Source organism: Tachypleus tridentatus, chromosome 13 (genome assembly GCF_004210375.1).
Source record: "Tachypleus tridentatus isolate NWPU-2018 chromosome 13, ASM421037v1, whole genome shotgun sequence".
Lineage (NCBI taxonomy): Eukaryota > Metazoa > Arthropoda > Merostomata > Xiphosura > Limulidae > Tachypleus > Tachypleus tridentatus.
The window spans coordinates 65680416-65824335 of NC_134837.1; the positions used below are offsets into that span (position 1 = coordinate 65680416).

The 143920-nt window shown below is 35.0% G+C and overlaps 1 protein-coding gene across 1 annotated transcript; it reads right to left on the minus strand.

The window, feature by feature from the left end:
- Window positions 1–33806: 33806 nt before the first annotated feature.
- Window positions 33807–121468, minus strand: LOC143237739 (uncharacterized). The gene is made up of 10 exons (XM_076477288.1): window positions 119896–121468; window positions 61828–62016; window positions 60669–60765; window positions 60227–60348; window positions 59161–59328; window positions 53383–53550; window positions 46626–50195; window positions 45094–45314; window positions 38870–39005; window positions 33807–34350 (listed from the first exon to the last, which is right to left on the minus strand). The coding sequence occupies exons 1-10, from the start codon at window positions 120787–120789 to the stop codon at window positions 34312–34314; spliced, it is 5604 nt and encodes a 1867-aa protein (XP_076333403.1). The 5' UTR covers window positions 120790–121468; the 3' UTR covers window positions 33807–34311.
- Between the last annotated feature and the right edge of the window lie 22452 nt (window positions 121469–143920).

Sequence of the window (143920 nt, forward strand, 5' to 3'; positions counted from 1 at the left end):
CCAGAAAATTTTCCGGTGCTGTATCCTAATGTAGAAGACATACATCATAAAATGAGACGTTATAACGAATGACAGTTTTCAAGTCGCTTTGACAGGAAGGAGGTTGGATTATTTTTAATAACTGAATTTACTGTCAAAACCATGGACTTTTATTTACCCATTCATTTATCTTTCTGCTACGAACTTAATACGCCTTTCGCCCCCCCTATGGGAGAGCGGTGTATCTACGTTAAAATTCAAAGTTCGATTCCTTGAGATAGACACAGCGTATAGCCTAATGTGGCTTTGTGCAAAACTAAACAAACCATCAACTCCTTGTGAGTTGGTGAACACATTGCTTATTACGTTGAAGATGTTTGTTGTCATAAATCAGAATTCTCGATTAAGTATATAATATAATATGGCAATAGTAAATAAAAGGAAATAAATATTGTGTATTTCTTATGGACAAAAATAGTGATTATATAAATACTGAGTAAATCGAGTGTGACACAATGAATAAGGTGATGGATTATAATTCTGTGCGTCCTATGTTTGGGTACTTTTACCAACAAAAAATAAAACATTCTTCGCATTTTGAGGTGGTGAGTATTTTAAGAAACTGGCAGTCAAATCCTAATATCCGGTTACACAACATTATCCAAATAGTTGGCGGAAGGCGCTAATGATCTACTTCTTTCCCTTTTGTTTATGAGCTTGATTTTTGTTCTTTTTGGTTTTTTTTAATATCGCGGAAAGCTATTCAAGGACTATCTGCGCTAGCCGTCCCTAATTTAGCAGTGTGAGACTAGAGGGAAGGCAACTAGTCATCACCACCCACCACCAGCTCTTGGGGTACTCTTTTACCAACGAATAGTGGGATTGATCGTCATATTATAACGCCCCAACAGCTGAAATGGTGAACATATTAGGTGCGACGGGGATTCGAACCTGTGACCCTCGAATTACGAGTCGAACGCCTTAACCCACCTGGCCATGACGGGCCTTATGAGCTTGAAATTAGGGACGGCTTATTCTTATAACCCTTTTGTAGTTTTGTACAAATGTCCGAAAACAAAAAACAAAAGTACATCAAGAATACCTTTAATAAGGTTTGGCAGTCATGGATTCTTAAGCAGCATGTTTTAGGTATGTTATGTATTTGTTATAATATTTTGCAATTTCTGGTAAAATGTATGTAGTAAATCAGTAAGATTAGAAATAGTATTTCTTTTCTCTAGAAAGATAGATTATAAGATGAAGTAAGTTAATGAGAGATAACCTTTAACCTTTGGTTAAAATGTGGTATACAGAGGATGCTTTGTGGTCCGTTGCCACAGGCGAATTTTTATGATTATGTATTTGGTTTGCAACAAATTTCCTATCATTTGATAGAATGGTGCCAGCACGTATGGCTTTATTTCGTGAGAAACATTTTCTTAAACTTCCAGACACAACTCAATATCAATTACTATTTACACAATAGAAATGGCAGAAGAATCATTGTCTTCCTAGTTACATATTAAGTAGTCTTACATATTAAGTCCTTCTAATGGGCTTTTGTGTGTTCGCCTGCTAAACGTTGTCCCAGCCTGCATTTAAACACAACGTAGGATCTATGGTAGGTTTGTCCAAATGTGTGGTCTAAGGTTGACTTGGTATTCTTTGTAGACGTTTATTACCAATAGTTCGGAAACAATGTGTAATCATGGTCATCAGGTTATTCATCATCGGCAATGGAGAAAGTAGTTCCAAGGATAGCAAAATATCTGAATCAGCAATGGAGGAAGTAGTTCCAAGGATAGCAAAATATCTGGATCAGCAATGGAGGAAGTAGTTCCAAGGATAACAAAATATCTGGATCACCAATGGAGGAAGTAGTTTTAAGGATAACAAGAGATCTGGATCATCAATGAAGAAAGTAGTTCCAAGGATAGCAAAATATATGGATCAGCAATGGAGATATCTGGATCAGCAATGGAGGAAGTAGTTTTAAGGATAATAAGAGATCTGGATCATCAATGGAGGAAGTAGTTCCAAGGATAAAAAGAAACTTAGATTAAGAATAAGGGAAGTAGCTTCAAGGACACAAAGAGGTATGGATCAGCAATGGAAGTGGAAAGAATAATAAGAGACCTAGAAATTATTCTTATAACCAGTATACCTCATTACACATGAGAATAATATTTTTGGGTCTCTACACAAATTACGATCCAGTACGATATTAAGGATTACGGTGTTGTTAGTTAAATGGTATTGACTTGGTTAACAACGTACAATAGGTTCTAAAGTTATTTGGAAATATATTATATTGCTTCATTTACCCTAATGTCATTGATGACAAGACAATGTAAGTACGGGTTATCGGTGGGAAAGTAAGGGTTAATTTATCTTACAAGGTTCCGTGAGAAGAGAAAACATATTTATTGTTTCTATGACGAGCCCTCAGCCGGAAATAGTCGCCTAAAAGCTAACAACTTATTTATTGCAATATATTCGTTTGACTGTCTCTCACGTTCGACCAAATCTGAGGGCGTTATGTCCCAGTATAATTCAGACTGCCATTCAAAAGGAACATAAACTAAACAGGGGTGTGGCGGTTAAAAGATCTCATCTATTAAGTATACGAATGCACGACTGGTCACAATTTATCGAGAAAAGTTTGACAGACAGCCAATTGATTTAATTGATGAGGACATAGTCACGTGGTTTGACCAGGTAGGATGCAGAAAGAATACCTGATCGACAGCGTTGTTATTATGAGAAATAATGAAACCCACACCTGTTAGATCAGGCGTGAAATTTATCACCTGACGGTTGTACTGAACCACACATGGGTCAGCCACATGACATGTCATATCTGTCTGGAGGCTAAATTAAACCGGTCTCTTATCACAGTCTTTATTCTTACGAATTCTATTATTACATTACAATATGTCAATTCAACACCTAAAATGAGAAATTTTAGCCTTAAATGTTTTGTTAGGGGTTTAGGTCGTTCTGTTGGCGATTCTTGCTAAAATGCATCTTAGATATTTGTGTTTTCACAACTTACAAAATGCTATTAATCTACTTACAGATTTTTGTTTTCACAACATACAACAATGCTATTATTCTACTTACAGATTTGTGTTTTCTCAAATTACAACAATGCTATTATTCTACTTACAGATTTGTGTTTCCTCAAATTACAACAATGCTATTATTCTACTTACAGATTTGTGTTTTCTCAAATTACAACAATGCTATTATTCTACTTACAGATTTGTGTTTCCTCAAATTTCAACAATGCTATTATTCTACTTACAGATTTGTGTTTCCTCAAATTACAACAATGATATTATTCTACTTACAGATTTGTGTTTTCTCAAATTACAACAATGACATTATTCTACTTATAGATTTGTGTTTTCACAACTTCCAACAATACTATTATTCTATTTATAGATTTGTGTTTTCCCAACTTACAACAATGCTATTATTCTAAATTATAATAAAGCCTTAAGAAATTTAATAAGTCTTCGTTATATGTTTATCTTCTATTCATCATTTACCCAAAAGAAAATTGTGGAATATTTCAATGACTTTAAATGAAGCTTTCCATATGACTTCGAATCTGAAGACAGCTCTTTAGTTACAAACAAAACCTTAAAAATGTTTCTTAACATTTATCGTGAGGATAAAAGAGGCCAAATGATTCCTCCTTTTCCTCAAAGTATTGCAAATAATCAAATCAAAACAAGAAATCATATGTATATATACATTTTCAAGTATGCTATTGTTCCGTTATTGTGGATACACAGTATTTTTGTGTATTTTACATACTACTTGAAGTATTACAATGTTTTTTTAAACAGTCAAAAAAAACTTCACACAGATCTATCTTCTATACAGTCAAATCATTGTCATGTAATCTCTTAATTACGTATTATAATTGTATATATGTAAAAACGACTGGTATGGATAGATAAAGCTCTATGTAGAGAAGCGAACAACGTTTCCACCTTCTTCCGTCATCGTCAGGTTCACAAAGAAAAAAGAGGTAAATGACCGATAGCTGACCACATGTTTGAAGGCTACCCATACCAGTCGTTTTTACATATATATTTTTCTCTACAAGTGGGTGTTTTAGTTCATCACGGATTATTATAATTCTATAACTTAACAATCGAATATCTGTATTTACATGGGCCTGGCATGGCCAAGCGCGTAAGGCGTGCGACTCGTAATCCGAGGGTCGCGGGTTCGCGCCCGCGTCACACTAAACATGCTCACCCTCTTATCCGTGGGGGCGTTATAATGTGACGGTCAATTCTACTATTCGTTGATAAAAAAGTAACCCAGGAACTGGCTGTGGATGGTGATGACTAGCTGCCTTCCCTCTAGTCTTACACTGCTAAATATAGGGACGGCTAGCGCAGATAGCCCTCGTGTAGCTTTGCACGAAATTTAAACCAAAACCACTGAATGCTGTTAATACATCACAAAAGCTAAGCTGTATACTAAATCTAATGCGTTTTTGAGAATTAAGCAGAAAAAATAATCCAGTCAACTTGCAATTGTAACACGTAATGAACTTTTGTAATATATATAAAGTAACTGGTTTCTGTGTTCCTGTAAGAACTTAAAATGGTTACAAATTCTTCTAGTGTAAACACAACATCTACAGATTATTCAATTCGTAGCATGCGCATTGACCTGAAACAAAACAAATAGTTCTGTATACTATTCCAGCAAATGTCTTGGTTAAAAAAAAAAAAAACTAATTTAATGTTACGAAAAATGACAAAATTGTGTTTCCTTGTTGTGTGTACAATCACCATTACAATATTAAAGAATGTGCTTTTTTAACCAGATCTTATAAATTATACATCAGAACTCTTTGGCTTCAAAAACTAGTTTTTTTCAAAGGTTCCTTTCGGGGCTTTTATGCCTTAAAGAACAGACATTATTTACTTTAAATATGATTATTTTCGTCTTTTTTGTCAAACAGGATATGTTTTATTTATACTATAATTTAATACACTGGAAGTAAGAATTCTTTTGCATCATAGCATAGTTTTCTTTTATAAAAAGGTCTGAATGAATTAGTCTTAAGAGCCCTTAAAAATCACGATCAAATAAGAGGGTTGTGTAGTTAGTCTGATTGGTTGAATGATACTGAAAAGCGTTAACTAAAATAGTGTTATGGGCAATCTTATATCTTGGTTCGGTTGAATTATCTTAAACAGACAGTATAAAATAGCCTTATGGTTACTCGTCTGAGAACACTTTTTTTGTCTCTGGTTGATTAATATATGTTGTTTGACATTATATTAAAACGTTGTTATGAATAATATTAGATGTGTAGTTGGTTGATTGTGTATGTTTTCTTATAGCAAATATACATCGGGCTATCTGCTGAGCCCACTGAGGGGAATCAAACTCCCTGATTTTAGCGTTGTAAACCCGTAGACTTATCACTGTACTAGGGGAGGGGCTCAGTTTATTGTTCTGTCTAGCATGATATAAAACAGTTTTCCATTTTCGATTGATTGAATAATATTGTATAGCATCTAAATTGAAGTAAAACAGCATTATCACCGTTATTCTATTTCTAACTTGATGGTTTGTTTTGTTACGAATATTCACAAAAATGTATACAAGGGATATCTGCACTAGCTGTCCCTAATTTCGAACCGTTAGACTGGAAAGAATGACAACTAGTCAAGAATACACGTCGCCTACTCTTAGAACACTCTAATTGAAAAGTAAGTGTAATCTGACCTTCACTCTTATAACGCATTTACAGTTTTAAACTGCAGAGAATGATCTTATGGCAACGGGGCACGAGTCATAGACCTTCGGAAACAATAGTTGAACATACTAACGTCTTTGTAACGCTCAATTCCTGATTAGTTGAATGACGTTTCATAAATAGACAGCGTGCAAAGTATTTGAGTCTAATAATCTCTCGTGAACGTATTACTATTTGAGTTCCATTACAATTTACCGGAGTTAAGATGACGTTCTAGCTATTAACAATTTATTTTACATCGGTCACAGTGATGAAGTAAGGTGCTTATTCTAAATATAAGGTGTAATAACATGCATAATTCTAAGCTTTTATTAGGTTAAAAATTATTTACTTAACGCGATATTTGTATGCCATCTTAACTAGTTAGAAACACATATTCGAAATAATGGAAAGTCTAGAGGGAAAAAAGCCAAACTTTTACCATAAAATAAATGTTTCTTTGTGTTAAAAACCGTCATCTAACCCTAAGGACATTTTTCAGATTATTCATAAGCTAGCTGCCTACTCATACCTGTAACCAAAACTTTACACCACAAGTAAAAAACAACAACAAATTCCTCTGTCAGGAATTGATCCAAGACCCTGTCCACCCCTACATCCCTCACTCAAGCCTCTTGTTAAAATGTAACCGTGGGTGCCTCCTGATTAGATGAATGCCCCACCGTGTCCCCCTGGTGGGGGCTGCATGCCGCTCGCTGCCACCACCTAGGTGTCAGCCATGTCTCCACAGTCGACAGCAGTGTGATTTATGTAGTTCTTTCGTAGATGGCAGCACGATAGGAGGTCTATCGGTGAGGTTATCAGCCTACAAGACTGTAGAAGTGGTTGGGTTACACAGTGCTGGCAGTACGTTTCGATTCATTTAGTGTTCATAATAAATAAATATATAGATATGTTAAGTGAAACACTCACAAGATTGAAAACGACGTAAAGAAAAAGTCAACTAAATATAGATAGCATTTAATTGAATACGAAAAATCTATGTATACAAAATATTGAGTTTCAACAGTCGTTAAAAGTTTACCAAACAATCCAGCAGGTAGTGCTAAATATCACCTTGGCTTTAGTTATTAGCTGAATGCAAAAGCGTCAATGGCTCAGCTTTTTTTCTTCTTAATCTGGAAGAGAAAATATAATATATACATACACCTTGTTTCTGATATGACGTTACACTTTTGTAATGAATTTTTCATATTTTCACAACATTAGCTCTTGATCTCAGCCTCTTATGAAACTATTTGAAACGGATTCTGATTTTGTCATTGTAGCAGATTTCCGTTTTATAAACGGTTTTGTCGGTTCTTTTCTGACGTCAAATATAATGTACAACGTATATGATCCCAACACAAGTTGTCTTCTAACGAACCACTAAGAAATTTGATTGCACTTTATGAAGACAATTTACACAAGCTAACACAAAACGCTAAACACAGTTGATGAGAGCAATTTACACATCTTAGCACACAGACTTAATATCACTTCACGAGGACGATTTGCACTTGTTAACACAAAGAGTTCATCGCATTTTATGAGGACAGTTTGCACATCTAGCACAGTGGGTTAATCTCACTTTACGAAGACGAATTACACATGCTAGTGCAATTACACCATGGGTGATACGCAAAGCGTCTATATATTTGACCATTTGACAATATAAAGTCTCAATATTAGATTTACGGCTGTAGAAAAAAATTCACAGCATTTCTCGAAGAATATTCGTATAAGAAATATGGTGAGTAATTTAGAACCGAAGCATGTATCATTTAAGTTCTCTGTGGAAACAGAACATCTTACACGGTAGAAATGTTAGGAGAAGAATTGGCTCAGAATCAACACTCGTAGCCAATCCGGAAGAGTGCCCTCAACCACAAAGGGAAGGTATGGTACGAAAGATAATCTTCTGACCCCAAATAACCATTGCAGTGAATATGATCATAAGTTACAAGCTTCGAGCCACACTTGAAAGTCAACAGGTGTTTACGTTTTGCCTTTTATGAGAAAGATAACTGAAGACACTGGAATCGCAGCAATTACACTGCACCACGCATCCTTCAAGATCCACAACCCAATTCTAATGGACTTTCGTGTCCCTATTCTAGTTATACGTGGTTTGGAAACCAATGCCGTGTACAGTGGAGGCCTGCAGAAAAATAGTCAAAAGTAACTTTGTCTTCTGTTAATCACACTTGCTACTATGAAATTTCCAACATAATTTCAGTCATAAAAGTGAACATTATTAAAAATGGAGGGCACGAGGCTCGCCTTAAGATACAGCTAGACTCATGTAATATGAACTCAACTTTTCAGTTTTAAAATAGTCAATAAACGAAACTTGTAGAAGTGAAACGTGCCCACAGAACCTAATTATTACGTTCTTAGCAATTATTATAGCGATAAGAAAGGAAGTAAAGGCGGGAAAACGTTAGAAATGGACAGATTCGATCGTTAGTGTATTCACCAGTTGCCTATGAATGAAGCCTAACATTCCCCCCTTATCACCCCCGCCTGAGGCTTCGTGCTCTAACAAGAAAAATCTGGCAAGCTTAAAAAATGTAAATTGTCCTGAGTGCTAGGTGAGAAGTTATCTGATATAGGAGATTACGTTCTTTAGTGTAGAACATGTTCGCACACCCTCCGTTACTCTTGTTACCACCCTCTCTGATGACGTGTATCTTTCAGATCAACCGTTGCTCCCTGCCCTAATTGGTTGTTTTAAGTTTCCCTCAAGAATTATCATCAGTTTGCTGGCCACCTGTTACAGGAATAGATTCAACAGTAAACTATAGAAATAAAAGCACAAGTTTGGGCACTGTTTCAACCTCGGGCTTAATTACGAGTGCTCTTTGTAGAGTACCATGTGATAATTGATTTGTTTTCACCGCTGAAGTCTAGAAGGGTGAAAGTTATAAAAAGAGAAACGCTTTGTAAACAAAACGTAAAATAAAAAGGAACAAAGTAACACATTACAACAGTTTTATAATCACTGAGCGACTGCACGGAATATAAAAAACAGGTCTATTTTATAGGTTTGTGTTTTTAATTTCGCGCAGAGTTACACGAGGGCTATCTGCGCTAGCCGTCCCTAATTTTACAGTGTAAGACTAGAGGGAAGGCAGCTAGTGATCACCACCCACAGTCAACTCTTGGGCTACTTTTTTAGCAACGAATAATGGGATTGACAATCACTTTATAACGCCCCAAGGCTGAAAGGACGAGTATGTTTGGTGTGACGAGGATTCGAACCTGCGACCCTCGGATTACGAGTCGAGTGCCTTAACCACCTGGCTATCCTGGGCCAAAACAAACAACAAAAAACACGCTCCAACAATGTTATAATCACTGAGTGACCGTACGAAACATGAACAACAGTTATAAAAACACCTTTCAACAGTGTTATAATCACTGAGTGACTGTATAGAATATACAAACGACAACTAAAAACACGCGTTTCAACAATGTTTTAATCAATGATGACTGTATGAAACATATGAGTGTGTGTTTTCATATAGCAAAGTCACATCGGGTTATCTGCTGAGTCTACCGAGGAGAACACATGAACAACAATTATAAAAACATGTTTCAATAATGTTATATTCACTAAGTGACGGTATGCAATATATGAACAACAGTTATAAAAACACGTTTCAATAATGTCATTATCACGTAGTGACTATATGGAATACATGAACAACAATTATAAAAAAAAAACATTTTAACAAGGTTATAATCACTCAGTGACTGTATGGGATATATGAACCATATAATATATAAAAAACACACTTTAACAACGTTATAGTCACTGAGTGACTGTATGGGATGTATGAACAACAGTTATAAGAAAAACACATTTTAACAATATTGTATTCACTGAGTGACGGTATGGAGTAGATCAACAACATTTATAAAAAACACATTTCAACAATGTTATAATCACTGAGTGACGGTATGGAGTAGATCAACATCATTTATAAAAAACACATTTCAACAATGTTATAATCACTGAGTGACCGTATAGAATATATGAGCCATAATTATAAAAATTAATCAAATATTCAAAACATTCTCTTGGTCCACTCTAAGATATAAACATTTTTGTTCCTTAAGTAGACAGTTAAATCTCTCTTTTAATCATTTAACATTTCATTTAATCATTTAACATTTCATTTAATTGTTTAACATTTCATTTAATCATTTAACATTTCATTTAATTATTTAACATTTCATTTAATTATTTAACATTTCATTTAATCATTTAACATTTCATTTAATCATTTAACATTTCATTTAATTATTTAACATTTCATTTAATTATTTAACATTTCATTTAATCATTTAACATTTCATTTAATCATTTAACATTTCATTTAATCATTTAACATTTCATTTAATTATTTAACATTTCCATGTGTAGAAGTCATACATCTCTACATGTTTCGGACTTCTCTTGAAAAGTGTTTATAAATAAGATATTATATTTTCGTATAAACAACCCAAGTTAATAACAGTCTATCTTCTTTACAAGCGATTCAATATGACACAACCCTAATCTCTTGCAAACTGTTCATAATACACGATCTCCACCTCTTTTACAAACTGTTCATAATACTTGATATCCACTTCTTTTACAAACTATTCATAATTCGTTATCTTCACCTTTTTTTACACACATTTCATAACGCACAATCTCCATCTTCTTAGAAACGTTTCATAACGTACAATCTCCACCTTCTTAGAAACGTTTCATAATGTACAATCTCCATCTGTTTTGCAAACCCTTCATTACATGTAATCCACCTCTTTCATAAAATGTTGAGTTAGAGTTTGTTTCTCTTTTTTTCCAAACGGATTCCAGTACACAGTTAGTCATCATATGAAATTATTAAATTTAAGATTCACCTGTTTAAGAAACACAATATTTTCACGGAACTTCATAATACAAGCGGTTCCTATCTTTCTATCACCTCTTAACACATGCACTTCATCTTATAAAATCAGTTCTTACTCATGTGAAACGAAGCTTACACACACACCACAAATCGATAAAAAGTAATTATTCAGAACTTAAGTACATGAACTGAAACACGTGCTTTGCAAACCAATCAATATATTAAGATAAAATCAATACCCAACGCTTCCAGTGATCTGTTACACTTAATATTATTTAATATTGGTAACGTTCTGGTGGCCATGTTGTCAGTGGAAGAGCACATGATAACATATTTTCAAGTGACATGTTGCTGATATAAGCTGCTAGTTACTTGAATGATATATATTTAACGACAGAGGATGTTTTTATCTATATGTTTTTTTTAAATATCAGTAAGATTTTGTTAACTGTTGGTTCTTGTATTACAAAACACGCTTGAAAGTTTATTATTAAGCCTAACTGATGTGTATATTAAAATGATAATCTGGAGTTCAGGAATGTTTATCTTTAGAAAAACGTTGTATGTATGGATTTGTTTTCTATAAAAACAGTTCCATCTTGTTAATTTGCAAACGTGAGATAGTTAACTAACCATAACTTGAGTTGTAAAGAAGACAACTTTCATAAAAGTTACTATATTTTCATCTTTTTAACATAAGTGATCGAGTTACAGGGTCAAAGCTATAATCTAGTTTAGCTAGAGGTACGACCAGAAATCTGACTAAAGCAAATTTCAGAATTAAGTTAGTTTTCAGTCTAATGGACAACAAAGTTGAAATTCGAGCATACGTCAAGAGAACAGTTTATTTTGTACAGTACAAGTTAATCAGTCAGTTTTATTGACTGTATACCGTTAATGAAATACAAATATAACCAATTTCGAATTTTTTAGGGTTAAGTTTAAGTAAGTTGTCAGTAATGCATATATCTATTGAGTACAAAGTGTAGATGTTTGATGGTTTGTTTGTTTTCGAATTTCGCGCAAAGCTATCCGTTCCTAGTTTAGCAGTGTAAGACTAGAGGGAAGACAGCTAGTCATCACCAACCACCGCCAACTCTTGGACTACTATTTTACTAGCAAATAGTGAGATTGACCGTCACATGAAAGGGCGAGCATGTTTGGTGTGATGGGGATTCGAACCCGCGACCCTCAGATAAAAAATCGAACGCCTTAACCTACCTGGTCATGCTGGGCAGATGTTTGATGGAGCGGAACAATGGGTATTATTGTAGAAAATATCAAATTGTACAACAGTGGGTGTTCTGGCAAAAAAAATTAAAACTCTACAACAACTGATATTCTGGCAAAAAATATCAAACTGCACAATAGCAATAAATACCACAGGACCTAACCTAAAAATATAAACGTAGTGAGTACATCAGCAAGAACACCACTGGAGACCATTACAAAACATCAACATGTTAGAAACAATATTTCAAATGTCCAGCAGATTATATGACGATGAAACATCATCACAGCACATTATATGTTTAATTATTTATATTCTTCAGGATCTTTCCGCTAGCCGAATTATATAGGCTCTTTTCCCTCTCTCCAGTTTGGGAGTCCTGTTGCAGAACATTCATCAGTGTGTAATCCAGATAGCTTTGAACCATCTCTACCTCAGAACTAACAATTATAGGGAGACAGCCACCAGGCAACCAACAATTTTGCTTTATTTATTATTATCAATTTTTGTGTATCATTTTTTATTAGTAGTTTTAATTTAACACCAGGCAACAAATGTTTGTAAGATGATATTAATATTATTACTTATATTATTTTACACTTGAAAAGTTTGGAACATACATAGGCGTCGGCTCTATTCTCTCACATAACATTCTCAGGTGTCTTCTGGTAATAATTCCCAATTCAATTTGATTTAAGAAACATCTGGAATTTATATATATTTATATATACCTACGTGCTTGGTCCACTTCTATATTTTTACCTTTTTTCCTTCTAGTCTTTCACTTCACTTGTGTGAACTTTATTCCGTGTATTCCTGCTCCATTAGTCCATATGATATTTTAATTATGAAATCATTCACAGCTCTTACAAGAAAGGTTGTACCTTACCAACTAAATGGTACACCTTCTGACAGAAGGATATGCCAATGTGATCTGGAATATAGGTCTTCATTAGAAGAGGCTCAAAGTTTCTTAAAGGTTTTACCCATCTTCTTCAGACAGAACTTGTCTAATTTTGTGTTGAGGGTTAGAGGCTCTACCAAGAGTACGATCCTGTCATGACCTTTACATTTATTGTTTAACACGACAAGTTTGTCATCATATGTTTCATGTTCTGCTGTGAATGAACTTAACTGCCCAGTGTTTGCCATTAGCTGCTTAAACAGTAGGTTTCATCTCTGCGCCTGGTTTATTCTCGTGTATTCAGTTCTTCCTGATTGATCATCCATTGCTATGACAGTTGTCTGTCTCTGCTCCTACTTCTATTCCATGAGTTGGGCTGTCTTGATCAATGTTGATATTTCGTTTCATATTCTGCAGCCGATCTATGCTGTAATTGACTTATGTCACCTGCCTGTACGCGACCAGTGCTCTTGATGGACATATTTCCTCTAAATCTTTCTTGGCCTCACTGATCCATGATTTCACTGTTTTCAGTGTCTGTATTTTTGCTTCATCTCTATTGTCTAATATAATGAAAAAGATATATCAGTGAGATTGCTTTAAATATAATTTACTTTCCTAGAATCCTTGGTCTTATAGTAATGCTGTTCAAACTAAACCATAAGCACAGAGTGTTGACCTGATTGCATTATGAACCCTCTGTAACTTTCTCACAGCTGGCTTTGCAAACAAGATAATTACATATACAATTTTTTGTCATGACTGTTGTTCTAATCAGATTAATTATGTTCGTTTGCTATATACTTTCTGGACAGCAGCATGTTTGAGAAGCATAACACTCTTCACTAATTTCTTTCTCAGATAATCAGTATGCGCAGACATTGTAATTTGATTGTCTGTCGCAAAAGCCAAAAGAGTGACATAATGCTTATTTTGGATCCAGGTTGAACGTGCCATTGCTAAGAGTATGTTAACTGAATTACAACATGCATTGTCTAGTCTGATGGATATTTTATTATCTATATTCCAGTGAAAGCCAAACCATCCACCTAGTTTTATTTAAGGATCAAAGGAAGGGTTCTTTTTCAGTGCCTATAAGGACACTCTGTGGTGATAGCACATGAAATCTTATTCCTAATTGTCTTCCACAGATCCTGTCAGATAATAGATAAGGCTACATTGGTCTTCCAGTGGTACACGTGCTGCAGCCAATGCCTATGATGCCTGTGGCTGGGTGGACCAAAGCACATTATGTGGATGTGGCATAATGATCGATTTAGGAAAAACTACCTAAATCTTGCCATGGATAATAGAGGCAAATAACCTAACTTTGCCAAACTGCACAGAGATGCAGGAGAACCAGAAATGAGCTTTAGCTGCTGCTACTTTCACTCCAGACACGTAATAGAAACAGAGCCAGGATTGGTTACAGACTTAGAAAGGTACACTAAACAACTTGCTTATTAAGATACAAGGATAAAAGATGAATTTCCTTTTTGATATATGAGGAGGGAATCACAATAACATCTGTGTATCCAGGCCCTTTTATATAATTTATTGTGATCAATTTTAAGAATAATGGTGCTGTGTGATGTTGTTATAGAGCCATTTATGGATGCACTCCAAGTGATGGTCTAAATTTATTGTCACTTAACTATTCTGTTCTTTGCTGGAACGGTCATTACTGTAACAAATGAATCAGAAGTGTCTGAAATTAACTTGGTGATACAATAACTTGGTGTAGCTATCGTTTGATTGGCAACATGTTAACATACTTGGTGTTTGTAACATTGATGGGGCCAAAACAACTCTTACTTTTTAAACTGTTGAGAGTGTCAAATGTAATATTCACATGATATCAGCTGATAACTGCTCCATTACTGCAGAGTTATTACAGCTGAAATTGGTACCTGTAATACTTAGAACATAACTAACTTGCAAATCTGAAAGTCTTGGCTGAGATCTAAATTCTCAGCTAAAAGGGTCTTGTAGACTACTTTAAGAAGTATCCAGAATCACCCTTCAATGAAGTAATTATCAATGTTTCGCAAAAAATGTTGATCATCAATCGAAGTGATGGAATATTTGAGGTTTGTGATGACCACTATCATTTGAATGATTCTGGCACCTTGCTTTCTTAGCTAAGTAACTTCTGCATAGATTAGATGAGTTTTTGGATTCATTATCTTCTTGTTAGTAGAATCCTTTACCAATAATACGTAAACCACCAAGCATACCATCACGAATCAATATTTCCTGTTGTCTCAGTAGAAACAACACCCCCAAACCATCACACTGCCTCCTCATACTCCATGATAGATGCTATGCATTAAGGTAAGTATCTTTAGTCTTTTTTCCATCGAACGTACAACCTACGCTTTGAACTAGATATTTCAATTTTGAACTCATCCATCCGTCCATAACACCCTTTTAAATCATCAACAGTCTAGTTTTTGTATATTTTAAGAAATTTCAATCTCTTTACAATATCTGGAGACCAAAGTAAAGGTTTTTTAACAGCTACACAACCAAATATTCCATTCTCATTGAGTTTTCTTCATATTGTATATTTGTACGCCTTTCTGTCATTTTGGTACATGGTTGTTTATCTCATGCTTGAGATCAGTGACAGTCTTCCTTCTGTCCTGAAGGCAACATAAACAAAGATACTTAACATCAGTATCATTGAGTTTAGGTGTTCTGTTTCTTACTTTCTTATTTTCAAACTTATCTGTCTCAGTCTCACGATCTTGGGTGTACCTAACAGCGTTTGGGGAACATTTCAAGTCCAGTAATAAAGCTTTTATACGAACTATCTTCTCTACTGACAATTATATACGCTTTTTGAACCATGGCATGGCAAAAAAAAACAACTTAATATATAGTGTTAAACAATGCTTTTTATCAAAATTGATTTGTGGAATACTATTAAATTTATTTCTTCTAACATATACTGGTACCATATGCTAGCTCCTTACTAGTTTTTTACAATACAGTTAATACATTACATGAGGTACCATGACAGTTATTACATACCCTAAATTTGATCGGTATGTTCATTCAAACAGAACCTTTATGGCATGTCCTAGTTACAAGTATATAGGAATTCTAATGAATTATAAGTATTCTCACCCTGACTTAGTCAACTGTCAATAGTGATCAATGAAGCATTACAATAGAGTTGATATTTACATTCTGTAATAGGAGGGAAGAATTAATCACATAAAATGGAAAAAAAATGACTAAATATTCTCTTGTCCTAACACGTTGTTAAAACATGTTACCAAGAGACAAACCAAGGGGATAAATAAAACATTTACTCAAAAGATAACATTTGGAACCCCATAAGGGTCACACACCTCGTATCAACAAAATATGAACACTTAAGTTATGAAGCAAAATTTGCTTTACAGACTTCCAGAAGAGGAACTATTTGGATGCAACGTTCAGTTTTTTTAACAGTTTCGAAAAACTTAGTAAAAGCTAGGTTTAATAGTCAAGTTAAATAGAACTCGCCCTCTAGATTTCAATATTACACTCTGTCGTTCATATTTTATTATTTGCACCTCGGTTTTATTATGTCCTTTCTCGGTGTCGGTTTTTCTATACATTCCAATTTAACATTAAAAATAAAACAGAATCCCATATAGAAGATGAAATTCTACTTCTGACTCGTTTTTTAGATGTTGAAGTGAACATGAATTAGACTATATGTATAGGAACAATTACTAACATCTGTCATTAACATTGGTGAAAGATCAAAATTGTTGCCAACATAGTAAAAGTGAAACATTGATAAAATATAATACTTATTTCATTAGGAAATATTGCTTTTAGTGCTGTAACGCTCAGCTGTTTAAAATCACCTTTTAGAAAAAGACTGCAATCAGAGTTTTCTTCAATATCGAGTAACGTGGATGAAAGGCCTGGCATCGCCTAGCGCGTAAGGCGTGCGACTCGTAATCCGAGGGTCGCGGGTTCGCGCCCCCGTCGCGCCAAACATGCTCGCCCTCCCAGCCGTGGGGGCGTTATAATGTGACGGTCAATCCCACTATTCGTTGGTAAAAGAGTAGCCCAAGAGTTGGCGGTGGGTGGTGATGACTAACTGCCTTCCCTCTAGTCTTACACTGCAAAATTAGGGACGGCTAGCACAGATAGCCCTCGAGTAGCTTTGTGCGAAATTTTAAAACAAACAAACAAACAAAGACGTAGATGACAAAATTGTACTTAAACTATTACCTGACTTCACAAGTTCTTTACAAGCGATGATCTCTAATTTGCCAAACGCTAAATTTTGTGAGATAAATGATAATTATCTTTTGTGTTTTATAAAGTAACATGTGTCTTGTCGCAAAGTTAATAAAATCGGGTCCTAGCAACTGCATAGGAAAATATGTGTGATTAATGACTAATTAACTTATTGTGTCAGCAGATGGCAGCAGCAGTAAGACATTTCGTAATATAAGAATACAGTCGTTAAATATTAAAATTCGCGTAATTACTGCAGTTATTTCTTTCCTGAAAAATTGAAATGTTTTTCCACCATTTTCAGTAATGACTAGTATAAACACTTCAAACTCCTTTTTAAGAACATTAATATTTAAAATTAATTTTTAAAAGAACAAACAAAATATAATTCAAGTATTATAATTGGAGAGTACGTCAACATGTATAATAAAAATAAAAACATCTACAATATTATGCTTTTCTTTAATAAATTACTGCAACTAGTTAAGTGTTCCTCATGAATCTAATCGGACGTGAACTACTGATATGCCTGCTCAGAGTGTGGATCCAATGATGTATGATTCGCATCCATTTGCCATAAATGTTCACTGCACACTTTGAGGCCGTTGATTTGCTAAAATAATAATGGTAATATCCCACTAATTGGTCAGTTAGTTTGCAATTAAACACAAAGCTATATTCACTGGACTATCCGTACTCTGTCCACCACAGGTATAGAAAGCCGATTTCTAGAGTTATAAGTCCGCAGACATACCACTGAACCGGGCTATTCAGTCAGAGAAAAGTAGTCGAAGAATAGGCGGTGTGTGCTGCTTCTCCTAGAGTTTGTAAGTTCGTAATTTGAGACTGCTATGCGCAGAAATGCTCTTTGTAATTTTTGCGGAACTTCCAAAACAAACAACCAAAAACGTGTCCGGAGGTAAATATCACAGAGTTTCTTCTCTCCTGTTAAGGAACATTTTGATAAATTTGTTCCACAACTGTAGATAGAATCACGTTTCTTTCAACAGAAGGAAAATTATATGGGCTACACTTAAATAAATAAATAAATTTATTTCATTGTGTTTTCCATCTGTTTTTTTTTTTTTATCGACTCAAAGATTCGTTTACTGGCATAAAAAAAAGTCACTTAAAACTGTTAATCCTTGTTGTTTGATCGTTTTTGTTCATGTGGACGTCATGATATGTCTCATTCTAAAGTGATATCAGCATTGAGTGGCTTTTAACTGTGACCGCGGGAAACACAGTTGTTACTCAGTTTGCTCTGTTACAAGATATTGGTTAGTTTGGCGTCTTATGGCGCAAAGCAACTAGACTATCTGCATCATTTATATATATCGTCATTGTAAAATTATAAGTATTCAGAAAGTAAGGTTACACTGCACCTTTGACTAAATTCAAATGTTTCTAACATATTCCAATGAACTAGCTGTCTCTGAATATCTAACATCTACATCTTAACTGCAAGGATGGTAGCACAAATAAAGTAAAACTATATACGTGCCTACAATGACAATATTTGGATAAGAGTATATCTGTATCATAAATATAATATTTTGCAAATAACTGCGTGTATTGACTAAGAAGTGAGATTTAAAACTTACATATATAAATTGGATCGTGGTTTTTAGAAGTCCGTTTTGGAATTTCGCACAAAGCTACTCGAGAGCTATCTGTGCTAGCCGTCCCTAATTTAGCAGTGTAAGACTAGAGGGAAAGCAGCTAGTCATCGCCACCCACCGCCAACTCTTGGGCTACTCTTTTACCAATGAATAGTGGGATTGACCGTCACTTTATAACGCCCCCACGGCTGGGAGGGCGAGCATGTTTGGCGCGACGCGGGCGCGAACCCGCGACCCTCGGATTACGAGACGCACGCCTTACGCGCTTGGCCATGCCAGGCCGTTTTTAGAAATCATCCAAGCTAGGCTTGGCCGGAATGTTGTTTTCAAACTGGCTTGTTCTACCCAAAATGATTAATTAGAAGTATTGCGATAATGTGTTTTGAATTTCGCGCAAAACTACACAAAGGTCATTTTCGTTAGCCATCCCTAAGACTAGAAGGAAGGCAGCTAGTCATCATCACCCACCGCCAACTCTTGGGCTACTCTTTTACAAAAGAATAGTGGGATTAACCGTAACATTAAAACACCCTCACGGCTGAAAGGGCGACCATGTTCGGTGTGCATCACCGTCATACCAAACATGCTCCCTATTTCAGCCGTGGAGGCGTTATAATGTGACGGTCAATCACACTATTCGTTAGTAAAAGAGTAGCTCAAGAGTTGGCGGTGGGTGGTGATGACTAGCTGCCTTCCCCTCTAGTCTTACACTGCTAAATTAGGGACGGCTAGCGCAGATAGCCCTCATGTAGCTTTGCGCGAAATTCAAAACAAACCAAACTTAACCAGTATTTCTCATAACGCGATAAAGTGTTTCCAAAAGATCGATATTCAAAACCGGAATGAAAACGTTCACTGTATTAGGCTGTAAGTCAAAAGGTATTACTGTCTACTGAAACTATAAGTTCTATAGATATTTATATTCAACATCTATCTTTCACCTCATTATTTTGTTATCGTCGCTACATCAAAGGTTTTGTCTTTTTTTTTAACGCCCTCACGGCTGAAAGGGCGGGCAAGTTTGGTGTGACGGGGATTCGAACCCGGGATCTTCAGATTACGAGTCGAGCGCCCTCACCACATGGCCATTCCGGGCCCAGAGGTTTTGTTTATGATTTTCAGTTCAAGTACCTTCCTGATGTGTTCCTTTGAAGCTTTTGATGTTTGTACTTCTATGTATGACGCTGATAGAAAGACTTTATTACTTTCTGTAGTCGTTTGTAAAAAAAATAAAAAATTGATTTGCTCAATGTTATTTAATAAATGTTTCGATTTACGTTTTGTGATCACTCACCATTTCAGAAAACAAAACCATCTTTCATTCAGCTGTATGTTGAACAAAGTTTAACAAACAACTGACTGAAAGGTGTTCTATCAGTTGCACAGAATCTAATTTTCCTACATATTATTTTTTTATGAGTTATATTAAACAGTTTAGTTTTAAACACATGTCACAAAATTAATTATAATTTCTTTGTTAAATCATAATGGATATTACAGGTCAGGAATTACAAATGATTCTAAGAAGTTGATGAGATCGAGAAACTGATGGAGATGCAAGGAAATGGATCGAAACTTTGTCTCGTTTCCACTTCACTAGACAGACTGTTAATTTATCATTCACCACAAATACTGTTGTTACTAACTTGCTAAACTTAAGTGCGTGAATCGGTATGTAAGATATTTGTGTTCTGACGCATTCTATAAATACGTTTAAACACAAGGAAACTCTAGAAAACCTGTAGATGTTTCAAAACACATGTTTAATGTCAACGTACAATAATAACACTTCAACCAAGTCACAAATACAAACGTACTAAAAACACTTATGTTTGTCACTATGGGCAAAACCGCCATATTGGAAAGATCTATGAAATCTATTGCAGTCCCCAGAAGGCAGCTTTCTCTCAAGATGCATCACCATCATAAGCTAGAATTACGTTAACTATTAGTAATCTATTCTAATAGGACTGGTCTCTAGATAGAGGCTTCTCGTGTCGTTATGTTCTACGCAGCATGTATCATACTATTTATGTATTACAACTATAATACAAAACACTTTCTAGAAACATTAAGAACAAAGAATAATAAAAATAGGTGATAAGAGCAAACAGAGTACAGTAATATTTATTTCCAAAAAGTGCAAACTGAATCCAGTCAGAAGTAAACACGAGGGTTCGTTCTACTGTTAGATCAGAATGTCCAAACAACACTATTTACATGTTCATATAAACAACCAATCTGAAGACTCCAAAATCACATTTCTTTTGGGTCTGGAGCCGGGTGTAAAACATATATATATATAATATATTTGTTCCGAACTCCTGGTGTAGTTTTTATGTACAAATTCCTTGTTTATACTAAAATGGTCTATGTTTAAAGAAAGGGAGTCGAACCTGAATATATTATAGGTAAAAACAAATTATGGAAACTCAACAAACTGCTTCCATCGAGCCTAAATAATTTTTCTCGAACCCAAATAAAGTTTTCTGTAAAGCAAAGTTTTGAATGTTATTAAATTATCTGTGTAACAAATTGTCTAACTCGGCCTAACTTTGCAAACAAACCAAGTATCAAACTTGTATTACATGTTTCTTTATGCATAACAGTCCAACGTGTATTGGTTTATTGGCATCGAATCAAGTTTACAACATGTAGTGACTCTGTTCATAGGACAATCTGCTTCTGCTTGGTGATTCCTATAGTTATAGTTCCTACATTTCTAAAATAAATACGAGTACTAAAGCTACGCTTAAGACATGTTCAAAAATCTACTGGTAGAAGAAATGTATGATTGACGAATGATCGGAAGAGTATATTTGTGAAATATTTTCCTATGAACGAAACACTTCTAATTGTTTTCACAAGCTTTAGTAAATGAGTCGTAAATATATAGATGTATTTATAAGTTTAAGTAAAATCGCTTTTTACATAAGAGTTCACTTCTGGCTTGTATTTAGTTTTTACTTGTTCAGAAATAACGTAAAAAAAAAGTAAAATCTGCGTTTCTTCTTCTTCTTAAAGTAGGAAACAACAAAATCAGCTGAAATTGTATTTCATCTCTTTTTGTTGTAAAGTCATCCTTAGACATTTACGTTCCATGTCAGTGGAGCACCACAAGAATAAAGGCAGTGTTAACAGGTGGCGCTGCACACAGAGAGATGTCAGAATGTTCACTTGATTGGAACCACCGTACAATCACAGCAACCATCTCTCTTTTCTTTTCTTTTTTTTACATAGATATTTCGTACAATAATGACATGAAGAAATCTTGGAAAACATAAGTCTAGTAACTGACCTAACCCTTAAAACTCTGTTTATGTAGACTCTGTATAAATGACATATCAAATGTCACAGCTCTTCATCAGCTATTGTACAAATGAGGACAACTACTTATCACAAGAACAAACTAGCACAGAGCCAGCCATCATTTACAGCGAGATAAACATATTCAAGTATATATATATATATTTTACAGACGTATAAATCACAGAAGCTGTGCTCTTATACAACAGTAATACAAAGATAAACGTTGATAACAGACGCCCTTACTTCTCTTTCATCCATATTGTCACTCATGTCGATCCAATCACAGTTTGATGAGAGAAATAATCAATATTTCCTTTAGAATTAAAGATAATAAAAATTATACAGTTATTTTTAATAATTACTAAATCACATTCCAGTTTAAAGTAAATTTTCAGGTGTTTTCTTAATAGCTCTCTCTTTATCTTTCAAAAAACATACGAAGAAAATAATACACAGTTTTATTTGGCGAATGATAAGAATTGTAATAACGATTAAATTGGTAAAATATACTAAATAATAACAGTTGTAATAACGATTACACTGGTAGAATACATCAACTAATAAGAATTATAACAGTGATTACACTGGTAGAATACATCAACTAATAAGAATTATAACAGTGATTACACTGGTAGAATATACCGTATGATAAACTTATGAAGTGTCTCTGAACAGGTTGGATTGTGTCATGTAAAAGTGGTCACAGTTCACGATATGTCTCTGAATAGGTTAGATTGTGTCATGTAAAAGTGGTCACAGCTCATGATATGTCTTTGAACAGGTTAGATTGTGTCATGTAAAAGTGATCACAGCTTATGAAGCGTCTCTGAGCATGGATCATGTTGAAGAGTCTAAGAGTTTTTTTTGAAATTCTGTTCATAAGTTGTTAAAATTGTTTAAAAGAAAGCCCATGAAAAATGTCTCAGGCAGTTATAAAAATGTAACTCGTTAGCTAAAAGTATCTAATAATAGTTTTGATTTCAAATAATTCAGCCTTATAAGCTATAAATTGTTATATTCGTAGACTATGCTGACAAAATGATATTCTAACTTAGGTTGAAAAAAAAACACTATTTTAAACTATTTTAGAAAAAAGAAGACCTAACATGTTTTAACATAGTATAAGAATATTTCCAAAGTAAACCGTATGAGATACTGTTAGAATAGTATGACGGTTAACATATAGACATATATATACATATATGTAGTAGGGGAGTGCAAGTGATTAACACGTGATATCCTATTATTTGACAAATTATTTTCGATTTATAAACTTAAATTTCATAACCGATAATACCAGTAAAGAGTTTTTCTTCATTGTTAAGACACCTTATATTCATAAATTAAGTTGTGCTTCATTGTTATTGTTTTTATTTCAGCAATACAGTAGTATAGGTAAAGAAATATTAAAACTTATATGACTGAATTCAACAATGAATCAATTTTAGGCTTAACTTTAAATCTAGTTCCAAAAGAAGAGAATTTCGAATAACTAGCTTTAAGAGTCCTAATGTGTATAAAAACCCATATATGAGACAATATTATAAAGCTGAATGCAGCTAAATTGTGGAAAGAGGTAGTTTACAAAATTTTAATCTATATTTCAATTTATTTTTTGATTCTCTTAATCAAAACCATCTATAGTCGGTAACATACAGCAGAGTAAACTTATCTGAAAATTATTCCAGAAAACTTAAACAAAATTGAGTTTTTTACGATGTTATAAAACAGACTAATTAAACACGGCTTTGTGGAAAAAAGTTAGAGCCATAATCAAATTAATCTACAAGCAATTAATATTTACTAACAAACTAACTGATTAAAGTTCTGAGTAATGTAATTCTATGTTTTGAGGAAAAGCGTAAAAAGAGCCCTCGAACGAAAATGATGCTCGAATCATAATCATTGTGCAGAACTTCACGTAAATAAGTCTTTACTTATAAGTTCGTAACACGATAACACCTGCTGAATTATCAACGTTTAGTAACTATAACTGATACAGAACATTTCTACTAAGCCATACCGGAAAACAAAGAGAGGTAAAATAACCCATTTAGAGTCTTGTTTATTGTGTAACTTACTGTTAACAATCTACTTTTGTCCTTTTTTAATAAGTTGCAAGTAAAAACGATTTAGTCACAACATTATTCAATTAAATGTATGTTATGTCACGATTCACCTGTCTAAAAATATTCTCTTACTTTCAGCAAATTTGATTGCTAACACGAGGCAACTCAGGGAAGAGAATCGTAAGTACTAAGCTAGTGAAATAAAACGATATTATCTTATGAATATCAAATGTTGTAAATATACTTGAAACGAAATATCAAATTCATACAAATAAAACTGTCACTGTTCGTCACTTTGTATTAAACCCATGTTTCTACATATGTTAGACATATCTTCATTCTAATTCCTTGCGGATTAACGAAACTCGTAAACCAGACGTATTGCAAATTTATAGGGTATTAACTTACTCTACCATTCAAAAGTATTTTAACACAATAAACACGATACGACAGCTACATTAAAGCGTTTTTCTCCGAAACTATTATTGGAATTAGCACGATATAAATATACAAAAAACATTAACGTAAGTTATTTTAAAAAAATGAATTTTCACTATAAGCATTTTAACAATAAAACCTTTACAATGCTATTAATATATAGTCGTCCCTTATTTAATATACAAAGTCCCATCCATAGAAAGCTATGTTCTTAGAACGAAACTCAAAACTGACCTGGTATTCGGTAATGTTAACATATGTTTATTGTTCGTACGTTTCTAGAATATATTGTTTTATTATTTAAATACTCTCGCTGTTAACAATATTCTTAAAATGTCCAAAAAAATTCAAAAACAACCTCAGATATACCTAAAACGCATTGGTCAATCTATTGTTATTATACTTACCTCAAATATTTAAAACCTTAAAAATAAAAAATGATACATATAAAATATGGTCCAAAAATATGTAATATAGAAACAACTTTTTGTATGTTTCTTGTTTTATTTATTAAGGGTTAAGAGTGAATTACAGATCATGCCACATACTATTAACATCCTAGCATCTTAGATAATTATTGTAAAATCAATAACAATAAAAGAAATTCTCAAATGTTCATATTTTTAATCTGAAAATCAGTATTTCTAAATATAAAGCGATATTCACAATGCAACAGTAACTCGTTGACTTAAGAGATATTACATAAATACATGACTTATTTTGTCACACATTTAAGGGTAATTATAAACTAACATCCTGTCCTATAAAACCTACGACGATCGATACATCATCACAATTTCTCACCAATCAGACGACACTTCACATTCTACTAATGCCTCCAGAGGAACATAAATATGATAATAAGAATTTTAAAGTTAAAAAATATTGTGGAAGCGTATACGTAAAAAATATATTCAATACTTACTTAAACTTTCATGATCTGTTCTGCAAATTTTAATTTAGACCTTGTTTGTAGGATCTAAACTCTATAAGAAAGAGAGGCTTTAAATCGTGCATACAGTAAGCCAACCAATAAGAAATCTGTACATTTCATGTCAATCTAGTATCTTTGTCACCTTTTACAGCACACTTAACACATTGTTGTTCATCCTAATTCCAATGGTATTTGGTCTTATTTTAACTTCATTACTCTAAAATCTTTGTCACCTTCTACAGCACACTTAATATGTTCTTCATCAGGTCTATTTCCACTGGTCTTTGGTCTTATCTTTACCTGCAGAGTTTAAATAAAATCACTAATTAATCAGCTTTCCATAAAAATAATTAAAATTTAATAATGTTTTTCCATGTTGCATTCGCTGTTATAAAAACTAGCATTCAGCTTGTACGAATTTTTTAATATATCCATATCATTTCTTCAGAAACCTTCATCAACAGGAAATGTATACACATATTACCTTATTGCTTTTCATCTCATGTTTCATCCTTTAAACTAATGCTTCAGTTTACACTGGGCCAGGTTTTTAAGGCACTCGACTCGTAATCTGAGGGTCGCAGGTTCGAATCCCCGTCGCACTAAACATGCTCGCCCTTTCACCAGTGGAGGCGTTATAATGTCATAGTCAATCACACTATTCGTTGGTAAAAGAGTAGCCCAAGAGTTGGCGGTAGATGGTGATGACTAGCTGCCTTCCCTCTAGTCTTGCACTGCAAAATTATAGACGGCTTGCGCAGGTAGCTCTCATGTAGCTTTGCGCGAAATTCAAAACAAACCAAGCCAGTTTACACTGAGCATACTGAGATGTGGTTTCTGCATTGATGTTCTTAGTGTTGAAAAAAACAAAACATGTCAGTTTTTGTGTGTGTGTGTGTGTGTGTATTTTCTTATGACCACATCAGGCTTACTGGTGTTTAATGCTTTAAAGTTTAACTAAAGTTACCAATCTGATAAACAATACTTTAGTAACTAACATCTTACTTTTCTAGATTAATCTTCCTTTTATGGGTTTGTGGAAGGGCCCTTTCTTTTTCTCTCAATAATAACTTATATCTCTCCCCCCCAGTGGCACAGCAATACGTCTGCGGACTTATACTGCTAGAAACCAAGTTTGGATACTCACGGTAGGCAGAGCACAAGTAGATCCTTGTGTTATTGTATACTTAATAATGAATAAACAGACTAACTAAAGTTTATCATATGCCGAATACCCTTGCCAACAGTACACAATATATGCAAGTACATGTATAACTTTTATAGATGGTGATATTACACTCTACTTCCCCCGCTGATACGGCAGTAAGTCTACGGATTTACAATGCTAAAATCATAGGTTCGATTCCCCTCGGTGGACTCAGCAGATAGCCCGATGTAGCTTTGCTATAAGAACACATACACACATTACATTGTATAACAATGTACGTTATAAACATATTTAACTTTATAGTAATATCATCTCTAATTATTTACCAATAAAAATTTAAATTCTGACTTTAGGAAAATATGATTCGTTGTGCTCCTGACAAATAAGGTAAATGACACCGCTGATATAGCAGTCACGTGATACGCTGAATGCACTAGATACAGAGAAAGAACCAGTGAGAGATACTAGAGTCTGGATGAAAGAAAGATCCATGAATCGAAAATCGTAAAAGCTGTAAATCATGATTTGAGACTATATAATAAACATATGCATGCTAAGATCTATTGTACTGTCGTATTAACTGGTGCACAGCTGAACTTTCAATTTTAGGAAAAATGTATTGCGCTCTTTACAAAAAAGACAGGTGATACTATCCCAAACAAACAGTGTTCAATAAACCAGATACGAGTTATGAAGAGCACGTAGTACCATATGTAATGGCTGCAATATATTGTTTATAATGGAAGAATTATATAAGTGAAAAAGAAAATTATTTTAATTTTATGAAACATTTTTACCTCTAATTTGCAAAAACCCATAGATGGTGCCGCCATCTGGTAGTTATACTACCATTTAGGTTTTTAAGAGTCTAATTCCACTCTTAATACTGATATTATAGAAGTCGTATTATGTGTTATTAAAAAAAAATAGTATTTTTCATTATAGTAAGAAAAAGTCACTGAAAACGTTTCAATAATATTATCATTCGTCTGTAGCTTACGATCTTATGTATCACGGTTAAGTTCGTTTTTAAATTTCGCGCAAAGCAACAAGAGAGGTCTCAATACCAATCCCTGGTTGAGGACTATAAGGCTAGAGTGAAAGCAGCTAGTCATCATCACCATTACCCAACCTTTAAGCTGCTCTTTAACCACAGAATAGTGGGATTGATCGTCACATATAACGTCCCCCCCGACTGATAGGGCGAGCATGTTTGGTACGACAAGGATTCAAACCCGCGATCCTCAGATAACCACCTTAACCACCTGGCCATGCCGGGCCACCAGGGTTAAGTTAATAAGATATCTTTGATCGTCATTGTTCACAAGTTCATGTTGACCAAATTTCTAAATACCGTATCATTTAAATATTGGTTTCATGTCACATTAGATGGTAACAGAAGTACCTTGAAAAGTTCGTTTCTCAAATAATTCAATAGATTATTTTTGTAAAATAACCAAAAAAAAAAAACGATTTTATTTAGTTTTGACTGTAATTCAAACCGTTATATCGTGACTATTTAATTGTTTGCTATTTACACAACATTATGATGTGAGTGAAGTGATAAAGTTTGTGTTTTCTGTGTTTTTTAATTCCTAACAGTGTTTGACTGTTTCATTGTATTATTTCTCTATATATTCAGAGCTAAGTAATAAAATATACGGAGAAAGATATTTTACGATATGAAGCAACGATTAGTGTTGATTTACAAGACATAACATATTCTGGATGTATAGATTTAGGACCGAAGATTAACAAGTACCAATAAATTTCGTTATTTGAAGACTGATAAGTTAAAACTATCACTTACGATTAAGCCTACATTGATACTTTACAGAGGTGTATATTTTGGCACATTGACTTCCGATAGCATTTTTCAAGACAAGTATATTTGTTATCTTTTTTATTAAATAACAAACAGTTAAAATTACATGGGCGACGAAAGTAACAAGGTTAAATAACAGGTTGAACAATCACCATGTTTTTTATATTTAAAATACATTTTAAATCCTTTTTAAATAAGAATATAGTACTTGATTGTTCAACGTATTATTTAACTTTGTTATTTTTTATTGTTCGTTCTAAAGTAATTTTAAACTAGCCGGAATATCTGTTTCTTGGATGGATTGTCTGTTTTGACTTTCGCACAAAGCTACACGAGAGTTATCTGCACAATCTGTCCCTAATTCAGCAGTGTATGACTAGACGGAAGGCACTTAGTCATCAACATCCACCGCCAGCTCTTGGGCTACTCTTTTACCAACGAATAGTGGGATTGACCATAATATTATAACGCCCCCACGGATGAAGGGGCGAACATGTTCGGTGTGGCAGGATTCGAACTCACGACCCTCAGATTATTAGTCAAGCGCCTTAACCACCTCGCCATGCTGGGACCCCCTTCCCTCTATTTATTATGTATTATAATTTCATGGTTAATGAACGGTTATCTTAAAACATAAAGAATCGTCCTTCTAATATGTAATTGTAGAAAACCCAAAAACTCCAGAAAAACTGCAAAATACCAATTTGTAATTGCAAACCTGTATACATCGTCGCGTGGACCCAACAAACCTTAATAGTACTTTGGTAAAAGTCCATCAACAGGCGTCGAAGTGGCAGTAAAAACGTAAAATACAAAAGGTCCAACTACAGGAAGTGAGGTAAAAAAACGTAAAAACATCCACAAAAACCGCAAAACTGAAAATTTCTATGTACGTCTGCCTGGACCTTATGAACCTCTATACTAATTTTAGTGAATTTCCATCCACACCCTGCGAAATAGTTGCATGAACATACAACATCTGTATTGTTATATTTATATAGATACTGTTTGTGTCTTAAACAAATTTGGTAATTCAAAATACTGTGTCTGAAAATTTCCGAAATTATTTTGAATTACTTATACATTATTTGAAATCAGTCTTTTATCCAACCTATAAGCTCTGTGATCTAACCTCAACAACAAAACTGATAGGTCGGCACCTTTTGTAATACATTTAATATTCTGAAGTTTCAAAGTTTATTTAACAATACTGACGATTTATGTATAGAAAAGAAGAAACTATGTTGGAAAGAAGAGAACTAATATGTATTGTAAATTAAATTAGAATTCTTTCAGGTTAGGCCTGAGCGAATATAGTCCAGAAAACTGGTCGCCTTCATGTTGTTGTTGTTTTTTCAAAAAATTAATTTGTTAATCTTGAGCTAGACAGTCGACATGTCAACTAAAAATAAGGACACCTTAGATGGAAAGTATTCGATGAGTTAATTTTATTCTAATATAAAAATCGTTAAAACTCGTGGAAGTTTTACAAGGGTTTAAACAGTTAACTGAGTTATAATCTAAATCTAATGATCAATTTATCATTAACGTTGTGAATAATTTGATAATTTCCCTCCAGTGACACAGCGGTATGTCTGCGGACTTACAACGCTAGAATCCAGGTTTCGATACCCTTGGTGGACAGAGCACAGATATCCTATTGTGTAGTTTTTTGCTTAATTGTATAGTAATAAAAAACAAAATTTTATAATGTAGAGCGTTATGAAGACACTACGTTTGTTAAGGTTCTGTGTTGTAAAAGTAAAGAAAAAACCAACATTGTTATGAATCAGTCACAGGTCTTTGAATATTAAACCAATTTTTCTCATCTTAAACTTTTTCTCAAAACACTTGATTCGAAATTAAATTTTGAACTTTCTAATCAACTGAAACATTAACAACTAGCTGAAGTACTTGTCCCCTGGACAGAAGTTATGTTAAATTCATGATTAATGAAAGATTATCTTATGACATAAGAAAGTTGCTTCCCTTATATGTAATTGTGAAAAATGTTCATAAAAACTGCAAAACATAAAATGTTACGTATCTCCGTATGAATCTAACAAACTTCCTTAGAGAAGGAGCAGATACCTTCTCCTAAAACTTAAGTACAGGAAGCCTCTGGAAGGTAAATATAAGAGGAAGGCGGAAAATTTTCATTCATGACGCCCGCTATCCTTCGCCTTCCTGTGGATTTGCCACTGCATTTCTTATCAAACTGAGATTGTAAACAATAAAAATCAAAGTCATTATTAAACATATCACTAACTGAAATCATAACATTATAGGTCTGTTAAATATATAATTGCTGAAATAACAGTAATATATTCTAATGTAGTGTTAAGATATGAATTAATTAAAATAATAACAATATATCCTAACATAACTAATTCTTTAAAACGATGATTCCTTGCTGTTTCAATCTGAATAATTAAAACTTTCTGTCAATTTCAATTTCTTTAGTTTGTTTAGGATATCCATAAAAAGCCACACAAGCGTATCTGCGCTAATCGTGTCTAACTTCAAACAGAGAGATGAAAGAGAAGGTAGATAGTCAGCAGCACCCATCGCCAACTCATGGGATTTTCGGATTCAATACTGGCATTTACTTGGTGCTTTAAAACGCACTCATGGTTACTGATCCTTACCCAACCCTACTTCCGACAAAGATACATGAAACATAGAACCTGAGATCTAGAGTTCCGTGAGCTAGCAATCATGTCATGCATAATTTTCTTCCCACAACAGATACTATAAGTAGGCGAAATTGCTAGTAAATGTTTGTTTCCTTAGCAATTCTTATTAAGTCTTAATGCAAGGGGACTTTGCCAGTAAATATTTCCTTCTTTAACAATTCTTATTAAGTCTTAATACAAGGTGACCTCGCTAATAAATGTTTGTTTCCTTAGAAATTCTTATTAAGTCTTAATACAAGATGAATTTGCCACTAAATGTTTGTTTCTTTACCAATTCTTATTAAGTCTTAATACAAGATGGCTTTGCTACTAAATGTTTGTTTCCTTAGTAATTCTTATTAAATCTTAATACGAGATGACTTTGCCAGCAAATGTTTGTTTCATTAGCAACTCTTATTAAGTCTTAATACAAGGTGACTGTCAGTAAATATTTCATTCTTTAAGAATTTTTGCGAGATTTGATACAAGTTAATTTTTTTTCTTTTCTTATAGCTTGCTTGATTGCATGTTAAACTTTTCCATTATTTTATAGTGTTCGCAACCTGCTTGTGACCATATTGAAAACATATAAAATATTGAACACCTTTAGACTGATAACTAAAGATCAAGAACCGATTATGTAAGCGAGTCTAAGAACTATTGAAAACTCTTGTTGTTTTTGAACTGTGACTTGGATAAAGTGTTGAAGTGAAACATTCCAACCCAGCTGATGCTGACTGTCGTTTTCCAAAATCGCAACTGACGTAAGAACAAAAAAGAGAGATTTATCGCGGGAAAGTTTTTTCCTTTCGTTGGATAAAAAATACCTTTATCACTGAAAGGGAAAATAGACGTTAAATACTTAAATAATACAGCTTTTTAAACCTCTGTGAACAGTTAATTATGTAAAAACTTTCACCTATCAAAGATGTCTGAGAAAAAACAAACTCATTTGTGACAAGTTCAGTTATAGATAAATGTTTTAGGCCTTCAGTTTCGCTACCCTTCAGACAAGTTTCCGTTTCTCTCGTTCAGCAATATTCGTAACATGTTAACGTTTTCACAGAGGACAGACAAGTTAGCCTGCTTTTATTCTAAAATGGAATTCGTCCCGACAAATACTGCTGAACTTTCCGTAACTTTGCGCAACGTACAGAAAATTTGTTCGTTGTTTTTATACAATACAATATTTGATTTGAAATCACCAAACATAAAAAAAAATGTGTGCTTGTTTTTTTATGAATAATCGTTGTCGGGTTTTAAGTGGCTGAAGCTGAGCTTTGATTCGTGACAACATTCGAGTTAATGAGCCTAGTGTTAGAATGTATAATCCGATGGTCGATATATATTAATAGGTTTTATTGATGACGTAAATAGCAAGTCTATGACAATGATTATTCAACTTTTGAAAGTAACCCTAACCACATACTTTTTGGGTAACATTTCGCATTTGCTCTGCATTTCTCTCGAAGCTACACAAGTGGCCCCTAATTTGGTATTGGAAAATTAAAAATGGAAGGCAGCATATCATCACCAACCATAGGAGATACTCTTCTTCTACTGACAGAAGATTACACTAAATAACAATGTACTACTGACAAGATGTAACAACTGCACTAAATAACAATGTACTACTGACAAGATGTAACAACTGCACTAAATAACAATGTACTACTGACAAGGTGTAACAACTACACTAAATAACAAGGTACTACTGACAAGGTGTAACAACTACACTAAATAACAAGGTACTACTGACAAGGTGTAACAACTACACTAAATAACAATGTACTACTGACCATGTGTAACAACTACACTAAATAACAATGTACTACTGACAAGGTGTAACAACTACATTAAATAACAATGTACTACTGACAAGGTGTAACAACTACACTAAATAACAATGTACTACTGACAAGGTGTAACAACTACATTAAATAACAATGTACTACTGACAAGGTGTAACAACTACACTAAATAACAAGGTTCTACTGACAAGGTGTAACAACTACATTAAATAACAATGTACTACTAACAAGGTGTAACAACTACACTAAATAACAAGGTACTACTGACAAGGTGTAACAACTACACTAAATAACAATGTACTACTGACAAGGTGTAACAACTACACTAAATAACAATGTAGTACGATTTTGTTCTCCTACTTTTTCTCCTTTGTTTATATTTTTCTGCTTCTCTTGTCCTGTTATTCTTTCTTTGTTCTAAATATAATTGAAAAAAGGACAGAATGGCCTAAAAAACAAATAATAGGATATCTGACCTATTTCACTGTTCATCTCATAATAGGGATTTCATTGTATTGTACGCGTTTTTAATATCATTCGTTCTCACATAATATAACAATACACGCACAATGAGCACGCTTGAAACCTTCTTTTATGAGATGAAGTATAACTGACTGTAAACGGTTATAAGCTTAAGGGCAATACGTCAACTAGCCACTTAATGGTGCAACTATAAAAAAAATAAATTTATTTCCCTATGATTGTAACTATGTTTATGACTGACTGATATCATTAGCTTAACACAATAATGGAAACCCCCCTTTTAGTTGAAAAAAAATTAAATTATATGAGTCTCTCCTTGCCGGCAATTGTTAACTTTGTCAGGACTTTCGGGCTCCCCAACCCCGAAATTGCGGGGTTTGCTAGGGCATAACTTCACAACTACAACCGTAATAGCTATTCCTTACCTTTAAGTGCTCCACAGGGACAACAGTTAATTCTTGCTCAACAAAAGCATTCACCCTTGTTGTCTGCCTTCTTGGATTCGTTGTTCTCCTTGTTGGCCTTCCTTCTAGTATGGTTGAATGGTCGAGTCAGTTTGGTATGGATGAATGTACAGGATGGATTTGGTAGTTAGGACGTAATATAAAGAGTAAATGTGGCAGGAGAAACTGAACTCGTGCAAAAACTCCACGAAGTGTAAAATAAATAAATAAAAAATACATGCTTTTATAGTGAGAAAATCATTATAATTGAGATTTAAGTTGGCAAAATAAAACTGAGAAGGCACATTAATGGTTTCATATTTATAAAATTATCAGCACTTTAAGAAAAAACAGATTCTTTGAAGTTATAAAACAAATGCATTATTTTTGTCTCAGAATAAAAATCATCACAAAATGTTTCTTCATATTCAAAACCAAATAAAATTTTTTTTCTCAAAAACTTTCACAGGCACTCTCAGTGGTGAAGGTTTAAAATAAACTGGAGAAAAAACTGGCAGGTCCGGTTTGCTGTTAACAATAGTGGGAGTGAAGAACAAGAAAAAATAAGTAACTAGTGAAACCATTCAATAAGTATATACAGTGTGTTAACAACAGTCAGTTTATTAATAAGTATATACAGTGTGTTAACAACAGTCAGTTTATTAATAAGTATCTACAGTGTGTTAACAACAGTCAGTTTATTAATAGGTATAAACAGTGTGTTAACAACAGTCAGTTTATTATTAACTATATACAGTATGTTAACAACAGTCAGTTTATTAATAAGTATCTACAGTGTGTTAACAACAGTCAGTTTATTATTAAATAAATAAGTGTGTTAACAACAGTCAGTTTATTAATAAATAAATACAGTGTGTTAACAACAGTCAGTTTATTAATAAATAAATACAGTGTGTTAACAACAGTCAGTTTATTAATAAATAAATACAGTTTATTAATCAAATTAATAAATAAATACAGTGTGTTAACAACAGTCAGTTTATTAATAAATAAATACAGTGTGTTAACAATAGTCAGTTTATCAATAAATAAATACAGTGTGTTAACAACAGTCAATTTATTATAAAATGAATACTGTGTATTAACGACAATTAATTTGTTATTAAATAAATACAGTGTGTCAGCAACAGTCAGTTTGTTATGAAATAAATACAATGTGTGAATAAGGGTTAATATATTACTAAATAAATATAATGTGCTAACAACAGTCAATTTATTACTAAATATACACAATGTATTAGCAGCAACCTTTTTATTATTATTAAATAAATACAGTGTGTTTACAACATTTAATATATTGTTAAATAAAAACAGTGTGTTAGAAACAGTTAATTTATAATTAATTAACTTGCACTATGTTGCAATTAACGTTATTATTATACTTTATAGTTTTTATCAATAGTAACTGTAAGAATTATTTTCCAACGTATTGTCAACGTAAATACAATTGCTCTTGTACAATATCAAACGTTATCCTATTGAACATAATTTACAATAAAGATTACCCAATTTAACATAATTTATAAAAAGGGTATCCTACATCCAACCGTATCTTAAATAAATATTGTTCCGAGAAGCTTATTCGATTGTAGAAAACCTAAATAATATGAATGTTACGTTAAACCTTCACAATGTTTTGTTAAATACTATTTATATATACACGTATTATTCTTCAGTCGTTACCTTCTATTAATTACTTAAAGTGTTCTGTTTTCAGTGTCCTTTCACCGCTTCCTGTTTTATACCTGTTCCTATCTCTCCCTTTGTCTGGTTGGTCTTTTTCTCATCCTATTAATTGTTGTCTTCTATTCTTATCTGCCCTGCTCAGCCCAACGTTTTTTTTTCGTTACCCTGTTTAGCTTTCATTTTCTCCCTGATTATCTTATTTCTTTTCTCACCCAATCTCGTGATTCCTAAAATATCTCTTTCTATATCTATCTGAGCTATTGGTAACATTATCTTCATTTTCTTGTCAACCTCGAGATTCCACACACGTGCATCATTGCTGGTATCGCGCTTTAGTTCAACACTTACCTGCGTAGACACTTGAAATTTTCTTGTCACGTATCCTATGATCCAGTTTTTGGAAAACTGGCAGACTAATGTCTATGTGCGTGTTTTTTAATTATTCGTCCTAATATCCATCCAAATTCATATCTTGACGCAAGTATAATACCTATCAGCTATTTTGATCTATTTTCAATTTACGATCGTCGTTTCTTTCTCGCAATATTTATCAAACGTTAATTTAGTTTTTGTCATAGTCATTATCATTCTAAGCTTTCCAAAGGAATGGAAGGTAATGACACAGGGGCTTTAAAAGCCATGTGTTCTTATTTCGCAGTTTAACCAGTTTCGTGCCTCTTCTAACTTCACTAAGCCTAGTTATGCCCCTTTTCTGCCTCATAACTAATTCCATCTGCAATATTTTAATTGTATCTTTAGACCTTCTTACATTATATATTAATAATTGCAGTGGCCGATTACGTGTACTCGCACTATTGTTAGAAAACAACAAAAATATTTCAGGAAATATAAAAAAAAAATCAGTTCCCATCTAAAGTAAAACAGATAGATGTAGTAATGACAAGGGATCCCATAAAACTAACTGATCCATCCAAATATAATACTGACTGACATGGGCTTATATGGCATCAAACTTTACCCGCTAAACTAACTAATCCATCCAGAAATATTACCGGCTGACAAGATTTTATATGGTAAAAACTTTGCTCATCAAACTAAGTGATCCATCCAGAAATAATACTCACTGTCACGGTTTTATATGACGACGCACCCAACTTGACCAGTCTATTCAGACATATACAGACCAGCATGCATGTCAGTCCAGGCGTTCTTGGAGGCCTTGGGCAGAATGCCATATTCGTGCCCTTATAGCGAGACTTATATATATATGAAAGGCTTATTGATGATGCCTACACTTCTAGGCGAATGTAACGTGTATCAGCCATGCAACCCCAAGATAGCCAATTTTGATACTATAAAAGTCGAAACCTGTCAATACCACTCTTTGGGGCCTGTCAGTTAACAATTCGTATCAAACCCCATGTGAGTTAGTTAAGACACATTAATAATTCACGAAACCACAAATTTTTATTCCCTCATTGAAAAAATGAGTGAAAGACAAAAATTACAAAAAAAGTCAATATAGCTGTTTGAAATCACTAAAATAAGCCTCTTTGTACCAAATCCCATGTAAATCAGCCGAAAGACGTTGGAATAATTCTTATAAATCTATTTTTTCTGTGGTATTTTGATCCCTCTACAGTTATTAAAAATTGAAAGGTCCAACACTTTTTGGTTTGGTTTGTTTTGAATTTCGCGCAAAGATGCACAAGGGCTATCTGCGCTAGCCCTCTCTAATTTAGCAATGTAAGACTAAAGGGAAGAGAGCTAATCATCACCACCCAGCGCCAACTATTGGGCTACTCTTTTACTAACGAATAGTGGGATTGAGCGTCACATTATAATGCCCCCACGGCTAAAATGGCGAACATGTTTGGTATGATGGGGATTCGAACCCGCGACCCTCCAATTACGAGTCGAGTGCCTTAATCACCTGACCATGCCGAGCCCCAACTTTTTTGTTTGTCAGTGTTACCTGTAGAAAAATATCATAGTATCAAATTCTAAGTAGATTGGTAGAAACAAGGATAGCGGTTGACCCAAACACCTCTAAAATTATAGGTTTATTCAACCTTTTGATCCCTCCTAAAAATGACCAATAATAGGCAATCCCATATGTTGTATGTATGAGACTCGTGTAATAGTTATCTTCTTTGTCTTAGATCCCATGTAAACTAGCCTAAATACGGGGAATTATTTCGTCAAAAAATCCCCCCAAATTATGTATTTTTGTGTACCTCAGAATGAGCAAATTAAACGTTTTTAGATCTCAATGTGTCGGATGCTTGAAAATGACTATTTGCGCCAATTTTATCTTGGTTGTTGTAAATGGCCGCACAGTAGCCCAAACCATTTTTGGTAATATTTAACCTTTGACTCCATATATTCCTTAAAAATCTTTAACAAAAAAAAAACAACGAAAGTTAGATTCTGGCGTGTTGAACCAAGGTTTAACCATCCTGTGTTTCAAGCCAATTTGTTAAGATATGAAGGAATGGCGGACGATAGCAAATTGTTTGTAAGAAGAACATGAAAGAAAGAACGACAAATAAAACAAATAGTTCGTCTCTTTGTGAAGACCCAGATATAAGAATTTATTAAAATATCAGAAAAATTACAGCACATATATTTGAAACAGCTACTCTTTCCACACACATGACTATTGTTTTATTTTTTCATCTTAAAATCCGTCCTTTTATTCGGAGCCCGGCATAGCCAGGTGATTAAGGCACTCTACTCGTACTCTGAGGTTTGCGGGTTCGAATCCCCGTCACACTAAACATGCTCACCCTCTTATCCGTGGGGGCGTTATAATGTGACGGTCAATTCTACTATTCGTTGGTAAAAGAGTAGGCCAAAAGTTAGCGGTGGGTGGTGATGACTAGCTGCCTTCGCTCTACTCTTAGACTACTAAATTAGGGACGGCTAGCGCAGATAGCCCTCGTGTAGCTTTGCGCGAAATTCAAACCAAACCTTTTATTCGAATCGTTTTCGCGACGTATAAATTATTCTTCGTCACATTGATAGGTGATAAACTGGAAACTAAATAAAAGGTGATAAACGGAAACTAATGAAATAATGACATTAAATATACCGAATGTGTAAGCTTGTAAAATTACGTTTAAAGCACTCATTATAAATATCACTTCGTAATAAACTGACTGCCACTCTTCCCTAACACTCTATCCGAATACGGTTATTTCTGTACATCTGTTTCTGGACTTATTTAATTAAGTACCAATCCACCTCTTTTAAAGGTGGAGTAGTCCTCACGAAAGGTAGAAAAGAGAACTGAGCTTTGGGAACCTTAAAACAGAAGTAAGTCAAGCATCGTTAGGCACGAAAGAAAAATATGAAGTGAATATTGTGGTTTACTTACTTGTGCCTTCGAGGCATCTTTACTTTGATCGACGTCCCTTTTACGAGAATCTTCTAACGTTGGAACACCTCTTCCCACGTCAGCTTGCTGATTCCTTCTCATGCTGCTTAGTTGAGCCTCCTTCTCCTTGAGAGACCTGGTTAAAGAGAACATGGCGTCATTCTGTTTAAAAAAGTTGTTCAACAACAACTCAAGTGGAAAACAAACATCTCAGCTTGGTATTAAAATTCCAAAGAGTTCCATTTCAACCTAAGTACAAACTCAAAACTAAACAAGTAGCTTCTTTTTTAGTAGAGTTTTCAAATCAATATTTCTCTGTACCTAATATTTCCTTAAACCTCACACTGTTCATTATGTAGATTAACTTATCCTAACTTTAATACTTCTCTGTACCTATTATTTACTTAAACCTCACACTGTTCATTATGTAGACTAACTTTAATACTTCTCTGTAACTATTATTTCCATAAATCTCACACTGTTCATTATGTAGACTAACTTTAATACTTCTCTGTAACTATTATTTCCATAAATCTCACACTGTTCATTACGTAGGCTAACTTATTCTAACTTTAATACTTCTCTGTACCTATTATTTCCATAAATCTCACACTGTTCATTACGTAGGCTAACTTATTCTAACTTTAATACTTCTCTGTACCTATTATTTCCATAAATCTCACACTGTTCATTACGTAGGCTAACTTATTCTAACTTTAATACTTCTCTGTACCTATTATTTCCTTAAATCTCACACTGTTCATTATGTAGGCTAACGTATCCTTTCTTTAATACTTCTCTGTACATATTATTTACTTTTTTCTCAAGGATGTAGGCAAAGTTATTTTAACTTCTAATTAACAAGCATTTCTAAGTTCGTCAAAGATCAAAAATTGGAAAAAATTAAGGAGAGATATCAGAATTATGAAACTTTTTTCTTCCTGAATCAGTTTTATTTAAATGGACAGCAGTGACACAAATTTATACAAAAATCAAAAGTTGGCTGACTTCCGATCCAATTAATTCATGTACATACATCAGAAATGTCAACAGGCATTATGCATACACACCAGTAGCTAAAACAAGTATCTTTAAGCAGCAACACTGGGTATTATGTGTAAATATTATTATTATTAGGTAATGCAAAACTACTTCAGAATTGTAAGGTGTATATGTGTACATCAGTAGATAAAACAAGAGTGCTTCAAAAATGTTAATAAGCATTGAAACACTTTTTGAAGAGATTCAAAATTTTCCTTGTTTCCAAAGTTTTCGTTCTTTCTGGTTTTTGTAATCTTTACAAAAGGTTCCCAATATCTATCACTAAGCTTAAGTTTTATAAACCATACAAATTGTAACTTACGTTACGTTACAAGATATTGGGCAGGTTGATATGAGCTAGCTTAAACCAATGTTTCTACTTTCCATTATTATACATTGAACAGGTGTTTTGTAAGATTTATAAAAAAAAATTCTAATTTCTATCACTAAACTTAGGGCCTGTATGTATAAGCCCATGTAAGATTCGTGCTTTTCGTCACCAAACATAGGGCAAGTACGTATACGCCTACGAAAGATTTCTGTCTCATAACATTAGAAATTAGACTGGTTCTTATGAGAATAACACAAATGTCTTTCTTTTCCATCATAATAAATCAGGTCTGGGTTTTATATCTAAAATACCCACTAAAGATTCATATTCTTATCACTAAACATGGTTCACATTTTTAAAAGTCTCAATAAATAAGAATGTTTCACTTACTAATAAAACTAATATCAAAAATATGAAAGAAAAAATGTTTCAAAAATGTAATAAAAAAAAGCAAATTATCCGATAATATACTCTTCAAAAAAAGAAACGCAAAAGGCAAAATTTGAGACATATTGTTAACAAGTTTATTCCGGGTAGTTCTGTATGACATGTGTGAAACTTTGCACATTCATTGCTGAACATCCAAAGTCTGCAAAGGCGAAGTCCACGCTCACTAGTTGAAGTTTAACGCCACTCAACGTCAATAACGAGTATGCCCCCCGTGAGTATCAATAACTGCTTGGCATCTCCTGCCCATGGAAACGATGAGGTGACAAATCATATCGTGTGGAATGGCTGTCCACTTAGCCTGCAAAGCTGCTGCAAGCTGAGGTAGAGTCTGCGGTTGAGGTTGTCGCCGTCGCAGACGTCGGTCCAACTCGTCCCAAAGATGTTCGATGGGGTTTAAATCTGGTGACCTGGAGGGCCAGGGAAGAACGTTGATGTTGTGGTGTCTCAAGAAGACAGTGGTTAGTCGGGCTGTGTGAGGACTGGCGTTGTCATGTTGAAAAACGTCGTTGACGTTCACCATGATGGGTTGCACATGGGGCCTAAGAATCTCGTCGACGGTTGCGTACGGTCTGATCGGAAATCCAACGCAGCCCTGGTATGGTTGAGGCAGTATACGTCGCAGTGGTGGTCCTATCCCGAAGGTGACGTAACCTGATGTAGCGATCTTGTGCGGGAGTGGTCACACGAGGTCTGCCAGATCCATGACGGTCACAAGTTGATCCATGTTGTTGGTGACGATTCCATAGCTTTGTGATGGTGCTTGGGAGGACATTCACAGCTCTGGCAACATCTGATCGAGATTTGCCTACTTCCAAGCGACCAATGGCGTTGTTGCGTTGTGCTTCAGTCAGTCTTGGTGTAACTGTATTGCGTGTCGGTGGCTTAGCACTGAGCTATGGAAACCGAGAACCCGTCACTTTTATCGGGATTTTGCACATGTTGCACTTGCAGAACATGCAGATCTCTCAAGCAAATTTATTGGACACGAATGCGTTTTGGCGAAAAATGCGATGTTTTCCTCCGTTTTCAAAGTGCACAACTTTTATTGTCATTTTGGTCTGATAATCAGTGCCTTAACACGTGTAACGTCACATACTTTGAGCTTGTAACGTTATTACATATATTTCTCTTTAAAATAACAAAAATATCCCTTTTGCGTTCCTTTTTTTGAACAGTATATTTACATAATGGTTTAAAAATAATGCTATGTTTAGCTACTCTTAGGTGTGTAAGTATTTTACCTTAAATAATGTTTTTCTAAAGTAAATATTTATTTCTTTACTTTTTTGTTCACATGTAAAGTTCCACAATGGATTATCCACATTGTGTCAACCACAAGGTTAGAGCACCGAATTTTGCCGTTATCAGCCTTCAAACTTAATTCTAACCCACAAATGGTAGGTTTCTTACCGTGTCATCGTATGTGGAAAGTCAAGATAAAAAAACATGTTTTGAGATTAATTACAGTTATCCAAATGTAAGTTTGTTTTAATTAATATAAACCCAATTTTAAAATCAGTAACTGGCGTGTTACTGTTTCGGCATAAAGTTTAATTCCACAGCAACAATGCTATTGTTTGTTTATTTTGAATTTCGTGCAAAGCTACTCGAGGGCTATCTGTGCTAGCCCTTCCTAATTTAGCAGCGTAAGACTAGAGGTAAGGCAGCTAGTCATCATCACCCACGGCCAACTCTTGGGCTTCTCTTTTACCAACGAATAGTGGGATTGACCATCACATATAACGCCCCACGGCTAAGAGGGCAAGCATGTTTGGTGCGAGCGGGATTAGAAACCACGATCCTCGGATTACAAGTCGAGTGCTTTAACCACCTGGCAACAATGCCATTTTCAAATCGAATTTTGACATTTAATACAAAAATATTCAGTACTTTAAATCTATACTGCTAGGATTTCCTAGAAAACTTCACATTTGTAAGAACTTATGTTTATGAACGTATTGTATGCTTGTTATATACCTACTCTTCTTGAACAAAGTCACACTGAACTAACTGCAGTGTTCACCGAAGAGAATCGAACCATAGCATGTAAGTCCATAAACTTACGACTGATCAATTGGGAAAACTAAAATTGGTAAAATAAAATTATTGTATCACTTTTGTTCAAGTATTTTAATGTAGATTGTTTATACAGTTTCAAAAATGCCTGTTAACTAATTTAGTTCTGTATAGTTGCGTTTTGGATTTTGTTTGTCGTTTCTTACAAAGGCACAAGTGCAACGTTTTTGTCAAAGTAGCTACCGTTATTAAAGGTTAAGGCCATACTGTAATTTGGTTGTATTGGGGAAACCCAAATCACGCGTGTAAATTTTCTTACAATCTTTAAAAAAAATACTCACAAACCGATAATGTTTATATAAAGTAATAACAGTGAGTTGTAACATTTGTTATACGTAATTACAAGCATCCAGAAAAGATGTACATAAGTTTAGTATTTACCATACAGTCAAACAATGAAATAAAAGATATAAATAAACATGTACACAAGTTTATTATTTACCATACAGTCAAACAATGAAATATAAGATATAAATAAACATGTACACAAGTTTATTATTTACCATACAGTCAAACAATGAAATAAAAGACATAAATAAAACATGTACACAAGTTTAGTATTTACCATACAGTCAAATAATAAAATAAAAGACAAATAAAACATGTACACAAGTTTAGTATTTACCATACAGTCAAATAATGAAATAAAAGATATAAATAAACATGTACACAAGTTTATTATTTACCATACAGTCAAACAATGAAATAAAACACATAAATAAAACATGTACACAAGATTAGTATTTACCATACAGTCAAACAATGAAATAAAAGACATAAATAAAACATGTACACAAGTTTATTATTTACCATACAGTCAAACAATGAAATAAAAGACATAAATAAAACATGTACACAAGTTTAGTATTTACCATACAGTCAAATAATAAAATAAAAGACAAATAAAACATGTACACAAGTTTATTATTTACCATACAGTCAAACAATGAAATAAAAGATATAAATAAAACATGTACACAAGTTTATTATTTACCATACAGTCAAACAATGAAATAAAAGATATAAATAAACATGTACACAAGTTTATTATTTACCATACAGTCACACAATGAAATAAAAGACATAACTAAAACATGTACACAAGTTTAGTATTTACCATACAGTCAAACAATGAAATAAATGACATAAAGAAAACATGTACACAAGTTTAGTATTTACCATACAGTCAAACAATGAAATAAATGATATAAAAAAAACAAGTACCCAAGTTTAGTATTTACCATACAGTCAAACAATGAAATAAAAGACAAGTATAAATCCACATGTACATAAATAAAACATGTACACAAGTTTAGTATTCACCATACAGTCAAATAATGAAATGAAAGACATAAATAAAACATGTACAGAAGTTTAAATTTTCCAGATGTTTTTACTGATGTATCGATAAACATTTAGAAAGCATGTACTCGAGTTTAATATCTTCTGACAGTTAGTCCAGAGATGTAACTATAAGTATTTAGAAAATGTATGAATAACTTTAATCTCTCTAGACTTGTATTAATGTAATGAAGAATGCAGGTAGCAGCTTAACTTAGTTTGAACTGTTGAAGTCCATTTTGTACTTTATGAAAGCTTTTGGAATTTGTTGTTATAGCTACAAACAGAAAAGAATCTGTTACTAAATACAAAAAAAGTAAACATAAATGCTGTGTATGCGAAGGAAACAAAACAAATGCACTACTTTAGACTATAATTAGTTCTGAGAGCAGGTTAGTAAGATGTCTTCATCGGTAAATCCAAAGGAAGAAGAGAACTTGGTTGACAGACACTCAATAACACTGGAAAATGGACTGGAAAAGAAAAGTTTGAAAAAGGCACCAGACACTAAGGAATAGAGAACAATGGAAGCTCTAAATCCTTGACTCTCAGGACTCAACACGTGGCTGACACAAATTTATAAAATAAGCTTCCGTAGATATGGGAATCTGACATACATATATACAAGTGCTTTATCTTTGTACCTGGTCCAACTTGATTAGTTCTGTCACTGAATCAAAAAACTATCGATGGTGCGCTATACAAAACAAACGATAATCGAAACTTCACGTGTGCAATTTCTTGTATGATATATAAAATGTGGTATATATATGTATATATATATCCGATTTGATGCTTTGCACTGTGCAAATTAGACGTTTTTTTTGCGAGATTTTCTAATAGGACAGGCGTTTGATAATTAAGTAAAAATCGAGCAGTTATTAGTTGCATGGTGTTACTTCTTTGTGCGGTTTTTATATTCCAATTTTTCTTGATATTGAAAACAATAATATTTAAGAAACGTTGAGTTATATATTCAACTTACTCTTGCAATTCCTTGAGTTGTTGGTTGAGAGCAAAGTTTTCTTCTTCTGTGGAAGTCATGATCTGCAATAACCGTTCTAGTTCGGACACTGACCGCTTGGACTCCTCCTTCGCTTTGGCTAGTTCCTTCTGACAGTCGGTTCTTTCTTTCTCAATCTCGGAGATTTTCTGTCGCAGCTCAGCCACTTTTTTGGCGAACGCTTCATTCTGATCCATTGCTACCTATATAAAAGAAACTTAAGACACCATGATAGGAAATAAGGTATTTTGAAAATCATTTTATAACGAGTTATAAGACTAAATGCCTTTAGAAAAAAATACTCTTTTATAACGTACGACTTCCCGAAGAAAAGAAAAACAAAAACATCATTCTATGGATTACTTCTGTTTCTACTGATACTATATTGCAGAGAGAGTAAACATTTAAAATAACAAATGTTTTCCTAATGTGTGATATTTATTTTGTTAGTGCTCCCCCCTGGTGCGATAATTAAAACTTGAACTGTAAATCCTCAAGTTTAGTCTGTCTACTTATATTCAATACTTCCCAACTTAAAATGAATCTGGACAAAAAGGCTATTGTTTTTACTAAATTAGCTGACACTATTTTCAATGTCATCTGTACGTGTGGAGTATAAATCCAAGTGAAATTCTGATATGAGTTATGTCGGAGTAACACATGCTGTGTGACCTTACACAAAGTTGAAGTGTAAAATAACACATGCTGTGTGACCTTACACAAAGTTGAAGTGTAAAATAACACATACTATGTGACCTTACACAAAGTTGAAGTGTAAAATAACACATACTGTGTGACCTTACACAAAGTTGAAGTGTAAAATAACACATGCTGTGTAACCTTACACAAAGTTGAAGTGTAAAATAACACATACTGTGTGACCTTACACAAAGTTGAAGTGTAAAATAACACATACTGTGTAACTTTACACAAAGTTGAAGTGTAAAATAACACATACTGTGTGACCTTACACAAATTTGATTAGTAAACCAACACACACGTGCTTTATAAATTTCAACAAAGTTCAGATGTGAAGTAACAGACATATACAGTATAACCTTAAAGAAACCTCAGGTGTACATCACTTCAAAGTGATGTAAAACTTTACACAAATCTCGTGACTTTTACATTTTATTGTATAGTTACACAGTTTTTTCATAACGTACACACAGCACAAGACAGTGATTTGTTTGTCACCACTTGGGTTTTGTCATCGTTATTTTCAATCGTTATCCTAATAATATCTCCAAAACAGAGAGGTTCAGTCATTCTTAAATCACATTTATTAAATCAAATAACTATAAGAGAGTTAAGCCTATTCTAAGAACAAGTCCAATTGTTATTAACATATAAATGTTAAGAATCATAAAATAATGTTCTTGTAAGGATCTTTGATCACAGTTAAACTAGGCAACACTTTGAGGTTTCTTTGAAATCTAACCCTACACAAATTGTTGTCGCCAAACCAACAAAAGATTGTGAATAACAGATAAAGTAAAGCATAACTAACTGACCTCTTTTTGTTCCAATTCGTGTATCAATTTTTCTAACTGTTGTTGTAAACGGTCTCGCTCTATTGCGATGTTTTGGGCTCTCTCTTCTGCTTGTGCAAGTTCTATTTTATATTTCTGAGACTCATTACGCATCTTTTCAGTTTCCATTTTCTGATGTTCTAGATTTAACTGTAGTTGTTCGATTTTTTTTTCATATTCTTCACTCTCCCAATGGCTATCATCGACATGACTCAGTTGGTCTCGGTATCTCAGAATTTCTTGGTTAAGTTCCTGAATCTCGATCTTCTGATTCTCAATTTCCCGATGAAGATTTTCAGCCTCTCCTTGATCTCTTACTTCCATCTGAAACCTACCAACAAACATCTCTTTTTCTAGTTCTTGTTTCTCCTCTTTTGTCTTTTCTAGCTCATTTCTAGCGCCTTCCATCTGCCTCTCGTAATCAGCAATGGCTTCCATTGCCCATTCTAGCTTCTGCCGTAATTCTTGGTTGTCTACTTCTGTATTCTGTAGTTGGTACTCCATTTTCTCTGCTTGTTTCTGCAGCCATTGTATTTCTTGTCTTGATTTGTCAAGTTCTTCTGTGCACATTTCTTCTGCTCTCTCCACTGTTGACTTGGTGTTTTGAATCTGCTGTTGGTATTCCAATACATCCTGCTTCAGCTTTTCTCTTTCTTCTACAACATGGTAAAATTCCTCTTGAGACTTTTCTAACTCATCCTTCAATTGCTGAATTTCGCCTTTCAATCTATCGGTCTCCTCTTTTGAAACATCTTGATTCTGATTATAGCAGGAAATATATTTCTCAGCTTCGTCTAAGTCCTGCTCTAGCCTTTCCATCTGTATCCGTAGTTGGTTATTTTCTGCAAGGGTTTGTTGAAGTTCAGTTCGTGATTTATTCAATTCTTGTTTCAATTTCTCTATTTCTCCGGAGGTAGTGTCACTGTCGTACCTGTTCTGTTCTTGGCTCGTATGAAACGCCTCCAGTTTGGAATGAGCTAGGCCTAAAGACGTCTCCAGCTCATCAACTCGTTCTTGAAGTAAGTTCCTTTCCCTCTTTAATTTCTCCATTTCTGCTTCTTTCCGTTCCAGTTTGTCTTTAATTTTCTCTGCTTCAATTGTTAATCTCTCAAAATCAATTTTCTGTCTTCCTTCATAGGACGAAACTCTATGAATTTTAGACTGACCTGCTTCTAGTTCATACTGTAGATTTTCAATTTCTCTTTGTTGTCGTTGTTTTGTTTCTTGAAGTTGTTTGATGTCGTGCAAGGCTCTTTCATATTTATCTTTAATTTTTTCGACCTCGATGTGCATCACCTCAATCTCTTCGGTATGTTTGTACGTTTTGGTTTGTGATACAAACTTACCATTACTTTGCTTTTGTTCATATTCCTCCTTTTTTTTTAACTCCAAGCACAAACTTTCCTTTTCCTCATTAGCTTTTTCTAAATCTGCTAATATTTTCTCATATTTGTCTTTTATTTTCTCCAAATCAATACATAACCTCTCCACCTCTGACTGGGACTTATCCTGCATGGACTGATATTTAGTGAGCTGGGACTGATACCTCTCTAATTCTAATTGGATATTTTCTTTGTCTGTCTGGATTCGATCCTTCTCGTTTTGTGTTCTTCTCAACTCCACTTGACATCTGTCCAATTTTTCATACACTTTTTCCAACTCGACGTGCATTCTAGCGACCTCTTCCTGAGTTTTTTCGTGACTAGTTTGTGTTTTACCAACTTGTGTTTGTACACGATCCAGTTCTATAGACATGCGATCCACTTCAGTTTGCAGCTTATCTCGCTCTGATTGGATTCGCCTTAGTTCCACTTGAGATTTCTCGTATCTGTCTCGAATGACCTCCAAATCCATCTGGCATCTCTCAAGCTCATTTCTCATCTTTTCCTCCGATTCCTTTGTCTTTGAAAGCTGCGAGCTAGTTCGTGTATACATCTCTTCTAGCCCTTCGAACTCATCTTGAGCTTTTTTCAAATCTTCTTTTGTTTTGTTCATAACAACCACGGCCTTTTCTAGTTCTATGTTTAGTCTATCTACTTCGGCTTGTGTTTGATGATACTTAGATTGGATTTTGAACGTTTCTGATTGGCTCCTTTCCAACTTCCCTTGTAATTTCTCAGATTCAACTCTTGCCATTTCTTTATCTTCTTGTAGCTTCTGTAACTGCTGCTGTAGTTTGTCGTATTTCTCTTTTAGCACTTTGTTCTCTGTATGGGAGGTGTCATAGTCTGCTTGATATCGCTCCAGTTGGTTCTGAGACTTCTCAAATCTCTCTTTGATGACCTCATACTCCGCCTGAACATTTTCCCTATCTTTGTTAGACTTATTTAGCTGTGTTTGAAGCAGGTCTACTCTTTCCTGAAGCTTTTCGATCTCGTGGTAAGAGAGGTCCTTATCTCGTTGCAGTCGTTGTAACTGCGACTGTCCTCTTTCTTGCTTCTCCTTCAGCTTCTCAGTTTCCATCAGTGCCGCCTCTTTCTCCCGCTGGCATTTCTGAGTTTGACTCTGTAAGTGATAAACCTGCGACTGTAAGTTCTCCATTTCACACTGTGCTTGTTCCCTCTCAGTTTGGTGTCTGCGTATTTCACAGCTAGCCTTGTCTAGTTTTTCCTGTATCCTATCGCAGTCCAACTGAGCCTTGTCTAGAGCTGCCTGGGTTTTCTCGTGTTGTACTTGGGTCTTACCAAGAGAACTTTGAACTCTTTCGAGTTCGTTGCGAAGCTTCTCTGTCTCGGCTAGAGCCACATCACGTTCTGATTGGCTGCGAGCAACCAGTGATTGAACTCTGTCATACTCTTCTTGCAAGTTTTCTTTCTCTGCTTGAGCATTTTCTAACTTCGCCTTCAAGCGATACACTTCTCCTTGTGACCTCTCGACCTTCTCTTGAAGCTGTTCAACCTCTCCACGTGTTCGATCCTGTTCCGCCTGGTTCATTCGTAGCTCCGCCTGCGCCCGGCGTAAATCAGACTGGACCTTCTCTAGTTTTTCCTGTATCCGCTCCACTTCATCTGATTGATACAGGTTTGTCTTGCCGTAAGAATCTCTGGACTTACTCAACTCGGTTTTCAGCCATTCGTTCTGTTCCCTTAAGCGTTCGGCCTCCAGCGTGAGCCAAGAGCTTTCGCCTTTTCCCTTTTCCCATTCAATCTGGGACTTGTTCACTTCTGTCTGCACCTTCTCCAGCTCTGCCCTGGCTTGGCCGAGCTCCGATTGGGAGTTTTCCAACCTCACCTCAACACGGTCTTTCTCCGCAGCTGCTTTTTCGAGCTTTATCTGAAGCTTGTCCATCTCGCTCTCAAGAGCTCGCATTTTCATCTTGTATTCTGCTATTTCGTGCTCATGCAGCTCACGTTCTTCGTTCCGTTCTTGTTCAGCGCGATCACGTTGTTCTCGCAACTGTGCGTTTTGCTTCTCCTTATCACTAATGGCTTCCTCCAAACTGGACAAAGCTCCTTCCGAAGACGAGTGATGAGCCTGCATAGCTGTGAGCCGAGCTCTCGCCATGTCCACTTGATTGTCCTTCTCTCGTAGCAAGTCTTCAAGATTTTCAATCTAATTTGAAAATAAACAGACACATCGAACTCCGAACATTACGTCAAAGATTTCTTATAAACTTTGGAATTAGAATATTTTCATCCAGTGTTTGTTTTGTATTAGTATTTGGAAATGACTTATATTTAACATATAATTTTTTCCCTTCAAAAATATTCTTTTAAGTGTTGACGATATAACGGTACTCTTGTAACAATTATTAAATGAACTTTCCAAGTTGAATGCACTGCTATGTACCAAACACTAATGGGTAATTTTAGGAAATTTTGTTTGTAAGTGCAGATCTACACAGTGAGCTATTTGTGCTGTCCTCACCATGGTTATCGAAATCCCTTTTTTATCGTAATAAACCCACACTTACGTCTGAAGGGGAAAGGGTTAAGAGGTATTACATGTACTATTTATCATTTTGACGAACACGCACTTCGACCTTTATAAACTTTGGATCTAGTACGGTTTGGTGCTCAGGGTCATTGACTCGCAATCTGCAGATCGCAGGATCGAAACCAATCGTCGAACATGCTCGTTCTTTCAGTTGTTGGTGCGTTATAACGTTCGTTGAATCCCACTATTCGTTGGTAAAGAGAGCCCAAGAATCGATGGTGGGAGTTTTTGACTATCTAAATTCTCTCTAGTCAATCTCTAACGCAGATAGTTTGTTTGTTTCCTTGGACTTAAGCAAAAAGCTAGACAATGGGCTATCTGTGCTCTGCCCACCATGGGCATCGAAACCTGGTTTTTAGCGATGAGAGTCCGCAGACATACCGCTGTGCCACTGTGGGGCAACACAGATTGTTCTCTCGTAGTTTTGTGCAATAGACTCAAGAAGTAACCAATAAGTCCTGCACGTGGAACATTCAAAATTCTATTTTTTTAATTTTATTTTAAAATATTCTGATTATTGGCATTCTATAATCGGTTAAGATAATTTTCAAATTAGGTTTCATTAGGTTTTTCGGGATTTTATTTATTACTTATTTAAAGGATATGAGTACACACAGGTTATCATAGTCATATCTCGTAACTCAGCTCTATTCGTAAAACTCTATTATGTGCTATCTTAAACTTACATAATTCGCGTCATTGCCTTTTTCAGTTGCAATTATCAAGTTCCTCAGGGAGACAGCGGTAAGTTTAATTACCTACAGCGCTAAACTCCGAGGTTCAATTCCTTGTCGTGAACACAGCATGAAGTTTGTTTGCTTGTATTTTTAATTTCGCGCAAAGCTACACGAGGGCTCTCTGGAATAATTTACCTAATTTAACAGTGTAAGACAGCTTGTCATCACCACTCATCCCCAACTCTTGGCCTGCTCTTTTACCAACGAATAGTGAGATTGACCGTCACGTTATAACGTCTTCAAGGCTGAAAGGGCTAGCATGTTTGATGTAACGGGGATTCGAACTCGAGACCCTCAAATTGCGAGTCGGGTGCCTTACCCACCTGGCCATGCCAGGCCACACACAGCATGTAGGCCAATGTGGCTTTTCTCGAAACAAACAATAGTTCAAAGATTACGGTCAGTTATTGTCTTAGGCTAGCCTGCGGAATCTTTCAGATAACTGTTTAACTATAAGGTTAAACTTGGTTTTCGTAAGCAAATACATAAACGCTATTTCAGCTTGCGTGACACCTGTAGATGCATTGATATTAGCATATTATATAACTTAACTCCCACCACACCCAGTTGATTATATCATCGTATATTTCTTTGAACATATTAACCTTATGTTTCGCCACTGCTACAAGTCTTAAGTTTATTGATAAATAAATGATTGACACACGTTACATCGTTTTACATTGCATTTGAAGCAAGTTTCTCAGCGGTACTGCAGTGGGTGTGTTTACAGAGTTGGACCAAATAACGTAGAAAATAAAAACCCTTATATTTTATTAACGGTAATTTCATTATGTTAAAATTTATTTTGTCTATATATGAATATTATGTTATTGTTTGTTTCAAAAAAAGTAGTAAAAAGCAAGCCTTAAAAGGTTTGTTGGATCTCCAAAGAAGGAGAGTTGTGTGTGAATGTCTGGTGAGAAGAGAACCTCAAGTAATGAAAGTATCCCGGGGGACAGTGCCATGAATAATACTAGCAGGAATATTAAAAAATGAAACTACATGAGACTAAACATGACGGTAGTTTAAAAACTAAGTTCATGGGCAAGTATTAAGACTAGCAGTGAGAAAAATACCAAACACTACAGAGTCCAAGACTGTGCAAAAAACATTACATTAAGCCTACAACAACCACTATTGTCAAACATCTCGGAGATAGGTTAACGGAAACCTCTAATAACAGTAAAACATGATAACAATGAATCATACCAACAGTAAAACATGCTGACGGTAAGCATGTCAACAGTAAAACATGTCAAATCCAAGTCCAACGGCGTCAAGAACAAAAACCTGAGGAAAAATCAGCAGAAATATGATTTTATTATTTACATTTCCTGTCAAATGGATATATTAATGTGTGGCGAAAGCCAATGGAAGTTCACAACCTTGAATGTCTTTTTCCATTAATTGAACATGATAGAATATTTGATGAAATGGGCAACTTTAAACCCGAACTACTCATGGGCTATAATCTCACGAACACGTTAACTGGTAGCAAATGATTACGTAAACACTACTGACGAAGGCTCACCTTATGGTTTGGTTTGTTTTGAATTTCGCGCCAAGCTACACGAAGGCTCTCTGCACTAGTCGTTCCTAATTTAGTAGTGTAAGAGTAGAGGGAAGGCAGCTTGTCACCACCCTCCATCGCCAACTCCTGATCTACTCTTTTACCAACGAATAGTGGGATTTTCCGTCACATTATAACGTCCTCACGGCTGAAAGAGCGAGTCAAGCGCCTTAACCGGGCCCGAATTATATTGAAACGTTTTATTTGAATAACTGATTATTGCAAGAAGAAACGTAATCGCTTTGTTATTTGTTACTATAAATTTGAAAGCAAAACATAAAATTTGTTAATTCCTATTTGCACAAACAAATAAACAAACCCTAGCACATGTTTATGTGATAATTAACCCCACTTGGACAACTTTTGCTCAAATACCTCGAAATTGTGAAGAACTTCTTAATTCTCTGTCCAGTAAGTTTAATCTTCTGTTCCATTATTGTTGGATTGAAGATACCACTAATATACCTTTTCACGCTTCGCTGATTATAATACTGACCTTTCTCTGTAGAACATTAATCTTCCTATCTTTAATCTCCATATGATCTCTATGTTCTTGAACCTCTTGAGCTAGTCTGTTTTTCTCCTGTGTTGCTGTGGTAACCTGTTGAGTCTTCTTATCTATGCTAGTGTTCTTTTCTTCCAGCTTTTGTCTCATCTCTTCAACCTGAACACATATTGAATCATTAATGAAATACTACCGAAGTTTTGCTTACGAAGATTCAATAATAAACAAATCAAAGTCTATAGAACGATACTGCAGTAAGCCTAATCTCTAATTATGTTTGTAAATGATGTTGCGTTTAAACTTTAAAACAAAATTTAAACTATCAAATCTTCGGTTTTTTACGGTTAACTTATACATTTCAGAGATATTGAGATTTTTGTTTTATATAAAAATTGTTATTGATATATATATAAATATGGACATGAACTTCTTCAGACGACAACTGTTTCTTTCAAATGTCGGCCACATATTTTATTTCCCTTTGAATTGGAGGCGCTTGGACAGGGTAAAGGAAGGACATACCTCTGAAAGGCTCTAGATTTCTACGTGTTATATTTTGCTTCATATTTTGTTAGTGTTTTTACTTTTCACTTCGAATTTTAGTTTTACGCCAGTAGACAGAAGACCTTATTTGAATTGGCCCAAGACAGGAAATACCCCTTCGCTAAACAACGAGGCGACATGCCGGTCGGGGAGTCGGAGACCAGGGAAAGCGATGTAGCGTCTGAGACTGAGGGAGCAAGCCCGTCTGTTTCAGGGACGAAAAGTAAGTCTAGTGACTGTGGCCAAACAGATAATGATAATTTAAAATTAAAATCTTTAATGTTCATAGCCGAAAAAGAACTAAAAGCTAAGCTAACGCCGGTTAAAGAAAATACTGTAAGGACTCGAAAAAAACGAAAACTAGTAAAAGATATTATGATTTCAGCATGTGAAGACAATGTACCTAAGACTACGGTTATAGACTTTAATATGCCAAAACTAGCAGTACTAGCAACCCAAACCCCACCCTGGATATTCAAAACAAACATGTTCAGACAAAGACGAAGTTCTTTCTGACGACGAAGGCTTCACACTTGTGCAGACTCGAAGTCAGAAAAAACAAATTAAACAAAAAGCAACCACCACAGACACACATACACAACTCGCCCCAAAATCACCTAAGCACGCAGTTATAATCCAAGGAGTTCCTGGTAGTTACAACCAACCACAATTGGCCAAAGAAATATACAGGTGGAAACCTAATACAAAGATTACTAATATTAAGCGTCTGCCCAGAGGCGGTGTTCTGGTTCAAGGACAGGAACCCGCTGACTTAAACAGTCTACTAAAAGCTTGGCCTGCAGACGCATTCAAAACAGGAAGCATTACAATACACCTACCAGGAACTAAACCAACACCGAAATCTTTTGTGATACGAGGTGTACATAATTCAATAGACATAGAAGACGTTAAGGAAGAGTTAAGTATACAAAACATAAAACACATTTCAGTTGAGCGTATAATTTCAAATATTACTAAAAGACCCACAAACCTAATCAAAGTAGTCACAGACAACAGCCAGGATATTACACAATTCATTAATAATGGTATCACTATGTGGTATCATAAGTACACAGTAGAACAAACAAAAACACCAGCAGTGGTTGTCACACAGTGCTACCAATGCCAAAGGTTTGACATGTAGCAGCAGCATGCCAAGCAAATGCGCGTTGTGTGGGCTGTGGGAGAATCACCACATTACACAGTGTACAAAACAGAACCCCAAACCCAAATGCTGCAATTGTGGGAAGAACACACGGCAAATTATAAAGGTTGCCAGAAATATAAATCCATAAAGACACACTTATACGAAATTAAAATCCCAACATGAACAAGCCGCCACCACCACGAACAATTAAGGAACCCACACCTACCACTCCAGCACCACAAAGTACAACTACACAGACAAACACATACGCTGCAGTGGTTAAAAATTCATCATCCCGACATGAAAACCATTACCAAGTGAAGAGGAAATACCAAAACCACCTCAAAATACACAACCAACAACAATTGAAACAACATTGACAACTGCCATAACTTCCACCTTCTCGGAAATAATGGCAGAATATACAAATCCCACAAACACCAACAGTCTCACAGACATAATTGTTAAAATCATATTGAAAAACATACACAAGTTCTTGCCGCAAATTTTAACCTCCATCATAAACTCTACTAGACATGGATAACTTCACAGTTCTACACATCAATATCCAGGGTGCTCTTGCTTCCAAGAAACATGAGATTGAAGATACAACAAGCTCCATAAAACCTGATGTAATCATAATTAGTGAAACTCTTCTATATAACTACCATAGATTTAAATTAAACGGCTACTCTACTATTAGACATGACAGGAAGGATAATAGAGATCCAAACAGAGGTCTTTTATTATTGTATAAGACTGAACTTATAGTTCAGGAACTTACTATCCCTTCCAGTAATGAATCTATAGTTATTAATGTAAAAACGCAAAATCAGACAGACGTTACTGTGGCGGGCATCTACTGCTCGCCTAGTACCGTGTTAGATGTAAATCTATTGAATATATTGTATAATAGCAACTGTAATCTTATTATTATCGGCGACCTAAACAGTAAACATATAGCATTCAACTGTCGTTGCTCAAACGCAAATGGCAAATTACTTTATCAATTTCTGGACGAATCAAACATGACTTTATTAAACGATGCAACACCGACACATATCTCGTACGCACATGGCACCAGTGAAATACTGGACCTATGCCTGTGTTCGTCAAATATGAGTCGCAAATTCGTAATTTTTCATGTTGGTCACGATATAGATAGTGACCACCTTCCAGTTTGGTGTATCTTCAATCTCACCCCCACTTAAATAAAATCATAGCGAGAGACCAACTGAACTACAAAAAAGCTAATTGGCCAGTTTTCCAAACTATATTAAATGAAACCTTACCTCCAGAAGTACTACATATTGCCGCGGACGCATCAGATATAGATGCATACTGTCATATCATCTCTGAGTGTCTAAAACATGCAGCCAACAGTTCGATACCGAAACAAAAACACTTCACAACAACTCATTCATGGCAACCACATAAAGATATAATACACTTAATTAAAACAGACGTATACCCGCAGACAGTACATTCAAAATCGAAACCCCACACTTAAAACTCAGATAAACACAATAAGAAATAAAATACGAAACTTAATCAGACAACAGAAACAAGAAAACTGGGACACCTTCTGTTCCGATCTAAATCATAAAACTGATCCTAAACAATTCTGGACACATTTGAAAAGATTTACAAACACAGGAACAACAAACACAGTATATCCACCACTGGAACTGGATGGAGAAACAGCATACACTAACACAGAAAAGCCGAGATATTTAAAAAACACCTAGAAAACACGTTCAAAACACATCATGAACCAGACATGAACAGATACTTTTATAATACAGTCACAAACTTTATTGACCAAAACAGAAGCATTTTACACCTAAATTTCCAGTCAACAATTTTACACACCAAGAAAAAACAAAAGACTGGAGCACTCATCAACTGGTAAAACATATCACTGTTACAGAAGTAGTAACTGCTATTAAAAACACAAAAAACAAAGCTCCTGGAGAAGATGGTATTCAAGCTATCCTCCTAAAACAAGGCACTCAGAGATTATATGAACACCTAACAGCGTTATTTAATCTCTCACTATCAGCTGGATATATCCCCGTTTCTTGGAAGGAAGCAATAGTATTAATGTTCCAGAAAGAAGGAAAGTCAGCGAATAAACCAAACAACTACCGCCCGATTAGCTTAACCAGTTGTATTGGCAAAGTATTAGAGAGGATAATTAGTAATCGTCTGTCAGTTTACTTAGAAGAAAATTCAAAATTACCAGAAATTCAAAACGGATTTCGAAAACCGCCAAACTACAGACCACCTGATTCGACTTACAGAATCAATTACCGACAGCTTCAACAAAAAAAGAATGCACTGTAGCTTGCTTTCTCGACATTGAGAAAGCATTTGACACAGTGTGGCATAACGGCTTAAGACATAGATTGCTTGAAATGGCATTACCCCAGGAAACTATTCGCTGGCTGTCCAACTTCCTGGATAACAGAATGTGTAAAGTAAATGTAAATGGGGCCCACTCAGGGTCCTTTTCACCCGAAGCAGGAGTCCCGCAGGAGGGGTTGTTAGCCCTATATTATTTATCATGTACGTGAGTAATATGCCTCTGTCGGACCTAAATTTAGGTTATGCATCACAGTTCGCTGACGATGTAGCAGTCTGGAAAAGTGCCCCCACTCCGTCAATAGCAGCAACGAACCTACAACCAGTCCTAAATAACATCGAAGAATACTGCCAGAAATACAGAATCAAAATTAATATTCCAAAAACCCAAGTCATAGTATTCAGCAGACTGAATAAGCTGAAAAAAGATCCACCAAAACTCTATATGAATGGATCACTTTACTGACTGCTACTTCTGCTAAATTTCTAGGTCTAACCTATGACTCAAAATTAACGTGGCTACCACATATTAAAATGTACTGATACGAATCTGGAAAAGAGCAAACTATGCAAGAAGTCTTTCAGGTAAAATCCAAGGAACATCACCAGACAACATACTTAAAATCTACAAAACGTACATTAGACCAACAATAGAATATGCATCACCTGCCTGGATTAACATAGCACCCACACATGTACAGAAACTTCAACGTATACAAAATTCTGTACTAACTTCAGCATACAAAGTACCACGTAGCACCTCAACCACATTCATGCACAAGTATGCAAACATAGATACAATAGCTGAAAGACTCTTGCATAATTCTCTAAAATATTTCAATAAGAATTGGCACAAAATGACTTAATGTGTGATCTCGACAGATATCACGTACATGATGTAAATGGTACTAAATACCCTCCCCTTTTAACATATATTTAAGAAATGTAACACAAGCTGGCCACTATGCACTAGACACTTAGTCCTTGTTTCTTTTATTTTATAATTATTATTTTCTTTTTTTAATCATTATTATTATTTTATTTTCTTTCTTTTTGAATTATTATTCAAGTATTGAATAATAATAATTATTATTACTTTCCTGTGTGAGTGTTTGTGTTTGAAAGACTTCCATCGCTTTGTGGTCGTGGTTTTGTTACGGCGTAGGCGCATTGCTTTACATTTGCCCCTTGCGTGAAGAAACAACACAGGGTTCCGTAACGTAAATAGCAGATAACCCCCAAAAAACAAACAAACAGAGTAGGTTTGTGAAATGTAAAAACATGTTTACAAAGTACACATTTATTGGTAAAAATACAATATTTTCCATATTTGTACACTGTTGCCACCACGTGTTCAATACGTAGATCAGAGAGCCTCGTCTTGTGGTTCATCACTATACTTGAAGACAGATAGCGCCACAAATGAAGATTCGATCCCTGCTGCAGACACAACGTAGATAGTCCTAAAAAAAGTAGGGTTAAGGACATAATGAAGATTGATAAGTATATTTTTTTTCTGTTAAATACGTTTTTGATTGATTGATTAAGGCGCTTGTTTCAAACCTCAGTATAATTTTCAGATTTCCCTGTCTCTAACACTAATGATAAGTCAGGGAAAGGCTTAACAATGTGCGCCTGATACTCTGGGTAAATCCATAACTAAAAATACATCTCTGTTCCACTGTTGAAGTATTGATAAATAAATGTTTTCTTACATCGGCCTGAAGCATACTGTAGTGTTCTTCTTTGGCAAATAATGACTCCTTAAGAACAGCGATGTGACGCTGATATTCCTGATGCTGTTCTTCCAATGTTCTCATCTTGGCATTCAAAGCCATAATCTCTTGGTCTCGTCTGTTAATCTCAAACCGCAGCTCGTCCAACTGTAATAATAATAAAATATACAGTGAATCTTACCCGGGTGTCCATGTTGTAAAAAGAAATATTCCCAGCAAAGAAATGCGAGAAATTATATCTGAATTTTAACAATTTGTAAAAAACAAACGCAAAAACAGTGTTCGAAACAACAACACACAGCGAGTCTTTCCACGGTGTTAGCAATGTTTGAAAAGAACAAACAAAAAACGACAATGTTTAAGTGAACGAAACAGAGATAATTTAAGCCTAACTAATTACTTCAGATCTCAACTGCATAGCATTCTAGGTGAACAGTCCACAATTATTTGAGATTCAAATTTACGGAAGGATTCGCAAAATATCAAAGTTACTACTTAAATGTTTTGTTTAGAAATTGCGGTTCAATATACGTATGAGCAACAATAAAACCTAAACTTACTAACAAACACACGTCCCACTTTTTCTGCCTCCCAGTGACACAGCGTTATGTCTGCGGACTCAAACCGCTAAAAACCGTGTTTCGATAACCGTTGTGGGCAGAGCACAGATAGCCCATTGTGTAGCTTTGTACTAAATTTCAAACACAAACCCCTCTTTTTCTTACATCTATATTTATTCTTATCTCAACTCCCTTGTTCCTTTTCATATACCAGAATTTAAGTCTAACCTAACCTAATTTCAGCTAAGACTCTTTGAACTTTAATCCACACCTTAATTTAATACGAACCTAGTCTGACCTTTCCAACTTACCTGTCCTTGTTTTTAAAAATTTTAGCTAAAAATATTTACACTTTAATCCACACCTTAATTGAATTCGAATCTATTCTGATTTTTCCAATTTACCTTTCATTGTTTTTTTAATAATTTTAGTTAAAATATTTACACTTTAATCCACACCTTAATTTAACCGGAACCTAGTCTGACCTTTCCAACTTCTCTGTCCTTGTTTTCTAGTAATTCTTCCATATGTCGAGCCTTTGCTTCAGCTTCAATGAACTTGTTTTTAATCCTTTCTATTTCAAGACATTCTTCTTCCATAAGATGCCCTAACGACAAAGTTGGGTATCAATTACCAAACTGTTTATAACACAATGAACAACATATTCTATTTGTTTTCTATGAGCCTTTTCTCTGTGATTTATACTAAGAGTCGCCACGTTTTATTGCCACGTTTTCTCCTTATCTCTGCCTGCAATATATTGTTTATATAAGATCTAGAATTATTCGAATCTTTTAAAATATCCATAGTGAAATAACTGATTATCAAATACGTATATATTTTAAAGTTTCTAAATATTCTTCTGGAATCACTATAAAATACCCCTAAACCATAAATTCTTATGGATTTCCAAATATAAACAATCACCTGTTATTTTGCTCTGCTGAAATTCCACTAATTTCTTGATGGTCACTTCTTTTGCTGCCAGTGTCTGTTTCTGAGTTTCATTTCTCATTTCCAAGTCCTGCAACAAAACAAAGTTTCATACTCCTAGATCACATCTTTAATGTAAGTTCCAAGTCTATCAGGAATAAATATTTTATTTTCATAGTTTATAAACGCTGAGCAAATTCAAATTGCAGCCTAACGGATTTGAGAGTTCTCCGATAAAAAATAAGTTATTTAGGACAGAGATAGACGTAGCAGTTTTGTTTTGTTTTTCGGATTGAATTCTTGCTATGGTTACTAATACAACCTAACAGATTCACCTTCTTTTACATTTCATATTTACAGCTTATCTTTGATGATAAAATAGAAAAAAAACTTCTAAATTGTTTACTATGCGTCTCAAACAAACGTAAGGTACAGAATATTGGTAAAGGTATTAGTTAAAACGGTTCCAAGATAGATAATATATTCTGAAGTGAATCAAACAGGGAAAGAAACTGTTGGTTTCAGAACCTGGTAACAAGAATATTTCATACGAGAGGTGAATGTAACATTTACAAACATTTCTTTTAGTTGTTTGTTGTTGTTTTGAGCCGGTTGTTGATCAGATCAAACACATGAATCAACATAGATTATATAGGTTTATATAGATTATATAGTTGTTGTTTCCCCTTTGACTTAAAACTTTACATTTAATAATTTCGAATTATTTTTCGTATATTCGTGATTAACTGTTCCATTTTTATTTTTCTTCTGGGGAGGGGGGAGATTGTAAGGGGATGTACCCTTGTTTTACTTTGAGCTCTATTTAAGTGAGCCATTTGTGTTATCGATACTCAGTGTTATGTGTGTGTGTATGACATTTCAGCTGGAAGAAAATGATAATGTACAAACGTGTGAGTGATCTTAGAAGATAGCTTTGTTAACACGGATCTCAATCTTCCATGAATACACTTCATCAATATCTTAAGTAACTCAACTATCTGTAGTCTGTCGAGGGAATGCTGACATGCCCGTGATATATATCTTATGTACTGACAATAATTGTGATAAAAATAGATAAATAACGTTATGGATAAGATATGACATGTATAACATGTCTTATGAGAGCTACCAGTACTTTCAGGCTTAGCTTTACCTTAATGGTTTCTCTCAGTAGAAAAATCTCTTTGTGCATATGTTCTTTTTCGTTGTAGAGCGCTTCTAGATGTTGCTGGATCTCTGACCCCTGACCCCTCATCTTAGAATTCATAAGCTCCTCCTCCAATTGTCGGAATGGCTGGTTCTGTTTCTGCATGAGACGTGCTCCTTCATTAACTCCGGAACGCTAGTAAAATATTCATCATAACATGGTTGTAGGTAAAATATCTCCGTCAGTTACCAGTTAACAGTAAAATATGACTAGTGGTAATATATATATATATATATATAATATATTGATTAACATTTCCACTGAGATAAATTAAATGCCAATACTTAAACTCACTTTTGTTTAACAGCGATTTATCTACTTATCTATTTATCTACAATAATCCTACAAGTTTTTACTAATTTTTATTTCAGCAAAACCACTAATAAAATATTAACACTCAACTCGTAGAAAAATTTGCACCAGCACCATAAACTGTGATCAACTCATAAAATCTGGTAAAAGGGTTCATTAATTCTTGACTTCTGTTGAAATAGCTATCAACATTTATAAAGATAACTGAAACAATGATCGTCATACATCTGTAATGAAATAATCATAAACACTGTAATAAAACAATACATTAGCCATTAAGTTATTATGAAAAGTGTAAATACACTGCTGGCCAAAATCTTAAGGCCAATGAGCATAAAGAAAAAATATGCATTTTGCGTTGTTAGACTCAACCACTTATTTGAGTAGAGCTTCGAAAGATGAAAATAAGAAAAGGAAAAATAAAAAATAAAAAACTTTTTTACCATTTAATAGGGAAAATGTGAACACAATGAAATTAGCCTAAATACTAGCTGGTCAAAAGTTTAAGACCATACTGAAACGAAGCATTAATCGGTAAACACATAACGAAATTTAGTCATTTGTGTTCAAGCATTAGCGTTGTCAACATCTCCCACTGACATCTCCTGTGTTATATTGGGTAAAAACATAGCAAAGGCTAAAAAGTTGACAGAGTTTGAACGTGGCAGAATTGTCAAGCTGCAAAAGCAAGGTCTCTCTCAACGTGCCATCGCTGGTGAGATTAAGCGTAGTAAAACTGCTGTTGCAAATATCTTAAAAGACCCTGAGGGATACGGAACGAGAATTTCAAGTGGTCGGCCCAAGAAAATTTCGCCGGTGTTGAGCAGGAAGATTCTACGTGTTGTCCGGCAAGACACCAGCCGATCGTCGGACGCAGAATGCAGCTCAAGAACAATAAGACGGTGTCTACGAGAAAAGGCTTTAAAAACTGTAAACGTCTTCAAAGGCCACGCCTCCTTCCACACCACGAAACAGCTCGGTTAAACTTTGCTGAGAAGCACCAAACAAGGGACGTAGAAAAGTGGACGAAGGTTTTGTCCTCTGATGAGAAAAAAATTAACCTGGATGGTCCAGATGACTTCCAACGTTATTGGCACGATAAAGATATATCACCGGAGATATCTGCTATACGGCACAGTGAAGGAGGTTCCATCATGATTTGGGGTGCTTTCTCTTTCCATAGAACAATGGAGCTTCAGGTTATACAGGGGCATCAAACAGCAGCTGGCTACATTGGCATGTTGGAGAGAGCATCCTTATTGACTGAAGGCCCTCGCTTGTGTGGAAATGACTGGATCTTTCAGCAGGACAACGCTGCAATCCACAATGCTCACAGGACAAAGGACTGTTTCATGGCGAATAACATGATTCTTTTGGATCATCCAGCGTGTATACCCGAACTGAACCCCATTTAAATGTTTGGGGATGGATGACAAGGAAAGTCTATAGACATGGACGTCAATTCCAAACAGAGCATGATCTTCGTAAAGCCGTCTTCACCACTTGGATTAACATTCAAGCTAGCTTTCTGCAAACGCTTATATTGACCATGTCAAAGTGAATGTTTGCAGTTATTCGCAATGACGACCGTGCAACTCACTATTGAGATCTCTTGTTGGGCATTTCCTACCCTATTTAGGACTTCTTTTTGGCATGGTTTTAAACTTTTGACCAGCTAGTATTTAGGCTAATCTCATTGTGTTCACATTTTCCCTATTAAATGCTAAACAAGTTTTTTATTTTTATTTTCCCTTTTCTTATTTTCATCTTTGAAAGCTCTACTTAAATAAGTGGTTGAGTCTAACAACGCAAAATGCATAGTTTTTCTTTATGTCCATTGGCCTTAAGATTTTGACCAGCAGTGTATACAAAAATTGTTCCAATCTTTTCTAACCACGAATTAAATTTTGACTCTTTTTCATCAGGTTCGATCAGTTACATCTGTGATGGTGTTCACTAGCGCGTGTTGAATGGCCGTTGATACTTTATCAAATATCTCTGAAGTCCAGCAAGAAACTTCCGTGTAAAAATACTTTATAGCTAAAGTGAGTAATTGGATTTTTTGACACGAGGTCAAGCTGTCTATCACAACTCGAATAACTTGAAAAAACGAGCAGTCATATGTACTAAACTCCAGTACTTCGTCAGCAACGAGGCAATTTAACATGGGTTACAACAGGTTATGTTATCTCTCTTGCGTTCGTTAACAAAAGAATGGACAGATATAAAACCTCTAGCCCCCTCCCCTAGAGAACAAAGAGGAATAAAATACATTTAAAAATGGAGTGGAATCAAACAAAGATGAGGCACGTACAAAGAAAGTATTAACGGAACAGAAAACCTTTTCATGAGAGATCCACAACACCAATGATAAACAAATCACATGAAGAAAGAGGTAGTCTAAGACTGACGTGAAAAAGGAAAAAAACAACATATATTTGATCAAATAAATCACTGAATAATCAAAATAGAACAAATACACATTAGTAATAAATAAGTAAATATTAGTAGTTGAACATACTCTGTGTATAAAATTGACAAATGAGATCTGTTAGAATTAACCAAATGAAAAAATAAAACAATCTTGCAAAAACTCGGAGAACATTTAAATGAAGTGAGCAAAGGAATGTGAAGTATCACGCACAGTAGAGTGAATCAGAGAAAAACAACCAACTAACTAAACATACTGTTGCTACCATCCTGATAGCTTGTAGAGTAGAAGGAACTATTTCTTATCTCCAATGCTAAGACGTGAAGTTTTTTTTTGTTTGTTTTGGAATTTCGCACAAAGCTACTCGAGGGCTATCTGTGTTAGCCGTCCCTAATTTAGCAGTGTAAGACTAGAGGGAAGGAAGCTAGTCATCACCACCCACCGCCAACTCTTGGGCTACTCTTTTACCAACGAATAGTGGGATTGACCGTCTCATTATAACGTCCCCACGGCTGGGAGGGCGAGCATGTTTTGGCGCGACTCGGGCGCGAACCCACGACCCTCAGATTACGAAGTGCACGCCTTAACGCGCTAGGCGATGCCAGACCCAGACGTAAAGTAAGAAAATACTTGTTGGTGATCGCACGAATTAATGTCTTATTCCCAAGACGGTTCTCAACGCTCTCACTGGAGAAGAAATGAAAATAGGGATTGAGATACAACAAAACTAGACGTCTAAAAGACAAACGTGAGCTTCCATATAAAGCATTAGTCTCAAAACGAAAGACCTATCCAGCAGCACAGCAGGAAGAGCTAATACTTTCGTCTCTCTTATTTTTATTGTGAGACGGATATAAATTACTGATATAATGAAGTAATTTATCTTCCAATAAAAGAGTTGAATTACTAGAATTAATTAATATAAAGTAACTGCATGATGCCAAATGAAAGTACTCTTAACTGTAACACATTATAGTAACTTTCTGTATATCATTCTTTCATTTGATCGCTAACTTGTTAACCACTTACATTTGTTTATTTATAATGTGTCACAGAATATTTGATTGACTGATTGTTTGGAAATAAACACAAAGCTACACATCGGACAATCTGTGCTTTGCTCGCCACGGGTATCGAAACCCGACTTCTAGCGATATGGGTCTGCAGGAATACCACCGTGCTCCTGGAAAGATGGGAGAATATTTGAAGGAAAACTTTCTCGCTATAACGAAATTTTCAAACAGTGTCATGTTGAAGCACAACTGAGTTACAACGAATTATTTATGTTTACACATGGGTATAATTTTAGACAAATATTATTTTACAAACTCATGCGTGACTTTATGTTAGTAATTCAAGACTTTCAATCCGAGGATTCATGGTTCACATATTTCTTCGTTTATTACGCTTTTTATTTTTTATTTTATTTTGCGCTGTAAGTCTTAGCCTGAGTTCTACCTCTAGCTTGTAAGTCATTTGTGTTTTCTCATTACATGTGCCCCCAGTGGCTCAGCGATATGTCTGCGGACTTACATCGCTAAAAACCGGGTTTCAATACCCGTGGTGGGCAGAGCACAGATAGCCCATTGTGTAGCTTTGTGCTTAATTCAAAACAACAACAACTCACTACATGTACACATTCGATATCCATAAAAATGAAATGACTGAGTTGCTGACAGTAACAGACAAACTGATAAAGCCCGGCATGGCCAGGTGGTTAAGGCACTCGACTCGTAATCCGAGGGTCGCGGGTTTGAATCCCCGTTGCACCTAAACATGCTCGACCTTTTAGTCGTGGGGCTAATGCGGCGGTCAGTCCCACTATTCGTTGATAAAAGAGTAGCCCAAGAGTTAGCGGTGGATGATGATGAATAGTTACCTTCCTCATATTCTTGCATTGCTAAATTAGGGATGGCTAGCGCAGGTAGCCCTTATCTAGCTTTGCGCGAAATTAAAAAACGAACAAACAAACAAAGTAATAGAAAAACCTTCAGTGCCTAGCTATTTTGTATATAGAAATGTCGACATGAATAAAACTTTCTAGTCGTGTGTTTACAACTGAAATTATTAGAAATTAATTTATATTTTTAATATTCAAGCAAACAAAATCATGTATTAGCTAGCAAATATCGCCCAATAAGTTAAGCAAGTTTGAAAATGTTTCGTATAATTGAAAGCCTCAGTTTTGAAACTCGTCAAGTTGTGTTGAACTTAAGCGAAAATTAATGTTTTGATACGTAAGTGTGAGCCAATACTAGCTAATAGCCTCACCTAATTAGTCTTAAATTAATCTTCTGTTATTAAAACACTGTTGGTTAGATAATTCGATTAATTAGTGAATTACATAACATGGTAAACCCTCGTCTTTAATTACTACAAGTTTACTTGAATTTGCCACTTTAGATGTCAGACGTGAATACTTGGGTATACCACGTTAATTTTAAACGTAATTACTTGGACGTATTACATTAAATGTTATATACGATCACTTGGATGTACCTTGTTATACGTTAGACTGGATTACTTGGATGTGTTACATTAAATATTAAACGTGACCACTTGGGCGTACCACGTCAGACGTTAAACACGGCTGCTTGGGTGTATCAAGTTAAATATTAAACGTGAATTTGATTATATGAGTGTACCACGGTAGACAGTAAGCCTGATTAGTAGGGTGAACCGCAGCTGACAGCAAGCCTGATTTGTGGAGTGTAACACAGTAAACAGTAATCCTAATAACTGGAGTGTACCACGGTAGACAATAAGCCTGATCAGTGAAATGTACTACGATATACAGTAACCCTGATTACTGGAGTGCATACAACAGAAATAAGTCGATTTAACAGAATCCTTCTATTTGCTTGAATATTTGTTTGGATTAAGAAATAACTGAATGTTTGCTATAATTGTGATATTGGTGCTAATTATATATACATTAATTCCTGCTGTATATTGTAAAATATTTCATTGCTTATTTTACTTCAATGTATACAATACTGTTTATCAATAAATAGGAAAATTATTTTAAGTATCAGTGCTAATGATAAATTAGTGCACTAATATGTTTGTTATTGTTTTAAAATTTTCGCGAAACTATTCGCAAATAGGTATATGTTCATAGTCACCCTAAACTTTAAACTTATAAGCTAGATACTCAAGCAAACAGAAAGATCATGTTAAATCGACTTGTTTCGTTTATTGGTGTTTAGCTTGTTTGTGTTTTGAATTTCGCACAAAGCTACTCGAGGGCTATCTGTGCTAGCCGTCCCTAATTTAGCAGTGTAAGACTAGAGGGAAGGCAGCTAGTCATCACCACACACCGCCAACTCTTGGGCTACTCTTTTACCAACGAATAGTGGGATTGACCGTCACATTATAACGCCTCCACGGTTGGAGAGGGCGAGAATGTTTGGCGCGACGGAGATGCGAACCTGTGACCCTCAGATTACGAGTCGCACGCCTTAACACGCTTGGCCATGCCAGGCCCAGGTGTTTAGCTGGATAACTATTGAATTTTCAAAAGTGTTAGTTGTGCTTTTCTGTGTTCTTGCTGACGATTATGTTTAGATATAGACGATTGTTTGTAATTTCTATACTGTTGTTTCGCCAGAGAGAGATTTGACATCATATGTTGAGCATCTGGTTTAACGTCTTAATGTTTTCAAAGTCTTAAAATAGTCCTAGCTGTATAAAAAAAAAGCGAATTAGGCTAGCCTTCCAGTCTGAAGTAGAAGAACATTTATTATTGAGGTAGCGAACTCGTTTATCAGTTCGTTTGGGTTGGTTTGAATTTCGCGCAAAGCTACACGAGGGCTATGTACGCTAGCCGTTCCTAATCTTGCAATGTAAGACTAGAGAGAAGGCAGCTAGTTATCACCACCCACCGCCAACTCTTGGGCTACTCTTTTCCCAACGAATAGTGGGGCTTACCGTAATATTATAACGCCCCCACGGATGAAAAACTGACTATGTTTGATGTAAGGAGGATTCAAACCCTCGAGTCTCAAATTACGAGTCGAACACCTTAACCATCTGTCTATGCCAGGACAGATTATTATATACAAGGATGTATTTTAAATTAACAATGTAAAACATGACATACAAAAACTCATCTACTGTGCTGTTTTATAGTCATAAAAATCTTTCTAATCATTACTTTACCGAAAGGAGTTATAGATAAAAGAGTAAAATAATCTTCTATTAACAAAACAGTTACAGAAGTTTAATTCCTTAATCTTGTAAGATAACCTTCAGAATTTTAAAACAAAGCTACGACAACATGATCATATAATATTTAAGATATTTATCTAGTGAAGTCATTCTACAAATATTTTAATATAAATATTTCAGACACACATGCGTATCTAAGTTTTCGAGTTACACGTCACAATGAAAATCGACACCTAATGTTTGTTTTAAATGGAATTACTAACACAGCAAACTCGCTAAAACTTTCAGTAGATTTACCTCTTTTATGTTTCTTAAACTTATATGCATATCTAAAAAGTATTAATAATTTCAAGTTTAATAAATTATATAGAAATATATCTGCATAATTATACAGTAACAGAAACACTAGTTAAAGCCAACGTGTAATGGCGGCTACAAGAAAAGATTGTTACTGGCACAAGATATTACATATAATACAAAAAACAAAAGTAACAACTTGTACAACGTACCACTAGCTTCTATGTGGCATTTTTCCTTTACACAGAGCACGACACACTTTTTTTCTCATGATACAGTGTAGTTTATTATGGTCTGAGTGTGGAATATTATTTTTATGTCCTGTCTTACTTTCCACAATTCAATCCAAATATACGGTCACCTCTTGTATAGGTCCATGCAGCTTTAAGGATGTTCATATCGGAGCTTTGTGGAGGCCAAGCCATAGTTGTATCTGTTCATATGGGGGTTACTTTGTGGATGCGAGGACATGGTTGTTTGTGTTCATATCGAGACTTTGTGCAGAACAAAACATGGTTGTGTATGTTCACATTGTAACTTTGTTCAGCCCAAGCCATGGTTGTATATGTTCATATCGGGACCTTGTGCAGGTTAAGCCATGGTTGTATATGTTCATATCGGCACCTTGTGCAGGCTAAGCCATGGTTGTATATGTTTATATCTGGACCTTGTGCAGGCTAAACCATGGTTTTGAGTGTTTCATCGACCTCTTTGTCGTCAAGATAATATTTCACCACATTCACTGTATGTTTGGGATCATTTTCTCGCTGGATGAATCCCTGTTTCATGATGGATTCAAATCTATCTCTGCTTCTCAACGACCAGGATGAATATTGGCTGAGGTGTAGCTCCAAACTAGTTTTGATCTCCAAGCGGTCTTCACTCTATGATACCTGTTCTATGTCGTCGAACAAACCGACCTGATTATTTGTGTTCTACTATTACATTTGTTTCACTCGAAGCATTGTGTTTCTTCTTTATCCAAACCTCGAGAACACCTAATTTCTAGCTTACACTGAGTCTTTCTGATAAGTTTCAACTCTAATTTATCCGCTTATGTTTTCAGCTTTTTTCAGTCTACTGTTTGTAGTGTGGTACCTATTTATACGCTTTAGTCTGGATACTTCTTTTCATTAAAACAACTTTGTGGGAATACGTATTTTACTTTTCTTGATGAAACATTCACGAGTTCACAGGAAATTCACAGGTAAAATATGTAACCAACTTTCGTTTATCTTATAAAGAACGTAACCTAAGACATGTAGCATCACTTCTTTCATTAACAGTGCCAGTTTCATTTGCCTTCTTAGCAATTTTGCGTATATTGGTCGATTAAGCCCAAAGCTCTGCCCACCAAGAGTACCAAAACACAAGTTTTAGCGTTGTAAGCCTTCTGACTTACCTCTGAGCTGATGAAGGGCGTCGTACCAAAATTTCCCGCTTGGAGTATCTTTGACGAGTCCTTGATTTCTACACATATTTCCCCATTTATTGTAGTTAAGCCTACATCAGTTTACGATTATATGTGTTGTTAAGTGTGTATGATTACGTAAACTGAGAAGTCGTTCAAACGAGAAACGCAATATAATCTCTAGCCAAGGAATTGAACACAGGAAATAACTACTTTTTTCAATTGCTAACGAGGTCAAGTCTCCATATGTATATTATTATAACTAATATATTTTCGTCTAGTGCAGCCTTCTTTTAATTTTTCTTTGAATCGATTCAGAAATGTCATCTGTCTGTTTGGAGTAATGATATTTTCTTAACCGAAGCTCATATCCTTAAATAAAAAACATATTTATTCGTAAATTTGAAAATAACCATCCATAAGAAAAATAGACTACACATCACTTGGTGAGTACAAACTTATAACGTTTAGCTAAATCTATTTTCCCATTCCGAAACTCACGTTTGATTTATAACAGGACTGCGAACTTAGTAAGAAACAATAGAAAACTTACCAGAAACGATTAGAACTTCTTTCTATAAATAATATTTCCATAGTAGAGAAACAAATTTGAATTTGAGGAAACGAGGGATGAAACTGATGATTGAGTCGCCTAACTTGTCAGTTGAAACAGTGGCTTCTCTTACTAATTATATATAAATCTATACTACTCATTCAAGTAGGAAATTCAATAAGAGTCAAAAACTAGTAAAAATAGTTCCCCATGTTCCGCCTCCTATGAGCAATTCAGTGTTTATGTCCCACTGTGTCCCCCAGGTAGGCGTGTTTTATTCTGTCGTGTTCTCTGTATAGATTTCTAGGTTACTTATATCGGTTTTACCTTCGTGCTGAAATAACCACAGTTTGTTATAACAAACGTTAACAGTGTGTCATTAGTTGATTGTAACGGATAGGGACTTAGTTTGAGTCCCGTTAAATCGCCCAAACTTTTGGACTTGAATGTTGCACATCATTTACAGCGACAAGCAAGATATTGGATTTAATTTGAAAGTAAATACAGTACACTTTAATCTTTATGTCCTTAATTTAGTAAGATGAAGTGGATTTAAGTTTAGAGCGTGGATTCAAATCCTCTTCAGGATCAGTTTTGATGTTATCTCGGTATGTATCAGTTTCATGACTGGTTCTCTTCAAAGAAACACAAAAATTATTCGAAGTTAATATATCGCTGTTTTATACAAAGTTGATGAACCTTTTAAGAATATGATTAATTGCTTTGTTTGTTTGAAGTTAAGTACAAAACTACACAGTGGGCTATCTGTACTCTGCCCATCACGGTTTCTAGCGTTGTAATTCCGCAGACATGCCACTGGGAGACGGGATAGTATTAGAATAACACAACGTACACAAGATAATAGCAGCGTTTAAAAAAAACACGTTATATTCTTTAACGGAAAATGGGCAATTCAGTACTTTAAGTTCAATTAGTTTTATGACACTTATAACACTTGATCGTAACACACAAAATTCTTTAAAAACGTGTTGTTAACGATAGAAATAAACGAATGTTAGACAATACTTTACATAAATGTTATTCCTGATTCTATTGATAAACAGACCATGTTACACTATAAATAGAACAATAAATAATTTATATTTAAAAAATTAGTCACAACCATTTTCAAGTGAGACAGTTCTGTGTGTGTGAATAAAAAGAGGTTATGAAAGGTCACAAAACGACCCCTGGTGCTTCCGAAAATCACATATAAAGAGACCATTTTTCAAAAGTGTTTGAGTTTTTTATCGTGTTTCTTAGTCTATCACAAGTTACAGTTCTTAACACAAATGTGTTTAGTTGTGTATGTATTTTTTTCTTACACGACTTCTCAACAACTTTAAACTTTGGAAGTTAATCGATCACTATAACAACTGAGAATTCTTCATTTCGTGTTTCAGCACGATGTCTCCATACTTACATTGTACTGATAAGATAAGTCAATTATCTGCCAACGAAATTATTTACCTATAGAATAACGATAAATCTAAGTGTACGATAACCAGCCAACATAGGCTCGAGGTGTGCTTAGTTCATTTTCTAACTAAGCATCTAAGAAAGAAAAACTGTTTGGTGAATTTGAGAGTAAGAAAACGACAAAGATAAACTCACTACTTGAAAAAATATATATGAATGTTATCTGGGGACTTGTGCAGTACTCAAATAAATATTGATGTTCTTCTGTCTTGTGTTAGAGGTCAGACCTTCTAGTAGACGTCACCTTTAAAAGAGCATATGATTTTCAGGAATACATTCTTTAATTGTTCCTAAAATATATTTAAATATTTCAGATAAGCCATATCAGTTTATACCAGATTTAATATGTTTATATAATAAACCTTGTGCTATTTAGTATTGATCATACCTGAAGAAGACAGTCTAATGTTCTGTTGAAACTTACAATATGTTCGACCATCAATAAAATATTTCCTTATGCTTGTAAATTGTTGCTTGCCTACCTATTATTAGTTTATATAGTTTTAAAACTTCGATATAATTCTGGTGTGTTTAGAAGATTTGTTTGGAACACTCTTTAGGTTTTACAGCTTGTTCTGTTCACAGATTTTTCAAAAAGCAGTTTTATTTTGCAGCATAATGTAACATCAAAATTAAGAGCAAACCGTTTTATAATTTGATAAATTAACATTCAGACGTTATCAGTAAAGTAAAAACATGTCTCGTATGCTGTTAATTTGATAGTCTTACTGTTATTTAAGTAGCTAGCGTGAATATCAGATTACTTTTACTGTTTACTTTTAAAGGTGTTTTTATACATGGCAAAGCTACTCAGGCTAGCTGCCGCCATGCCTAATTCTAAACTACTGATCAGGTAGAAGGCAGTCACTTATCAGAGCCCTACCATCCACGCTAAAGGATTTGCTGCCACACTTATAACGCACCAACGTAAAATCTAGGAAATATTTGATATTATATGAACTCGAACCGTTAGCTCCAAAATCCAGAGCTCTACCACAATGCCAACACGCGCCCTTATTTTTATAGGAAATTATATTTTGGAAGGATTGGCACATTTTACTGACATCATGACAGTGCAGATTGCAAAGTTCCTTACGTGACGTCATATTAGTGTCTACTGACCGACTGACAACACGCTACTGTATAGTGTTGCGAGAATTTAAACATGTGGCCCTTCCACACGACCTTTAAGCCCCTTTCGGGGAAATTATACTCTGTATATCATACAATAAACAAGTTGACTGTGATAAACGAGATGGAAGGTTGGCAACTAGTCAACACCACCAACCGCCAATTCTTGAGCAATTTTTTAATCAAAGAATAGTGAGATTGGCCGTGCATTATTACGTCCCCACCACCACCAACTGAAAGAGCGAGTATAATCGACGACAGAAATTCGAGCTCGCAACCCACAGATTGCGTGTCCAGCATCCTAACCATGAAGCGGATAATATGAAACCCTCACAAGTCACTTGAAGTTTTGGTCCACTAAAGAAGCCACTTTCCCTCTATATACATAATATAATCTTTCTAGCAGTGTGTGAAATATAGTGTGTTGAAATATCGTTTAAATTCGGTTTCAATACTACATCTAACATTATATGAATTACGTAAACTAAATCTTGTGTTGCTATAGGTTAAAACATTATACCTTGAACAACTTTGCACCTCTCGCGTCCAAGTTTCATAACTGTTTTTAATGTATTCGAAAAGCCAAGTGGTAAATTGATCACTAGATGTCTAAACCTGATTTATTGAATGAGTTGAAACTAAAGTTATCTAAGCATACTCTGGACGCCAAAGTGATGGTCAATAGTGAGCTGTTCACACTTTCGAGAGTGGTCAGTCCCTCGAGAGGTGTCATTAAAAAGATATTTATCTCTGAAATGTAACGTATGTGACGAAAAATGAAAGTCTGCACTTTTCTCGAATATGCCATTTACATTCTCTTAAAATTTGCTACGAACGACACGAGACTCAGTCTCATGTTAATTCGATGTCAAGCGTTATGGATGCATTTATAACTGTCACTGAATCTACCAGTGTACTGTATTGACGTAGAAACCTAACTTACTTACCATTACTGAAAGATTGTGTGCACTTTGTATTTTATACATAATTTATTTATGACGAAAATATTTTGACCTGTTTAGAAACCTAAGCCTTATATCATTTTAAAATGTGGTTAATTAACATTAAATCTTAGGATGTATATATAGCCTTGTTATATTATATTTTAACACTCAAATACTCAGTGTTACCTAAACGAACTACAACAGTGGAGATTGAACAATATTATAACTACAAATATAACTTCAGGAAATATGACTTAGCAGTTACTTCAAAACACTTTGATCGAATTTAGTTGAAAGACTGATCATGTGAAATATAATCAGTGTGTGTGTGTGTGTGTTTTCTTATAGCAAAACCACATCGGGCTACCTGCTGAGTCCACCGAGGGGAATCGAAACCCTGATTTTAGCATTGTACATCCGTAGACTTACCGCTTTACTAGCGGAGGACAAGATAATTAGTCATTTTCTATGATTGAAATTAGAAACATGTTGTTATATCAATTAATAGTCTACGTATTAACCAACAACGTTTTATAAATGTATTGCTAAGATCCAATCAAATGTAATGTGAAGATCTTGAAACACCGATATCAGATGATAAGAATTTGTTATACGTCTTGTTATAAAGACAGAATTGTGTTAAATGATTCGTTGTCTCCAGACTGTGGCCTTTTATATATATATATAAATAAAATGTGTTTTTGTTTTGTTTTTTAAATTACGAGCAAAGCTGCACGAGGACTATTTGCGCTAGCCATCCTTAATTTATCAGTGTAAGACTAGGGTGAAGACAGCTAGTCATCACCACCCATCGCCAACTCTTGGTCTACTCTTTTACCAACGAATACTGGGATTGATCGTATGTTATAACGTCTCCACGATGGAAACATCGAGCATGTTTGGTGTGATAATTATTCGAACCCGCGACCAGCAGTTTGCGAGTGGAATGCCTTAACTGCCTGGCACTACTAGGCCCAAAAACGTGTGTGAGGTGAAGCAAAAATCAACGTCAAGTTTGAGTGACAGTTAATCGAAGTCAAAGGTCCAAACATTTATGTTAGCTGCACTTTGGTAGAAATAAGACCAGTTTTTAAAACGACTTGATCGTAATGCTGGGCAACACTTTTTTTTTTTGGTGAAATGTAAGCTGAAGTTGTAACAACTTGCGAATTATGACCGAAAAAATCTGATAAAAGGTAGAAAATGGAGAATTAATCGATTAGTTAAGTCTCGTGGAACGTTTCTATGGATATGTGAACCCTTGTCCTTGTGCTTAAGAACATGATATTATATAATACTGTAATACTGAAACTTCAGCCACAATAAATAAATGGGTCTCACGAATCAAGCAATTGTATGACTTGACTAAAGGTCAAACGTTCAAGCTTTACGACTTTCGAAGACAAATGTCATTAGAGAAAGTCTTGCCGAAGCTGGAATGGTTCCGGGTGTCACAGAGTTCTCTTTCTTACCTGATTTCTAGCGTTAGAAGTCCACACACACACCGCTGCGCCACTGGGATGTTTATCGAAACGTCTGTTGGTAAATGTGAAAAAAATCGTGTATAATATTACTTGTTCTTCAAGTAAAGTGTGTAAATGTTTCTACAAACGTTTATCATACGCGCAAAAATTAATAAAAACTGCAATTTCAGAATCAAAATCTACTTTTCAACGTAAACTGTATCTTGGGATATGTAAATGCAGTTTAATATTCAAAGGAAGATTTTAAGATCGAAAGAAGTGTAAAGAATCTCAGTCAAAGTCACTGTTGTTTTTCACTTGGAATATCACAAAATCTTTTTGAAATGATAATGAGTGAAATAATAACTGTAAAAATGCCAAAGAAATGACAAGTCTGATGAAAAAAAAACAATCGGTAAAATGTTTTACATAAGCGTAAAAATAATTTAAAATCACATCGAAAACAACTGGTGAAAATCTTACATAAGCGTGTTTGTTTGTTTTTTTGAAGCTCGCCCAAAGCAACTCAAGGGCTATCTGCGTTAGCCGTCCCTAATTTAGCAGTGTAAGACTAGTGGGAAGGCAGCTAGTCATCACCACCCACCGCCAACTCTTGGGCTACTCTTTTACCAACGAATAGTGGAATTGACTGTAACATTATAACGCCCCCACGGCTGAAAGGGCAACATATTTGGTGACAAGTTAAAGAAGTATACTATATAAGAGAGGAAACATAACTAGGTTAAAAATACATATAGATAATGCGTCTGAAAGAGTATTAAAATAAAGCGAAGAAGCCACTTAAACTATATATAGTAAACATGGAGTAACACAAACTGTATACAGTGAACATGGAGTAATACAAACTGTATACAGTAAACTTGGAGTAACACAGACTGTATACAGAAACATGGAGCAACACAAACTGTATAGAGTAAACCTGGAGTAACATAGACTGTATACAGCAAACATGGAGTAACACAAACTGTATACAGTAAACCGAAAGTCACTCAAACTATATATAGCAACCCTGTAGCCACTCAAACTGTATACAGCAATTCTGTGGTCACTCAAATTGTATACAATAACCTTGGAGCCACTCAAACTATATATAGTAAACCTGGAGCCACCAAACAGTATACAGTAATCCTGGAGTAAAACAAAGTGTATACAGCAATCCTGGAGTCACTTAAACTGTATACAACAACGCTGGAGACATTCAAACTGTACACAGTAACTCTGGAATGTGCGTGTGTTTGTTCAAAAGGTACAACTAGAAAATAATATGTTTTTGATCGAGAAAAGACGTACTATGGGTAATGCAGATAACACAGGGCTCACGATCTATCTGTTGAAATCTAACTCAGATAACACAGGGCTCACGATCTATCTGTTGAAATCGAACTCAGATAACACAGGGCTCACGATCTATCTGTTGAAATCGAACTTGAATACAGGGTTCAAGATACACAGAAGATGAACGAGATACGTGTTACAAAAGAACTATTAATTCGAGGAGGGAGTCAAAGTAAAAAGGATCATGTATTTAAATAACACCCTGAAGCTAAAGAACAGTATAAAATATCAAATAAATAAATAATGAAATCGAGATAGAAAACTTTTGTACCTAAAAGTGAAAAATATTTTAAATGTGAACACCACTTATGACTGGAAAAAAATTCAAAACAACAGAGCAAGCAATGAAAGAACCAAATGTTTGAGTCTCATTCATCATTATGATGAAAAAAAGGCTCGGCCTGGCCAGATGGTTAAGGCATACGATTAGTAGTCTGAGGGTCGCAGGTTCAAGTCCTCGTTATATCGAACAGCTCGCCATTTCAACCATGGGGGCGTCATAATGTAACGGTCAATACCACTATTCAATGGTAAAAGAGTAGCCCAAGAGTTGGCAGTGAGTGGTGATGACTAGCTGCCTTCCCTCTAATCTTACACTGCTAAATTAGGGACGGCTAGCCCAGATAGTCTTCGGGCAGCTTTGCGCGAAATTCAAAAACAAACAAACAAGACGAGAAAGACCGTTCGTTAAGGTTAAATAAAGATTATACTAAATAAGAAAGGGAATTTTATCCATGTTTGAGAAAGTTAACATTGAGATATGATTCATCCATGTTATAATTTGATCTAGATCAGAAAAGATTGCATGTCTTTATTCTGGGAAAATAAAACATGGATAGAGGAGATAAAGTATTTATCCACGTTAAGGACAGATAATGACTCTTGTTAAAAGAAAATATATAATATGCCGTAGATGAAGAAGGATCATATGACTTTTTTATGGTGCAAGCTTATATGACTAGTTAGAAACGACGGAAAATTAAGGCAATTTAATATAACGTTTCAAGAAAAGAGCGATAGTTTATGAAGGTTAAAAAAATGAGATGACTGTATGAAAATTTGTCTTTCAATTTCACGCGAAACTACACGAGGACTATCTGCGCTCGCTGTCCTTAATCTAGCAATGTAAGAATATCTAGTCATCACTTTTACCTACAAATAGTGGGATTGATCGTACGTTATAATGTTCCCACGGTTGAAAGGGTAAGGATGTTTGGTGTGACGGGGATTCGAACCCGTGACACTTACATTCCAAATCGAACGCCCTAGTAACATGGCCATACCAATAGCATGAACGAAAGAATATATTGAGTCTAGGTTATGAAATCGTAGCACCCCTAGTTACAAAAAGAAATACCAGTTATTCAAATTAAAGACTTATGAGTTCCTCAAAAGAAGATATAGATTAGTTTAGTTTAAAGGAAGGTACTTAAGAGATGAAATTACGGTTACTAAATAATCGTTACTTTCGCAAGAAGGAAGACAACATGGCTACCTGAAAGAAAAAGGAAAACCAACTTATCTTAAAGGAAGATACTACAGTACATAAAATATATTTGTTTATATGTGAAGTACAGAAAACGCTGAATAGAACAATAGCCATCAATCATGAAAATATAAATGTTTCGTGAGATCAGGACAGTGCTAATGTAACATTTTCCCCATTTTAGCTAAACCAGAAGGGGGTCTCAAACTCTCTCAACACATTGTCTCTCAATAGAACCACTAGATTTATAGATATTGAGTATTTTAACAGTATTGTGTATTTTAACAATATTGAGTATTTTAACAGTGTTGGGTATTTTAACAATATTCAGTATTTTAACAGTATTGTATATTTTAACAATATTGAGTATTTTAACAGTGTTTGGTATTTTTTGTCTCTCAGACCCTTTTTCTGCAACTCCAAAATGGTTCATGTTCTACTATTTGAGAATCCCCGTATTAAACTATTAAGAATGTACGTGATTTTAGTGTTTTGATTCGACTGCTTATCATATATTGGGTCTAAATACACTTGAAAGTGAATTACAACACATGGAAAGTTATACATCAATTAATTTCATTTACTCATGTACTTAAAATGCTACAAATATCAAATCCTAACGAAAATGTTTCATGCCGATTCAAACCTTACACTTGGAGATACTCATCGCACTTACAACCTTGGTATTATCAATCAGGTGTCTTGAGGGTTAAAGGTTTGCAAAATGATGCACTTCAAATTATAAACTTTTTATTCAGTCGTAAAAACACCGCCACGAACTAAGCACATTCATATTACTCAGAGAGAAGATATGATATATTTTATCTTCACGTCACAAATTTCTGAGCCATTGCATTCCACTTTATCACAATAACAATTATTTGGAGAATGTATTTCCGAATTATTAACCTCAGGATATTACGAGTGTTTCCATGTCAGATATGTAGGAGAGTGTGTGTGTGTGTTTTTCGTATAGCAAAGCCACAAAGGGCTATCTGCTCAGCCCACCGAGAGGAATCGAACCCTGATTTTAGCGTTGTAAATCCGGAAACATACCGCTGTACTAGCGAGGGGCGTGTAGGAGAGACTGTAGCGTTTGCTAGAACAACTCATAAACTTCTGCGTGTGTCAAAATCAAAACTTTGTTTCTATTTTTTTCGATTGTCGACTTTGGTCAAGATATAATATGCACAGTCACATTTATACATGTATCTATTCTGTGCTGCTCTCGCTGGTAGACTAGCGACAATTACGAGGGATTATAACGCTAAAATTCTGACTTTGATACCTACAGTGGGCACAGCCCAGATTACCCATTGTGGAGCTTTGCGCTTAAAGAACACATTGTTGTGCTATAAAAATGTTAGTGTTTAATACAAATAGAGATTGTTAGAAAGAAATGACGGTTGTTTGTATTCGTTTTAGCATCAAGCTAGAAAATGGGCTATTTGCAATCTTTACACGAACCGCAAATTTTAGCGTTGTAATACCGTAAATTTACTGTAGACTCACTGGTGGATTAGAAATGACAGAAGATAAAAAGAAGTCATCTGATTTCTAAACAGGATTATTTTGTTTTCATATTGGCTTCTTTTTGAGATTACATGCGTTTATAATGGATAACGTCAAATTTCTCCTTTGGAAATTCAGAAAATCCCTATCAGATCTAGAATGATCGACGATGTGGATCATTTTTTGTAGTAAAATGAGGAGTCTCAACCTTAATGTGTCCATAAATTTGGTTCAAATCCAATCATGCTTTACAGAATTATTAATATGAAACTGCGAAAATGTCCTCTCTTACCATTACAAAAAAGTGTTCAAAGCACTTCAGAATCCGAATCTGAAACAGAACCAAATCTGAGGAAGACCGTCCCTTACTAACATTCCATCTTGTGTAACATTTTCGTGCACGTCGATTTATTAGTTTCCAAGATATCCGCACGAAAACACAGACAAACAGACACGCACACACGTACCCGATTGTAATAACAAGTCCTTACATACTTGAGATGAACATTTGTTTTACACGCTCATAAATTAAAACTGATTTTTTTACGGTCATTTTGGTCATTATTTTTAAACCAGTATAAAAGTCCGTTAAAAAGCCTACGAAATATGAGCCCTCTTATACAATTTAAAATCTTCCCGTCCGTAAACAAACATAAGTAAAATAAATAAATGGCTTTCTAGAGTTGGGAAACCAAAACCTATCATGAGTAATATCTCCTTTATCTAAAGAATGTAAACATGCTACATATCGGCACGTTTCGAGAAAAGTCAGGCATAGCCAGGTGGTTAAGGCGCTCGACTCGCAATCTGAGGATCACGGGTTCGAATCTCCGTCACACCAAACATGCTCATCCTTTCAGCCGTAAAGGCATTATAAAGTGAAGGTCAATCCCATTATTCGTTGATAAAAGCGTACCCCAAGAGTTGACAATAGGTGGTGATGACTACCTACCTTTCAGTCTTACACTGCTAAATTAGGGACGGTTAGCACAGATAGTCCTCGTGTAGCTTTGCGCGAAATTCAAAAAACGAATAGGCCTTTGGATAAAAGATTAACACATACGATGACAGTGTGATTACATATTAGTGACTACGTGCAACTAAAACGAGAACGGATAATTAAAAAAGGAAGTATTATAGGAGCAGAAATGGAAGGGGACTCGTGTTACTCACAGAATTCGGAGAAATCGAGTGTGACTGACAAACTCTTGGCTTTTATACAAATTGACAAATTAGGCTCAGTAAAAAGTGAATAATGCATAGCCAATCAAATCATAGAATTATTTAGCAACAGACACGTTTATCATTGGTTGTGGAGTTGCATATCAATCAATATTGTTCCTCATATAACATGACTTTGTATTTTCATATTTTATATTTTTTAAACACTAGATGTTTTAAGTGTAAGAAATTTATTGTTAACTTCTTCCTTTTTCTCCCCTTCCGTGGCATAGCACAGTGTCTGTAGAATTACAATGCTAGAATCCGGGTTTCGATACCTATGGTAAGAAGACCACAGATAGTTCACTGTTTAGCTTTGTGCTTAACTACAAACAAACTGTTTCTTATGCTTCATCTTAAATTGTATTTTCTTCTAGCTTTTTTCATTCTTTAAAAACATTGGTGGCAGAAAACTATTTAAAATGTTAATTAACTGAACGATAATTTGTCCCTTTTTTCGCATTACCTTCATACGCAGGACTCGTAAACTAAGCGGAAACTTGTTAAACCTACTTCATTAAGCGTACTTCACTCTTTTATAATAACTCTAAACGTACAATGATTTTTAAATTCAGATAATGAACTAATAAAATATATAAAAATAACCAGAGAAGTAAAGCTAAAAATGAGCTATATTTTACGAGAAACGCCAGTTGATTCAAAATTAATAATTTATTGATGGTTCGTGAATGTCGCTAAGATTTAGACTTCCTCCTTTCTCGACATTTTATTCATTGTCATAACCATTTTAGGTTACATCCAAAGGACGTGGAAAGATAAAACGTAGCCTATATTGGTCTACCATTCTTACTACTATACAAAACTGAGACGTCTTCAAGTTACAAGTTGGCCGGGAGTGGACTATCAGTTAGGGTGCCCGAAACGTGAAACCAAATATCTTTCGTTCTTTTCTTGTTTCCGCAAAGATCGCTTCATAGTTTTGGACCGTGGACGCAATATACAATTAGACGAAAATTACCCAAGCGTGACAGATAGTGCTTTTGACTAGCTTCCTTTCCTTTATACTAACAATATAAAATTAAGGACGACTAGCGCAGATAACCCTCGTGTAGCTTTGCGCGAAATTCAAAACAAATCAAACTCAGATAAATATAAGATAAAATGTCTACGTTTAGTTTGATTGTTGGTCGGTTTGGTTTAGTATTTTATCATGAAGTTACATCTACATCGAACCCGTGACTTTCAGATTGCCAGTTAAGCTCCCTAACCACTTGGTCATGTCAGGTCAAAATAACAATGAAAGTTAGAAATTAAAACAAAAATATCTCAAATAAATAGGCCCGACATAGCCAGGTGGTTAAGGCACTCGACTCGTAATACGTGGATCGCGGGTTCGAATCCCCGTTACACCAAACATGCCCGCCCTTTCAGCCGTGGGGGCATTGTAATGTTTCGGTCAATCCAACTATTCGTTGGTAAAATAGTAGCCCAAGAATTGGCGGTGGGTGATGATGACTAGCTGCCTTCCTTCTAGTCTTACACTGCTAAATTAGGGACAGCTAGCACAGATAGCCTTCGTGTAGCTTTGCGTGAAATTAAAAAAACAAACAAACGATCGTTGTTATTTTATTTCGTAACATTTCTTACATTAGCTAAGTATTAATTTCTAACCAACAGTTTTTGTATTTGTTTTCGCTTTCCATCATGTTCTGCTTTCCAAGTTTCTTTCGCAATTTCTTTTTCAATTATACATTTTAATTGTTTCTTTCGAATCAGTTCACCAACGCTTCTCTTCTCTTTACTATCTATCTATATGCAAATTAAAGCTATCTACATCCAAATGTGTGTATTTAAGTTTCAAATGATATCAAACCGGATACTCAAGGTGATCTCGAAAAGTTTAAAAACCTTAAATCATCTCTAAATGTAAAACATGAACCGATCAGATTGTCTTTTTCTTCCTTTGTTATTATTGTTCTACATTTCATGTTTACACAATATCCGTGCTTGCTTATGAAGTAATAAGGGCGAGGCTTATTTTAAATAAATACGTAAATGCACTTATAATGCATTAAAAGATTGTTTCTAAACAAACTTAGGTCTTTGTGTGTGTGTGTGTCTGTGTTAAAACAATTGAAGGCCCGCTCGACTCTTAATGTGAGGGTCGCGGGTTCGAATCCTTGTCACCAAATATGTTGCCCTTTCAGCCGTAGGGGCGTTTTAATGTAACGGTCAATCCCACTATTCGTTGATAAAAGGATAACCCAAGAGCTGATGGTGAGTGATGATGACTAGCTGCCTTCACTCTAGTCTTACACTGCCAAATTAGGGACGGCTAGCACAGATACCCATGGTGTAGCTTTGCGCGAAATTCAAAACAAATAAATAAACTTAACAATTGAGCATTACATGTACTAAGAACTTTCCTACTTTTTGTGCACGTATATAAATACATTTGGTTATCTATTACTTAGACGTATTGTATTATTAGAATAACACATGTTATTAAAACTAACAAAAGGCTTCTTGCGTACCAAAGTTTAGATAATGTTAGTCTTTAAAAAAACAGACTCAGTATGGACAGGTGATTAGGACAATTTGAGGGTCTCAGGTTCGTATCCTCATCCCACCAAACCTTTTTAGTCGTGGGATCGTTATAAGGTTACAGTCAATCCATTATTCGTTGGTAAAAGAGAAACCCAAGTGTTGAAGGTTTGGGTGGTAATTAGCTGCCTTACATCTAGTCTTTTAAGGCCCAGTTAGATACGGCTAGCGCATTTAAACCCTCGTGTAGCTTAGCGCGGAATGCAAAAACAAATTCTTAAAAAAAAAACTGCAATAACACCAGCAGATATTAGAGACCACTGTTTTCTACAAAATCTTAAAAAGATGAAACAGATATAAAATTTACCATCACGATGTTATGTTGACCTTTAATAAAGGTTTTGGGTTTTTACTTCAAAACCTAGCTAAATGATCATTAGTGTTAACATACTTAAACACTGAGTTAAATACAGAATATACTTCTGTTAATGTTTATCGTGTTAAAATCAAACTTCCATGTTCACCATCTTTTGTTTTGCGAAAAACAGTTTCTATAAAATTTCTCGAAATTAAAACCACGGTCGAAAACATTACAGTCGAGACTGACAAACTGAAGAACCAAGCTACCCATAACAAAATCATGCATAGACTATATAATGGAGCATAATCACATTCAAATCGTACCTTGAATTTTTCTTTCAATAATCTATAATGGAGCTTAATCGCATTCAAATAGTCAGTCCCTTGAATTATTCGTTCAATATTGAAAAGTTTTTTAAGCGATTTTCTTTAAAAACGAGTCCTAACAATGTACTAAGCTCGCCATATGCTTTTAAAGACAAAACGTGGCTCTCTCTCAACCCCTAACAATCTCACCAGTAGTAGATTGTCTCGATTTATACTCTAGCAGCTATACGCTACCAGTCACCTTATGATTCCCGTGTTACCATAGAAACAACTACATTACATAAACCTTTAGGTAATGGCACCGAAGACAATCGTTTAACGTCACCTCATTTGTGATTCCAAATGTGTTACTTTTTGACTAGTTTGATGTCTACAACTAAACTGTTACAATCCTCAGCTAAAGTACCTAACAGTCACGAGGAGGACGTCATCCATATGTAGTCTTGCTGATCCTAAAAACTGTTATTATTTACTGCATGTTTCAACGAGCTACTTCCGACCAAGTAGTTGGATTTGACACTTGAATCCTAGGACTTACAGCCCAGACTTAGTTACATCTAGGCCACTCCTGGTCCACATATAAATATATTTACGGAGAGAGAGAGTTGTACGGAGAAAAACTGTGGATACCTTAATATTTTTTAATAACAGGTATGTTTGCCATAAACTACGCATACGCATTTTATCACTTATAACACACGATTTTTTTTATATAGTAGTTTCATTATGTCATTAAATAACAAATACCGACTTACCTTGTTAGTGGTAGAACAAATCCACAGTAGGAGATTCGAGAAGTATTTATGTTCAAAAATAGAGTAGAAGACAGAAAGATTACAAAAACATACCTTACACAGCAAAAGATGAATTACGCACATGAGTTGAACATGACAATAAAAACTATTTTAAGGTGTTTCTATGTGCCACTTATCGTCTTCACGGAGTAACGAGTTTTTTCCCTCTTTCCTGTTAAAAGTACTGTAATAGTACGGAAATATTAAACACTATTGACACATTAAAGAAAATAAAAAAAAATGTTCAGTTGCATTTGTCGCTTATAGGTAGAAGAAACAATAGCTGATTTCTTTCTAAGCATGTTGAGTTTATATATTAAGGGTCAAAAACACAAAATATGTCTTGTTTGGGGGTTAATGAAAATTAAATAATAGCTAACCCTGAATCCTAATATTTCTCTCCTTTCATGTAACCAGAGATTTCATTACAAATTAGTCAGATGAAAACATTTTATTTAATAATGTTTATTCAAAACAATGTATACCAAAATACATTAAAAATGGAAAGGGCAGAAAACAAAAGAAAAAACTGTGTAACAGTCATTACCAATATTACGGTAAAATCTTGAATATAATAATCATCAAACCGTGACTAAACGTTTTTACGTGCAAAAGTTTTTCAAGTAAGTATATGAATTTAGAACTAACCTAATCCTCCAAGGCTGGTCGAATCTCGTGATATATTATTAGGATTACGGCCGAAAACACCGCTAACACCGAGAGTACCCAACTGATAATCAATGTATTCTAGTTATTAAACGCTTTAGTTTCATAACTTTGCACACACCTTTAGTAACTGGCAAATTGAATGAGCTATAATATACATGTATATACATATTATTTACTTTGGTCAGAATTAATGATAATTTGTAGGGTACGTTGTAATCCTATTTACTACACAATATGAATCATCATGACACCTGGTAGGACTTGTGACAATATAACTTAGTCATATATATATGATATATGCATTACACATATTAGGAATTGTCGAGATATATTAAACAGGAGGTAATAAATACAAAGTTTCTTCAGTTAGAACCAGTAAAAATCAGCCTCTTAAGCTTTTCACTTATGGCTACCAAGTTTGTTCATATGAAAACCAGAGCTGTTCGTTAAGACGAGACAACAAGTACAAAGTTTCTTTAGACGACAACGATTTACTAAACAAGTATTGCTCCCCAGTGGCTCAGCGGTATGTCTGCGGACTTACAACGCTAAAAACCAGGTTTCGATACCTGTGGTGGGCATAGCACAGATAGCCCATTGTGTAACTTTGTGCTTAATTCAAAACAACAACAACTAAACAAGTATTACTACAGTTATAATACTTAATATATGAGTATCCGGATCTCGTCAACGTAGTTCTTATTTCTCACTTCGTCAGCCTGATGTTTAATTACAACTTTATCAACATGGTGTTTAATTTTAATTTTGTCAAAATTCTGTTTAATTGTAACTTTTCACAGCGATGGTAAATTGTTACTTCACTACCATGTTGTGTATAGTTTTTTTATATATTTTTTATTATCTCTTCATGTAGATAACAACTTAAAACAACACATCACAATAATGACACTACTTTCAACTAATTATCACAACAACGCCACTACTTTCAACTCATCACAACAACGAAACTACTTTTATCTAATTATCACAACAACGACACTACTTTCAACTCATCATCACAACAACGACGCTACTTTCAACTTCATCACAATAACAACATTACCTTCACCTCATCACATCAACGGCATTACCTTCAACACATCACAATAATGGCACTGCCTTTACCAATATTTTTGGTGTAGTGGTATATTCGCCAATACGTTTTGGAAGCTTAGATAGATATCTTGAACGTTTTTCGTTGTGTTTTTTTTCTAAAAAGTTTAATTTGTTTGTTTTAAATTTCGCTCAAAGCTACACAAGGACTATCTGCGCTAACCGTCCCTAATTTAGCAGTGTAAGACTAGACGAAAGACAGCTAATCATCACCACCCACAGCCAGCTACTGGCTACTCTTTTACCAACGAATAGTGGGATTAATCATCACATTATAACGCCCCCACTGCTGAAAGGGCGAGCATGTTTGGTGTGACAGGGATTCGAACCCGCGACCCTCGGATTACGACTCGAGTGCTTTAACCACCTGACCATGCCGGGCCCAAAAGTTTAGTTATTCAAGTATTTCAGAAGATTAAAATGTTTCCTACTGAAGTCCTCTGTTTCGAAAATTCTCACAGTTTTTCAAATCCAACATTTTTTGCTTACTTATAGCTTTACTAGAATTAATAACACCTGTAAACCATTTATTCTCGCTATAACGCTCGGTGATTTAAACAAGGCTATTCTTCTTGAATAAATAACGCATATACTAACTGACAACGGTTGATCGTTAAAATATTAACTAGCACGCCCATAATGTTTTTGGGATTTTATTAGTAAAGTAAGAGTGATTAATGTTTCGACCATGAAAGTAACGTGGGTTTTTGTGGCCACCCTTGTCTTTTTTTCTAAGTTTATTAGTTTGCTGCTAAGCGCAGAGCTACACAACGGGCAGTTTGAACTCTCCTCACCACAGGTGATGAAAACCAATTTTCAGTGTTATAAGGTGTTAGATTTTCCCTGAGAAAAGACACCAGGTGGCTATTTTTAAAGAAAACAACTTCATTACCTCATAATTCCGTTACAAATAAAATAAACGACCTTAATTTTGGAAGCTACAAAATTAAAGAATGTTTCTACATAACAGATAGAATGGGAGAACAGGATGTCCAACAATATTCAGCATTTTGTCTGTCAAAATGTATACGATATCAAAAAAACTGTTGTTTTTTTCATAAATTATTGTCTGTTGAAAGTTACAAGCACAATAGATTACTATTGCCTTGTGTTAATTAAGCATAAAGCTACACAGTGTGCTATCTGAGCTGTGTCCACGCGGCTTTCGAAATCCAATTTCTAACATTATATGTCCGCAAACTTCCTACTGACCATTGCGAAAGGGACAAATCGATTATTACATAGCTAGCTAGCTCTTTAAATATTTTCACAGCTGATTGAATTACTCCCAAAATGATAAGCTTGTCAAAACATGAGCTAATTTTAAATTTAATAACTGTCTCTTTTATACGAGATTTCTGTCACCTTTGGATCTGTGATTGGTGCGTTTGAAATCTTTTGTCGTTTCTTCGTTTATTTTCGATTTTGTACTACGAAATTACCTATGTTATGTAACTGTGTGTAGCGACCGTTTGTTCTGTTCCGAAGAGAAAATCAAAGATGTTATTAAGTTTGTTGTTTTTGTTGTTTTTCCATATAAATCTATAAAGTAGAAACCAAACCTTAACTATGGTTCTGAAGCAACTCGGTGCTGTAAGTATAAATAGAAAGTTGCGTGAGGTTCTCCTAAACCTGTTTAAACTTTCCCTTCCGATTTTTTATTATCTCTTATCGTTACGTTTTGATTGGTTCAAAACGTAGAACAACTACATATTCCGAGTCTCTAAAGACAACCTGCACATTTCACACGTTACTTCCTACCACATACGCTTTGGTTTCTCCGAAAATAAAATATATTGCATTTAATAACACTAAAACAATTAACTTAATTATAAAACCTGTCGTGAAATTGTTGTGGTGAACACCTTTTTGAAGCTGGCGATGCACGGTCTTATAAATCATACTTGTGATAACACAGTTTGTTATATTTTTAACCCTACATTCCTAATCTAGTTCTTCACAGATTTTTCGAATAATTATAGAATGTATAATGACAGTATTTCAATTTGTGAAATATCACACTAAATTTGTGATATGAATTTCCTAGATTAAAGATGTAATGTTAAAAAATATAATAGTCATAAAATAGTATCTTATAACAAATGTAATTAAACCTATCATATTTATATTAGCCTTTGGTATGTACCAAAAGTTTAATGGTTGAAAAAAAGCATGGTGGAACTTGAACAAAATATGTATTCCACTTGAAATATACATACATACGTGTGTAAGATAGGAAGAAACAAGGTCAGTTTAACATACTAATTGCCAAGCTGGCTTTTCCTCGCAATTTTCCCGAGTTAAAATACACGAGCTAGACGCTTATTCTTAAATGTTTATGTGCGTACTACTGGTCTAATACGCATTAGATTAAACGAACGTATTGTTAACTATACTTTCAACATTTAATTTAGTTTTAAGTAGAGGACACAGGAAGTTAAAGTAGTCCTAGAATGTTCTAGATGACGTCACGATAAATCTAGTAACACTGACAAGCGTTTAAAAACAAGGATATCATATAAATACGGGTATACAGTTAGTTATGGAGAGTTGAATAGTGAATGACTATTGAGTTTATCATTGTGTGTTTTTTATTATAGCAAAGCCACATCGGGCTATCTGCTGAGTCCACCGAGGGGAATCGAATTCATGATTTTAGAGTTGTAAATTCTTAGACTTACCGCTGTGCCAGCGGTGGACGAGTTAATCAGTCAGTCAGTTTCCAGTCGATAGAGTGCCAGTTAGTTCAGTAAGGTATCTGAATATGTTCTAGTTATGGTTTCAAGTCACTTATTCAACCGACTAACCATGAAGCTGTAGAAGTGAATTCTTCGTAGCACAATTAGAATGCATGATGTTTCCGTTTTAACGTTATTTGTAAGCTTAGGCCCACACCAAGTTACAAAACTGTACAAGAGAAGTAAGCTTGTGAAAACATGAAGGAAGAAATAAATTAATTTGTTATTTTCTTGTATAGAACTTTGATTATTTTCACGAAGTAATTTAAACCACAAACCCAACGACAGAACAACATTATAACAGTGTAAAACTTAGTTATTGTTTGATTTTAAATTTCGCGCAAAGCTACACGAGGACTATCTGCGCTAGCCGTCCCTAATTTAGCAGTGTAAGATTAAAGGGAAGACGATGACCGAAGAAGGTCGAAACGTTGTTCGCTCTTCTATGTAAAATATTTTCTCAACCCAAACGAGCCGTTTTTGCATACATATTTCTCAACAAGTGGGTTTCTCGACATCACTGATTATAGGGAAGACAGCTAGTCATCACCATCCATCGCCAAATCTTGGGCTACTCTTTTACCAACGAATAATGGGATTGATCGTCACATTATAACGCCCCCACGGTTGAGAGGGCGAGCATGTTTCGTGCGACAGGAAATCGAATCCGCGACCATCGGATTATGAGCTGAGTGTTTTAACCACCTGGCCATGGTGGGCCTAGAGTTATTGTTTAACTATTACTGTCTTAGAGTAAATGATTTACGAATATAAACAACTTGACAGTGGTGTGTAATAACTAACTATAATGGATGAAATAAACAACAAATAAAAGTGTCTATTCCACAAAGAACAGTATTTACTTGCAAGAACAAATATTTTATATATTGGTGTAATTTGACTGTAAAATTGAAAAGAGCACGTGACAATATTACCACATGACAAATTAACAAGTCTGTTTCAACTCTCCTATCAATACATAAAGTTTTTAAACTGAATGCAAGTTTGGTTGTTTGTTAGTTTTGGAATTTCACGCAAAGCTAGTCAATGAGCTACCCGTGATAAACTATAAAAGTGGGATTGACCGTGACTTATAACGCCCCCACGGCTGAAAGGGCGAGCACGTTTGGAGATAGGATACGAGCTTGCGACCCAAACCATGTCAGGTCTCCCTTGATTATTATGAATATTTATTGCTCGGTTGAAATTGATTGAACTCCCTCTCCAGCAAACCTTCACTAAACAGACGTGTAATATCATAAATCACTCAGTATATTCGAAACAAACGTAAACCAAAGTTTCAAAATCAGCTTTATTTACACTCGCCATCGCCTACGGGTGATAATAATTACTTTGTTTACTATTCTTCCGAATTAAGAAATTCGAATAACAGAGCAGTGTCTGGTACCATCAGTTACAGGACAAAGCTATTCTATGACCATTCGAGCAAGGTTGGTTCTAAAATGAGACAAATCAATACAACCCCATAATCTGAAACCGCAAGGTCGGTTTACAGCATAGAACCACGCAAGCATCTACTTTCTTTGCTGCTAATTTAACCAAAGGTTTACCTTTATCTTCACATTACATTTGACATATCACGGTCCAGTTTGAGTGTAAGATCTTCTCGTTTCATTCCGAAGATTGTAAAACTTAGATTACGTTAGGCCTCGGACATTCAATTACAACTCATGAATAGATAATGACTAAGGTTGACTATTTAGGTCTTATCAATGTCCTCGTAAGTTATTAAGCAATACTAATTATACCTTTAGATGGCGTGAAGGTGTAATTTTTTTTTCATATTTGTGTGTTTTTACTTTTTTGTTATACCGAACTTTTTTTGTATTCGAGAAATGGACAAAAACTGTCGTCGAAAGTCTTCATTCTTTCCCTGGCATAAAAGCCACGACACAATAACAGTAACATGTAAAAAAAAAAAAAAAAAACTTTGGTAGATTCGAATCCTATTCAGTCAACTAGTTACAAATGAGAAACTAAGTTACCGGAGAGGCCGTATTCAACTCTAGAAACAAAAACTATTTGTCCACGTTGTTCTCAGGGTCCGAAGACATGGGTAGTTGTAACGTAGTAAGCGTATGGTGAATGTAAGCTTAACAGCAAATAAGTTTAGATTCGTGTTCTCCTGTTTTAGAGATAAGAAAGCATGTTTGTCTGAGACAATCTTCCTTGACTGATTTACACCTTCATTTGTACGTTAGTCTGAAAGAAAGAAGTGATTCATTCTGACCTCTCACTGTGTCTCAGTGGAAAACCTGAGCTTCTAAAATAAAAATATTTGGAGCTCTATCTTTTGATAATCCCAATAAGAACCACTGTGTAGCTTTACATTTAACTACGTTTGATCCCTATGTTAATCCCAATAAGAACCACTGTGCTGCTTTACACTTAATTAAGATTAATCCTTATGATAATCCTAGTAAGAACCACTGTGTAGCTTTACAGTTAACTACGTTTGATCACTATGATAATCCCAGTAAGAACCATTGTGTAGCTTTATACTTAATTAAGATTAATCACTATGATAATCCCAGTAAGAACCACCTGTGTAGCTATACACTTAATTAAGATTAATACCTAAGATGATCCCCGTGAGAACCCACTGTGTAGCTTTACACTTAACCATATTTGATCCCTATGATAATCCAAATAAGAACCACTGTGTAGCTTTATACTTTATTAAGATTAATCCCTATGATAATCCTAGTAAGAACCACTGTGTAGCTTTACACTTAACTACGTTTGATTCCTATGATAATCCCAGTAAGAACCCACTGTGTAGCTTTACAGTTAACTACGTTTGATCACTGTGATAATCCAGTAAGAACCCACTACGAAGCTTTACACTTAACCATATTTGATCCTTATGATAATCGAAGTAAGAACCACTGTGTAGCTTTATACTTAATTAAGATTAATCCCTATGATAATCCTAGTAAGAACCACCGTGTCGCTTTACACTTAACTAAGATTAATCATTATGATAATCCCAGTAAGAACCCACTGTGTAGCTTTAAATTTAATCAATATTAATCTCTATGGTAATTCCAGTAAGAACCCACTATGTAGCTTTAGACTTAATTAAGATTAATCACTATGCTAATCCCTGTGAGAACCATTGTGTAGCTTTATACTTAACTACGTTTGATTTTTATGATAATGCCCGTAAAATTCCACTGTGTAGCTTTACACCTAATTAAGATTAATCACTGTGAGAATCACTGTGCAGCTTTACACTTAACTACGTTTGATCCCTATGATAATCCCAGTAAGATCCCACTGTGTAGATTTACACTTAACCATGTTTGATCCCTATGATAATCCAAGTAAGAACTACTGTGTTATTTTATTAAGTTATTTGCAAATTTAAAACACGAAATAATTTTTTTCGCTACTAACTTCTTATGGCTAAACTCGTTGTTATGTAAACAGTTCTTAATAATCTTTTTGAAAACTGAGTGATTTTAGATCTAAACGAGTTTCCTAAGAAAATGAAACAAATGAGAACAGACTTAACGAATTTTATTCTACAAATATATCCTGAGGATATTAATAGCATAGCTAAGAAAGTTCAATTATATACAAGATGATATATGTATAATGTCTGTGTCATGATAAAGACATACTACATATACCATTTAAGAAAATTTTAATTTTTCTTGTTCCTGGGCAGAAAGTGTTATTTACCAATTGCTTATGCCTAAAGTAAATGAAAAATACCTATTCTATGTTTCTCTTCAAACTTTGCTTTTGTGACCTGGGTAATGAAATTTTCAAATTTACCCATTTTCAGAACATTCCAAGCAGATTCAGTGCTGAGTAGCTGATAGAGAATTTTCTCGAACTTACAAGAACTTTCTAGAATGTTGTAGAACTAAGGATAATTTTTTAGAACTTTCCATAGTAATATATATACAGGGGCTCACCACTTCAGTTTAGTTCTAGCTGCCAAAGTGAACACATAAACCTATCTGATTTTATCAGAGATGGCATCAAGGAGCTACAAGCATTCTCCAGACAAATTCTACTATGTATGTGGCCAGTTCATCAAGACAAGAGCGAAAGAGTACTCTGTGACAGCATCTGCTAAAATGTGTGAAGTCTACGAGGCATATTTCCGTATGCCTGCCGGTGATCAAGACAAACCTTGGACATCTCATTTTACCTGTGAGCACTGCAAAAAACACTGGAAGCTAAGACGGACTATTTATGCTTGCTTGAATAGTAAGATTTTATATTATACAAATTTTAGACCTTTTACAATTTAAATATTTTTGGTGCACCTCAAAGAGGAATACAACAGCATCAAGACCTTGCTAGAAGCCTTGAAGTATGATGAGTATGGCTGGGAGGTTATCGGAGACTTCAAAATGGTGGCATTCCTGATGGGTTTCGAAGGAGGCTTTGCCAAGTTTCCCTATTATCTTTGTCTTTGGGACAGCAGGGACATCGCAGCGCACTACAACAGAAAGCTCTGGCCGCAACAGACCGAGTTCTCTGTAGGGAGGCACAATATCAAGTGTGAGCCACTAGTGACCCTCCAGAAGGTGTTGTTCTCACCATTGCATACAAAAGTGGATCTCATGAAACAATTTGTCACAGCTCTTGATGAGGAGTCTACAGCCTTCAAGCATCTTTGAGACTTCTTCCCTAAGCTGTCTGAGGCAAAGGTCAAAGCTGGTGTCTTCCTTGGACCACAAATAAAGAAGATCCTGAAGTGCACAGAATTCTCCAAGAAGCTCAGTAGGAAGGAAAAAAGCTTGGGGCAGCTTTGTCGCTGTGGTTCGGGGCTTCTGGGGCAATTACAAGGCCAAAAATTATGTGGAACTGGTTGAGGCCTTGTTGAAGAACAACGGCAAAATGGGCTTCATGATGTCCCTCACAGGCCATGTCCTTGATGCTCATCTTCATAAATTCAATGAGAACATGGAAGCATACTCAGAGGAGCAAGGCAAGTTCTTCCACCAAGATATACAGAACTTTGAACGCCACTTCCAAGGAGCGTATAACGAAAACATGATGGAAGACTATATTTGGGGGCTGATACGTGAAAGTAATTTACATTACAAACGCAAATCTCGAAAAACTACTCACTTCTAAACATTTTTTTGTATAACCTTTGTATAGATACATGTAAATCTTGATTCATATGTTGTTTTATTCAGACCTTATGTAAATGATAATGTGCAAATTTGCCCGCTTTTACATAGAAAATTGGTTAATTTCTAGATTTCATTATCCAGGTGACAAAAGCAAAGTTTGAAGGGAATAATGTCCATTTTCTGTACTTTTACAACATAAGCAATTAAGAAATAACACATACTATCCAGGAAAAAAATTCGTGTTACATAGTGCTATTATATCGTAATTCTTTATGACACCAATAGATGTGACGGAGATTTGGATCTGTGACCCTCAAACTGTGATTCAAGCAACCCTAAACAACTGGCTATGTTCTTTGCTATGAAGCACAAAGTTACACAATGGGCTATCTGTACTGCACCCATCACGAGTACCTAAAGCTGATTTTTAGCGATATCAGCCATCAGACTTACCACTATGGTTCTGCGATGATAAATACAGATTCTTCAACACTTCAGTTTTTTTTAAAACAATTTCGGAATTTCCTAATTTTCAGTTTAATTTACATTTTGTTTGTACTTAAATGTATCGTTACTCTATAAGATAAGGTATATATTTATTTTCTATTTTTGCAACAGTAAACCTTTCACATTTTAAGGTTGTTTTTTGAACGACCTTGTCTTATATTTTAATACCTTTATATATTCCGCTTTCTCTCTTAGTTCCAGCCCTAAATTTACTACCTGGTATTATGCGAAAATACGTGAGAAATACACTTTGAGAAGTCAATCAGTGACTATACGCAAACAAAGAGATTACTTTTCTAAGACGATCATGTTTCCCTGTTATACACTTCTTCACCATGTTATCCTGAGACGGAACATGATTACCACTTGTTCCTGTAGTACATTGAGCAGGTAAAGACTGTATCCAACATAGTTTTTGTGTCTAATTACTTCTGATATAGTACTTGATAACATATATATATAAAATATATAAATTAGGTATATATTATATATATTAGGTATTAATATATATATAATATATATATAATATAATAATGATCATTAGACAACTGAAAAGGGACATTTTTTTATCTAGTTGGATCGACGTAGCTATAGTTTTGGGCCCGCCATGGCCAGGTGGTTAAGGCACTCGACTCCTAATCCGAGGGTCGCGGGTTCGAATCCCGTCACACCAAACATGTTCGCCCATTCAGCCATGGGGGCCTTATAATGTTTCGGTCAATCCCACTACTCGTTGGTAAAAGAGTAGTCCAAGAGTTGGCGGTGGGTGGTGATGACTAGCTGTCTTACGTCTAGTCTTGCGCTGCTAAATTAGGGACGGCTAGCGCAGATAGCCCTCAAGTAGCTTTGCGCGAAATTCAAAACAAACAGACAAACTATAGTTTTAGTTTAGTAAAAATATGCAACATGTGAACTCGGACACAGAAGTTGTTCACTTTCTCCGTATTTTCTAGTGTATATACATCACTATTTAACATGAACTTTCTCTACACAATGAATACAAATCTGTTATATTTTTTTCATGTTGTCGTTCCTGCTCAGTGTCAATTTTCACTCGTACATATTTTATTTGTTTTTCTAATGACCTGTTGTCATTTAAAACATAGGATTTAGTTAGAGTAAGATAGGTATATGAAAGTAAAGTGCTTTAGTATAAGTTGTCGTTAAATCTGTGATTTGACACAATTAACAAATCTTGGTAGAAATCGGAGCGAGTGAATCGAAATTTCCTTTTGTATTATATGTATTAATAAGGCAAACTCACTTAAGCACGGCTCAGCCATGAGTCTTGAACGTCATTGTGACGTAAAAGTTGTGATCAATGTTTTTGTTAACCTCATGTCGCGAGTCTTTGTATATACCCATGTCAATTAGAGCGTTTTCGATTGTTTGACTCACTATTGGAAGTTATATTGTTAAAAGTTGTATTCTCATTGTGCGCATGCTCAGTCACTCTGAGCTACCTGGAGTTTATATTTAAATACTGATTCCTTACGAATATGTTGAATACTTTTCAATAAGATCCATTATAATAGTTGTTGTTGTTTTTTAATTTGACTCCAAAGATAGACAAAGTTGCGATTTAAATGGTAAGGGAAGAAATATATCAAGCAAGTACTTTCTTCGTGTGTCATTTCGTAATTAAAATCTCCTTTTTAGATCTCATAAATGTTTTCTTACTAAGATGTCTACTAAATAGTATTTTTGTAAGCCTTCACAGAAATTACGCCTCTGTTACGTATCATTACTTAGATTGATAAATTCACCTCAAAATATATTATAAACAGTAGGAAGGCGGATAAGGCTTAATAGGTAATGGAAATAGGTTGTGTAAAAAGTTCGATGTACTGTTCCACACAATTATAATTGAACAGTTCAAATATTTCAGTTTGGATTATAATATAAAATATAAACAGACATCCTTCGAATCAAATACAGTGATCTCATCTGTAGTAAAGTTTGAAGTATAGAGTTTTGACAAACTGTAGATCTCTAAATCAATAGTAAGTTAAGCAAGCCATTAGCTGGATCAATGGTAAACTGAGCAAGTTAATAGTTGGATCAATTATAAACTGAGTAAGTCACTAACTGGACCAATGGTAAAATCAGAAAGTCACTAGTTGAACCAATAGTAAAATGAGAAAGTCACTAATTGGACCAATGGTAAACAAATATTAGTTTCGTTTTGAGTTTACTTGCAGAATAAGCTGAACCTAAGCAGTAATTTTGCAAGTTTAAATGTCTCTGAAGATTAAACCTTACTTACTTTCATCACTAATACATAAAAGTAGCTATTCTAAGGGCTTAACTATCAATAGATAGTTAGACAGAAAACTGGAAAAACATCGCCTGTCAGTAAAAGAAAACCAACAGAAACAGATACTATAAAGAACAATATAATGAACCTCGCGAGCTTACAACTCAGAGAACCTCAAAACACAGCCCTAAATAAAGACGTTTAATTCATTTCAGGACTAGGAAAGGCCATCAGAAGCATTCAATATTCCAAGAAATAAAAACAATTAATGAGAAATTTTCCCATCAAATGAAAATTAGGTCTAATAAAAACTTCCTGGATGAATTTAATGAAAAAACTTCAAAAATACTGAACAAAACGAAGGGTATAAAACAAAACTTGATATCAACAGAGAGAAAAGGCTTAAAACTTCTTAGTAATTTTAAAGACGTTTCATTCAAAGAGCTGATAAAGAAAACTTGATTGTTATTTTAACAACTAAACATTATGATTTCTTAGTGGTAAATATAATGAATGATATGACTAAGTTTACTCAGTCAAACATTGACCTTAATCCAACACACAACAAGACATTGAGAAAATTACACAAAATACTATTAAAAGAAAAAAAAACTATTAACTTTAAACTTTATATATATTTACATACAAATCAACTTAAAACTCAAGAAATCTACAGTTCACCAAAATCCTCTAAAACCCAATAACCTTACGCTCAATTATGTCTTTTTATATCTCTCTAAATTACAACTTTTATGGATACTTTAACTGGATATTAGTACCTTCTGTTTCCAAAATAAGCATCCAATTAAAAAAAACACGCTCTACCTTCTACAACACTCACATAGTTTAAACAGTAATGTCATTATGTCCAACTTTGATATCGCAAACGTATTTCCTCAAACCCCTTGTCATGAAGTAATACTGTAGAAAGTATTTCGCAACATCCAAAAATAATAATTAACGTAAAACAGGAACAACCAATTGAACTGTTACAACTAGCCACATTTATCTGCTTCCAATACAAAAATTCGTACTTTCTTAAGTTACATGGACTTTACCAATTACTTTAATCACTCTTTTCTTACATAACATAATAAAAACATATGTAAGATGTAGTGTACATAAGAAGCTGATAAATATAGTGTAACGTTGTGCACTTAGTTTCGTGTCTACGTTGGTTTCTAGATACTTTCCTTTTTTACATGTGACGTATGTTCCTGACTTTGTATAGCACAAGTCTTGCCTGTTCTTGAAATTTGTAGAGAATTCTTGACAATGAGAATCAATATTTGGTTAAAAAAAAGCACACAAGAAATTTGTTGAAATTTTTTTCATTCAGGCGATTCTTATAAAAAAAAAAAAAGCGACTAGCCGAGACGCGGGATAAGAGAATGTTATTAGACAGCTACAAGTCTGTACGCTATAGGCCTAGGAAGTTATAATTGTGATTAACGTCTATATTTAATAGGAAAAACTACAGAATTTGGCCAGGACGTTACAGATTTCAAACATTACAAGCCGTTCAACTTCAGTGAATAACTTTTTCTATATAATACCTTCGCTGGAAGGAATCAGCTTTGTACCTGGTGTGAGGCTAGCCAAATAAGACGTTGATAGCTTAAGCAAGGTGCAACAGCATCAAACCAGAATTACTTTATTCGTCATAGACCTGAATCGTCGATCAAATTTTTAGTTCTAGACCGGATATAAGAATCAGTATTGTCTTTGAGTTTGTAAACTCTTGTATATAAACCATCAATTATAATACCTATTAGTAATAACAGCTACTACAAATAGTTTTTATGTTATTATATTAAAATATATTTGTGTCAAAAAGAAATTGTATGTATCAGTCTTATTGGCAAATAATATAAATTCCGGTTATTTGAAGTAACAGTACGCAACGTAATAAATCGGAGACTCATTTGAAATAAATAATAATACGTAACAGTGGGATTTACAAAATTCCTTGTGTCTGTAGTCGAAGTTACCTTGACCAAATGTCAGGCATGACCAGGTGGTTAAGGCACTCGACTCGTAATCCAAGGGGCACGGGTTCGAATCCCCGTCGCACCAAACATGTTCACCCTCTCAGCCGTGGGGGCATTACAAAGTGACGGCTAATCCCTCTATTCCTTGGTAAAAGAGTAGCTCAAGAGTTTGCGGTGGGTGGTGATGACGAGCTGCCTTCCCTCTAGCCTTACCCTGTTAAATTAGGGTAGGCTAACGTTTGGTGGGACGGGGATTCGAACCCGCGACTCGAGCACCCTAACCATCTGGCCATGCCGAGCCCTCAAGTTGTCAACTGCAGTAACGTTAAACCAATAAATTTTGTGGAACTGAAATTTAAATTTAAAATTAAGAGAAACAATAAACATTAAAAAACATAAAAATAGTGTTGAACAAGGATGTTAACTCAGGTTTAGAAGAAATAAAGTACTGGACGTATGTTTTATGAACTCTAGTTGTTTTAAGTTTACATGGCGCTACATGCAAGTGATTGTGTAATATAGACAATTTTTGAACAAACTTACACTTTTATTCCTGAAAATAGTTGCTCGAGAACACCAAAACATGTAGGATCTACTTAGGGGTGATCACTGTTTTTAATAAATTATTTATTGTGCCATTACTCTATAGCTATACTCCTCTTATTTGTATACGTGAAATCCAATGTGAAAATGTAAGTAAGCTTTTAATTTATTCTAAGCTTGTTGTGTTGAATATAAAGCCACAAACTTTTAAAAAAAGCTAGTGTGTAATATGCCAAATCTAATAGAAAAAATAAGAGTGATTTTTTTAATTAAGCAGGAGAAAAAATAAAAATTAAAGTGGCTCTATGCTGTATACAGACTCTGTTCTCTCCGATCCTGGGGTTGTATTGATTTGTTTCATTCTAGAATAAACCTCGCTCAAATAGTCTCAGAATAGTTTTGCTTGTAACTGACGATGCCAGACACTACTCTGTTGTTGGCACTTTATGTTTCTAAAGAATAGTAAGTATGATCGAAAGTCGGTAATTATTCTTACCCGTAGCTGCTGTACAGCTAACATCTTAACTTCGATCTACAAAGGTTTGGGTTTGCTTTGAATACATATACACACTGAATGAAATATTTAATGAATAAGTATTTTAACGTATCGATTACTCAATATTCTTTTTAACCAGGTATTCAGTTTAATGACTTTGTAAATTGACCATAGAAATGCAACGATCACTTGTTTTTAGTCTCCAAATTAACACTGAATTCTTGGAATATATATTCAATATCATCAGGCGCCATTTTCACTGCGAGAATACACTGCATAAACATATAAAACTCTTGCTTCTTAACGTGCCTACTGTGCTGTGAAAGTGCCTTCTTTATTTTCATTTGGAGAACACATTACATAAATATATAAAACACTTGTTTTTCAAATAAGTACAAAGAGGTCACGCGGTCGGTCAAATAGACCGAGTCCGTACTGTGATGTGAAAAGTATCCCTTTATATCTTACTTGTCTTACAAATAAAAAATAACAAAATTACAAGTAAAAGGTGTACTTTAACTAGGAGTCTTACGATCGAAACTTTTGCAATGAAAATTACACTGTAGGGCTGTTGTGAAAATGCATGGTCGTTAAACTAAATGCAACCAAACACGGCAATATGGGGTGAAGTTTTTTTATCATTAAGAACATTCAAAACTATAGTTATAAAGTTACTTTATTTGAGAAATCGAAATGAGTTTGGGAAGAAGAAAAAAATCACAACTCAGCATCATCAAATTCAGAAAGACGTATCAGAAATTATCTTCCCTAGGAGTTGGGGAAAAAGTAAGACACCCCAACTTTTCCACATCATTGGGGAGAAGTAATATATTACATCTCTTCCCTCATCAGTTCTGAAAGAAATAAGGGATCACAATTCCCTTTAGTTCAGCAGAAGTCAAAGATAAAAAGTATTTCCCTTTAGTTCAAATAGAAGTAAGAGATCAAAAGTATTTCTTATTAGTTAAGGCAGAAGTAAGAAATCAAAATTACTTCCTTTAGTTCAGGTAGAAGTAAGAGATAAAAATTACTTGCTTTGGTTCAGGAAAGAATAAGATATTAAAATTACTTGCTTTAGTTCAAAGAAGTAAAAGATCAAAATTACTTCCCTTTAGTTCAGGCAGGAGTAAGCGATCAAAATTACTTCCTTTAGTTCAGGCAGAAGTCAAAGATCAAAATTCTTCCTCGCAGGTTATAAATTTCAAATTAAAAAAGCCAGAAATACTACTTGTTTTAGACATTAAAAAATATACAAAGATTTTGATTTTCTAAGTCCTCAATGTTTCAGTTCAAAAATTTCATCTAGAAAGTGGCAGTATTAATATGTATACACGGACTGCGGGTAAATATTGAATAATAAAAATTTGTCAAAGGAAATTAAAACTTGGAACTTCAGTATTCGCCACGTAAACTTCAGAACCTCGGGGTAAGGCGACATTAGAAAGATAAATTAAAACATTTTTTTTTGCTTACGCTCATAAATACACATTTGATTTCTAGATTATATTTAGTATAAATTTCTTTTACAAATAGTAGTTTTATGTAATAATTATACATTGATCATGTTTACTGAAATAAAAATAAAGCAAGCTTTGTTGCGGAATGCTCACACGTGCACTGAACAAATCAATATCGTAACATAATTCTGAGAAATAAACTATAATATTTTTACAGTATTCTCGCATATAAAGCTATAAGGCAAGGTACCTCATCAACATATCGTTAATAGCCTTAAAGTAATTTATTAGACAACATGTGAAATATGAATATCGTTACATTTCATTAAGGTTGATATGAAGATCGCGAAACAGCCATTTTGAAACATGTAAAATATTTAATACAATTCGAAAAAGAGAAATCAGGTGAATTGACATACGTCATTAAATTCGACTAAAAGTACAGAACAATACGTCATGATACTAAGTTGTTTTAGTGGAACTTTAGGTAGAGTAACACTGTAGGTTTAAAAACTTTAATGGACTGAAACTGCCCTTATATATAAAGAATGCTAACCACATACCAGAGAAATATATTGCTGAACTTTGTTATTCGTATATATATTGATGTTATAGAGTGGTCATTCTAACGTAGAGATTTTTATTTAAGTACATATAAATAGGTAGATATAGATATAATGGTTTAATGTCATTTAATAACTATAGCATATCGTTTATACTCGTTTCTGTTCTACGGTGAGATAGTGATAAGTACAAGGACTTACAACGCTAAAATTAGTGGTTCGATTCCCCGTGGTAAATACAGCAGATAGCCTAATGTGCCTTAGCTTTTAAACAAACGAACACTGGCACTCTCTAGCAGCTTACGAATAATGCTAGTCCATTATAATTAAATAGACAGAAAAAAAGCACAAATTATTAAAAAGTTATTCAGATGATTCCAATTGTGATTAGAACATAAAGTTTAAACAATAAAAAAAGTTAATGTTTACACTTAAATAACCCATGAACTGAGCTTGAATTGTACAGTCTTATATTCAATAATCTGTAGTTGTTATACGAAAAATTCAATTGCTTCATTAGCAAATTTAAAATGAACTGAATTAGAATAAACTAGTACGCGTTATAATAAGTTACTCTGTTCAGTTTAGATATAAGTTTAAGTTTGCTGCTACTAAAGCTATAGTATTAATTAATTTCTGCCTACCTTTAAAGAAAGTAATGCATAGTTACACTGGAATAAGTCAAGAGTTTCACATTACTTAATATCAATAGAAAATTGTTTTCTTTTTATACTCTCAAATAAATATTTTATTTATAAACTCAAGCATGTGCCCATCAAATCAATTTCGAGTGCTAACGCTGTATAACTTATACGATAATGAATACAGAGTTTACAGTTACGACAGAAAGTGTTCGTACCCATGTGTCGTGAGTAGTTTTTCTCATAACTTAAAAAGTACCACGATTAAGATAATAAACGTACAGTGTGTTATAAATATTATATTAACACACATCTACATAAATTTTTATATAAATTGAACGACAAATAAACTGTTTATAAACAAATAACCAAACATAGGAGGGGCAGAAAGTATTCGTGCGTCTACTTTAATGATCAGTTGTGTAGCCTTTCAGGTGAATTACTTGGCACAATATCTCCTCATAACCCTCCATGATGGTTTGACAGTACTCGACTGGTATTTTCTTCCACACTTCTTTACAAAAGGCCTCCAACTCTTGCAAGTTTTTCGGATGACGCTGATAAATCCTGGTCTTCAACTCATGCCAAACGTTTTCAATTGGGTTGAGATCGGGTGACTGTGATGGCCACTCCAGAACGCTTATATGGTTCCTCTGCAACCAGGATTGCACATATTTCGATGTGTGCTTAGGGTCATTGTCGTGCTGGACGATCCAAAGACGCCCAAGCCGCAAGTTCCAAGTATCATTCTTGATATAAGTGCATAATATATCAACGTACTCTTCTTTTTTCATGATTCCGTTGACGCGGTGAAGGCTGCCTACACCAGAAGAGCTGAAGAAACTCCATAGCATGATCGAGCCACCTCCGTGTTTAACTGTAGGGTCGGTGTTCTCTGAAAGATTTTGTTCCTCCTTTTTACGGAAAATATTGCGAACATCATTGTGGCCGAAAAAACTGGATTTTAGTCTCGTCTAACCAAAGAATACTCTTCCAATAGGTAAAGGGTTTATCTACATGCTTTCTTGCATACCTCAGCCGTGCTTCTAAATGAACAGGCTTTAAATATGGAGTTCTACGAGGACAGCATGCTTTGAACCCAGAAGAGTGTGACATGTTCGTAACTGTAGAGGTGCTTACTTCAACCCCAGTTTCCCTTAACAGTTTCTGTATGTTATTACATGTTAAACGAGGGTTCCTACTAACTTCTCTGAGAACCTTCCTCTTGGTTCTCTCTGGAATTTTGGTGGGGCGTCCAGAACGAGGGAGGTTAGCAGTTGATCCTGTAAGCTTAAACTTGGCAATTATGCTTTGAACAGTAGATTTCGGCACATTATATTGTGTAGCAATACCGGAAAGAGACACACGAGACTTGTTTTTTACAATAATTCGGGTTTTTAAATTACTGGACAGTTGTTTCCTGTTCACCAAGATGACCAAGCAGATAATAACAGAGACGGCGCTAAATTGCCGGAAGTACATTTTTTGTTGGCTAAATTCCAATAATTATGAACCCAGTGTCTAGTTCTGGAATGGTGAAATGTAGTTTATTCGCCAAACTGAATAATAAAAATGTTACTATACCAGAATTCTAATAAATATTGTAGAAAAGACCGTGGAAACATACAACGATAAAAGACGTTATTGTACAAAAAAATCTAACAAATTTCTATTTTGTTTTCTAATAGCAAGATTTTTTATATAAATATATTAATCATATTGGAAAACATGACCCTTCAGGAATGAATATAATCACTACACATGAACTGATAAGCTACTGTTTTGAATTAACTTGTTTAACCAGTAACAAATAGTGCTGAGCTTATATTGGAACCAATCACAATTGTTTAAAGTCACCTCATTATAACAATCTAAAACATTAGATTAGTATTTCTCTGTTTTTTTAAAGACAATCAGCCCCAGTTAATAAGAAAATGCACTCATTATATCTTTTGAAAGAAAGAGTAATATTGAATAGTCTCATACGTTTAAAACCGTTTCTTTAAGAATAAGAAGCACCGTGTTAGTGTATTCTCATAACTGACTTTGTACAGAACCGTTTCTTTAAGAAGCACCGTGTTAGTGTATTCTCATAACTGACTTTGTACAGAACCGTTTCTTTAAGAAGCACCGTGTTAGTGTATTCTCATAACTGACTTTGTACAGAACCGTTTCTTTAATAAGCAGTGTTGGTGTCTTCTCATAACTGACTTTGTACAGAACCGTTTCTTTAAGAAGCACCATGTTAGTGTCTTCTCATAACTGACTTTGTACAAAACCATTCCTGAAAGACACAAGTAGAAAGTCTCTTTTCGTCACTGAACTTTCTCCAAATCAACTGAAATATTCTATAGAAACAAATGAAATAATAATGGCAAATTGATTATTTCTTTGTTTACGAATATAAATATATCTCGGCTTACACTTGTCTGTTTAAATACTTCTATCTCACATGTGTAACTTTTAAATCAACCCATACAACCATTAAATACAGCTAAAATAAGTTTACTTCATTTATTTCTCGGTTGAGTTCTGATCCGTGATTAAAGATGTTCTTCAGAAAACTAGCTGATGAATTATATTTATTATTCTAAAACTATTGATTCGTTTTTTGTTTGTTTTCTCACGGTCACGTGATCTTTCAGAAACTTTTTGGTTCGTGCTTCATTTGTTTTTTCAAACTTGTGTGATCACTTAACAACGTTTTGTTCTTCTTTTCTTTTCGGTCCGGCATGACCAGGTGGTTAAAGCACTCGACTCGTAAACTGAGGGTCGCGGGTTCGCATCCCCCGTTGCACCAAACATGCTCGCCCTTTCAGCCGTGGGGGCGTTATAATGTTCTGGTCAATCCCACTATTCGTTGGTAAAAGAGTAGCCCATGAGTTGGCGGTGGGTGGTGATGACTAGCTGCCTTCCCTCTAGTCTTACACTCCAAAATTAGGGACGGCTAGCGCAGATAGCTCTCGAGTAGTTTTGCGTGAAATTAAAAACAAAAAACACATCCTGTGGACTTTTCGTACATGATCCTGTTACGAACCTTTATACGTTAAACCTAAACGTTTGGTATAATATATATTAGTGGATGGAATCGTTTAATTTTACCAGGAGCTTGTAGACTGTCCATGTCACCATCTCAAGAATTTAGAGCCAAACAAAAATTATATAGTTTACAATAATTTTGAGATTGAGAACAAGCCGAATTTGAACGAAACAAAATATTCTTAGGGTAACAGGCGTTTGAAAGTTTTATAACGAAACCAAGAAATTACAAAATAGAAGTTAACTATTTCTTGATGGAATGGACTCGTTTGTCACTTCCTGCAACTGAACATATTAATGTTGTACAGTTTTCAATGTGATGAAGTGAATAACGGCTGTAATATCTTATATTATGATGTTGAACATAAGATATTAATAAGGTTTAATATCTTCTACTGAGGCATTGAAGATAACAGTCAAAAAGGTTTAATATCTTACATTGTTATACTGAAGATAACATTCAATAAGGTTCAATATATTATATTGTGATGTTCAAGATAATAGTCAATGAGGTTTACGATATTGTTAACAGTGAGTGTCTTGGCTAAACTCACCTGAAAGTAAATGTTTTAATTTTATTCTACAGGAGGAGACCGACGTGATCATCATTCACCAGATGGTGCCTATTGCAGGAAACACCAATATAAATGCTATTTCGAATGACACTGATGTACTTGTTCTCTTAATAAACTTTTATCATAACAAATACATCTCGTGCCCTTTGCCATTAGAACTAACATCTAAAAAAGGAAAATCCATCGACATCTAAGTAACTGTATAAACATGTAAGATATTCTGGTATCATGTAAACACACACAATCGTGTTAATTAATCTCAAGCTCACACGCTAGATGTGAGCCATTGTGCCTGAACAACAGGTTAGTGATAAAACTAAAGTTTTAAGATATTTTATAAATCAATTACAACTCTGTTATGTATTATTAATTTTAAACCCCGTAACATAATGTTAATCATGTATGAAAACTCTCTCTTTAAATATTTAAAGGTCTTTCATGGCCTGGCGGTTAGGGAAATTAAGTTGCAATGTGAGGGTCACCGATTCTAATGCAGTTCGTGGTTACGCTCGCCATTTCAGCCGTGGGAACATCACAATGTGAGGGTCAATTCCATATTTTGTTGTTCAAGAGATAGCCAAAGAGCTGGCTATGTGTGGTGCTGTTTATCTGCGTTTTCTCTTGTCTATTACTTTTATTAATAAATTAGGGACGATTAGCGCAAATAGCTCTCTGCGCAAAAAACCAACGAAACAAATATAACAAACTGCACAACATTTAGAAAAGCTTATTACCACATGTGAAACTGTTTCTCTTTCCTGAACAAACTCAAAAACTTCTTCAGCTTCTCAGGCATATGATAAAATCCAACTATCTTCTTCAATAAACTCTCTTTACCACTTTCGTCAACGAGATAATTACAATTCATCTTTCTAGTTCTAAGACCCTGAATTACCAAACACGTTTTTCGTATGCTCTTATAGCACCGCCACTTCTTATCAGCTTTCAAAAAAACTAAAAATAAAAACATGGTTTTCTCGTCTTAGCCTCTTCGTATCGACCAACATCTGTACGTTTTGTGTTTGTTTTTTTTTTTTTTATTTCATGGCTGAAGTTCGAAGAAAATAGGCTAACGGAGGAACGAATCCCACGTTACTATGCTATAAACATGATTCAATCGGATTTTGAAGTTTTTTAGTAGTGTTATTGTTCTGACTGTAGCAAACAGTCACAAATAAACTAAATAACACATAAAAGATCCAATATAATATAAAATTATATTTAAGTTACACATTGAACTTTTTGTTCTGTCTGTGCCCCAAATTTTCGCATTATAAGTTCTCAAGATTACCGTTGAGGCATTCACATAAACAACATAATAACAAAACCAGCCACAAGGTTATCATTAGTTAGTTTGTTTGTTTTTTTAATTTCGCGCAAAGCTAAACGAAGGCTATCTGCACTAGCCATCCCTAATTTAGCAGTGTAAGACTAGAGGGAGGGCAGCTAGTCATCACCACCCACCGCCAAATCCTGGGCTACTCTTTTATCAACGAATAGTGGGATTGACCATAACATTATAACGCCTCACAGTTGAAAGGGGGAGCATGTTTGGTGCGACGTGGATTCGAACCCGCGATTCTCGAATTACGAGTTGAATGACTTAACCACCTGGCCAGGCCGGGCCCCTTATCGTTAGAAGACATGCAGTTTATAGACTTCCATTCTTGTTTTGTTTGTTGTTGTTTTTAATTTTGCGCAAAGCTACTCGAGGGCTACCTGTTCTACCGTAACTAATTTAGCAGTGTAAGACTAGAGGGAAAGCAGCTAGTCATCACCACCCACCGCCAAATCCTGGGCTACTCTTTTATCAACGAATAGTGGGATTGACCATAACATTATAACGCCTCACAGTTGAAAGGGGGAGCATGTTTGGTGCGACGTGGATTCGAACCCGCGATTCTCGGATTACGAGTTGAATGCCTTAACCACCTGGCCAGGCCGGGCCCCTTATCGTTAGAAGACATGCAGTTTATAGACTTCCATTCTTGTTTTGTTTGTTGTTGTTTTTAATTTTGCGCAAAGTTACACACGAGGGCTACCTGTTCTACCGTAACTAATTTAGCAGTGTAAGACTAGAGGGAAAGCAGCTAGTCATCACCACGCACCGCCAACTCTTGGGCTACTCTTTTATCAATGAATAGTTGGATTGACCATTACATTATAAGGCCCCACGGCTGAAAGATGTGACGGGGATTCGAAACTGCGACCCTCAGATTACGAGTCGAGCGCCCTAATCACGTTCTCGTGGTAGTTGTGAATATAATTGAGCTTCTATTGGCACAACGGACTTATAACGTTAGAAACCAGGTTTCGATACCCGTGGTGGGTAACTTTATACTTGATTACAAACAATTGAAACAGTTAATCAAATGAAAAACAAATGCTGAAAGTGCTATATCCTTTTCTTGCCACGTTAAAGACGAACGCCACTCGACAAACATGATTTGAATTACACATACGATTTAACGCAAACGAAAAGGTCACTGCCCGGAAAGTCGCAGAAATAAAATATATTAAGTTACGTGTTGGTTTAATGTTTTAATTTGTGTATGAGTTACTAAGCAATTTGTAACTGATTATTTTTACTGTCACAGTATCCCATTTTAAATGTTTATTATATTTGAGTGTATTTTCTTTCATAGACTCTCATCTAGATCTACTGCCATTACTATAGTTGTGTTAGATACCGTGTCTCGAATTTAATCAAACATAAATACGAACAGCTATCTTGACGTACTTGTATTCTTATTTGTTCGTATTCAAACCGCAAATAATCAAAGCCATATATGACGACACAGTTAGTAGACGATTTTAATTTCAAACAATAAAAACTAAGGTTAGGTGTAACAATGCAATCAGTGGATGGTCTTCATCTCAAACAATAAAATACTAAATTTAAGGGTGAAGGAACACTCTGAAGATGTCCATAATTTCGAAAAATAAAAGATAGATGCAACTACGTGTGACAGTACAAACTGTGGACTATCCTTCTCTAAATGATTGTTTGATCACAGTGAAGTGAGATATTCCAATATTTGAATCTTAGCCAAAGAAGCAGTGCGGGATTACCTAACAACGTTAATACCTATTCCAATTACAATACAATAACAAGAGCTACAGAAAATGGCTTTAATTGAAATAAATAAGTCTTCCTGAACATTCTTGTAAGGTTTTGTTTTGGTTTGTTTTAAATTTTGCGCAAAGCTAAACGAGGACTATTTGCGCTAGCCGTCCCTAATTTAGCAGTGTAAGACTAGAGGGAAGACAGCTAGTCATCAGCTTTCCACCACCAACTCTTAAGCTACTCTTTTACCAACGATTGGTGGGATTGACCGTCACATTATAACGCCCCACAGCTAAGAGGGCCAACATGTTTGTTGTGACGGGAATTCGAACCCGCGGCCCTCAAATTATGAATCGAGTGCCTTAACCACCTGGTCATGCCGGGCCCCATTCTTGTATGTCAATCTACGTTGAAAAACAGGAGTAAAAAACTGAAGCCACAAGCTTTGAAAAAAAAAAAAACAGTTAAAATCATAGGAAGTTATTTATATCCTGCCCAAGATAACTCCTGTTTCTTTCCATTTTATTTGGAGAATTTCCTATCCAAATGTTATGATGTATCACTATAGAAAACGTCAACCATTTGTTTTGCAAACAACTGAAAACCTTTAATCTTCTTACATGACATCAAACATTTTCTTGGTGTAATAGTTTTAAAATTAAAAGCTTTAGATATTAATTAGTCTTACATAAGAAGACAAACAAAATTCGTAGCTACAGTTCGTTTCTTTCAATAATCATTTCTGGCCAATGTAAAAAAAAAGAGAATGTTTTCCAAAAATATCCGTCTTTTGGCTCATACAATAGATATTCTGTCAAGCCTAGAATGGTTTATTTTTCATGTTTTTTTAATATTATTTCATTCTGTTATTCATTATAGCGTACTATGTTTCAAAATCGTCTTAATTTGCTCTTCCTGTCATACTGTTGTAAGCTCTTAAATTTTTCTTCATCTTCAGAACATATATTCATCTTCACGAGTAACTCCATAAATTTTCTGTTAAAATACAAACTAAATTTATTCTTTCGTAAACACTTTTAATTTTTAGAAAAGAAAATTATTCAAATCTTCTTAACATCATAGATCAAATTAATCGCACGTTTATGCTTCGATATAGCTTTGATTGAATAGATTTTTTCATTAGAAAGAAAGAAAAACCGGAAAATAACCAGTTACAAAAACAAAGTAGACAGGAAGACAGACAGTATACAACAGAGTAGTAAATAGCAAACAATAAAGAAGCAAATATGGAGACAAAGAAGTAGATACTTACTGGAAATAATCATTTGAAATGTTCATAGTGGGTTGACACTTAAAACATTTATTATAAAATTAGTTGTGAGAAATAAAATAACGGCTTTCAAACAAATATTCTGGTATGTAGCGTGTGAAAATATTAAACTCGTAATAACGAAACTAACATTGTTTTAGTCATGTTAACAATTTGGTTGTAAGTATTTGGCCATAAAGTCGTCAACAAAATTTCTGAAGATTCTTAAGCCTAGTTATATGATCTTTACTAACTAGTGAAAAACAACAATCTATTGATTCACACTGTCTGTTTGTTTGTTTTTGAATTTCGCGCAAAGCTACTCGAGGGCTACCTGCGCTAGCCGTCCCTAATTTAGCAGTGTAAGACTAGAGGGAAGGCAGCTAGCCATCATCACCCACCGCCGACTCTCCAGCTACTCTTTTACCAACGAATAGTGGGATTGGCCGTCACATTATAACGCCTCAAGGCTGAAAGGGCGAGCATGTTTGGCGTATTGGGGATTGGAACCCGCGACACTCGGATTACGAGTCGCACGCCTTAACACGCTTGGCCATGCCGAGCCCTTTATACCTCAAAATGTTATTTATGAGAAGAAAACTGAGAACCTTTATATGTTATTTTGCGCATTCCTTTTGTATGAAGCAATGCACAGTACAATGGAATTTTAAATACCAATTTGACATCCATTATACTTGATGCAATTATCAGTTTCCATCTAATGTGAAACATAACAAACTTTGGAAACTTAGCTCGAGGACAATGTTGTGGAATTCAGAATACAGGTATTTTCACTTTGTTGTGTTGTACACATAATAAGAAAGAAAAGTTTTAATAAAGTGGTATCTAAATGTGTAACAAACTGTTTATACTCTGGTCTTCAATTAACCTAAAAATTATACTAAATGTTCAGTTATGGTGCATTTGTTTAAAGGAACATTTCAATAAATGCTCTATTTAATATATTAGCACTAAGCAAGAGAACAATGGCTGAAACTGGAGATATGCGGGAATGACTGGAAACCTTATTACATTATATAGGTTACTTGAGAAACGTGTTTCTTTTTCATAGCTCTGAGTAAATTTGTCAAAATGCAGTCGAGTGATTGAACCCAAACTCCAAATTATGTTTTTTTTTTGTGAGCTCTGCCCTGTACAAAGAGTAAAAACGGACAAATCTAACTTTGTATTTGGCACATGAACATTTATATTTGTGTCAATTTTCATTTTCACTGCTGTAAATATTGAACACAGAGGAGCCGAAATAAACAATTTTGAATTGTTTTACCTCTGAATGCATAACATCAATAAAAAAATTGGGAACCAAGGCGTATTAAACCGAGGAATAACTTTATCAACTTTCAGGTTAATTCACCAGTAAATGAAGGAACGATGGTCAGCTGAAAAGTGTTTGGAAAACGAGAAAAGAAAGAATTGAAACAGTTGGTCTTTCTGCCGAGACTTAATGAACAGTTAATAAGATACATAATATCTTATGTATCCAGTGTATCTGTGTGCTGTCCCTCATTCTCGCTGCATAATATTATGCGACGCCATGTTCTGTGAGACACTTTCCTCAATATAGCAGGGGATATTGTTCCAAATGCCTTGGTAACAGATGCCTTCAACTCATCATTAGTTTTATTGAATATAACATAACAACATATAAATGGGTAGGGACTTACGGGCCACCCTGTACATCTTCGTTGTATGAAAATAAATGGTTAAAGACAATGTTCTCGTTTCTTTCAACCTTTCTATAAAGAGAATGTGAACGTTAGGTGAGGTAAACCTAACTTTTGTCGAACCTTTAGATGGCAACCGTTTCTTGGTGCTTGAATTTCTTGAATTGGATTTCTTGGATTGGTGCCTGAATTGGATTTCTTGGATTGGTGCTTGAATTGGATTTCTTGCTTAGTTGATATTAGGCTTATTGATAACATTTAAAATTCACCCAAAACTGTCTTAACTCAGTGATTAGTCGTAAGTCGAATGATGGATTTGACTTAATATTTCTTTTTAAGATGAAATCCTACTAGGTTTCGATAATATTGATGCAAATACATTCCTTGCAGCAATTGGTTCGTTTATGTCTCGAAAGTACTCTTATCATGTGTAATTGCTGATTACAGAACGAATGTGTAACAACACTGACGTGTTAAATTTGTATAAATATTTACAGTTTTCACAAGGAAAATAAGAGAAATCTTTATTTCTCACCGTGATGAAAAACTTCTAATACACTGGGCTATTTTTATTTCGCGTTTAATCGTTAAAGTGATATATTTTGTTCTGACCTCAAATAAACATAGTCCATGAATATAACTGTTCATGTTTCAACTGACGTACCCTCAAAGTTATTAATAAAAGTACTAAGTTATAACGTCCTGAAGTTTAAAAAGGCAGTATCTTTGTCGCTGTTAATGAGACTTAACCTATCTTTAACGCATATTTGCACAAACTTAATTAATCATAAACTCCTCATGCATTATGTCACGTTACGTTCTCGTGCAACTGTTTCTTGGTTTTCATGCATAAATTTATTTCCTTTCACTTTCTATCCATTACTAATGTGAGAGAGAGTTGTTGTTTTTTTCAATTTGGCGCAAAACTACACAAGGCCAGTAAAGAATGCCTTATATCTGTGTATAAATACATGTTGTATGTGTGCTACACGTAGTTCAACGTCTGTAGATACTTATACACATATGCAGACATGTATTTATATACACATAAATAGGCCCGGCATGGCCAAGTGTGTTAAGGCGTTCGACTTGTAATCTGAGGGTCGCGGGTTCGAATCCAGATCGCACCAAACATGCTCGCCCTTTCCGCTGTGGGGGCGTTATAATGTTACGATCAAACCCACTATTCGTTGGTAAAAGAGTAGCCCAAGAAGCGTTGGCGGTGGGTGGTGATGACTAGCTAGCTGCCTTCCCTCTAGTCTTACACTCCTAAATTAGGGACGGCTAGTGCAGATAGCCCTCGAGTAGCTTTGCGCAAAATTCAAAAACAAAACAAAAAACAAATACACATAAATAAATATGTATCTCAGAACGGCTGATCACTTTTACTGATAAGGAGAGAACAACGTTTCGACCTTCCAAGGTCATCTTCAAGTTAAGCGTAAATAAATAGTTAAGAAAATATTTATGAAACAAAAGAAAATAGAAATTGATATAAAATGAAAACATTATAGACCTAGTCCCAAACTACTGTATGAAAATAAACTAAAAAAAACAAAACACGCTCAAATGCCGATAGTTTAAACTGTGATTGGTTGCCATCTAAAAAGATCTGTACGAGGGAAGCGTAAAGCCAGTAATGTTAGTGTCAGTGGAATAGACTTATGATAACCAGCACTGAAATAACGCATGAAAAGCATACAAAACTCAACGCTTTGAATGACCATAGACACTCCATTCGAAACGTTGTATCAATATTGCGTGTTTCAGTAGAAGCTATGCGTTAATCACTGAAGAAGGTAGGTAAGGTGGTCGGAATAGAAAATCGAAACTCTCCAAAAGTGATGTTAAATATCTCAGGGAATGTCTTCCCGAGATGGGCTCAGGGTCAGTGCTCTTCCCACTGACCTTGCTGTAAATACAGGTGGGAATACTACCTGGAGAACAGTATGACACCTGGTGACACGAAATGGTTTCAATGAACTGTCCGAAAACTTCTATTCTTGTAGCAACCATAAGGTCGCGATTGGCATTAGACCACAAACAATGTTATAAAGCAAAACAAGAAACATGTGCTCGTTACATACGACTCTAAGTTCGGCAACAATGATTGGAAGTTTTGGTCAATGGCTGAGAAAATAACAGTATCATAAGCAATGTGTGATACCTACAGTGAAGTATGTGGAAATCAGTACAGGTTTAGGGCTACATCTCAAATAATGGTGACCTCTACAATATGTCTCACAAGTAATCTGGTCAAACAGGTAATTTTCTCAAGATAACGACTTATTGGGAAAGGATTATTTGTTTAAATAATAATGTAAAGCTACATAGGTATAGCAAATCTGCTTCTAATTTTCACCAAGATTTTAAAAGTAGCATCTGGCTGTATTTGTGTTTGTTTGTTTTTGAATTTGAGTGGTTAAGACACTCGACTCGTAATCCGAGAATCACACCAAATATGCTCGCCCTTTGAGCCGGGGTGTGCCATAAAATGACGGTCAATCCCACTATTCGTTGGTAAAAGAGTAGTCCAAGAGTTTGCGGTGGGTGATGATGACTAGTTGCCATTCCTCTAGTCTTCCACTGCTAAATTAGGGACAGCTAGCGCAGATAGCCCTCATGTAGCTTCGCGTGAAATTCAAAACAAAACAAAACCAAAACCATCGCTTAGTTTCATGCTTAACTGCAAACAAGCAAATTCAAGGAAGGAAGTAAAAAGAAGTGATAACAAATTAGACTGAATGCCGCTGGATTGTTCCTGGGAAATAATGTTTTATCAATAGGTCAGTTACGAAATTTAAATTTATATTGAAATATTATAAAGCAATCGTTTGTTAAATAATTCATAATGAAACCTTTAAGCTTGGAATAATCTTATTGACTTTGTTTATGTAAGGCAATCCAGAAGACCATTAACAGAAAAATAATTAAGGAAGAATGACGCAAAGGAAAAATAATTTTTAGCTTTATGGAGTGAGGGCCTGTGGACTTTACTACATCATTTAGTTAATTTAAGGTTATGTTCTCTGAAATATACCTTAAATGTCGGCCTCCAAGGGGAATACAATAGCAAATAAGCCATTATAAAGTTAAAGTATGAAGTTCTTTCTGCCACTTAAGATCAAAATCCAACCATAGTAAAAGCCGGTTGTACAAATGCACCTTTGCCGAGTGCAAGAGGTTAAAAACGAATCAATATAAAAAGCACTTACATTCTTAACTACACTAGTGTATTGTGTCACAGTTTCTCTCAGTTTTTATAAATAACAGCACAATTTAAAAGGAGAGTGTCACTAGAGTGCTCAGACTGTTCCCATGTTAAATTCATCATTTATACCATGAGAGAAAACCTGTGTCAGCCAGCGGCTGAGCATAGACAATGTGTGAGCAAACAAAAAATGGCAACCAGTACTAAGGAATAAGTTGTCGTATTGGCACCAGTTACATTTTGGTAGCACTCTGAACAAAGCTGTTGAACTTTTAACACAATTTCCTAATGTTGTTAGGATGTTTACATCATCTATATTTACACCAATAATCGTTGCCGTTCGAAGGTCTTCATAACTGTTGGTTTACAATGTTTCATTTGTTATTGTGCACTCCTCTTTAACTGAAATTACTGATGTATGAAAAGTTATGAGTGTTAACAGTTTCGAAAATTTGTTTATTTATTTTGATTTTCGCACAATGCTACACAACGACAATCTGCACTAGTCGCCACTAATTTAGCACCGATAGACTAAAATAAAAGCAGCTAATCAATACCATCTACTGCCAACTTTTAGGCTATTCGTTTACAAAAGAAAAGTGGGATTAACAGTTACATAATGACGCGCACAATGTTGAAAAAGCAAACATGTTTGGTGTGATGAGGATTAAATACGATAGTTTTCAGCTAATTACGCTAAAATAATATGAATAAATAAAACAATCCACTGCAATATTCACCTCTTAAAAGTCACAATATTAGTATGTTATTCAAACAAATGTGTGACATTACACTAAGCCACGTGTCAAAGTTTATATATATATCTAGTGTATTTCAAAAGCTATATTTACTGATAACAAATAACTATAATGAAAGGAAATAAAAATATTGATTGTGTACAGTTGAAAGAACGTCTTTAACCGAAGTCAAATATCGTAACTCTTTAATATAACGTTTTTTAGCGTTATAGTTTCGCAGACATACCACTGTAGCACTGGGGGCGCTGAGAAATGGAGTACAACGTTTACTGTTTGTTTTGCTTGCTTTCTGAATTTCGCGCAAAGCTACACTAGGGCTATCTGCGCTAGCCGTCTCTAATTTAGCAGTGTAAGACTAGAGGGAAGGCAACTAGTCATCACCACCCACCGCCAACTCTTCAGCCACTCAATTACGAACGAATAGTTGGATTGAACGTAACATTATAACGCCCCCACGGCTGAGAGGTGACCATGTTTGATGCGACTAGGATTCGAACCTGCGACCCTCGGATTACGAGTTGAACGCCCTATCCATCTGGCCATGCCGAGCCGTAATACAATTTCTAAATATGAATGATTACCTATTTCTTCTTTAAATTTCTTAGACGACTAGCATATTAATATTATGATACTTAAGTAGATCTCATGCATGATAGAAAAGAAGAAATTTGGTGAGAGTGACCTATCAAATGACCCTGAATACTCCTTCTGCAATTTGCAGCCTCTTCTTGCTCTTTAGAAAAGCTTGTAATCTAATACATAAAAATAACTGGTTTTCTAAAACTAACATTTCTCTTTGTTTTATGATATTCCAAGATATTCCACGTAACTGAAAGATGGTAATGTTTTAACCAGAAAATATAAAAAAAAGAAGATTGATTATTTCCCAATACAATGAAAACATACCAAACTTTTAGGTTTATGTAGACATCAAATATCGTATGTTGTAAACGAAAGCATATTTATTAGTGTAGAAATGGCCGCACATCCATTGCGTTTATCGATTGAGTGGGTGCCGATGCAGTTAGACAGGGGGTGGGGTGGGGAGTGACACTAGAACTCATAGAACAGGGATATATCCCTGTAAATGAGTTTTCTTTGTAAAACACTAAAATACTGAAATAAAACCAGTCAAACAAATAATAGTAGCCACAGACTGACATCCGAATTGATTCTCGATGAAAAGTAGTCTTATTTTCACTTGTTAAATCAGATATTATTCCTAAAAACTTCTGCCGTATATCAAGCTAAACCATGACACATATTGCTTATGTTGTCATATTACTCTCGTCATTATGACTCACTTTTGAAAATAAATAAATCATAAAAACAACAACGACACCTATATATTCTATTTTAGATTTTGTTGCGTAATTTTTCATGGCAAACAGTTTATATGACGTGTTTTAATAGTGAAAGATCTCAGAACCTCAGTGCAGTTTTTGGCTAATAAATTGTTGAACATCTAGCTCTAATAAAGCGAAATGAATATATACGCTGAAAAATTCCCATTTGTTTGTTTTGAAATTTCGCGCAAAACTACTCGAGAGCTATCTGCGCTAGTAGATGTAAGACTAGAGGGAAAGCAGCTAGTCATCACCACCCACCGCCAACTCTTGGGCTACTCTTTTTATCAACGATTAGTGGGATTGATCGTAACATTATAACGTCCCCACGGCTGAAAAGGCGAGCATGTTTGATGCGACTGGGATGCGAACCCGCGACCCTCAGATTACGAGCCGCACGCCTTTACCCACCTGGCCATGCCGGGCCTAATTGTCACTACAAACGATTCCCATTTAAGAAACATATGCTATAATTTATTTTTACTAAATACATTACTGGCATCTTAGTATATATTTATTCGTTTATTTTTTGTTATTAATTTGCTTAAGACAAATGTACCCCCGCTGATACAGCGGTAACTCTTCGGATTTGCAACGCCAAAATCAGAGACTCCATTCCCTTCGGTAAACACAGCAAATAGCCCGATCTGGCTTTGCTGTAAAAAACCACACAAATACACTTAAGATAAATAACTTTACATTTCAAAATTCAGATTTTACAATTGTCCTCAGTCTTTCTGTTTGAACAACATTTCATCAGAGGTAGTGATATGCTGTATCTAGTAAATCAGTTGTCGAGATGATTTTTATAAATAACAAATATTTGATCAACCCATTTACATCTACCGGTAATTCTGCAAAATATTATATGGAAAACCAGGTTTCAATGCCTGAGGTTAGGCAATAGACAGATAGCCCATTCTGTATCCTTGCGCTTAACTATGAATAATTGTTTGATTTGAATTTTGCACAAAGCTACACGACGGCTATTTGTGCTAGCCGTCCCCAATTTAACAGTGTAAGACTAGAGGGTAGGCAACTAATCATCACCACCCATCGCCAACTCTTGGGTTACTCTTTTACCACTTTATAACGCTCCAACAGCTGAAAGGGCGCGCATGTTTGGTGTGACGGGAATTCGAACCCGTGACTCTCAGATGGCGGGCCAACTATGAAGAATCAGTAATACTTGTATAAAGCGAAAGTCTCCTACCTGATTTTCGGACCTAAAAATTTTCATCTGTTCGTTTATCAACGCATGTTTTGCAGCTTCCTCTTTGCGCAGAGCACGTTCTTTCTTCAGCTCTGGACTCCAATACGTTTTAATGCTATGCATACTAGACCCAAGTTTTTGAGCTGTTACGTCTAGTTCCCGTTTCATAGTTCCATATTGATTTTGAAGCTCGTTCAAACGTGACTGAAGTTCTATAATGAAATTGTCACGAGAATATTCATTGTTCTTTTCTATGTTGTTAGCGGAAAAAGTGTGAGATGGGCGAGCATCATAAGATCCATTGTCAGCATAGGGAACAGAGTCTATAACAGATTCTCTCTCAGTGTAATACATTTCACGTGGATCTCTTTCCATAAACATAGCTTCTTCCAGGGAATGATCCCGTCCTCTGAGATGTCTGCTATCAATTTCAATGCCACTAAGAGATCTTTGTCTAGGTTCTCTAACTGAGATATATTCACGATCAGGAGCTCTTTCTAACGACTGATAGGCACGCATAGGTCGGTTTGAGGACCGACCTCGGTGCTCGGAAGCACTTGCTCTGATATCCATAATTGGACTGTTGAATTCGTCACCGTAGTAAACACCACCAGAATTAAATGCGCGGCTACTAACAGAACGAGGGAAATGTGGCCCTCCTGGCAAATTTAGTGGACTGTTATTATTTGATCTACTTATTCTAAAATGTCGAGATCTATACGTTTGTGAAGGAGAAAATATTACCCGTGAAGGAATCGGACTGCTTCTAACTGATGGGGGCTGAGAAATCGAGGACGTATAAAACTTAGAGGACGACAACCTTTGGCCAAGAGTTTCCATATCTAAGCTTCGAGAGTGTTTGGGTGAACGCTGGTGCATATTCCCTGCGTACATTTTTCTTGGTTTTCTTGAGCAGTTTTTGTCTATTTTGACTGTAGAAAAGCGCGTACAATTTTAAGTCGTTTTGAAACCTCTTCATATGGACAGCTCGTTAAAAATGCGTATTTAAGTTTAATACTTTAACTACCTGAATAGTGTAATCGCGCTAATATTGTTAATATTTCTAGACGTTTAGTGATGCATCTAAGACGAGTATTATAATATAAACCCTCTATTATAACACCCTTTTTCCACAAGGCGCCTCATCACACTGAGAGAAACCTGCGCTAAGGTAGTGTAGGTTCTGAGTATCGACCGGTAAAAGTATCACGAAAACGTGATTTAACGTGAAGACACAGTAAATTTGATATTATGTAAGCATATTATTATATTTTATTCCAGTATGTTATTAAATGTTTATTTCTACGGTGTTTGCTTCTGTAATTAAATAATTTTTAGAACTTCGAACATCAGTTGTTCTTTATTAAATAAAAATTATCATATCACAATTTCTGTAAAACTTCAGATCAATACCTACCCACGTATAGAAAAGTATCATATTACATATTATTAGGCTGACGATACAGATACAACTATGAGATTAAATACATTTCTGCTTCGTGCTGAAACAATTACTTCTTAAAAGTAGTGTTGTATTGTTTTGCTTTGACTATGTTGCTTATCAATTATGTTACTGGACCAATTTATCAATAAACAATGTTCGCTCGATTAGACTAGAAACAGTAGTTAAAGTGTTCTCACTTGCGCGTTACGGAAATTCGTACGTCATATAGATACTGTTAAGCCTTACAATATGAAAACTAAAGTTTAAGTTATCTTGTGTTTAACGTTATATTAAATAACAAAAAAATATATTCAAATCTGTAAGTCTACCATTACACTTACAATGTTAAAGTAGGCTATTTTTTTAGACTTATCAACGTCAAACATCTTTTTACTAAGGCAATTTTTTACAACTCGGTAACTGTTATATTACTAGAGTTACGTTACTGGTGTAAGTTTTTGGCCTTGTCACACATTTTAAAGTTTTGGCTTTACAGCAGTTGTGATATAAAGAATTATCATTTGATTATTCACATTCAGGATACTGTTTGAAGGTCATCACAGCATCATTGAAAAAGTAAGGAGTATACACATTTCCAAGGCATTTCAGATACAAAAGCATTTTATCTAATGATGTGTATGTTAGATTTACGTAGAACATAATACATAACTTTATAAGCTTTACCGAGTTTTGTAAGATTTATTAAGCTGTAAAAACATAAATACCTGACAACATTAAGCAGTTAAAATTGAAGACTTAAAACTGAGGTTTAGAAATTAATCTATTAATAAACTGCAGAAATTGAACTTAGAAACGTTCTTAAGTTATGACAAAGGACTGTATAAGTTTCAAAGAAATGGTTATAAGGGTTACATGAATATATTTTGCATTTATAAGACAATAGGGATGGCATTGTATAACAAACAAGGTGCAAGTTCACAATATAAAAATAAATATAACTACAGCCAGTCCAGGGTGTCAGTTAATGTACAGTGGTATAATGTAATTTTCAGTATTTATGTTAAGGAAGTAAGATTTTTAAAATACCATGATGTTATATATATATACGGTAATTACAAGTAATTATTTATTCACCTTTTAAAAACTTATAAAGTTGTGTCCTTCAGTACTCCCAATAAAACTCTTAACCTGTCATTTTTTGGGTTTATTTTTTTGTGTCTTGTTATATTCAAGATATAGCACAAAAGAAATTGGAGATTGTTATCCTGTTGATTCTCTTGATAATTGTGTGAACTGAAAAAAAATCTTATTCTTTCTCAAAATAAAATAAATTAACATATCTTAATCATCAGATGACTTTTCCATCTCCAGCATCCTCCTAGTTGGCTTCCTCTGAACCATTTTATTAATAGGTTGTTATTTTTAGGTAAGGTGGTGAAAACTGTACACAGTGGTTGAAGTGAAGTGTAACTACTGGAACTGGATTTTTGTAAAAAGATAATTATGCCTTTTAATTTGTAATCACTGTGTCTATAAAATTCTCCTTAAAATTTTTTCATCTTTACTACTAGAAGATTCCCATCAGTTTGAGTGTGTGATCTTAATTATTATAGCTCAAATACATTATCCACTTTAACTACTCAATTACGTTCTATAATGAAAGATCATTTGCCAAATATTTCTGTGACTTGCTGGTTAATCCAAGTCATTCTGCATTACCTTGACATCTTCAAAATACCCAAGAGTTGAATGTCACCACTAAACTGATTTAATAAGTATGCTACTGAAGGCCACCTGTTTTAGCTACTTTCACCATTATATAGTAGGGTGTTGTCAGTCAGTCAGTTTGTGCTAAAATGATGTCACATGGGGCAAGCTTAATGTTGTGATTTCAGTAAAAGGTGTGTGCCATGAATCATGATAAGTGTTACATGCTCTGTAGGTTACAACATATGAACTTCAAAAGTAAGAAATAAAAATATTTATCACTCTTAATTTTGGTTTCATTTACTCTTAAAACAAAACACTTTTGGAGACTCTGAATAAGTTTATCCGACTTATATGTGTATAAGAATAAGTAAAGAGTCGACCATTGACTCCTGAAAGAGTCTACAGTTAATGATGTTCTAGTTTGACTGGGCTCCATTTTAAATGAAATTTTGCTCACTCTAATTCAACAATAATAGAATTCACTTTCTACTCCAATCCAATCTATTCACTAATGATATTTTTGTAGGTATGTTTTGTGTGTCACATTGTAAAAAAATGTTCATAACATCTAAATGTATTAAGTCTACATTATTTCCATTATATAGTTAGCATTTAGCATCTAAAAACAAATTTACAGCTTAGTAAGGGAAGATTTCTAGTTAGTAAATCTATGTTGAATTTTTGAGGATACTTCAACAGTTGACTAAGTAAAATATCTTTTATTGAACTCTAGACCCTAATCTTTTCCACTTCAGGCTAACTTGGTCTATAATTCCCAGGGGTAAGTTATTAATTAAAAGTAGGAGTAACATTAGCATTTCTCCAATCATTAGGCATCTGATCTTTGACCTTCTTAACCCCTTCGGCACGGTTGAAGACCACAGTCGACTTGAAGGCTCAGCGCAACAGGCGACCTTCCTTTATTACTGTTATTCTTATTTATTGAATTTAACATATATAGTATTGGGTACAATCACTGAATATTTCAGGGACTTTTGTGTAGTTATTGCCAAGATATCATGTTTTTAGTACTGATACCATAATTAGTTGAAGTGTCAAACATATATATTCAGAGATATGCCAAACATTAAAAGTTGTTATTTAGTGCCAAAAGGGTTAAGAATCCTGGGAAAAATATTGTTTGATCATACATCTTGAATCGTACATGTACTGTATGTTAAAACTATTTACTTTTGTCTATAAATCTATATCTTAATTTATCTGTGTTACAAGTCTTAACCTACAGTTGTTTGATCCTAGTGCTTTATCTACTTTTTATCTCTCAAGGTTTCTCTTTTACCACCAAGAGATGAATGTCTCAAAGTTTCTGGTTAATTCCAATATTTCTAACAAAATACTCAAGGTCAGGAATACATCTGACACACTGTTTTGTGAAATCAGAAGAAAAACTTAAAAGCTTAGGTTTCTTATAACCTTCAACAAATACTTTGCCATAAGCATCCTTTAAAGGCCCATTCACAATTTAGTATTTTGCTTACCATTAACATATGTTGTAGGTTGTTTTGTAACTTTAGATGTTTGTATTGTTGTTGGGCAGAGGGAAGTTTGTCATTTTATGATAGTTATGGCTTAATGGCTTGAAAAGTTAGGAAATGACTTGAGCCATATAAAAGAATAGTTAGTCAGTAAAATGTTATGGATTTGTGAGTCTCTTAACCCTAAAATGACAGCCATCATCAATTGATGCTGCTACCTATAAAATTCCCCCTGTTTAAGGGTTAAAGAAAGAGATTGATTATTTAGTTTGTCTGTTGCTGCTAGTTATTCAGTTTTGTGAATAGTGAGTTCAGTATTTAGTGAAGAAATATAAGTACCGTATGTGTGAGAAAATTAAAACAAATAAAATAGCTGTGCTAGTTTCTATGTATAACAAATATTTTTATTCTACACTGGGAATAATTTGAGAGATAACAGTAGTAGTATTCAAAACAAAACAGAATATTTGTTTGAACTGTTGCAAGTAAAGTAAAATGTGTTGTAAGTATTAACAGCTTTATAAGCACAAATTAAGTAATGAAGAACAAACACAAATTTACCAAAATATTGTTATTTCCTTAACTAGTTTTGGATGTAAAATGTTTTATTTTCAAGGGTATACTAGAGTGACATCTAGTGAGTGTTGTTTTCTCAGTATGGTTTCTTCATTCATATTTCATTAAAAAATGTTTCCCATAATGTATTGACTTAAAAGCCCATATCATTATTTGTGAGTTTGTATACTTACATGCAGAGATTACATAAACAAACTTGAGAAAAATCTGAACAGGATATTGGAGGAAAATGTAGGTATATATGAACATAATAAGTAAATAAAAAGTGAAGAAATACTACCTTGTATATTGTTAACTTAGGCCTGTTAGTGAGAATTAGTTAAACTAACCCAAAATTTGTAATAGGAGAAGTAAAAGGTTTTTGTTATCATTAAGTGGACTAAACCTTACATTAGTATTTATTGAATAATTCAAGAAGACCTGTCCAACATTAGAAATGATTGTAACAGTATTAAAAAAAACTTGTTTTTAGTGTTAACTCTATCAACAAGTTTTGCCGATTTAAATTTCCAAATTCATTTTTGAAAAAAATAAGTCAGTAAGATTTTCTTTTCCCTATTGTCCATTTCTTTCTTTGAGGAACACACATCTTGAAATAAAATCAGTTATTTTTTAGAAAATTTCATAGTAATAAATAAGTCTAATGATCTCAAAATTGATTTCTTGAAAATTGGAAATAAATTTCATTTCTTTTAATCTTAACTTACAACAAAACATAAAACTTAATTATGAAACAATCACTCTTTCCCATATGTTTCTTTATTTACAGTCTTGCAACTACATCCTTATTAGTAACTCCACAATTGGATCCATCACCCCTCCCAGTTTTCTGGCCACTTGGTACAGAGAACTACCCTGAATCATTTCAGAAAATTTATTTCCCTCACTGTTTGACTCTGTACAATCCCAGCCAGTGTATCTGAAGTTAAAAGTCTTTTTTAATTCTTAAAGCAGTATCATTGTGAGCAATAACCCAGACCTTAGTATGCAGTTTTATTGATATTCTCTGTCTGGATTGATGACAGTTATTAATTAAGAACTTTCTACTTTTTAAATTTATGATTATTGCTCATTTAAATTTAGACTCTTGTCTGTCACTTTATTCCTCAAATTATAAATCTAATCCCTTATATAAAAAGTCACTTTATTCCCCATTTAAAAGTCTGCCTTTATAACTTATTAAATAACATTGTAGAGGGAGATGCGTTTAAAATGTTGTCTTCCAAATCTAAAATAGTTATCATTTACCTTTAGTTGATATAGTGAGAATTGACATAGCTCAGATGGCAATGTTGTCTCAAATCTGTTATCATTTACCTTTAACTGATATAGTGAGAATTTTCAGATGGCAATCATCTGAACACTGAGTTTACATAGCTTTGCAACTGGCGGCTGATGATAAGGTTATCTAATATGTTTTAACGTGTAATAAATATCTATACAGAGTAGTAACCTCAAGGTGCTATATTAATTACGATACTGACACCAAGTACCTAAACGGTGAAGTGAAGTTTTTCTAAGTAATGTCTTTAAATATTAGAGTTCGTTTTGTTCCGTCCGTATTATCAAATGTCTTTATTTTTAACATATAATTCACACCTACCCTGAAAGTTATCCCATAGATCCACTCAGCCCACCTGTTGCTCTAAGCATATCCTTGATAATCTTTCTTTTAAGTCTTGGATATTGCTAAATAATTTATTCCACATTTAACCTTAGGAAACACTCCTAAAAGGGACAAACTTCTGTTTCTTTCCACAAACATCTCCTCCACAGTGACTCTGCTGCATGACAGATAACTAAAAACCAGGTGTAAATGTGTTGAGTTGGAGACTCTCTCCCTTATATATGTCATTCAGGGTAGACATCTATTTAGGTAATTATAAACTGTGGGATACCATGATAGGTCCTCTATGTTTAAATTATATAGCCTTATGCTTAACAACTAGCAAACAAAAATAAAAAACAATTCTTTATACTTTTTAAGCAGCTCATCTGATTAACAACTTTTAACATTACTTGTTCCTACATGCTCTATGAAAAAGAAAATACTATTTTAACAGAAATTAAACTGCCAATATGCTAATCCTGTACTGTAGTACATGACAATCAGATCCTAGAGTTAATCTTTTAATGTTCCCATTTGTAAGTAATTTTATTACTACACTTGATTGGAGAGTCCTCTACTATTACTGTACATATACACACACACCTCTTGATCATCTCTATCTTTGTTGCAAGTTGTCAAAGGTTCAACACTCATGCAGAGTGGTATTTGTTTTTATAGTCAAAGGTTCAACACTCATGCAAAGTAGTGTTTGAATGTTAACTGAGCCTGTTTTTATAGTCAGAGGTTCAACACTCATACAGAGTGGTATTTGTTTTTATAGTCAAAAGGTTCAACACTCATACAGAGTGGTATTTGTTTTTGTAGTTAAAGGTTCAACACTCATACAGAGTGGTATTTGTTTTTGTAGTTAAAGGTTCAACACTCATACAGAGTGGTATTTGTTTTTATAGTTAAAGGTTCAACACTCATACAGAGTGGTATTTGTTTTTATAGTCAAAGGTTCAACACCCATACAGAGTGGTATTTGTTTTATAGTCAAAGGTTCAACACTCATACAGAGTGGTATTTGTTTTTATAGTCAAAGGTTCAACACCCATACAGAGTGGTATTTGTTTTTATAGTTAAAGGTTCAACACCCATACAGAGTGGTATTTGTTTTTATAGTTAAAGGTTCAACACTCATACAGAGTGGTATTTGTTTTTATAGTCAAAGGTTCAACACTCATACAGAGTGGTATTTGTTTTTGTAGTTAAAGGTTCAACACTCATACAGAGTGGTATTTGTTTTTATAGTTAAAGGTTCAACACTCATACAGAGTGGTATTTGTTTTTATAGTCAAAGGTTCAACACTCATACAGAGTGGTATTTGTTTTTATAGTCAAAGGTTCAACACCCATACAGAGTGGTATTTGTTTTTATAGTTCTAACTGTTTTATTAATATGTACCATTCTCCTCCTCCTTTCTCTCAAAACAATCTTTAACTGTTCATCTCCCTTCTTGATTTTTGCACTTAATCCACTATTTTTTCCCCATTTAATAGTGTAATTTTTCCTAAACTTCCCATGAAAATTAATGCTCATAAAATAATATTTGGTGATTGTAATAAGGTTACCAGTATATTTTCTCTACTGTAAATTGTCACTAGTGCCATTTTTTTTTTATAGGCATCCATATATTATATGTTATTTATGAGTTATTAACTTGGGCCTGAAACATCCAATATGTGTACAGTAAGTGACGGTTGAATAAATCATGATGTTATTGTATACAGTAAAGACTAAGAAATATGATATTCAGAAATACTGCTACAACCAAATCTTTAAGGATGACATTAATAATGATTATATTCATGTTGGTTGGCACAAAAAGTTTTAGGTTTTTGAATAACTTTACCTACATTCAGATAATTAACCTACAGAAATCATACATACAAATCATGAAAACAATAAGAAAGGAATATATATAAAAAGTACAAAAATGTAAACAGTGTGCAATTAATTTATTATTATAAAATCTTTTAATGATATTTGTAACATAATTTTAAAGGAAGTATTAAATGTTGAAAAATTCAAAACACCTTCTGATAGCCCCAACCGTTATAAATTAGTTAAAATGTACCATTAGGCTTTTAGTGATGTACCAAATTATTTTCCTAGATTTATAACTGTTGGCCATTGCTCTATTCAGTTTATTTTGGTACAAGCCTGTCACATTTCAGTTGATTGAAAATTTAAACTCTCATAGCTGATTTATATATATATCTAGAAAATTATATTCAGGTAATTTTTTTTTCAAACTCTTCCCATAGGTGTTTTGCATTTAATTAATGTCCAACTTGTAAACCATATATCAAAAGATCATAATTCTGTACTAATTGTTTTTGTTTTAGTAAAGGTTGTGTAAAGCAGAGGCTGTTGTAACTCCATCTTAAAAAGTGTCTTTGATATGTCAATTGGAGTAGACATTTTTGTAGGTAATTATGTATTGTGGGATATCACATTAGGGTCTCTTTGTTTAAATTGAAAATTCATCATAACATTTTTTTTTGCTGTTTTTGTCTTGTGAAGATTGGAGCTGGGTGATTAACTGTTTACCTGAATTTTGATTACATTTGTTACTGTCATGTAAAAATAATTGATTAATCAAAATTATGATTATATTGATTAATATCATGAAAATAATCAATTGATGTTTTTGATTATTCCAACTATCAAGTATTTGAACTTGCACTTAAATCGTAATGTCACAAAAATATTCAAACATTTGAAAATAGGGTTTCTTATATGGTACTTTCCTTCTCTCACAAGATTAGCTATTGTCATTCATTGCTGTCACCTATAAGTAAACCTTTTCTTTATGCATGCCACTAGCCTTTTCTTTTTCCTATTGGAATCTGGATATAATCCAGAATGTCTTTGCAATGACAGCTCGCGGTGTTCAACGGATAGCAGCAAGTTTATGATCTGTGAAGTTAATACACTTCTATACCTTAAATTACCATTGTTATCTATATATGTAACATGGGGGATTGGTTCATGTACACATGCATGCTTATGTGTAACTGTTCTGCAAGAGTGTATTCTTCTAATACACATTATACTTAGCCACTTACTGTTATGTGGTTCTTGACTAATAATTTGTATATTTCAGTTTTATTTTTAGTATTATTTCAGTAAGATGATTTAGTTGAAGTAATAACTTATAGAAGAGGAATATATGACAGTCCTTTTGATAATTTGAATGAGCCAGTTGAAATAATGCATCAATTTAAAGGAACTTGTCACAGTTTTTTAGTTCATTTTCATACCATTACAGTGTATACATTTGAGCTGGTAGGACCCTCACTCCTAAACAGTATATATACTCTTCAAAAAAAGAAACGCAAAAGGCAAAATTTGAGACATATTGTTAACAAGTTTATTCCGGGTAGTTCTGTATGACATGTGTGAAACTTTGCACATTCACTGCTGAACATCCAAAGGCGAAGTCCACGCTCACTAGTTGAAGTTTAACATCACTCAACATCAGTAACGAGTATGCCTCCCGTGAGCATCAATAACTGCTTGGCATCTCCTGCCCATGGAACCGATGAGATGACGAATCACATCCTGTGGAATGGCTGTCCACTCAGCCTGCAAAGCTGTTGCAAGCTGAGGTAGAGTCTGCGGTTGAGGTTGTCGCCGTCGCAGACATCGGTCCAACTCGTCCCAAAGATGTTCGATGGGGTTTAAATCTGGTGATCTGGAGGGCCAGGGAAGAACGTTGATGTTGTGGTGTCTCAAGAAGACAGTGGTGAGTCGGGCTGTGTGAGGCCGGGCGTTGTCATGTTGAAAAACGTCGTTGACGTTCACCATAATCGGTTGCACATGGGGCCTAAGAATCTCGTCAACGGTTGCGTACGGTTTGATCGGAAATCCTACGCAGCCCTGGTATGGTTGAGGCAGTAGACGTTGCAGTGGTGGTCCTATCCCGAAGGTGACGTAACCAGATGTAGCGATCTTGTGCGGGCGTGGTCACACGAGGTCTGCCAGATCGTGGACAGTCACAAGTTGATCCATGTTGTTGGTGACGAATCCATAGCCTTGTGATGGTGCTTGGGTGGACATTCACAGCTCTGGCAACATCTGATCGAGATTCGCCTGCTTCCATGTGACCAATGGCATTGTTGTGTTGTGCTTCAGTCAGTCTTGGCGTAACTGTATTGCATGTCGGTGGCTTAACACTGAGCTATGGAAACTGAGAACCCGTCACTTTTATAGGGATTTTGCACATGTTGCACTTGCAGAACATGCAGTTATCTCAAACAAATTTATTGGACACGAATGCGTTTCGGCGAAAAATCCAATGTTTTTCTCCGTTTTCAAAGTGCACAACTTTTATTGTCATTTTGGTCTGACAGTCAGTGCCTTAACACGTGTAACATCACATACTCTGAGTTTATAACGTTATTACATATATTTCTCTTTAAAATAACAAAAATATCCCTTTTGCGTTTCTTTTTTTGAATAGTATATATATATATATATATATATATTTTTATAGAGTAAAGCTGTTTTGAATCAGTAGCATATAGATATATATATTGTTTCAAAAGCATTCAGGTGTGGGACTTCCATTCCATTACTGTGTGAGATTGTCCTAATCTTATCAGCTAAGTCAGCTCCAGACAGTTATAGTAGACACTTCACAGGAACTGAAAGACTGAGCTAAAGTCATGAAGGAATTCTTTAAATGTAGATTTTTCAAGTTCTTATCCTAAGATAAAATTTGGTGTATACTGTGTCATATTAAGTATGAAATCCTAAAAGCTGTATTATCAAATTTAATGTTGTGCCTTAAATTTTGACTTAACAAGAATTAAGATTTCATACTTGACCTACACGGAAGGCTACAAACACTAGTCATTTTACATACTGCACAAACAGAATTTTATAGAAAATACTCCAGTTTTATAACATTAATTCTTCATGTTTTACTCACTGGATTATATAAATTTCTTAACACTATTTATTGAGTGTTTAATTTTACTCATTTTAATGAACTTGCTATACTTTTTCTTGTTCTTTTACAAATGTTAAAGAAAACAAGACACTAATAAAGTTTCTCCAGATGTTGATGTATGAATACTAAGTTTGGGATTAATAATATGTATAATAAATGTTAAGTAGTTAGTTATGTGACATGCAGTCTTTCTGTTGAGACAATAAAAGATTTAAATTTAGACTGACAGGAGAGAGACCTGCATTAGAGATTTGTGAAAATGATGCACAAGGTATTATTGCAAATACTCATTTGATCATATATTTATGGTTTAATGTTATGTCTTTACCTGTTAATGCCTTCAGTATTTTGTGATTTTGATATTAACAACATTGCATTATTATATTTTTTGAACATTGTTGTTTGTATTTGGAGATTAGTTTTTTTACTCTCAAAGCTCTATCCAGGCTCATGTATATTAGCATTTAATATTTTGTTAAAGTTGTATAGTGTTTAATAAATCTCTGAATTGTTTGTATGCATGTGGGAATGTTTTTAGAGGATACTTTACAGCATTATCAATACAGATAAAAGAAATGTTATTTATTTTTACAGATAACATACATGAACAAAAACAGTATGACTGTTTAAGCCTACCCTTGGTACCTTGAGCAAAAACAAACATTACTGTTTAAGCCTACCCTTAGTACCCTAACCAAAAACAATATGACTGTTTAAGCCTACTCTTGTGTGCTCAGATTTTTAAACTAGGTGCCTTTGTAGGATTGCTTTCTTGCATATGTTTCAATAGTATTGCATATTTACAAAATTAAAAAAAAAGAAGGAGATTACTTTGTTATTTTCAGTTACATGGTGAAAATAAATGTTAATTTTCAAAATCTTTGTTAGCTTATATCTGACAAAGTGCATCATACAATTATTTTCTTAAGTTTCTAATGGAATAATATTGGGAAGCTTTAAAGAATGCTGAGGAATGGAACCAGTTCAGTTTGATTAGAATAAAGATATCTACTTTTTAATGACCATAAGATGCCATATTAGATATACACTATTTTTAATTACTCAGATTACTATATACCTGTATATATACAATCACACTGATTTAATTTTGTATGTAGCCAGGTCATTTCATGCCAATTCACCCATAAAAAAGAATGTTTTCTAGCTCATGTAATAGATTTTCTTGAAAAAAGTTCAAGCAAAAACTTCATTTTGATTTATTCAGCCATGCAAAATCCTAAAGCTGTACTTCATGGCTGAATATATCAAAATGAAATTTTGGCTTAAATTTTTTCAAGGAAATCTAAGACGTGAACTTGGAAGCCCTAGGTGAGTTGGCATGGAATGACCCAGCTACATCAGCAGATGAAGCATCACTGTAAGATAAATCAGTAGTGTAGGAGAGGACCCCCATTTTTCTATCTGTTCCAGTAAAAATGTATCAAAATCATGAGAGCACTTTCAAGAAAAAAACAGGAGAATGCAAAATATTTTAATCTCTAAAATGCAAGAGATTACAGAGCCCTATAGCAGGCTCTAGACCCTGGCTGTAATGGGTGCACACCTGTGGTACACATTCCCTTGCTCTGCCTGTTCAAATAGCCTTTGTTCCCCTGGTTTTCTCTGATGAAATGTTGAGAGTCATTCCATTAGGGATTGAGATTTTCATGCTTCCTTGTGGATTTCCATATAATTTCCTTAAAAAAAATAGACATGATATTTGCAAATATGAATTCTTGTATTAATGTTGTTAGGAGGGTGACTAATCTGACCTCCCCAATTTCTCCTTTATTGTCTAACATCTCTATGTTGTTGGAAAGAAGAGATCACTTTCATCTGAGGCTGTCCATGGTTTGATCTGTTGTCAAATGGAGATATCCATTTGGCCCAGGATGTTTTTTCCTACGACTTCTGAAATTACCTTTTTTGTTGATCCTGGAGAGAATTTTGACTCTGTTTTCTGATGCCTTTCTTCATTGAGACAGCTTATTGTAAATCCAGTTTGGATCAAACACCTTGTTTTCGTCAAGTAGTCACTTGGGTTTGTAATGTTTTGGGGATTTTCTTTGGGCCAACTCTTCTTTTGTTGGTCAAAAGGTAGAGAAGGGGGAACTGTTTAGTTTTAGTTTTTCCTCCTTCACCTATTTGCATCCCTTGGTTTTTTTTCACCTTTGAGTGGAGATATAATATGTTTCCACAGACAAAAAAAAATTATTATTATTTTTTTGGACATGTGAAGTTCCGAGACAATTCACACAATCACCTGGAACCTGTCACATTTTCTTGCACTTGTTTGGCCCTCACTCTTGCTCCATGCTGTTTCTTTCCCCCTTAAATGAGATCTTCTTCTGACTTCTCTCTTGGTCAGATGGACTACTTCTGCTACTTCAGCAGAGATAACTTGATGGAGGGAAGTTTGTCTACCTTCTGTAGCTTCTGTGTTTTATATGTGGCTCTTTCCACTGCCACTTGATGTTCATGGGTGTCTTATAGGCATTTGTATTGCAAGTTAATGTCACTCATTTCATTTTGTTGACCAACATCTGGTATTCCTTCAACTGCAGATCCATGGGTACTTCAGGTTTTGTTATTGAAGTTGGTCTTTTCACTCACTGCTACTCCTTCATTATTCTCATGCTTTTACTTGATTTGGAAGCTTTCTTTTGGGAATTTTTAACTACCCCATGACTGTTTTAATAACATCTTTTGTATTATAAGGGTACTTTTGTTATCATCTTGTCTCTTTATTTTCCAGGGTCTCTTACATCTTGCTTTTTCTGGAACCCACTATTGCCTAGACAGGTGTGTTTCTGTTAGTCCAATTCTACACCAGCAACCAGTTTGAATATTCTTACTAGTAGTTGCAACATGTTCTTTAAAAATGAGGTATTCTATAACAACATCTAGGTGCTTATCAGATGGTATTACCATATTATCATAGACTGCCACTTATGGACTATCATGATTAAAGCTAAAGGGGATTTAAGGAACTTGGTGTTTAATTATTGCACAGTTTCTAGGGCACTGTTCCTCAGGACTCTTCAACTTGCAATACCTCCCTTCACATTCTACTAGTAGAGCTAAGGAGTCATTACTACACCCAGTTCCTAGTCACTAGATGATGGGCAGAGACTTTTTCTTCAAGTGTTAGAATGTATTACTCCACTCTTGGAGAAGAGAACAAAGTTGTGGGCTGTCCTAAACAGTTTTATGTATAGTTTATGGAACACTACCTTCCATCCAAGGTCCTTGGTTGAGCATAGTGTTCTACATCTCTCCATAATTATGGGGGCAAGTGTAATGCTCCTTGCCTAATTGGTTTGGCAGTGAGTGTGAATGTTCGTAATTCCAGACTGGTTGAGTATGGCATACACAATCCTGTCATTTCATGCTTGGGGTGTTACCTTTCAGATTTCTTCAGGTGTAGAGGAAAGTTTGTCCACTTCAGTGTTGCTTACTTTCTCATTGTGATTCCTGTGGTTCAGAACACATTACTCTACAACTACAGGTTGGGATCCAGTCAAAAGTGCATCTATATATAACATTGTAGTCTAATAGCCCAAGCCACCAAATTGGATATAGGGATGAAGACCCCTTCATTCCAATCCCAAGTTGTGGAACCTCGACTATCTGCTTGGGGCTGGCCTATAATGTTAATTACTCAGGTACTATTCCACCTTTGATACAGGATCTAAATTTCGGGTGAAGAACATATGCAGGATATACTGCAGTTCCCTCACTTGTATAACACTCTTACCCTGGTTCACTCCTGTTTTATACAGATGCTTTCTGTATGAATAATACCTGCACTGGCCCATTCCACCTTCTCATTGTTGAACTCTAGCTATAATGTCAGCTGATGGTAAGTATGTTTTGAAAGTTAACATTTTCCTAAGTCGAAAATGTATTTCAAATAATACCTACTTCAGCTGATACACTCCTGTCCCTCCTTCCTGTAAGAACCAGTGTTAATGACTGGGATGATGTAAGTCTCGAAAAAGTGATTACATAACCCAACTGAAGCACTTATATACAGTATCAGGATAGAGAGTGCATTGATTTGGATGAAGAGATTTACAAATCAGATATTGCTAAGGGCATCTAAGTCAGGTACAAAAGACTGAAGCATTCAAGACCAATGCTTAGATAGGCAAAGCCAATGTCGAAGAATAGCTATAGTGTCAATGGAGGAAAATTTTATTGGAAATACATTTTCAGTGTATGAAGATGTTAACTCTAGTAATATTTTATACCTTTACAAGCAACTAAAGTTTTATCATTAAAATAGTCTCTTGTATTTTCCTAAGTTGAAAAGAAACATTTTTAACTATCTATTCTTCAGATAATGTGAAAATCTAGTATCACCCATAATTTAGAAAGCTACGTGAAACGTAACTTATCAAAAACAGTAGATTCAGATCTCTACCAGTTCAGTTGTTGACACAGTTAGAAAACCTCCACTCTTTGCATATGGATGGACTTTGTGTTATTAATATAGCTTTTGTTCTATAATTATTAGCAAGAACCCATGGTTCAACATAGTCAAAACATAAACAATACCATATTTAGATAAAAAACTGGTCGTTGACTGGAAATAGCATTAAAACACAAGATCAAAGTAGGGATAAAACATATTGTAGAGTTCTAAAACAGTGATGTAAATCTTTACATAAAAACAGGACTTTTAGAAAACAACTGGATAGTTTTATTGTTCATACAAAATGTCAGATATATCAGGGTTGTCAAGACACCAAGTGCATCACATGTGTTTACAGATGACAACAAGGGTGTTTCAGTAGAGGTCAAAGTTACTGCTTCTGTTAAGCAACCATGAGCATCCAGTGTAAGTTACTTTTGTAGCTAGATGTATGTGTACTGAGAAAATCATCCTAATTTTGTTTGTTTCTTTTAATGCCTCTTGTTTTTCATTTGGAGATAATAGGTTTAAACACCTTTTGTACTGTACTAAATTATATGCAGTCTGTATGTTAAATTGAATCTTTTAAATGTAAAGGATATATTTTGATGCCCAAATTTCTGACTCTGAATTTCAATTTTCTTATTACCTATAATTTCTGTAGAAGTAATTTATTTTTAAAATCATTAATGATAATTAGTTTTAATGTGTATTTTCTTAATTAAATTTACCATTATATTTCATTATAAAGGAATGAACGTGTTATGATAAATATAGGTGAAGAGTTTTCTTTATTTGAACATGATATCATATGATAAAATATTGATTTCAGGACATTAAAATGTTAATAAATCTGCTCTTATCAGGGTTTAAACCCAGGAAGTTAAGATTACGTAAGTGTTGACAGGATTTCTATCCACTAGCAAAAACAAAACACTCTACCTGTTTCACAAAATATATTTCATGAAATCTTCAGGTGTTAAGTATGAAAGGTTGGTTAGAAAATACTGATTGATGTTCGTTCAATTAATGCAGGACACACCAAATGACTACATGGTCAAAACAGGTGTTAATTATGTTTAAAGAATTTTGTGTGGACAACAAGGTAGTAGAGAATGATTATGTTATCCTACTGAGACATGCAGTACCACCTAGTGTCTAAACGTTTTAGGTTTTGAATTTGTGTAGAATGGAATTAGCAATCACAAGGCATGTAATACTTGTGATGATGAAATATGTACCACAACTGTGTTAACATATTCATACATCCTGGAGTGACCTAACACCTGGATATTTTTGTGAGCTGACTGAAAAAGAGCCATGAGCTATCATTAAATTCAAAGATAACAGTTTTAAATATTCTAATGTTTCAGTGAAAATAAATTGTAATGACATTTCCATGTTTCTGATTGTATAATATAGGCTTATTGCTATTTTAACCAGTAATCTGATTATAAGTGTTTATTTGATCTCTTAAAAATTGACACCTTCCAAACTTTTGCTCTGTAGTTTATGTCAATGACTTATAAAAACTTAAAATACTGGTAGGAGCATGATGGGTCCTCCAGACCCAATAATCATTGTGAGAACTAGTACAAGAAAACAAGTTCATTCTTTCCTTGACCCCTCAGTGTGTGGATTCCTCTATGTGGTGAGGGGGCCTCCCAGGAAAAGTTCTGTTCTTTTAGTTTACCTTCTCTGGAATCTATACATCTACCCACGTGATTGCTGTGCATGGCAACCTGTAAAGGGGAGAAGAGGATCCTGGTGGTTGTTCCAGTGTTGGATGTTCTCAACAGGTGTTGTGGACATTATATCTGATGCTGATGTTTGGGTATAGTGGTCATGAAACCTTGGCATTGCTGCAGTGTCCTTGTTTGACATTGTAGTGTATCCCCTCGTAGGGCTCCATGATGAGTGGAGTCAGTGGTCATCGAAATTTCCCTTTCTTTATTATGGATACTCTAATTAAAAATCTTAATATAATAGTGAAAAAACAGTCTATAGGTAAACGACCACGTCGTGAAGATTCTGAGCAGCAATCCTCACCATCCTTATCACCTGTTGTACCTCATTTTTTTATATTGCACTCACTTTCAGACAAACCTTTAGGGCAAATGTCTCCCTTTTTCATTCAGAAGGGACTAGAGGGACTTACTGGCTCTCCAAAGTCAGTATAGAAGCTTCATTCTGGTGAAATATTGGTGGAAACATCCACATCTCAATACAGTGAACTCCTGTTGCATTCAAAGGCAATTGGGGATACACCTATTGCAGTTACACCTCATGCTACTTTGAATTCATCATGAGGAGTTATTGTTGAGAGGGATTTGCAGAACATCCCAAATTCGGAGATTCTTGCTGGTTTCTCCACCCAAGGAGTTTCTGCAGTGAGATGTATCTCCACTCGCAGAGATGGAATTATGGTGCTGACCAATGCCCTCATTCTCACATTTACGTTACCACGTCCACCTGCCACCATCAAAGCAGGTTATTTTAATTGCAGAGTATGACCATACATTCCAAACCCTCTCCGATGTTTCTGGTGTCAATGGTTCAGTCACTCGAAGACATCATGTCGTGGTTCCTTAATGTGTGCTCATTGCAGTGGCAAGGACCATGATGCCTAAAAGTCTGAAATGGACTCTCATTGCATCAATTGTGATAGCTCTCACCTGTTCTACTTTTGTTCTTGCCCTAAATGGATGGAAGAAAAAGAGGTGCAGCATTTCAGAAGAATTTATAACATTACTTATCCTGAGGCTCAAAAATTACTGTCCACCAACTCATCTCAGACATATGCTGCTGCACTTCATTCCACAACTACTGTGGGAGTGCAGACAGATCTCTCTGTGCCTCCAAAAGAATCACTCTCCAAACAAATGAAAAGTCTTTTGACCTCCATGGTTAAAAAAGTTGATGAATCAACTTTCAACACCTATCTCAGCCCCTTATATACATTCTGCCAAACCCCAAGATCCACATCCTTTGGTTCCAGGTACAGGCATTTCCTCAGATCCATCTTCCTCTCTCACCCCAAGATGCAAAGCAATCATTTGATCATGTCCTCAGTCTCTGGAATCCCCTTCCAACAGCAAAGACCTGCTCAATCAACCCAGGACAGGATCCATGGAGGTCAATAAAAAACCTCCCTTGAATAATGAAAGTAAGGAAAAAAGACGTGGTTCTCCACCCAATTCGCCAACATGTAAATAAAAATGGCCATCCTGAAACAATGGAACTGTTTAGGTTTATGTTCTAATCTGGATGACATTGAAACACTGATTGTTTCTACCATCCTCTTTGTCTTTCCGTACAGGAAACATTTCTAAAACCTGCCAATACAGTCACCTTTCGGTGGTTTTTTTATACAGAGATAACAGGCTGTGTGACGAATGAGTGCATAGAGGGGTGGCACTGTTGGTTGATCAGCATGTGTCCACCCTGTCTTTGCCACTCAACACATCCTTAGAGGCAGTAGCCATCTGTGTTTCCTTGGGTCATACCATCACTGTTTGTTCTCTCTACCTGTCACCTGGAGAGATGTATGATCAATCAGACCTTGATGCTCTCATTGAACAGTTGCCATCTCCCTTTTTTCTCCTGGGGGACTTTAATGGACATCATCCCCTCTAGGGAAATGCTGATACTGATAGGAGGGATCACTCTGTTGAGTGTATGCTCTCTGATCACAACCTTTCTCTTTTCAATGCTGGTTCTTCTACTTATTTCCATGTGCCTAGTCAGCCCTGTTCTGCTATTGATCTCTCAGTTTGCTCCCTTTCATTATTTTCCAATTTTTTATGCAGGGTTGACAATAATCCATGAGGGTAGTGATCATTTTCTTATAATCTTGAGAGAGACTGGCCATGGTCAATGCCACCCGACCCGCATGCCCTGGTGGAAGCTGGATCAAGTAAACTGGCCCTCTTTCACTGCTCTTGCAGAACTTGAGCCTGCCATTGTCTATAAGCCATCAATAGACAACTGCATGGCAGCAGTAACTTACTGTGTTATACAAGCAGCAGTTCAATACATTCACAAAACCTTGACACGTTTTCCACTATATCCTTGTCCGTGGTGGAATCCTGCCTACCACATGGCACGGAAGGCTCAAAAATGGGCCTGGAATACTTTCCGTAGATATCTCACACTTTCAAACTGCATCGCTTTCCAGCGGGCCCGTGCACATGCTAGGTGGGTAAGACGTCAAAGCCAGAAGGAATCTTGGATTAAGTTCACAACTGGCATATCTTCTACCACCAGTTCCAAAGTCATATGAGACAGGGTTCGAAAGGTCAGTGGGCACTACACTTCTGTTTCCCTCTCGATCTTACTCTCTGATGGCCAGGAAGTAGCTGATATCCGGAGCATCGCCGATACTTTAAGTGAAAGCTTTTGCCTGGTTTCTAGCACTTCTGCTTCTTCTTCCACCTTCTTAGCCATAAAGGCTCGGGCAGAGCAATCACCTCTTACCTTTTGAGGTGATTGTCTCTGTGACTATAATCATTCCTTTACACTGGTGGAACTATAACTGGCCCTTCATCGATCTGGCAGTACATCAGTTGGACAACCTGATGATATACACTATGAGATGCTGTGCCATCTATCTCATGCTTCACTTGCTATCCTTCTGATTGTTTTTAACCAGATCTGGCAGGAGAATGTTTCTCCTGATGCCTGGCACCAGGCTATTGTCCTACCTTTCTCCAAGCCTGGGAAAGATTCCAAGATTCCTTCAAACTACCATCCAATTGCTTTGACAAGCTGTCTCTCTAAGACCTTAGAGAGGATGGTTAATGCTCATCTTGTTTGGTTCCTTGAATCAAACAACCGCCTCTCACTCACCCAGTGTGGGTTCCAACAACAGCGCTCCATCATGGACCACCTGATTTGACTTGAAACATCAATTAGAGAAGCCTTTCTTAAATGACAACATCTTGTATCAATATTCTTTGACATTGAGAAGGCTTATGATACAACATGGAGGTTTGGCATTTTTCAATCCCTCCATATATGTGGGTTACGTGGCCATTTGCCCATTTTTATTAAAATTGTTTTAATAGACAGGAGATTCTGAGTTCATGTGGGTTCAACACTTTTCCGTTCTTTTCTACAGGAACTTGGAGTCCCTCATGGCTGTGTTTTGAGTGTCACACTTTTCAGTATAAAAATTAATACCATCACTGAACAACTCCCTCTTACTGTTGCAAACGGGCTCTATGTTGACAACTTTCACATCTCGTGTCAGTTCTGGAACATGAGGTATATTGAGTGACAGCTACAGACTACCCTCAATTGTTTACTGAAGTGGACCACAGAAAATGGCTTTACCTTTTCTCTCGCTAAAACTGTTTGCATCCACTTTTGCCAACAACAGGGTATCCACCCTGATCCTGAACTCTGTATTGGTAAAGTTTTGCTGCCTATGGTCTCTGAGATTAAGTTCTTAGGGCTTATCTTTGACCATAAGCTGACCTTTATACCACACATCAAGCAGCTACGGGTCAAATGTACAAGAGCACTAAACATTCTCTGTGTCCTCTCCTCTCTTCCACCACTTGAGGAGTGGATCAATGTTCTATGCTAAAGATATATCGTGCTCTTATTTGATCGAAACTCGACTATGGATCACTGGTCTATAGCTCTGCCAGACCATCGGCCTTAAAGATGCTGGACCCAATTCGTCATCAAGGACTTCGGCTCTGCACTGGGGCTTTCTGCATTTTCCCAGGTCAGAACTCATACATAGAGTCTTACGAACCTTCTCCGCACCTCCGCCCTTTGCAACTGTCTTTACTATATGCTTTGAAACTTCGTTCCTGACCAAAGTATCCCACCTTGGGTTGTGTTTTCCTTCCTCAATGGGCCATGCTTTTTCAGACCAGATGGTCTGCCATTGCTCCTTTTGGCCTTTGTATCCAGGTGCAGATGGATGAATTGGGTCTGTCCTTGGATAACATTGCTGTATCCACTGGTTAGCCCATCCAACCATGGCTTCTTACTGTCCCCAGTTGTGACCTATCTTTAAGTCATGTTAGAAAAGTAGACACTCCTCATTGGAAATACTGTCTGTTATTTGCTGAACATCTTTTGAACCATCCATCTATTCCTGTTTATACAGATGATTCGAAATCAGGTAACTGTGTGGGCTCTGCCATGGTTTGTTGTGGTTCAGTGGTTGCATGCGGAATCTCCTCTACAGCTTTTGTGTTTACTGCTGACCTATATGTTATTTCTCTTGCCCTGGATCACATAGGAGCTAAGCAGTACTCCAACTGCACGATTTATACTGACTTGCTTAGTTCTCTACTGGCCCTGGAATTGCCTCACGTTGGTTCACACCTTGAACTCGCTGATATTCAAAACCGACTGGCCCATTTCTCTTTAACATCTACTTCTATCCAGTTTTTCTGGACATCAGGCCACATTGGTATTTGCAGGAACGAGCTCGCCAACACTGCAGCTAAGTCTATCTGCTCTGGCACTATCTTTGCTGTGCCTGTCCCATACATGGACTATGGTCCTGTATTCAAGGCTCAGCTCTGTGCCAGCTGGCAGTTGACTTGGAGTGAGCAATGCAAAAAAAGCTTTTCCAAATAAAACCCTGTATTGGACTTTGGCTGTTTTGCTTTCATAAGGATCGGAAAGAGGAAGTTGTTCTTACTAGACTACTCATTGGCCACAGTTTTTTAACTCATAGTTTTATTTTATCTGAAACTGATGCACCAATGTGTAGTTTGTGTAACACTCAGATCACAATAAGCCACATTTTACTTTCTTGTCATCATTACGATCCACAATGATGGCACCATTTTAAGCATGTTCTGTCCCAAGGTTTGTCCATAACATTAGACAGTGTTATTGGTGATGGTGACACTGTCAACCTTGGTAAAGTTTTTAGTTTTTTAAAGGCCATTAATCTTTTTAATGCCATTTAAGTTTTTTTTAATTTATACATTACACCTTTTTGATGTGGCTCCCTTTTAAAAATCACAGTTCATCTAGTTTGATTTGAAATTAGAAACTGGCCGTAACATTAAATAACTCAAAACCAGGACTGGAAAGGCCTACTTCAGATGACTAACAGTGGTTTTTGTACTTACCTGTTAGTCTTCCTGGCGAGTTATGATTATTACAGTTACACTACAGAAAGTCCTTTACAACTTGAATTACTGTAGTGTTTCTCTTGACATTGTAGACTAGATGTAAACGTTGGTTTTTAAGTTTTTTGGTTTTTTTATACTTTGTTTTGTTTCACCTTAATTTTCATTTACGAATTTTACTAAATTTACTTTTAACTTTTTACCAGACATTTGGCGTAAATAGCCCAGCAGCTTTGTGCCATAAAACACTAAATTAAACAACCAACCCAAAACATTCCTTGGCACTGTTTCTCTTCAGACATGGTTAGTTCATTAGATTTTACTGGCATTTTTGGGCTTATTGTTTTAACCTATCATTATTATTTGTTTGTTATCTGAATGAACAATACTAAGGTTTAAATTTATATTAGAATTTTCAGTTGAATCGTATTTAACTTTCTTTTAATCACCCTTGAATGTTTGGATCACCTTCCATATTGTCTGTAGGTTTCTTACAGTTCTCCTCAAAATTGTCATAACATCTATGCACCATCACTACACCTGGTTCATTTTATTTCTAACTGATAACATAGATTATTCAATCATGTTCCTTCATTTCTGACATCCATCAAGGTTTTTAACACACCTTCATATGTGTCATTCAATACTGTAATAGAAACTGGAAGCAATCTGGTGACCATGGATATTACTATCATCAAGCATCATATGGTTGGTTCTATTCATATCTTGAAACCAGAATTAC

Coding starts and splice junctions, on each gene's coding strand:
- LOC143237739 (XM_076477288.1), bottom strand. CDS start 120,789: ATGTACGCAGGGAATATGCACCAGCGTTCACCCAAACACTCTCGAAGC. Junction 62,017..119,895: donor TTTTTAGGTCCGAAAATCAG/GTAGGAGACTTT, acceptor ATATTTTACTAG/CGTTCCGGAGTTAATGAAGG. Junction 39,006..45,093: donor CAACTCAAGGAATTGCAAGA/GTAAGTTGAATA, acceptor CTCTTTAACCAG/GTCTCTCAAGGAGAAGGAGG.